At 37.1% G+C, this 144,179-nt stretch overlaps 1 protein-coding gene, 1 long non-coding RNA gene, 2 other non-coding genes and 1 pseudogene across 4 annotated transcripts; 3 read left to right on the top strand and 2 right to left on the bottom strand.

The window, feature by feature from the left end:
- Positions 1-6,907: 6,907 nt before the first annotated feature.
- On the top strand, positions 6,908-7,753 carry LOC148544170 (uncharacterized). Its single transcript, XR_015899143.1, has 2 exons — positions 6,908-7,002; positions 7,309-7,753. It is a non-coding gene; the product is annotated as an uncharacterized LOC148544170 (long non-coding RNA).
- Positions 7,754-30,780: 23,027 nt separating this feature from the next.
- Positions 30,781-120,755, top strand: LOC107615294 (2-alkenal reductase (NADP(+)-dependent)-like). Its single transcript, XM_021111828.2, has 9 exons — positions 30,781-31,088; positions 33,481-33,575; positions 33,721-33,728; positions 36,468-36,645; positions 56,669-56,684; positions 117,176-117,260; positions 117,772-117,846; positions 117,930-118,012; positions 120,368-120,755. Exons 1-9 carry the CDS (start codon positions 30,781-30,783, stop codon positions 120,753-120,755), a joined length of 1,236 nt encoding a protein of 411 aa, XP_020967487.1.
- On the top strand, positions 42,818-43,560 carry LOC148544169 (uncharacterized; annotated as a pseudogene).
- On the bottom strand, positions 78,420-78,526 carry LOC148544168 (small nucleolar RNA R71). Its single transcript, XR_015900501.1, has one exon. It is a non-coding gene; the product is annotated as a small nucleolar RNA R71 (small nucleolar RNA).
- Positions 90,189-90,296, bottom strand: LOC148544167 (small nucleolar RNA R71). The gene has a single exon (XR_015900414.1). It is a non-coding gene; the product is annotated as a small nucleolar RNA R71 (small nucleolar RNA).
- Positions 120,756-144,179: the final 23,424 nt, after the last annotated feature.

Here is a 144,179-nt window from a genome sequence, read left to right as displayed (position 1 = left end):
AAAAGTTCCTTCAAGAGCACTACAGGCAAGAAGTTTTCATCAAATTTCACAATTTGAAACAAAAATCATTGACCGTGGAGGAATACACTATGGAGTTTGAAGAGCTTCTTATGAAGTATGACATTCAAGAACCTGAAGAACAAACTATTGCTCGCTACCTCGGAGGGCTTAATGAGGACATTGCAAACATTGTTCAACTACAACCATCTGGACATTGGATGATGTTACAAGACTAGCGTTGAAGGTTGAAAGGCAAATAACACAGAAGGAGAACAATCGCTTCTCAAAAGAGGGGGTGGTTAATCTTCCAAAGCAAAGATGGAGTCCCCAACAATCCTCTAAGGTAAGTCCTTTAAAAAGTTCACAAGCCAATAAGGAGCACAACTCTTCTCGCTCTATTGAATCCAACAGAAGGTGTTTCAAGTGTCAAGAATTTGGACATATTGTTGCTGATTGCCCAAATCGAAGAGTTATCACTCTAATTGAAGAAGAAAACCATGAAGAGCCAAGTGAAGAGTTCGAGAAGGAGAATGATGTTGAGTATGATGCTGAAGAGGAGGTTCCAACAGATTGTGGTGAAGCTTTGGTGGTTCGCCGTATTTTGAATACTGCCATGCTAACTGAAGATTGTGTTGACTCCATTAAGACCTGATGAGTACGAGAAGCAAGTTGAGCCGTCCTTAATCACAAGGTCAGACCTTAACAAAACTCATTGAAAGTTCAACTTCATGTGTTTTTTACTGATTTGTAAGGAGAACAAGGAGACCTTGCTCGTACATGAGGATGTCAAGCCTTTGATTGAAGAATTTTCTGATGTGGTCCCTGAGGAGATCCCTAACAGGTTACCACCAATGCGAGATATTCAACATGCCATTGATTTTGTCCCTGGTTCGGTGATCCTAAACAAGCCAGCATATCGTATGATTCCTAAGGAGCATGACGAGTTGCAATGCCAAGTAAAATATCTCCTAGACAAAGGCCTAGTCAAAGAAAGTTCTAGTCCTTGCGCCATTTCTGCTCTGCTAGTTCCAAAGAAAGATGGTTCATGACATATGTGCATTGATAGTCGTGTTGTGAATAAGATCACCATCAAGTACAGGTTTCCTATTCCCCGACTTGATGATCTACTGGATCAATTACATGGTGTTGTTATCTTATCTAATATCGACTTAAGGAGTGGCTATCATCAAATCCGTATGAGGCCTGGTGATGAATGGAAGACAGCTTTCAAGACACGAGATAGATTGTACAAATGGACTGTTATACCATTTGGCCTCTCTAATGCACCAAGAACCTTTATCTGCGCTTAATAAACCAGGTATTCCAATCCTTCATTGGGAAGTTTGTTGTTGTTTACTTTGATGACATCTCAATATATATTAAGGATCATGACGAAGATCTAGTCCACCTACGTCAAGTATTTGCGGTACTTTGAGAGCAAAAGCTATATGCTAATCTCAAGAAGTGTGACTTCTTGACGAATAGAGTCATATTTTTGGGATATGTTGTGACAAGTCAAGGCGTTGAGGTGGATCATAGCAAAATTTATGCTATTGTTAATTAGCCTACTCCAAAGACGTTGCATGATATAAGGAGCTTTCATGGATTAGCCTCGTTCTATCGGCGATTCATCAAGAATTTTAGCTCCATTGCTGCTCCACTTACTGAATGTCTTAAGCATGATACCTTTACATGGAGTGTTAAGGCGCAACAGACTTTCGAAGCACTGAAGGAAAGGATTTCTACTACTCATGTACTTGCACTTTCAAACTTTGATTTCATGTTTGAGGTCGATTGTGATGCTTCAAATGTTGGTATCAGTGCTGTACTTTCTCAAGAAAGCCGACCAATTTCTTTCTTCAGTGAAAAGCTTAATAACGCTAAAATAAAGTATTCTACTTATGACAAGGAATTTTATGTGATTGTGCGAGCATTAAGCCACTGGAGCCATTATCTATTGCCTAAGGAGTTCATCTTATATAGTGATCACAAGGCTCTTAAACATATTAACTCCTAACAAAAGTTGAATCAACGCCATGCAACTTGGAGTGAGTTTCTACAATCTTTTCTATTCCTCCTTAAGCATAAATCTAAGAATGAAAATAAAGTTGCTGATGCCTTAAGCCGACGACACACTCTCCTTTTTACTCTACAAATTAATGTTGTTGGCTTTGAGGTTGTAAGGGAGTTATATGAGGAAGATCCAGATTTCGGAGAAATCTGGACATGCTGCTTGCAACAATCCTATCGACAATTTTTCATTCAAGAAGGTTATCTTTTCAAAGGCAATCAGTTGTGCATGCCCCGTTATTTATTACGCCAATCAATTATCTAGGAGACCCATAATGGAGGATTAGCAGGACACTTTGGAAGGAATAAAACGTTGGCTCTCATAAAAGAGAAATTCTATTGGCCAAAACTTGAGTGGGATGTTATTCGACACATTCAGAGATGCCACATTTGTCACATTGCTAAAAGTGAAAATTAAAACACTGGTTTGTACAAGCCGTTGCCTGTTCCGAAGGCCCCATGGGAAGATGTTAGCATGAACTTCGTCGTGGGATTACCTAGGATACAGAGGCAAAAAAATTCTGTTATGGTGGTTGTTGACCGATTCTCGAAGATAGCTCATTTTGTACCTTGTCATAATACAGATGATGCCTCCTACATATCAGATTTGTACTTTAAAGAGGTTGTACATTTGCATGGTATCCCTCAAACAATCACTTCAGATCGAGACGTGAAGTTCATGAGTCATCCGCAAACGGATGGTCAAACAGAAGTGGTCAACAAAAGCCTTAGAAATTTGCTACGAATTTTTGTGGAAAAACACCCTCGCCAGTGGGATCTTGTGTTGCCCCATGCCGAGTTCTCCTACAATAATTCCATTAGTAAAACAACAGGGAGGTGTCCGTTCGAGGTGGTATATGGCAAGCGACCCCTGAGTCCTTTAGACCTTCTGCCGTTACCAACTCCTCGAGAGTATAGTGTAAATGCTGATGAACGTGCTAAACAAATCAAGAAACTCCACAAGGAGGTACGACATAAGATATTGTGTCAGACTGCTCGGTATGAGGCCCAAGCCAACAAACATAGGAGACCAAATATTTTCAATGTCGGAGATTTGGTATGGATTCATCTGAGAAAGGAACGATTTCCTAAGTCTCGCGGAAAATTATCTCCTCGAGCGGATGGACCATTCAGAGTCTTGGAGCGCATTAATGATAATGCTTACAAGATTGAGCTTCCAGGAAACTATGGAGTACCTGTCACTTTTAACGTTGCTGATCTGTCACCCTACTATGAAGAGATGCATAATCAATAGGAGATAAGACCAAATCTCTTCCAACCCACGGAGAATGATGCATGAGCATCTATTAGATTATTAGAAATATTAGCTAAAGTAGTAAAGCTTAGTTATGTTATTATAATATGCATATGAATTAGTCCCATATCGCCTAATACTCAAAGGCTTCCCCTCCCTTTACTACTATAAATAAGTCAATGTATTTCTTTTATCATGCAACTTGAGAAATAAACACTTTTTATATTATAAGCTTTGTGCTTATCTCCTCTAGACTCTTTTGAGTGTAACGGGGTACATCCTTGACTTAGCCAACCAATATGGGTTCTTGACTATTTTTACCATAGTGGGGTTGTTAACCTCGCCAAGATTGGTGAGCCAAATGACGTCCCGGCGTCAAATACAACTTAAGATGGCATTTGATGGATATGGTGCATTGTAAACGATTGCGGTAAAACACAATTGCATTGGAACATCAGATGAAAATAATAAATTGGAGTAAGAACAATCATTAAATTATCAAAAGAATAATATAATAGAATGAGTATATAAAAAATACTATAAAAAATTATAAATTATACTTTAAAAGGATCAACTTCGAAGAAAAATGAAGAATACATTCTTGTTCTATGAGGTAGTTAAGGAAAAATAATAAATTAAAAAAATAAGTTAACTCTCATATCTAGGCTCACGAACCATAAAAAAATACTATATAATTCAAATTATACATCATATATTTTCCGTGATTGAATAAGCCATTATCATATCATATACATTTTTATTATGATTAGAATCATAGATTTTTGTTTTAATTTTTTAAGGTATATATTAATATTAACTTGCCGGAAATTATGGTTAATTTAAAATTATATTACAATGATTCAAAATTAAAATTATTGACAATTAACATAATTATGTATTAAATGCTAATTTGATGTATAATTATAAAAAAATTCTTGATAATTAACATAATTATGTAGAAAATAAAATATAGCAACTAAAATTAATTTTGTTAACTAATTGAAGTTAGGTAAACAATATTTGGAAAATTATTTTAGCATTTAATTATTATTATTATTATTATTATTATTATTATTATTATTATTATTATTATTATTATTATTATTATTATTATAAATGAGTGACCATTAATGTAACAACTTGTCACTAATAAAATTATTGCATAATGAATAAGAATTAAAATTGTATCAATATAACTAAAATGATTAAAAATATTCTCGATTAATAATTAGTTAAATAATGTATTAAATATTAATTTTATATAATTATAATAAAGATATTTTGTAAATTAGTATAATCATATATTATTCATTTGCTAATTGTAATATTGTAATATAATTATAATAAAGATATTTTTCTAAAATAAATTTAAAATAGAGAATAGTGCTTTTATTTTGGAAAAAAAAATAAATTCATGAGAAATTAACACCTCACTTTCATTAATTGATAATGCATTAAATAAAGTCACAAAAAAAATGCATTAAATATTAATTTTATATAATTATAATAAAGATATTTTTTTAAATTAGTATAATCATGCATTATTCATTAAATGCTAATTATAATATAATTATAACAAAGATATTTTTCTAAAATAAATTTAGAAGAGAGAATAATACTTTCATTTTAGAAGAAAAATGAATTCATGAGAAATTGACATTTCACTTTCATTAATTAGAAAAAAATCCAGTTTTAGTATATTAAGTAGATAGATAGATAGATAGAAGTAGATAGATTTCTTGGGTAGTAATGCTAGAGAAGACACAAAATGATCAAAAATGAAAATTGAAGATTTGAAGACTCTTTCATATTTAATGATGTAATTTTTTTGTTATGATGTTAAATTTGTAGTGATCAAATATTAACTTTTTTAATTTTAAATTATTTGATATTATATGAATCTTATATTTATATTTTAATTTAGATATGAATTTTAAGTGTTTATCTTAATTTTAAATATGTAAAAATTAAAATATTATTTATTTTTTATAGGAGCGAGTAGGAGAGAAACAGATACCCGCGGATAAAAATAAAAACGGATAATAGTAGAGTAAAAGGGAGTAGAGCCCCCTACTTACAGTTAATCAAAATTAATTAATAAATAGTCTAAATCTTTAAACAAGTTCAAATTCATTTTTATATTATAATTTTAACTTTTTTTGTGCCTTCTAATTAATTATTATTTCTACCCAAAAAAAAAAGTTCCTTTCGGCATTAACATATATGGATATTTTGTTGACCCAAAATAAAATATTACTTAGAACAAGGATATGTTGTTGACTCAAAAGATAATGTTATTCACAAATTTTTAAGGAAAAAATCATTAATAAATCACACCCTTAATTAGTTTCCCATAAAAGATGAATTAGAATACACATATTTATTTGAAGAGAAAGTATTGGAGTCAATATTAATTATGTACAATGAATTAAAAAAAATAAATTAAAATTAAAAATTAAAATTAGTATTTAATTCATTCACACTATGTACGGTTATTTTTAATTTTACCGTAATTTCTAATACACGTCCAAAACTCACCGTCATCTTCTCCGATTCTCATCTCGCATCACTGAATTTCTCGCCGGCTATACCGAGGCCGCCGCATCCTCTCACTGACACTGTCTTCACCTCCGCCGGTTAGCTGGATGCGCCTCGTCCTCCGACGCTCAGTCTAACGTTGCTTCCGCTGTTTTCGTGCCTCTCTTCCGAACCGGCTTCGTTTTCTCCCATTTCTTCAAGTCTCTTCTTACCGATGATACCACCATGCTCTTCTTCTTCTTCTTCGGATCCAAGCATGGTTGGCTTCTTTCATGATTTGAGCCCTATGCTTCACAACATTGTCGCTTTTGTCATGACTAGTCCTTCAAAATTATGTTTCACCACAATAATAATTTCTTTTGTTTATTCATTTTTTTCTTCTATTTTAATGGTAAATTTAGGATGGTCATTTTATTAGGTATGTGGATGGTTATTTTATTTTTATGTAGATGATTATTTTGATTGGATTGAGTTTAGTTATATATAATTAAAATATGTTAGATGTTCAATTCATTAGGTATGCGGATGATTATTTTTATTCTTAAGTGGATGGTTATTTTTATTAAGGGTGAGTGGCGTGTGGCAAGCTAAGTAGCGACGGTGAAATGGGATGATTATTGATGAAGGTGGGGTGGCCGCCGATTGAAAAAGAAGAGAGTATTGGATAATTTCAGATGGTTATTTTTTTTTTAAATAACTAACTGAATTTTTTAAAAATTTGAAATTTGAAATTGGAGAATTTGAAATTTGAAATTTGATGTGAAATAATTGAATAAGAGTTTTTAAATTTATTATTTCGCGGGTAATTTTTATTTTTACTCATATTGGGCTAAATAAGCAGCCCATTGTACACATTGTACAAATACCCCATTAGCTCTTATTTGAATTTTATAGAATAATAAAAATTTAGAAATCAAATTTCAAGTTAAGAAACAAACATTCTAAGTTATAAAATAATTTCAAAGGAAAAAAATAACCTTAATTAGATTTCCATGATACTATAAATAATCTCAACATACAATGAGGTTGATTATTAATCTTTCAAGAAAACAAAACAAGCTTTTCTACAATAATGGCTATCAACGGTTATACAAAAATCTTCTTATGCAACCTTCTTGTAGCTCTGCTTTTGGCTTCAGGTAAGCAAAAATATTTCTCCATCCATTTTAAAATAATGATCTCTTTGACCTTTTTTCTTTATATATTAAAAAATAGTGTGTTTAATACAAAATAGGTCTAAATTTATTAATTTTTTAATGTATTAAAAAAAATTAACGCTACGGTTATTTTGAAACAGAACGAATACAACAAATATGTGAATCGATAAATTCTTATTGGATTTTCTTACAAGAAGGCTCTCTAAGAAGCCCGAACCTATATATATATATATTAGAATTTTTGCACATACAAATTCGAATAACCATAATGTGTACTGAATATTGCAGAAGCAAGAATTTGCACAATGGCAGCAAGAACAATGTATAAGAAGCAGACTATGCAGTGCTTTGAAGAAGCAACTAAAGCATATTGTCCAAATAATGATGATGGTTGCTACCAATACTGTAGACGCATGAAATATTTTACGGGACACTGTATTAATACTCCTGCTGCATCAGGTTGTTGCTGTCTAACTGATCCCTGAAGTTTATGGCGAATACCCTAAATATGCCCTAAGAATAGCCTAAAAATATAATGGCACTAAAATTATAAACTCAAATCCGAACCAAAAAAAAAAAAAAAAAGAAAGAACTCGTCTCAATAACCCAGCCCTACAATTTTTCTAAGTGTACTGTATCCAGAAACCTATAAATATGTAAAATTATTTTCAAAGAAATAGTTTTTCTTTGAAAATGTCATAAATTAAAACTTATGAAATGTATTTCACCAATACATTTAATATTGCAATATCTAACTTTTCCATTTCATTAATATTAATTTGTATATTATGGACATCAGATCCTTGGATAATTGGAAAGTTTGACTTGATAGTAGCTTTTATTAATCAGTGGCAATTAAAATAATATACGCGTAATTGGCAGGAATATAATCAGTGTTTAGTTTTTAAATTGTTGCTAATGAAATTAATTCAGGCCAGATTGAATAATAGATCCGATTTAGTATTTTAAATAAAGAGTCTATAATAGATTGTAGGTCAAGTGCAGGTCAAGTAACTACATGACAAGTCAGCCCAGCCTGTTAAGAATAAAGTCTGGCTTAGTCTAATTTATTTTCTCTCCTACTTAGAAACAATAAAAAAATGTTTAAAAATTTATCAAAAATAATTAAAGAGAGATACTTTTCAAAACTAATTTAAATTTATCAAAAATAAATTCATGAGAAATTGACACCTTATTTTCATTAATTTTAAGAAAACCTAATTTTAGTATATTAAGTAGATAAATAATTTCAATTAAATTGTGAAAAATTAATTAAAATAAAAATTATAGACTTACACCATTAATAATTACATACCATATTTAAAAATATAACACATTAATAAAATTATTAAATTAAACTTTAAGATATTATCTAAATTTTATTTAATTAAGCATAACAACAATAAAAAAACACATTACATGTTGAGATATTACATATTTTGGCTTATTAAATTTAGAAAATTTCCAATAAAAAAATTAGTGAAGATCGAGAATTTTGTGCATTTGAATTAAAAAAAATTAAATTTTTATTAATAATTGACAAAGAACTTACATTAAATTGATTTAATTTGAATATATTTTTCTATCAGATTGATAAGAATATGATGAAAAATAAAATAATAAAATATAAAAGTATAACTGAATACATCTTATTTATTTTGATTGAGTTTTTGTCATAATGTTATAATAACATTTTATTCGATGAGTTATACAAGTGATAGTATTTAATTATTTTTTTTAAAATAATATGATCTCTCTTTAGTCTTATTTAAAATATTATATCTATAATAATTTAAATTTTTAAAAATTAAATAATGAATAATTTATGATTTATTATATTTGTTAATAATTTTATTTGATGAGAATTATTTTTTTAAAAATAATTAAATTAAATTTTATAATATTTTAAATTTAAAATTTATTAAAATTTTAAATTAATTATTATTATAATAAAATACTTTAAGAAAAATAATAGAAATTATTATTATTATTATTATTATTATTATTATTATTATTATTATTATTATTTCCAACGAAATCATTTGATAACAAAAGGAAAAGAAACATGGCTTAATGTATATGTATATATGTATAACGATGACACGTGTTCTCTTTCATTTTATTAAACCATGACACCTAATCTTATTACTAAGCAAATTCCCTTTTCTAATTATAAACCACCATCAGCCACCTCATTAGCTAAACTTATTATTCTTAATTCCATTCCATTGTGCCGAACCATTAAAGAAAGAGAAGAACGGAAATGTGAATCAAATTAAACCTATAGCACCTTAATTAGGATTATTATTCAATGAAGAATTTCCTTGTTCCTTTCTTCATCACCGAACTCAGAAGAAAGAAAATAAGAAAAGGAGAGACCGAATGTTGCATGAAGAAACCATAACCCCACTAAAATTTTCGATTTCGATTTTTTGCGATCCGTAACTCCAATAAAAAATCTAATCCGGTAAAAGTGTTCGTATCTTTCTACTCTACACATTGGCATTACTTTTGTTCGATAGAAATTGACGGTGACGTAACTCCCCTTCCTCTTGAGTTCGACCAATTGGAGTTCTAGAAGGTACAGACAATTTTTTATGCTTTTCTCTTCAGTAGTTCGGTCAGAAAATTTCTTCGAAACTTTCGTTGATTTTGATTTCATATAGAGGTAGGGAATTTTATTTTAAAATTAACAGTTTTCAATTTAAGAATGCCCAAAGTATAGTAAATAATTGCAAATATGTTAGTAATCATAATGTTATTGAGTTTGAATTTTTAGCTGTGAATAATTAGTTGAGTTTATGATTGAGTTTTTGGTCATGAAAGTGAATGGAAATTGATTTTTTAACTAGAAATAGTAATTTTGAGAGTTTATGAATGATTTTACTAGAATTGGAATCATATGTCAATTATTGAGAAAAAATTTTTGTTTTAAGTTATAATTGAGTTCGGTTTACTAAGAAAGGGTTTTTATTAAGTATTATGAAGTTTGATTACCTAAAAACTTATTTAAGGGTATGATAGATGAGTGGATAGATGGTGATGCAGAGGTGTGATTAATTATTTGGTGATGCGGAGGTATATGTAATTAAGCGGTGATGCGGAGAGACATTTAATAATGTAGGTGATGCGAAGGTATGGATATGTAGTTGATGATGTGGAGGAATAATAAAAAGAAAGAAAATGAGAAATAATGAAGGAAATAGATACTTAAGAGGAAAGAAATGAGAAAGAATGAATATGATAGATGCTTGAAAAGTGTATGTTAAATGAAACTTTGTGCCAAGTGTTAATGCGGAAGTGCCCGCCTAACTGATAGTCTAAGGTTGCTAATGCGGGAATGTCCGCTTAATTGATAGCCTATGGTTGCTAAATTGATAGCGAGGATTATTGTCGGTCTAGATTTTTTCTTATAAAAAAGAATTACTTCGTTGTAAGCATAGCTTCAAACCAACAAACAACTCTCACATCAAATTTAATTTGGTTTTGTCACAAGTACAAACCCCAATAAAAATTAACTGAAGTATTTAAATCTCGGGTCGTCTCACAAGGAATTGCAATGAAGTGGTCAATTATTAGCTATGAAGAACAAGGAGTTTGATTGATAAAAATGGCAAGAAAAATAAATGACAAGAAAAGTAAAGAGAGCAATTAAAGAAAGCAATTAATAAAGAGAGACATTCATGACAAGGATTGAGATCATAGGCTTTCCATCCTAGTCACTAATAACAATAATTAACAAGAATTTATCTCATTACGTCATCCCTGACGATGGAAGAAGGTAACATATTATCTTCACACTCGAAGAAAGTCTAACAAGACTAGCTAATCTCAATTCAAACATCCTAATCAACTCACATTAAATTAGCAAGAGATTAGAGTCAATGGGAGTCATATTAACTAACAACTCTAGATCACCAACATAGGTTGGGTTTTCATGACTCAAGATTGCCTAATTACTCTTTCCAAAGCCAAGAATGCTCAAAATCTAATCTAACATCCAACCAAACATTTTGTCAAACACTTGGAAGGCATAAAAGGAAAACATAGTAAAAGTGCAAGAAATATAAATCTACCAACTACCAATTGCAAAGAAAGTAAAATTCACAATTCAAATTAACAATAAAAGAACATCAAACATCAAATTTCGTTAAATGTAAACCAAATCCAACATGAGCATTCATAAATATGAAAGAAGCATAAAAGTAAAATTAACAAAAGAACCAAGAAGAATTGAAGTATTAGAACAAGTAATTGTAGAGGAAACAAGATGAAATCAAGTAATCAAATCTAGATCTAAGAGAAATTAACCTAATCCTAACCTAATTCTAGAGAGAAGAGGGAGCTTCTCTCTCTAGAAAACTAACTAAAGGCATATCATGACTAACTAAGTGCTCCCCCTTTGCTCAATCTTCAATTCTGCATCAAATACCCTCAGAAACGAGTTGGATTTGGGCCTGGGCAGCTCAGAAATCGCCCCCAGCGATTTCATTTTAAGTGGGTCATGTGTCAAGCGTCACGCGTACCCGTGCGTGACGTGTGTGCGTCTCTGGCCAAAACTCCTACTCACGCGTACGCATGGGTGACGCGTGCGCATGGCTTGTAAATCTTCAATGCACGCGTACGCGTGCATGGCGCGTGCGCGTGGCCCTCAATTCTTCAAATGCTCATTTCTTCGTGAGTTCTCCACTTTGCATGCTTTCCTCTTCATTTCTTCCATCCAATACTTGCCTTATGAACCTAAAATCACTCAACAAACACATCAAGGCATCGAATGGAATTAAAGTGAATTAAAATCACCAATTTAAGGGCTTAAAAAGCATATTTTTACACTTAAACACAAGTTAAGGGAGAATTACAAAACCATGCTATTTCATTGAATAAATGTGAGAAAAGGTGATAAAATCCCCCAAAATAAGCACAAGATAAACCACAAAATTGGGGTTTATCACTAATGCGAAAGTGCCCGCCTAACTGATAGCCTAAGGTTGCTAATGCGGGAAGGTTCGTCTAATTGATAGCCTGTTCTTACCGTGATGCCAAGATATCCTGACTGACATGGGTTCGCCCATGATAATAATTGTGCCTGACTGACACGGTAAATGAACCATATTTGGGGTTCTCCCCGAGTAACGTCGGGTTGCGGGTAGACAACCGACGCGTGAGCTCATGGCCTGCTTAGGATAGACATGCATCATATTGTTTGCGCATTTGCATTTGATTGTGGTTGCTTATCTTGTTTACTTGTGATTGTGCTGTTTTCTTGGTGACTTGCTTGTATACCTGTATAGACATTCTACTTGTGCTGTGGACTTAATAATGTGGTGGGGGCTGATGTTTGTGGATTGGGTTTAGGTATATTATTTGCGATGCTAGCTTATTTAGATATTGCGGCAATTGAGGAATATTGTTTAGGGATGAGGAATTGTTATTGTAACAGAGATTTTGTTAAGTAATGTGGTTTAAGTAAAGAGGTTTACCCGACTTTAGGTAAGACTTAGGAAGGATTTCAAGGGTTCAATAAAGAAAACTGTTTTTGGGTTATGAGTTAACTATTTGTATATTATTCTGTATATTTTTACGACATTCGTTATCCTTACTGAAAATATGCGAGGACGACGTTCTCACCCCCTACAGTTCTTTTGTTTCAGCAATAGGTTCAGGAACTCTTGACGCGGAGCCGCGACTGAACTACCAAGTTTTGCGTACATATGTATTTGCATTTTCCGTGTTTGGTTTATTCTTAGATTTTATTTTTCCTCGCCCTTAGTATTTTAAAGTGTTGTATTTTTACATAGGGGTAGGTTTATATTTGAGTCTTGCATGAATAGTTATTATGTATTAATAGTAATTATGTGAGTATATGTTTATCAGACATAGTTGAGCTTAAGGTATATATCAAAATAAAAGGAATTTCGTTTTTTTTTTTAAAAATATCGACAAATTAACATGTAGAGGCTCAATATTAAATAAATATAGTAGGAAATTAAAGAAATAGAGGTAAGTAGTGCTCGAACTTTTAGTACAGTCATAAAGTACTAGAAGTTAGGGTGTTACAGTATCTAATATAAATTTTATTTTTAAATAAATTTAGTTATTGTAGAGGTCAAAATCATAAATTAAAAATAATCTTATTGAATTTGTTCTAAGTAAAGCAAGAAACATTTAGGAGCAATATCATGGAAGACAATGTCTTTCTATTATTAGATTTTAAAATTATTAATTTAAATTTAAAGTTTAAACTTTTAAAATTTTTGAAAATTTTAAGAGATCACGGTTGTGGTAGTAATAATTATTTTATTTTAAATTTTATTAATTATGGTGGTTTGATGGTATGAATTCAATCTAAATTTTAAATCTTATTAATTATTATTAAATGAATTTACGTTTTTTTAAATTAATTTTTGAAAAAAAGTTAAAATTCAAAATTTTTTGAATTAAATAATTTTTAAAATGTAATATTTAAATGATCTATGATTTAAATTAAAAAATTTTAAAATTTTAATACTACAACAAATTATACTAATTTTTTACTTTTTAAATCGATCCGAACTATATTATAAAATGATTTTATTTTGTGGAAAAAAATAAGATAGTTATAAGTGGATATTTTGTATGCACGGCCAATGTGATATGTTTAAGAAAATTTACATGCTTATTTTCTGAACAAATGAGATACTTTATAACTATCTCATTTTTTTATAACAATGAGATAAATAATAAAAAAACATAAATATTCTAGACCGTATTTATATATGTAAATATTATATTTATTTTATATTTATTTATAAAAAAATTCATACAGGTATTACAACTTTAATTTTAAAAATCTATATTTTTCAAAAGCCAACTATAACAAGCCACTCTAAAAAAATAAATAATTTACCAAACCTACTTTTAATATGTTGCAAGAAGATCATATATTACACTTAATTTATTTATAATTTAATTTATCAAACATATATATTTCCCTTTTTTAAAAATAACAAAAATTTTATAATTAAATAAAATATTTAATTAATTTTAACTAAGTTGTTATAATCATTTTTCACATCACTTGCTTTTTCTTCTTTTTTTTTTGTGTTTCTTCTTTTTCTTTGCGTTCTTCTTCTTCTTCCTCCTCCTCCTCCTCCTACATCATCATCGTCGTCATCATCATCATCATCATCATCATCATCATCATCATCGTCGTCGTCGTCGTTATTGTTATTGCCATCATCGTCCTCTTCTTTTTATACGTATAATAGTTCTAATTCAAAATGCACCAAAATTACTTAACGATGACGACATAGAAATAAACTCAGCTTAAAAGAAGCACAGACAATAGTGCACCTTATTTAAATCTAGAATGTACTGAAATTACTTAATCATGATGACACACAAGCAAACTAAGTTGAAAACAAACACACAAACTAAATTCAATCATCCACAAAAATATATGCATGTAAATTTTTAAAGCCAGAAAAATCATCAATATGACTTATATGACACCAGAAGTACTATAATTATCTTACATAAACTAATTACACCAAATTCAAGTCAATGAGATCAAGTGCACCTTATTTAAATCTAGCGAAGTTACTTAACGATGACGATACATAAACAAATTCAGTTCAAAACAAGCACAGACCAAGTGCATCTTATTTAAATCCAGATTGCACCGAAATTACTTAATGATGACGACACACAAACAAACTCAATTCAAAATAAGCACAGACCAAGTACATCTTATTTAAATTCAGAATGCACCGAAATTTCGGTGTTATTTTTTGATAGGGTAAAGTACTAAATTGGTCCCATAGTTTGGACGTAATCTTGTTTTGGTCCTTAAGGTTTAAAGTGTCCTATTTGAATTAAAAAAAATCTCATTTAACTTCAATGTAGTCCTACCGTGAGGTCGAAGTTAAATAAATGTATTGATAAATCCACGGTTGATTTTGTGTATCTAGAGTTGTACTTGTTCTCTAGATTATCGATCTTGTTCTTGCACTGCTGTTATGTAGGATATTCTGTTAATTATTTAACTTTGACCTCATGGTGGGACTATATTAAAGCTTAAAGAAACTTTTTTGGATTCAACTAGGACACTTTAAACCTTAAGGACCAAAACAGGATTACGTCCAAATGTAGAGGTCCAATTTAGTACTATACTCTTTTCTGATAAATTCTGCAAACTCAAAACTACTCTGTTGAGTTAAGAAATTAACTAAATTAATCAGTGATGACAAATATTATTTAATTGGGCAAAATAAATAACTAAATGTTGATTGTTTATAATTGTATGTTGCTAATTATTTATTATATGTTGCAGGCCAAAACTCAACATTGCAACAACCCAATATAAAAGCTAGCAGCCCAAACTGAATGAAATCAATAAACAAGGCTGGCAGGCTATAAAGCAAATGGAAGCCCAAAGAAAATCAAAGCAAGATATCTAACGGGCTGAACTTGAATGTATACCCAAGCCCGATTTGATATTCAGCAAGCAAATTCCCCTTCACTTGCTTTCACTAACTCAACGTACACTTTTGCCTGCTGTGGTCAGAACTCAGAAAAAGTGAGAAGAGAGAGCTTCTTCCCTAAACTACTCACAGAAGAAGAAAGAAAGAGAAGATTCGACAAGAAGGGTTTAGGTCAAATCAGAAAAATCAAACCATATCAAGCTTAAGCACAGGTTAAAGGTAAACCAATTCTTATTACATGAAAGCTGCCTTATTCTCTTCTTCCCAACTCTCTGTAAGTCCGAAAATGGCATACAAGGGAAAGTTGATTTCTGCCATCATCTGCTGTGTATCTACGGTCACAAGTGATACTTGGGGACCAAGAACTTCTCAATGGCTGAGATCTGGTTTACCATTGAAAGATCCTTTTGTGTTTGCTATCTTGAGACTTTCGGTCAAACAAGGAAAGTCAGAAGCAAAGTTTTTACTCTGAGGATTAATGAGAAAAAGTGATGTTGTGGGTTGGTGAAGCACAATACTCAAGAAGTTGGCCTAGGAAGAGCAACAGCAACATGCAAGGAGATAAAAGAGGTTTGCTGTTCATTCAGAAGCCAAGGAGAGATAATCCAGAGTATCGAGGTTTATTCTGTGAAGAAGTTCTCTGAAGAAGTTCTCTGAAGAAGTTCCTCTACTTGGACAGTGCTCTCTTTCAAAGAAGCATTCTGCCAAAAATGAAGAACTAAATCAGAGACATGCAAATCTGGTTTATCACATAGCAAAGAGGCTGTTGATGAAGTCAATCTCTTTCATGTTTTACAGATTGTAATGTACTTTTCAATATTTATCTTTCTGTAATTTCTTGTGAGAAAATGCATATTGAGAGAGCTCAAGTAAAAGCCATGAGTGGAAAAAGGCTGAGAGATACACTTGCGAGAAAAGTCAAGAGTTATTTTCAGATTTCTTTAGGTATGTCTATGTCTTGTATCTTGTACCTGTGAGGTATCCCTTCTTTAGTTGGGTTAGTACTAAGAGTGAAGAGTTAGGTATTAGCATAGCCAATGTCAAGTTAGGTTAGAACTTGAGTGTGAAAGAATTGGGTCAATCCTGTAGAATTGGTGTATGTAATACTTTTAACTGTAGTGGAAATTCCTCTATTGTTGTGGAGGAGACTGGACCTAGGTTGCATAGCACATGGCAACCGAACCAGGATACATGCTGGTGTTAGCTTTTCTTTTCTCTGCTATGTTCTGTTTTCTGATATTCATGAGACAAAAATAAATTGTCTCATAAATTTCCGCTGCTGAGTTCAAACAGAATCACAAAGTTTGCTTTAAAGGGTCACTTCAGTAACTTAAAAGAAAGGCATAGATTCAACCCCCTTCTCTAAGCCTACTGCAACCTTCAATTGGTATCAGGAGCTAAGGTCTCAAGAATCAAGCTTAACCGCTTGGAGCAAATATCCAATGGCGAACAACTTGGGCACAACCACAGTTGCCTATACCCTCACTGAAGGCCAGTCAAACAACTGGCCACCTTTCTTCAACGGGAAGAACTATGCCTACTGAAAAGAGAGGATGAGGATCTTCATCCAATCCATTGACTACAACATATGGAAGATTGTCATGAGCGGTCCCAAGATTCCAACAAAAATAAGTGCTGATGGAGTGGTGACTCCAAAAGAAGAAGCTGAATGGAATGAGGACAACAAGAAGAAGATGGAGCTGAATGCTAAAGACATCAACCTTCTTCACTGTGCTATCAGCTTTGAAGAGTACCGAAAGGTGTCTAGAGGCAAGACAGCTAAAAAAATCTGGGAAAAACTCCAGGTGACATACGAAGGCACTAAACAAGTCAAAGAAACGAGGATTGAGCTGCGAAAAGAGTACGAGATGTTTAACATGAAGGATGGAGAAAGCATTGATGAAGCGTTTGAGAGATTCTCAATCATAATCGACAACCTTGATGTTATGGGTACAAACTACTTAGAACAAACTCTAATGAGAAAACTCCTTAGAAGCCTCACAAAAGAATGGAAAACCACTGCCATTGTCCTAACCGAGAGCAACAACCTAAGCTCTATAACCTATGATGAGCTGAGAGGAAAACTCCTTGCCTATGAAACCACACACACAAACCCAGACTCAAAGAAAAAGGGAATAGCCCTTAAGTCAAAAATAGAACCAAAAGAGAGTGAGTCTAGTGATGGTATTTCAGATGATGAACTTATGTTTTTTGCTAGGAGATTCAGAAGGATAATGAAGAACAAGGGCAAATACAAGGGTTCAAACTCAAAGGAATACAAGATGGACTTGAGCAAGGTGACATGTCATCATTGCAAGGAGGCTGAACACTTCAAGCTAAACTGTCCAAAGATCAAAAAGAAGGACAAGGGAAAGAAGGAAAGGAAGAGAGTGCTCATGACAGCTTGGGAGGATCTCGAGAATGACTCCAATGAGGAAGAAGAATCTGAAGGTGAAGACAAAGATTTTTTCATGGCTGGAAACAATAATTTTTATGAGGTAAATTACTTTGATTTGTCTATGGAAGATTTACATGCTATCATTGATGATCTCACCTTGAACACCTCAAAACTGCTTGACAAATACAATGAGTGCAAATCTGAAAGAGATGTGTTAAGAGATGAAAATGATTTTTTAAAAGAAAAAGTGAAGGAAACAGAATGTGCTTTGGACATTATTGAAGAAAATAGATTTCTAAAATCTGAACGTGAAAAGTTAAAAGGAAAGCACATTGTGGATCCTTCTCATGAGTTAATTTCTGAAAATAAAAGATTAAATGACATAATTAAAAGACTGAATGGTGACTTAGCAAAATTTGCTCAAAGTTTCAGTAACTTAGACAAATTGCTTGCAAGCCAAAGACCATTATTTGAAAAATCTGGTTTAGGTTACATAGCCAAGGAAGATGCAGTTTCCAATGTTTCCTCTATAAAGTTTGTGGCTTCTTCATCAAATACCAAATCCATACCAAACAAATCTGGTATTGGATATGTTTCAACATTTGAAGAAAAATTTGATGAGATATACACAAATGAAACTGAGCCTTCACCAAGAACCGAACTAAGTTCACACAGGCCAGTGATAAACCACTATTTTATGGTTTATCTTGTGCTCAATTGAGTGGATTTTATCAACTCTTTACCCACTTATTCATACAATTTGCATGTTTTACATTTTCCTTCCTGATTATGTGCTTTGATTGAAAACATGCTTCTTTGGCCTTAAGTTCCCTATGTTTAATCCTCTCTCATTACCATTAGATGCCTTGATATGTGTGTTAAGTGATTTCAGAGATTACAGGGCAGGAATGACTTAGAGGATAGAAAGGAAGCATGCAAAAGTGGAAGGAATACAAGAAGTTGGAGAAATTGCTAAGCTGTCCAACCTGACCTCTTCGCACTCAAACGGCTATAACTTTAGCTACAGAGGTCCAAATGACGCGGTTCTAGTTGATTTGGAAAGCTAACGTCCGGGGCTTCGATTTGATATATAATATTTCATAGTTGCCTTGACGATAGGTGACGTGAACGCGTGCTCCACGCGGACGCGTCACAGTGACAAAAAATCAGCGTGTTTGAATTCGCAACCAGCGAATTCTGGGCTGTTTCTGACCCAGTTCTCGGCCCAGAAAATACAGATTAGAGGCTATAAAGTAGGGAAATGCATCCATTCATAAACATGCTCTCAAAATTTACAATTTTAGGATTTAGATGTAGTTTTTAGAGAGAGAGAGGTTCTCTCCTCTCTCTTAGGATTTAGTTTTAGGATTTAGGATTATTTCTTCTTCATCACAGGTTCAATGTTCTTTTATTTATTTTCCTAATTTAATTTATGAACTCTTCCATGTTATATTTGATATCTTTATTAGTGCTAATTGAGGTATTTCAGAATTATGATTCTTTTCTTTTATTTATTATATAAATAATTTGGATTTTTCCCTTTTGGCTTTGGTTGAGTCATTGGAGACTCTTGAGTTATCAAACTCATTGTTAATTGAAAATTGGAATTCTTCAAGAATTAATTCGAGTTCCACTAACTCTAACTTTTCTCAAGGAAAGACTAGGACTTGAGGAATCAGAATTAATGCATCCACTTAACTTACCTTCATAGTTAGAGGTTAACAAAGTGGGAGAAAAATCCAATTCTCATTACAATTGATAAGGATAACCAGGATAGGACTTTCAGTTTTCATACCTTGCCAAGAGTTTTATTATCTATTTAATTTAATACAATTTACTTTCTTGCCATTTACTATTCTCGCTTTTTACCTTATACATTAAAAACCCCCCAATTTACAAACTCATAACCAATAATAAGAACACCTCCCTGCAATTCCTTGAGAAGACGACCCGAGGTTTAAATACTCGGTTATAAATTTAAAAAGGGGTTTGTTACTTGTGACAACCAAAACGTTTGTATGAAGGGATTTCTGTTGGTTTCGAGACTATATCTACAACGCGACTGTTTTTATAAAATTCTTTACTGGCAAAAATCCTAACGTCAAAATGGCGCTGTTGCCGGGGAATTGCAAACGTGTGCCTTATTATTGGTTATTGTAAATATTTGCTTTTTGCTTGTTTTTTGTTTTTATTTTTATTTTTATTTTTGCTTTTTCGTAAATTAAGAGGTAATTGGTTTTTATTTAGTTATTAAAAATTTTTCAAAAATTTTTTCTTGGTGTTTATCTTGATTTTCAAGTTGTTCTTCGTGTTCATCTTGACCTTCAAGTTGTTCTTAGTTGTTTTCTTCGTTTTGATCTAAAAATTTTAAGTTTGGTGTCATTTTATTGTTTTTCTCTTTCCTCATTTAATTCAAAAATATCTTTTCTCTTTATTTTTATTGAATTTTCGAATTTTCCATTAAAAAAAATTGATTTTAAAATTTTTATCTTATCTTATCTTAGTTTTAAATTTCAAAATTCAAATATTTTTCAAAAATCATATCTTTTTCAAAATCTTATCTTATCTTATTTCAAAAATCAAATTTCAAATTTCAATATTTAATTTCCAAAATTTAAAATTCAAAATTCAAAATTTTAATTTCAAAATTTTAAAATTCAAAAATCAAAATTCAAAATTTTAAAATTCAAATTTTAAATTTCAAAATTTTAATTTTCTAAATTCAAATTTCAAAATTTAAAAACTCAAAATTCAAAATTTAAATTTTCAAATTCAAAAATTTTAATTTCAATAACCTTTTAATTTTAAATTTATTTTTATTTTCGTTTTTAATTTTTATTAGCTACCATGAATTCTCACCCCTCTCGCTTTGAGTTTGGTTCTAAATCTGTTGAAAGGAGTGGAAGCTATAACAGGAATATGCATCAAGGTCTAAGCAATCAAAGATGGATGGAGCCAAGAGAATCTGATCAACCCTTTAGGCAACAACACCCTCCAAGATATCATGGGCAAGGACTACTCTACAATGCATACCAAGCTGATAGATATGGTGGACCCCCTTGTAATTACCAACAAGCCCCACCCTGTGCTTATGAACCACCTCCCCAACATACCTTTGAACCACCAAACTCACAAGCCCCTTTACACTATTTACCTCCATATGACCCTAACCCACATCCACCATACCAACCACCCTATGAACCGAATGAGCCATACATAGATCCACCCCAACCTCCATTGGATAACAATACACTCATCTCTAACATCATTGGTCTCACCTCTACACTCCAAAATCTTATATCCCGCATGAACCAACCCTCTACCTCCAAAATTTAACCCTCAAGCTCTAGTGCACTTCCTTTTCAACCACAGAATGATCTCTCCATCCCATCACCACCATCCATGGAAGAGCACCCACATCCATTAATCCAAGAGCAACATGATTCCAATGATGCTATTGACATGGAACAAGAGAGAAGGGATCATCTTCGCGAATCCATAGTTCATAAGGAGCTAGAGGAGGCCCTACGGGTAAAGGTAGGAGAGACCCTTGAAGATGAAAGAGTAGTTGAAAGGAGTTGTCATGGAAAGAAAATCATCAAGGATGAGTATGATTTTATACTTAAACAACTGAACAAAGCAGAAATTATTAAAAAGGAAGAAGTGGTTGCAGACTTAAGAGATACTGTACCTCCATTGGAAAGTCCAGTCATAGAGCCTCCTTCCAAGACGGTTGCATTTGATGTTGAGGAGGGTGTACAACCTCCAAGGCATACCCTGGTTGAAGACTTGGAAGAGGTTGATCAAGAGATGGAGATTCAAGAAGAAGAAGCACAGCCTCCCATGCCCTTGGTAAGCAATGAAGAAGAGATTGAATTGGAAAAAGGCTACCAAGAGGAAGAGGTTGAAATCAAAGAAGTTTGCAAAGAGGTGGAAGTTGTCAAAGAGCACAAGGGAGTGGAGCTTGAAATCACCTTGCCAAAGTTATTGGAGACCCCTCCCCCTAAGTTGCCATCATCCCATCATCCTTCACAACATTCAAGTGGGTAAAATTCATATCCCTTAGCTTTCTAATTCCACTTGAATATGGGCTACTGGAGACGGATGGTCAACTTAGAACTCTTTGTAACATTAAGAGTAAGAGGAAGATGGCCAGTGGTAAGAATCGTCCTGCAAGGTTCATCACGGTTGGAAGCTTTAAGTTTAAACGCAAAGGTTGGTGTAAAGCTCAACTGAATGGGTCTAGGAAGCTGTTTGGTAGCTGCAGTGAGAATTCAAATTACTTATCACCCAGTTGGAAAAATACAGATCCCGATAAGGATTGGTGTAAAAGCAAGATTTGGGATCCTGCTCTGACATTTGTCACCCCGGGAGCCTAAGAATCTGTTTGAAGCTTCTTAAGAGCTTTACATGCCTAGTTTGGGACCCCGGAGGTTACTGGAGATACAAACATTGGTGGAGATTCCTGGATGAGTTCAAGCACAAGCCACCATAACAGGGAGCTCACCAAATGTCCAACTTAAGGACTTTAACTAAAAGTGCTAGGTGGGAGACAACCCACCATGGTATGATCGTTCCTTTTTTAGTTTTAATTCTAGTCTGTTTTGTTTGTTTTTAAGTTTTATTTTATTTCATTGGACTTGGAATCATGAATGACATTCATATTAGCATTGCATTCTGCATACTGCATTATTAAAAAAAAAAAGAAGTACGCACGCGACGCGTCTGCGTCGCCAGTGCATTGGGAAGAAAAAAATCGAATAGAGAGTCACGCGAGAGCGTGGCTGGAGGCGTGCCTTAGGCACAAATATGCCCACGCGACTGCGTCGCCGACGCGGCCGCGTCATTTACAAATAGCTTCCCCACGCGTCCGCGTCACCCACGCGACTGCGTGGCCCTGTAAATCGACGTAACAAGGGTGTATGGCCGAAAGTTGAGCTGGAATTGGGCTGGACTTGTGCTAGAGGCACCAGCCCTACCACGCAAACGCGTGCCCCACGCGTCCACGTCGTTTTCAACAAAAGGCCATCCACGCGACCGCATCACCCAGATTTTTGGCAAAAATGCATTTCGAACAGAGAGTTGTGCGAATGCGAGGCTGCACTCGCGCCAATCGCACAAATCAGGTCACGTGATCGCGTGACCCACGCGTCCGCGTCACCTGACCTTATCGCGCACCACGCGACCGCGTTACCCACGCGTCTGCATCGCCTGCGCCGCACAGCTTATCCAGATCAGCCAATTATCTTATCTTTTCTTCCCCAATCCTAATTTCTTCTATCTTTTCTTCTTTCTTTCTTACTTTATTTCTTTCCCTTCTCATTCTTCTTATCTTTTATTTTATTTTATTTATTTTCATACTTTCATTCATTGCATTTTAATTTTGTATATTTTTTATTTTCTTTTCTAAATTTATTATTTTACCATTGGTGTTCAAATGTTCTTATTCAACTGTTATATCTTTTCTAGTATTATCTTAGTGCTTATGACTTGTTTTATTCTGATTGGGTAACATTATTTAAATCAATGCTAATCTTTTATGATACTTGTACTTCTCTTGCATTATTATGAACTTATACTATCTTGCATTACCCACATTTTCCTCTCCTTTGTTGCAAATTTTGCACCACTAGTATGCCATGTGCTTCTATTATTTTCTCATGTACATGTTGAAGCTTCCATGTAAATGAGACCCTTATCAATTGGCATTAACCCACCCATACTTCATTTATTTTCTTATCTTTATTTCTGGGTTACTTTTCTTCCCTTTTTCTTTCAGGATTGCCACCCGAAAGGGAACCGGAAGACGTTTACATGGGGAGACAGACAAGTCCATCTGCAAAATCTTCAGAGAAAAGCATCAGTTGGAACAACCCCTCCACTTGCACATCTTAGCATGCACTGAGGACGATGCAATCTTTAAGTGTGGGGAGGTCGATACCGATCTCCATGGGTTAGTTACTTTTCCATCTCAACACCAATGGTTTATTTTCCTTGTTAGTTGTAGCATTTGCATATTTGTTTGATTTTTTGCATATTTTACCACTTGGTTGAAGTAATATTTTCTTTTTCAAGAAACCTTTTAAAGTATTTCACTAATTTGAATAAAATTTAATATTACACTTGTTTCAAAAAATTTTATACTGGAACATGGTTTAGAGCTCGAACACACAAAACCAGTGAGATTTTGAGCTTATTTAAATTGGTTGCATTTTATCAACCAATATTTTATTTTTGGTGTGTATTTTTCTCTCTAAAATTGTGATCTTTGTCTTGCTTAATTCTATATTTCCATTATTTGATGTATGCATACACTTACATGATTGAGGCCTTTGTTTCACTGAGCTTACATACCCATATGGCCTTACCCTTTCATTATTCTTTGCAAACCAATGTTGAGCCTATTATACCCCTTTGTTCTTTACTTTAGCACATCATTAACTCTAAGCGGAAAACAATAATGTCCTTAATTTGAATCCTTGGTTAGCTTAGACTAATGAGAGTGCTCATGAATTAAGTATGGGAAAAGTTGAATTTAAAAATGTTTGGTTTGAGAATTGAGTATGTTATATATCTTTATGAAAATGTGAAAGAAATGTTTAGGACATGTTTATGCATTCAATAATTTAATCATATGCATTGAAAAAAAATAATATAAAAAAATAAGAAAAAGAGAAAAAGAAGAGAAAAAGAGCAAATAAATAAAAGGGGACAAAAATGCCCCAAAGTAAGTGGTGAAAGCAATGCATATGTACTGTACTTGAAATTAGAATGCATGAATATGTGGAAAACATGGTTAATGGATAGTTAGATGTGGTATTATGATTACATGGATTGTCTAAAGTTAGGTGGAAAGTTTAAGTTAATTAAGGATTCAGATTTTAGTCCACTTGACCAAATACAATCCTACCTTGACCCTAACCCCATTACAACCCTTAAAATACCTCTTGATTTGTGTATTTGTGCATTAAATTTTTGTTGATTGTTAGATGAAAAGTAAGCCTTAAAAAGCAAGGTTAGTAGAGAATTGAGAGAATCGAACCTTAAACACATGAGTGATTAGAGTGTATACACTACTAGTGAGGGTTCGATGCTCAATTCCTTGTTCCCTGCTTTCATGAGCTATTTTCTTCTTGCAAGTCTATTTGTACTTCATTTTCATGATTTGAATTAGTGAAATCCAGTTCATATTTTTTCTTGAAGGATTTGTTTACTTTTAACTAAGTAGGTAGAAACATTTTACATATAGTTGCATTCATATAGATAGGTTGCATTTCATACATTCTACCATTCCTCTTCATTCTTTATGGTTTCTCTTGAGCTTAGCATGAGGACATGCTAATGTTTAAGTGTGGGGAGGTTGATAAATCACTATTTTATGGTTTATCTTGTGCTCAATTGAGTGAATTTTATCAACTCTTTACCCACTTATTCATACAATTTGCATGTTTTACATTTTCCTTCCTGATTATGTGCTTTGATTGAAAATATGCTTCTTTGGCCTTAAGTTCCCTATGTTTAATCCTCTCTCATTACCATTAGATGCCTTGATATGTGTGTTAAGTGATTTCAGAGATTACAGGGCAGGAATGACTTAGAGGATGGAAAGAAAGCATGCAAAAGTGGAAAGAATACAAGAAGTTGGAGAAATTGCTAAGCTGTCCAGCCTGACCTCTTCGCACTCAAACGACTATAACTTTAGCTACAGAGGTCCAAATGACGCGGTTCCAGTTGTGTTGGAAAGCTAACGTCTGGGGCTTCGATTTGATATATAATATGCCATAGTTTCCCTGACGATAGGTGACGCGAACGCGTGCTCCACATGGACACGTCGCAGTGACAAAAAATCAGCATGTTTGAATTTGCAACCAGCGAATTCTGGGTTGTTTCTGACCTAGTTCTCGACCCAGAAAACACATATTAGAGGCTATAAAGTAGGGGAATACATCCATTTATAAACATGCTCTCAAAATTCACAATTTTAGGATTTAGATGTAGGATTTAGTTTTAGGATTTAGGATTATTTCTTCTTCATCACAGGTTCAATGTTCTTTTTTTTTATTTTTCTAATTTAATTTATAAACTCTTCCATGTTACATTTGATATCTTTATTAGTGCTAATTGAGGTATTTCAGAATTATGATTGTTTTTTTTTATTTATTATATAAATAATTTGGATTTTTCCCTTTTGGCTTTGGTTGAGTCATTGGAGACTCTTGAGTTATCAAACTCATTGTTAATTGAAAATTGGAATTCTTCAAGAATTAATTCGAGTTCCACTAACTCTAACTTTTCTCAAGGAAAGACTAGGACTTGAGGAATCAGAATTAATTCATCCACTTAACTTACCTTCATAGTTAGAGGTTAACAAAGTGAGAGAAAAATCCAATTCTCATTACAATTGATAAGGATAACCAGGATAGGACTTTCAGTTTTCATACCTTGCCAAGAGTTTTATTATCTATTTAATTTAATACAATTTACTTTCTTGCCATTTACTATTCTCGCTTTTTACCTTATACATTAAAACCCCCCAATTTACAAACTCATAACCAATAATAAGAACACCTCCCTGCAATTCCTTGAGAAGACGACCCGAGGTTTAAATACTCGGTTATCAATTTAAAAAGGGGTTTGTTACTTGTGACAACCAAAACGTTTGTACGAAGAGATTTCTATTGGTTTAGAGACTATATCTACAACGCGACTGTTTTTATAAAATTCTTTACTGGCAAAAATCCTAACGTCAGCCAGGTTTGGGATACATTTTGAAAAATGAGGTTGCTTTCAAGAAACCACTATTTTACAACAAAACCTCATATTCAAAAAGTCCAAATATTCAAAAAAATTCTAGTGAAAATATTTTTGCAAAGAGGAATAATTTTAATAAAAATCAGTTTGTCAAAAGAAATGTATCTCCTCCAAAAACCAGAAAATTTCAACCCTTTAATCATTTCAAGCAAAATAACTCACCTCAATTTCAGTGACACACATCAAAAAATCATTGTGTTAATTGCAAGAAATTTGGTCACTCATATGCACAATGTTTCATTGAAAAGAGAGTTGTAGGAAACAAAATTTACAATGTTGTTTGTGATTTCAATGCACTTGGACAACCAAGATGGATTAACTTCAAAGGATCCAAATTAATTTGGTTACCTAAGGTTATTTGAAGCTTATCATGCATATTTGCTTAGCATCCAAGAACAAAAAGGATATGCGGTACTTAGATGGTGGATGCTCAAGGCACATGACTGGAAGGTCGACTTACTTCATCAAACTAAGCAAGTATGATGGAGGTTTTGTGACCTTTGGAGATGATGGTAAAGGTAAAATAATTGTTGTTGAAAAAGTAGGTAATGAACAATCTACTTTCATTGATGATGTATTTTTGGTATGTGGTTTAAAGCACAATCTTTTGAGTATAAGTCAGCTGTGTAACTTAGGATATTTAGTGACTTTCAACAGGCTTGAATATTGTGTTATAAATGAAAAAACAAATGAAGTACTATTTGTTGTCAAGCGTTTTAATAATGTTTATGGACTTACTCTTGATGAACTAAAGGATCAAAATGTAGTTTGTTTTCATTCTAAAGAATCTGAAAAGTAGTTATGGCACAAGAGATTGGGCCATGCAAGTATGTTTCAAATAAACAAACTTGTAAAGAAAGAATTAGTAAGAGGTTTTCCTTTGATAAAGTTTGACAAAGACATCACTTGTGATGCTTGCCAAATGGGAAAACAGACAAAAAGCTCTTTTAAACCAAAGGAAGATGTCTCTACTAAAAGACCACTTGAGTTGCTACACATTGATTTATTTGGTCCAACAAGAACTCAAAGCCTTGGTGGTAAACATTATGGTTTAGTAATTGTGGATGACTATACTAGGTTTGGTTGGGTTTTATTTCTTGCACACAAAAATGAAGCCTTTTCGGCCTTTGAACCTTTTTGCAAGAAAATTCAAAATGAAAAGGATTTGAAGATATCTTCTATAAGAAGTGATCATGGAACTGAATTTGAAAATAATTTATTTGAATACTTTTGTGAGGAATTTGGAATATCTCACAACTTCTCTTGTCCAAGAACACCACAACAAAATGGTGTTGTGGAAAGAAGAAATAGAAGCATATAAGAAATGATAAGAGCTATGCTTTGTGCAATGTTCCAAAATTCCTTTGGGCTGAAGCGGTTAACACAGCTTGCCACATTTTGAATAGAACAATCATAAGGAAATTTTTGAAGAAAACACCTTATGAACTTTGGAAAGGTTACCCACCAAACTTAGATTACTTGCACATCTTTGGATGCAAATGTTTTGTTTTAAATAACAAGGATAATTTGGGTAAATTTGATCCAAAGGCGTATGAGTGTTTGTTTGTAGGATATTTCACAGCTAGTAAAGCATATAGGGTTTATCATCAAGATGCTAGGATTATTGAGGAGTCCATACATGTTATATTTTGTGATACTAACTTGGTGCAAAATATTTTGGAATATTGTGATGCAAGAAATCAAGCTCAAAAGGACGCTAAAACTGTGCAAAATCAAGAAAATGGAAATTCTGTTCAAGCTGAACCAGAAACTGCTGTTGCTGAAAATTCAAGAGATAATTCCATTTTGTCTCATGAATATGAAGAAAACCCTAAAGCCAACAACACCCAGAATCCCTTGGTATCTGAATCTGCCTCCAAGTTCACCAGACCTCGTGAATGGAGGTTCTTAAAGAATTATCCTGAGGAATTTGTCATTGGGGACGTCTCTCATGGAGTGAAAACTCGATCTTCAACTAGAAAGGCAAATGAAGGAACAAACACTGCCCTTCTCTCACAAATGGAGCCTCAAAATGTCAAGAAAGCCCTTAGTGACCCTTCTTGGGTTAAAGCTATGGAGGATGAGCTTCTTGAGTTTGAGAAGAACCAAGTGTGGACTTTGGTTCCAAGGCCAAGTGGAAAGAAAGTGACCGGAACCAAGTGGATATTTTGGAACAAGTTAGGAGAAGATGGCAGCATTGCAAGAAATAAAGCAAGGCTAGTGGCATAAGGATATGACCAAGAAGAAGGAATAGACTTTGATGAATCCTTTGCCCCTGTTGCCCGAATGGAGGCCATAAGACTTCTTTTAGCTTATGCTGCATTTTATGGTTTTAAATTATATCAAATGGATGTGAAATGTGTATTCTTGAATGGTGTGATAGATAGAGAAGTGTATGTGGAGCAGCCACCTGGCTTTGAAAATAAAGAGCATTCTAACCATGTTTTCAAATTATCTAAAGCTCTCTATGGTTTAAGACAAGCTCCTAGAGCTTGGTATGAGAGACTTAGCTCTTTTCTTTTGAAAAATAGTTTTCAAAGAGGCACCACATACACAACTCTATTTATCAAGAATTCTAATGATTCCTTTATTCTTGTCCAAATATATGTTGATGATATTATTTTTGGATCAGCAAACGATTCCCTTTGTTCTGAATTTGCCAAACTCATGACAAGTGAATTTGACATGAGCATGATGGGTGAACTTAATTTTTTCCTTGGGATACAAATTAAACAAACTGAAAAAGGTATTTTCATTCATCAAGAAAAGTATGCCAAGGAATTAGTTAAGAAATTTGGTATGGAAAATGCCAAACCTATGGGAACTCCCATGCACCCTAATTCAAAATTAGACAAGGGAGAAACTGAGAAAGATGTGGATGAGACTAGGTATAGAGCAATGATTGGTTCTCTTATGTACTTAACTTCCTCTAGACCCGATATTGTGCAAAGTGTTGGATTGTGTTCAAGGTTCCAATCCAAACCAAAAGAGTCACATCTTTCTGCAGTTAAGAGGATCATTAGATATGTTCATGGCACATCCAATTTTGGTCTTTGGTATCCTAAGATTGATAATTTTTCTGCAGTTGGCTATTGTGATGCAGATTTTGCCGGTGATAGAGTTGATAGAAGGAGCACTTCAGGCTTATGTTGCTTCCTTGAAAAGTCCTTAAATGTTTGGTCTAGTAAGAAGCAGCCAACAGTGGCTTTATCCACTGCAGAGGCTGAGTATATAGTTGCTTTTTCATGTTGTTCTCAGCTGATGTGGTTAAAAACCCAGCTTGCTGATTACAAGTTAAATGCTGAAAATATTCCCTTGTTGTGTGATAATATGAGTGTCATTAATATTTCTAAAAACCCGGTTTTGCACTCTAGGACTAAACATATTGAAGTGAAATTTCACTCAATAAGAGAACATGTCCAAAAAGGAGATATTAGCATTCAATTTGTTAAATCGGAAGAACAATTAGTAGATATTTTCATAAAACCACTTGCTGAGGACAGATTTTGTATGCTTAGGACTAGCCTAGGAATTCTAAGATATGATTTATTGTTTAAAAATTGCTGATGTGTTTGTTAGAGTTTTTGTCTCATAAACAGGTATGAGACAATTCTGGGCATGTGAAGAACCTTCCCTTCAATCAGCGTGTTCTGGACTTATTGCAAGTGAAAGTTGATATGGGCCAACCTCAAAAATCAGATCATGGGTGGTCCTATGTGTTTCATTAATTCAAACCACCTCTGAGCCCAATATGAATGTTACATTTTTTAATATTTGTTTTTTGTTAGCTTGTGTGTTTCGGTTTCTTGTCCAAAAAAGCTTTCAGGTTGATTTAATTTTTAAAAGGGGATTTTTAAAATTTAAAATTAATTTTCTTTTTTATTTTAAAATCAAATAAAATCTTTCTTTTTATGAGGTCATGTATTTTCAAGTCAAATCAGATGGTGATGAAGTTGCATGGTTTTAGAAAATCTTTTTGGGTACGATTACCAACACTCCCTCTCTTCCCTCCATAACTTCTCCTCAAACCTTTTAGTTTCTTCACCACCTTTATTATTTCTCTTCCCTCAAAATGAAGAAACCACCCACATGAGGAAGAAAACCATTCCACAAAGGCCTCCTCGTGAAAAGATCCTCAAACTCCCATCAAAACCGAAGCCTTCTACTCGTTCAAGAGTTCAGACCTTCACTCCCTCACCTTCTCCTCCTACATCTCCTCCTCGCACTGATCCCATGGTGCGGACCAAGACCACACCAAGGTATCCTACCTCTGCCAAGCCAACACCACCACCAAAGGCAATGCCTTCCAAACCAAGCTCCTCGAAACCAAGCTCATCCAAGGGCAAGCGCCCTGCTGCTGAAGAATCTATTCCTGAGACAACAAAATCTAAGCCAAGGTCTGTTTCATTGCGTTCACAAAGAGTTATTCAGTACCGTACTATGTGTCCCTCTTTTCTTGCTGATTTACCTGCTTTGAAAAAGAAAGGTTTCCCTTTTGTTGAAAATCTGGAATTTTTAGACTAAAATTACCTTTTTAAAATAAAAAACTTGTGTATCCTCTGCTGGTCAAAGAGTTTTTTGCAAATATGACTTACCATGAAGGAAGTGTGCATTCTTATGTTAAGGACAGAGACATTATTTTAAATAATGAAACAATCAGTGATTCTTTAAAGTACACTGATGTTGGGCCGTGTGCTTATACGTCTGTAAAGTAGGATGAAGGAGTTAGTATCTCTTACCATGATGCTTTGGCTCACATTTGTGAACATGTTTCCTTAATTGATAGCATCACACCCACTCACAAAGCCCTAGGATATGAACGTGCTCAGTTGCACTGAATTGTCAACCACATTTTACTTCCTCAAAGTGGTTCATATCAAAGGGTTTCTTACACAGACACACTTGTTTTGTATGCCCTAATCACGAAAACAGAAATTTCTTTTGCCTATTTGATGGCTAGATACATGTTTGATTCTGTTAGAAGTGAGAAAGATAAAGCACTAGCTTATGGCATGTTTCTAACTTGCATATTTGAGTATTTTGATGTTGACCTGTCAAATGAAGATTATGAAAACATACATTCATATCTAAAAGGGGGTAGTTCAGTGAAATAGTAAAAGGGACCCACTCGTTCAGAAAGAGTGGTATTGGATGATGATGATGATGACTTTATCCCTGAGGAATCTCCTCCTCCTTCCATCGAGGGCACTTCCATCTCTACTGGCCAGAAATTTGCCCTGTTGAATGTTGTCAAGGATGTTGTTCAGGAGTTTGTCTCTAATAAACCACTATTTTATGGTTTATCTTGTGCTAATTTGAGTGGTTTTTATCAACTCTTTACTCACTTATTCATATAAATTGCATGGTTTTATATTTTCCTTCCTGATTTTGTGCTATGATTGAAAACATGCTTCTTTGGTCTTAATTTGCTAATATTAATCCTCTCTTATTACCATTAGATGCCTTGATATGTGCGTTAAGTGATTTCAGAGATTACAGGGCAAGAATGACTTGGAGAATGGAAAGGAAGCATGCAAAAGTGGAAGGAATACAAGAAGTTGAAGGAACTGCAAAGCTGTCAGCCTGACCTCTTCGCACTCAAACGGCTATAACTTTAGTTACAAAGGTCCAAATGATGCGGTTCTAGTTGTGTTGGAAAGCTAACATCTGGGGCTTCGATTGGATATATAATTTGTCATAGTTTTCCTGACTATAAGTGACGCGAACGCGTGATCTACGCGGACGCATCGCAGTGGCAAAAAACCAGCGTATTTGAATTCGAAACCAGCAAATTCTGGGTTGTTTCTGACCCAGTTCTCGGGCCAGAAAATACAAATTAGAGGCTATAAAGTGGGAGAATGCATCCATTCATAATCATCAGCTCATAATTCATAATTTTTAGTTTTAGATATAGTTTTTAGAGAGAGAGAGGTTCTCTCCTCTCTCTTAGAATTTAGTTTTAGGATTTAGGATTATTTCTTCTTCATCACAGGTTCAATGTTCCTTTTATTTATTTTTCCAATTTAATTTATGAATCTTTCCATGTTAGATTTGAATATTCTATTTAATATAATTTGAGGTATTTCAGTTTATGATTCTTATTTAGCTTTTTATATTCTTGGCTTTAATTGATTAACTGGAAGCTCTTGAGTTATCAACTATCCGTGATTGGTTGTTATGTCGGCTAAATTGACTGGTATTCCACTAACTCTAGTCTTTCCTTAGGAGTTGGCTAGGACTTGGGAATCTAACTAATTAGTTCACTTGACTTTCCCTTGCTTTCATAAGGGTTAACTAAGTGGGATTAACTTCCATTCTCATAGGAGTAACTAGGATAGGACTTCCGAATTTTCATACATTGCCAAGAGTTTATTTTACAATCATTTATTTATTTTATTTGTCATTTAAATTACTTGTCTCTTACTTTCAAAAACCCCCAATTTACAAAACTCATAACCATTAATAAGAACATACCTCCCTGTAGTTCCTTGAGAAGACGACCCGAGGTTTAAATACTTCGGTTATCAATTTTAAAGGGGTTTGTTACTTGTGACAACCAAAACGTTTGTACGAAAGAGTTTTCTATTGGTTTAGAAACTATACTTACAACGCGATCATATTTTTATATTTCTTTACCAATAGAAAAATCGATCGTCAGTCTCCCAATCAAATCACTTGATTGCTATGAGCAAAGAGCAAAGGAAGCTAGCAAGCAAGCACGAGAATTTCCTCCGTAAGTCAAGAGATAGAGTGGCTATGTTCATGACTTTCATTGATAACCTTCAAAAGGATGAAGACCCTGCCACTGATGTTGATGAAGAAGTTGATTCGGAGGGAAATGCTTCGGATGCCTAGGATGCTACATGAAGCTGCTGCTAATTGCTGTTTTTGTCTCATGAATTCTGTTCATTTTGCTACCTTAGGACTTATGTTTCTTATTTTTGGATGACTGTAATACCTTAACAACTGCTGCAAATTACTTTTAAACTTCTTAGATATTTTGCACTGTGTTCTAATACCTTCTTGCAGGTTTTAAGGTTATGTTTTTATTGATCTTGTTTATTATCCACCCTTGATGACAAAAGGGGGAGTAATAGCCTCTCTGATCTCTGAATTACTAAATGTGCTGAATGGTGATTTTTTTTAATCTTAATTGTGAATCAATAGATGGAATGCTGAATGTCAAATTGACTAAAGTTGATTTTGGTCACTGTTTTTTTGTTTTTTGTTTGACTGCTGCAGATTTTAATAATCTTGATTTGTAAATGTTTGCAAATGTTGAGAACTGTTGTGATTATCTTGGCATGAGGATGAAAACTTTGCTTTATGATACGTTGTTGCTTTGACCCTGATAAGTTAATGCTCTGTTTTGGCTAAAACTTAAAAATATTAATGTTTGTTGCATCTTTGGTTAGTACATAGTATTTGTTTGGTTCCAAATAAGCATATGTAAACAGGAAAGAAGAGAAGAGCATAAATCTAGGGGGAGCTAATCTTGAAAAGCAAAGGGGGAGCAACATAAAAGCAAAGAACAAAAATCAAAGGGAGTTCCTAAACCTTACTAAAATTCATTTCCTTTTGATTATTGCTTAAATATGTTTGTCATCAAGGGGGAGATTGTTGAGTTAAGAAATTAACTAAATTAATTAGTGATGACAAACATTATTTAATTGGGTAAAATAAATAATTAAATATTGATTGTTTATAATTGTATGTTGCTAATTATTTATTATATGTTGCAGGCCAAAACTCAACATTGCAACAGCCCAATATAAAAGCTAGCAGCCCAAACTAAATGAAATCAATAAACAAGGCTGGCGGGCTATAAAGCAAATGGAAGCCCAAAGAAAATCAAAGCAAGATATCTAATGGGCTGAACTTGAATGTATACTCAAGCCCGATTTGATATTCAGCAAGCAAATTTTCCTTCACTTGCTTTCACCAACTCAACGTACACTTTTGCCTGCTGTGGTCAGAACTCAGAAAAAGTGAGAAGAGAGAGCTTCTTCCCTAAGCTACTCACAAAAGAAGAAAGAAAGAGAAGATTATACAAGAAGGGTTTAGGTCAAATAAGAAAAATCAAACCATATCAAGCTTAAGCACAGGTTAAAGGTAAACCAATTCTTATTACATGAAAGCTGCCTTATTCTCTTCTTCCCAACTCTCTACAAGTCCGAAAATGGCATACAAGGGAAATTTGATTTCTACCCTAATCTGCTGTGTATCTACGGTCACAAGTGATACTTGGGGACCAAGTAACTTCTCAATGGCTGAGATCTGGTTTACCATTGAAAGATCCTTTTGTGTTTGCTGTCTTGAGGCTTTCGGTCAATCAAGGGAAGTCAGAAGCAAAGTTTTTACTCTGAGGATTAATAAGAAAAAGTGATGTCGTGGGTTGGTGAAGCACAATACTCAAGAAGTTGACCTAGGAAGAGCAACCAAGCAACATGCAAGAAGATAAAAGAGGTTTGCTGTTCATTCAGAAGCCAAGGAGAGATAACCCAGAGTATTGAGATTTGTTCTATGAAGAAGTTCTCTGAAGAAGTTCCTTTACTTGGACAGTGCTCTCTTTCAAAGAAGCATTCCGCCAAAAATGAAGAACTAAATCAGAGACATGCAAACTGGTTTATCACATAGCAAAGAGGCTGTTGATGAAGTCAATCTCCTTCATGTTTTACAGATTGTAATGTACTTTTCAATGTTTATCTTTCTGTAATTTCTTGTGAGAAAAGGCATATTGAGAGAGCTCAAGTAAAAGCCATGAGCGGAAAAAGGCTGAGAGATACACTTGAGAGAAAAGCCTAGAATTATTTTTAGATTTCTTTAGGTATGTCTATGTCTTGTATCTTGTACCTGTGAGGTATCTCTTCCTTAGTTGGGTTAGCACTAAGAGTGAAGAGTTAGGTATTAGCATAGCCAATGTCAAGTTAAGTTAGAACTTGAGTGTGAAAGGATTGGGTCAATCCTGTGGAATTGGTGTATGTAATACTTTTAACTGTAGTGGAAATTCTTCCATTGTTGTGGAGGAGACTGGACCTAGGTTGCATAGCACATGGCAATCGAACCAGGATACATACTGGTGTTAGCTTTTCTCTTCTCTGCTATGTTCTGTTTTCTGATATTCATGAGACAAAAATAAATTGTCTCATAAATTTCCGCTGCTGAGTTCAAACAGAATCAGAATTCAAAGTTTGCTTTAAAGGGTCACTTCAGTAACTTAAAAGAAAGGCATAGATTCAATTCCCCTTCTCTAAGCCTACTACAACCTTCATACTCTTCTTCATTCTTCTTCTTTTTATTTTTTTGTTTTATCTTCTCATGATTCTTCTTGTTTTACTTTGTTAATAAGAATAAAAATAAAAAAATAAAAAAAATACATATGATGTTGCAAAATCAATAGGAAGAGGAGGAAGAAAAGAAAAAAATACAACAACAACAATAAAAAAACGATAATGAAAAAAAAAAAAGTAAAGAAGAAGAATGAATATTAACATCAGTGGGATAGTTAAAACGTATATTCATACTCTCACTAATAAAACTGATTTTTTTTAGATTTAGACTAAATTAGTTAAAAATTTGAATGTGTAGTAGCAAGATTTTTCAAAAAATTATCTTTTAAAAAACTAATCATTATATTTAAAAAGTAAAAATTTTACTAAATTGGCCCTTAATTATATGTTGCAAGAAGATCATTATTATGTCCAAAGTGTCTCCTTTAATTTTGCCTCTCCCTACCTCGGCTTCAAATGTTATGTGTTGATGTATTCACTTTCCAGGCAATTGATGGTCCTGTTATTGGAAAAGTTGTGACTTCTGGTAACAATAAGTTCGTGAAAGGTGATTTGGTTCTTGGAGTATTCACTTGGGCTGAGTACTGTTTTATGAAAGAAAGAACCATAATGAGAAAATTAGAGCCCTCCGAATTTCCACTCAGTTATCATCTTGGGGTTCTAGGTAAGCTTTTTATTAATTACATGGCTCATGGTTATTGCATGGATACTTCGCTATTATAGAGATGGCCAAGCACTTTGTGCTATATTTACCTATACAAAATTACACAATTGGCTACACATTTTAATTAATTATTAATTAATTATTTAATTAATTAAAGCAAAGTAAATCATGCCCTGTGAAAAAAAAATTGGAAGAGTAATATCATGTTTTTCTCCCCTAAAATATGTGTCATCATCGTATTGGTCCTTGAGAGTATATTGGAATCATTATATGGAAAATCTAACTTCATATTCACCCAACACTTTAAACTGAATGTCCCGTAAACATACATTTATAAATATATGAAGATGGATCAATCCCATATATAAAGAATGATATTAGTAAAGTGAAAAAGTGCAAAGTCTAATTATTTTTAAATTAAGATATAGTGAAATTTACACGTGATGAAAGTTATAATTTTATGAGAAATTTTAAGTTTTAAAGTGTTTTAAGATCAACTTTCTTATTATGATAAATTAATTGTCTTTCATATTATTATATGCTTGTTATTATTTTTAATTTAAATTTTAAAAATATTAGTCAAATAAAATTTTAAATTTTAAATCACATTTAAATCTTAAAATTCTAAACTCTAAAATAAAAACTAATATCAGGCAAAATAAATAACACATAATAAGAGTATTTATTTACTCTTAGAACATACACAAGTTTTAAAATTCAATTGTAATTAATTCTATAACTTTTTATTTTATCAGTACTGATAAATTTTCAAGATTAATTTATAGCATGTGTAATGATACTGTAGGTTCCACTATTTCACTTTATTTTTTTTAAGAGACATTTATACTTTTCAAAAGCATAAATATTTTGTTTTATTTTTGGTAAATTAAAAAGTTTATGTATGTATTTGTGTTTGTAATTTTTTAAAGTTAAGGTACTTTTAAAAGTATTTAATATTGTGTTTATTTATAGTGACAGGACATGAGACAATAACACAAAAATACAAAATTGTATTTGATAGATAAAACATAAATAGAAACATTATATTTAAAGATACTAAATTATTATATTTTGTGTTCATTCTAACAAAAATGATACATAGATACTAATAAAGTACACAACTTATTTTTTATTTTTCTTTTATTATTCTTGTTAATTTTTTATAATTATATTTTTTATTATTATAAAATGAGAATAAAATAAATTTTCATAATTTATTCTATCTTATCACCAAACAGAATACAAGAATACTAAATTCTGTGTCTTTGTCATTTATGTCTTGTTCTCAGTGTTTTGTCTTGTCCTATTCTCAAAAACAAACACAGCCTAAGAATTTTTTTTAAAAGTTAGCTTGTGTAACACCCTAACTACCAAAGCTCACACTTCCGGCTGCGCGACTCTGATAGCTCGGACATTACGATGACTTTTATACTATTTAATACTAAAATATGAGCCTGTTTGAAACTTTAAACCGCAATACCGCTCCCAAAAATTCTTTCGTTCGATAACGTACATCCATAAATACCATACAACTTACAAAAACTCATAAAGAGTACATCCATATATATACATACATATATATAAGTAATATTACAAACATAATCCAATACAATTCATATCCCTCTTACAGATTATATCAAGATAAAGGCGAGGGTACAATAAACCATAACTAAAACAATATAGAGCATCACAACAACAATTAAATAAGCTCTTCGTAACTTCTGCACCCATATCCTGAAAGGGAAAAAATGTAGGGGGGTGAGAACATCATCCTCGAAAGGGTTCTCAGTAGAGGGTTTTTGGGAATTACTGTAATAGGATACGTGAAAATAACCGCACCAGTGATTTATAACCGTCTTATGCCTCTTTTCAAAAATAACGGTTTACAATAAAGGTAAAGTCGGAAATCTTTTCTAAAAGAGGAACCGTTCAATTCTCAAAAACTCAAAAAGCCTTTCAAAAAGGTTTAACCATGTTGAACCAAATTAGCATTTCATACTTTTCCAAACCAGAAACACAAAAACCGAAATCAACCATCGGTCCACCTCATTCCAACCACGGCCCTAGGCACAAACAATCCAACCAGCAACCAATCACCACAGTCCAACAGAGTCCCAGTAGCAAACACAAATAGAAAGATGCAAGCACAAACAAACAGTTATTGCAAGTAGGACAATTAGCAATTAGTCACATAGGCAAACCAAGTATAATATGCACACCCAAACAATGTCACATAAATGCATATGATGCATGCCTGTCCCTAGTGGCTGATGATATCATCTGTCGGTTATATAGCTAACCCGACACGTCCTGGTAGCTAACCATGGACAGAAACACCCCTCGTGGAGCAAGTAGGTTTGAGCTACAACCCCATTGCTACTACCCGCTCAACCCAGAGCCAGTGGAACAACCACTACTGCGGCTACTACCCAGGCGGGTGTTTAAAAGCTCAACCTGGAACGAGTGGAATCACCACTACTATCGCTACTACCCAGGTGTCACAATCTCTGACCTGGAGCAAGTGGGACGAACCACAACCCTTGCTACTACCTAGGTATCTCAAGCATATATTCATTCAATCCCAACCATGGATCAACATCCATCTTAGCCATCCGGCTTAAATTCATAATTCATAGTCAGCCATACGGCCCATAACTCATTCGGCAATCAGCCATAAATCAATATCATACACAGCCATTCCGGCTCCAGTTCAATCCAGAACCAGCCAATATTCATAATCATACACAGCCATTCCGGCCCATAACAAAACAGCACTTCCTCCATCCAACATCATCAAATTCATAAAACCGGCATTTAAGCCATAAATCACTTTTTCTCAAATCGCTTCACTTTGAAATCAAGTTTCAACTCTTTTCAGCCTTGGCTTTAGAAATCTCGTTTCTCAAATCATCTCAGGCTCATAAGCCAAATTTACTCAAAGTGAGTTCCCTTTTTAAAACAAAGCAACTCTCGGCATTCTCTTTTCAAAACTTCCAAAACCATGGCAAGTTAAGGATTTATTTCAAAGTATTCAAAATCACCCATACAACAATGGGATTTCATAACAAAAGTTTCTCGGCAGAGTCCCAAGTCTTTAGGGGAGAATAACATAACTCATTTCGCCAAATTCATTTAAAATCATTAAAACATTGGCTTTCTGATTTGAGTAAGCAAATAGGATCTAAGCCAAACTGAGTCATGTAATCATTTACTTCTTTCAAAGCCGTTTCCTTTACTTAGGCAAAACCAACTTCAACCCCCATGATAAATTCTAGAACGTTTCAACTGTTCAAAATTGTTTTAGTCTTGCAAGAATTCAGAATTCAAAGAGCACTTAAAACCTTTCTCAAAATATTTCAAAATGAAACTTGTCAATAGACATTCAGGTTCTTTCAAAGCCATTGAAACTTCTTTAATTGAAACCCCAAGTCAAATTCAAAGGCATAAACCCTTTTCACATCCAAACAGCTTTAAAACACAAGTTTCATCTAAATAATCTTCCCCTGAAAGAGATACAATGCCTTTCTTAAGAAGCAAGACTAAATCATAATTTCCTCTTTATTAATTCATTTCGAAAGCATGAATCATCCTTTTCTCGATAATTCAAATAAAATAGTACAAGTCTTTAACTCATCATTTTCCAGACAACATTTCAATAAAGACTCGGATTTTATGGAAATTTCGGCAGCACCTCCCCTAAAACTTGGACTTTTGCCACTCGGTTCTGGTCCCAACTAAACCGTTTCTCATTCCTTTTCAACAGCTCAAAACCAGAAATCAATTCAAAAGCAAGCTAAATCCAACAGTCGCCTCAATGGCATACCTCAAGGAAACCATTTCAAAAATCAACTCAATATCAACCGATTTAACTCATTTATAAAGCTTTAAAGAATCGGTTCAGCAATAAATCATTTATCAAAACCAGAGCAATTAAAGCAACCCAGGCTGAATTTCAAGAGTATTCTATCTTTCACATCATCAAAATAATTGACTCAATTCAAACCAATCCTCAACGGATTAAACTCATTTCAAATATTTAAAGAATCAACTTCAAACATTACATTTCATAAGCCACACAACAATTCAGCCAAGTCAACATCCATAATCATTCGAGTCAATCAAATAATACATAAGGCAGATACAATCACTAATTACACCATATCTCACATCAGTATCCATATGTAATAATTCCAATAATAAACTGTAGTTTTCGGAAAGCGCCCCTACCTCAAAATGCAATTCCATAACTCAAACGCGTCACCGAGTCCTTTCCGCCTCGACCCGAAATCAACAATCAAAATCCCGGCTACCAAAATCTCAGCTCCAAACCATTTTCTCAGCAACCACAACGACTCTAATCACAATATATAATAACCGAGATTAACTCTCATAACAACAAATGCTACAACTCCTCAACGTATAATAGAGCAGTAACTAGAGGGCTTTCAGATCGAAACGCTTACCGAACCGAAGGAGGAACGGCTGAACCGAAATAGTGGCGGCTTCCGAATCGGTTCGGCGGCGACCACCTCAAGCGGCAGCAGCGACGACTTCCGATCACGATAACCGTGACTGCACAACAACGTCATGACCATAAGTCCCAGGAACAGGAAGGAATGAGAACCAACTGCAAAGACCCTTACCGGCGGTGGTTTCAGCGGCTATACAGTGGACCACAACCACTGCGGCAGCGAGGTCTCTCCGGGGGCCAGAACTCCAGTGACGCTGCAGCAGTGACGTTTTCCGGCGGCAGAGGCTTTCCAGCGCACCCCATGAGCAACGACAAGGTTCCTAACAGCAGCTGGGCTTCACGGCGGCGGAGTAAGCTCGACTGGCAACGGCGCGGCTGGAGGTCACAGCGCGTGCGGCGGCGACACGGAAGGACTCCGACGCGGTGGTTGGACCTCAGCTCGGCCCTCAGATCCATTCTCTCCTTCACGCGTCTCTGCTCCGGCGGTGGGGTGAACGCCGACGACACGGGTTCCACGGCGAAGAGCGACCGCGGCCACACAAGCCCCACGGAGACGGCGGCGAGTTGGACGCGGTTCTGGGCAGCGCAGCAGCTTCTTTCAATCTCTCTCCCTCAGTCCAGATCGGAACAGCTCCATAGTGGCAAGGATGGCAGGACGCGACGGTGAAGCTGACCGTAGCAAGACGCGACGGCGACTGCGACGGCAGTGAGCCCAGCACGCCGGCGCAATCCTCTTTCTCTTCCCCTCCGCGGCCCTCCGTTCTTTCTTTTGTTTTTTGTTTCTTTGTTCATGGAGGAAGGGGAAAACCGTGGGTGAAAGGGGGGACAAGGCATGGTTTCGGCTGCTGGGATGAAGGCTTTAGGGTTTCATTATTTTGAAAGTTAGGGTTAGGGGCAAATTGGTAATTTCAAATGAAATTGGGGATAATGTAGTAATTGAAACTCAATTTAAATCCAACACTATTTGTATATAGAAAAATACTATTTACTCATCAATTCTACAAATTATTTTCAATAAAATGCCCAAATCTAAAAATTAGAAATAATATACTTAATTTCTTCATTTTCCAAAATAGCAGTTGTAAGACCCAGAACTTTTGAAAAGTCTTATTATGATCAAGTCTCAAATCATATAGTTATTTATAGCCTTAATTTCGGAAATCATTTTATTAAAGATAATTAAGGCAAGTGTGATTTATTGAATTTGAGACAAGTTATGATTTATTATCCAATTTTATAATTATTGGATTATTTTCTATATTTGAATTATAAAGTTGATAGTTATGAAATAATAAGAAATTTTGTATGATTTGGATTAGATAAGTAATATTTTAAATATTAATACTGCTATTTTGAAAAATAGAAAAAAATTAATTATATTATTTCTAAATTTTGGATTTGGACATTTTATTAAAAGTAATTAGTAAAAATGGATGATCAAATAGTATTTTCTATATACAATTAGTGTTGGATTTAATTTGGGTTTCAATTACTATATTATTCCCAATTTTATGTGAAATTACTATATTATCCCTACTTTTATTTGAAATTACCTAAACTACCCCTAGCTTGACAAAAAACCCTAGTTTTCCAAATGAGGAAAACCCTTATTCCCAAGCCTAGCAGCCGCCACCCTTTCTTCTTCCCTTCAGCAGACCTGCAACACAACAACTTCAGAAGAGAAAAGAACAGAAGCAAAAAATGGAGAGAAGTGAGAATGTGTCGGCCAGGGGGAGGGAACTCACCACGAGCCGCCGATCGTGCTCCAGTTCAGCCCGCCACCGCCGCACCATCTGCGCCGTCACCAGGGAGAGCGGAACCGAGGAGAGGGTTGGTCCGCGAGTGATGGTTGTCGCAAGCTTGGAGCCGCCGCGCCATCGTCACCACTGCGTCCACGCTGGTTGTCGCCGCTGTGATGCACTCGAGGGGAGAAAAGTCGCGCTGGAAGGCTGGCCGTCAGGGGCACTGTTGCTGCGAACCAGCCGCCGCCGTGCATCCTCGTTGCCGCCACTGACCAGCCAAGTCGCCTCGCCATGGTCACCGTCGTGGGTCTTGCTGCTGGTGTGGATGGGACGCTGCCTTGTGACATCGCGGCGTGCCTGGGCGCTGTAGCTGCGAGCGCGCCATCACCGGAGTTGGGTGGTTGCTGTCATGGGAACCGTGAAAGAAGGAAGGAGAGGCCGTGCCGTTGTTCTGGCCGCCGGAGCTTCTATGGCCGTCAGAAGCCGCCGCTGCCCAACCAACTGCAACCAGGATTGTCTCTTGTCGTGTATGGCTGCCGAAGAAGTTGTTGAGGCCGCCGGAACCACCACCGGAGCTTCTGGCTGCCCTTGCCGTCGCCGGAAAAGTCTATCGGTAAGGGTCTTAAGTTGGTTTCCCTTTCCGTTGAGTTTCTGGAAACCTCACTGTCACTGCATATGGTTCAGGTCATCGCTGCCGCTTGAGGTGGCTGCCGGGCTGCCGCCAAACCGGTTCGGAGACCGCCGCTGCTTCGGTTCAGCCGTTCCTTCTTCGGTTCGGTAAGCGTTTAGATTTGAAAGCCTTTTAGTTACCGTTCTGTTATCATACACTGAGGTTTGTGGCGTTGATTTCTATAGGATTAAGTTTCGGTTGTTGTATGTTGCGATTCGAGTTGTTGAGACTGTTGCGAAAGTGGCTTGGAGCTGAGATTTTGGTTGCCGTCAGTTCGGGTTGAGGCGGAAAGGACTTGATGAGGCGTTTGGGTTATGGAATTGCGTTTTAAGGTAGGGGCGCTTTCCAAAAACTATATTTTTATATGTTGGAATTATTACATATGGATACCGATGTGAGAAAATGTGTATTTGGTGATTGTATCGGCCTTATGTATTATTTGATTGACTCGAATGTCTATGGATGTTGGTTTGGCTGAGTTGTGCGGCTTTGTGAGATGTAATGTTTTGAAGCTGATTCTTTAAATATTTGAAATCTGAGTTTAATCCGTTGAGGATTGATTTGAATTGAGTTGATTATTTTGATGATGTGAAAGATAGAATACTCTTGAAATTCAGCCTGTGTTGCTTTAATTGATTTGGTTTTGATAAATGATTTATTGCTGAACCAATTCTTTAAAGCTTTGGAAATGAGTTAAATCGGTTGATATTGAGTTGATTTTGAAATGGTTTTCTTGAGATATGCCACTGAGGCGACTGTTGGATTTAGCTGCCTTGAATTGATTTCTGGTTTTGAGCTGTTGAAAAGGAATGAGAAACGGTTTAGTTGGGACCCGAACCGGGTGGCAAAAGTCCAAGTTTTAGGGGAGGCGCTGCCGAAATTTCTACAAAATCCTACTCTTATTTGTAAAGTTATTTAAAAAGGGTTGGATTTGAGAAATTGTAGTAATTGATTTATTAAGAGAATATTTATGTTTTCAAGCTTAATTTATTTAATGAACTTTATGCGTTGAGTTCGGCTTATTTAGAAACGAACTATTTGTACAGTTTGAATCACTGAAGGAAAGAATGATGCTCTAATATTGATTTTAATATAAAAAGGAGCTTTTAGTGATTTTAAAGGAATTTAGACTTTTGATTGAGTAATCAAGTTTGAGGCATTTTGGAAGAGTTAGAAAAATGGGTTCCAAAAAGAAACCTGAAAGTGGTTTGATTCAAATGAACCGGTTCCGTTTCAAATGAGTTGATTTTTGGACCGGGTTGGAACTTGTGATTTTGTATGATCGGTTTCATAATAAATTCAGTTTTATTTACTTGAACCGGGAATCTATGATTTTAAAAGTTTCAATGAATTTTAAGGAATTTATATAAGTTGACCTTCCCTAAAGACTTGGGACTCTGGCAAGAAACTTTTGTTATAAAATTCCATTGTTGGATGGGTGATTTTGAATGTTCCCAAAAAGAATCTTTAACTTTCCATGGTTTTGGAAGTTTTGGAAAGAGAATGCCGAGAGTGGCTTTGTTTTAAAAAGGGAACTCACTTTGAGTAAATTTGGCTTATGAGCCTGAGATGATTTGAGAAATGAGATCTTTAAAGCCAAGGCTAAAAAGAGTTGAAATTTGATTTCAAAGTGAAATGGCTTGAGAAAAGTGATTTATGGCTTAAATGCCGGTTTTATGAATTTGATGATGTTGAATGGTGGAAGTGTTGTTTTGTTGTGAGCCGGAATGGCCGTGTATGCTATTGAACTATGGCTGATTGCCGAATGAGTTGTGAGCCGTATGGCTGATTATGAATTATAAACTTAAGCCGAAGGGCTGTATTTATTGATAAATTGGCTGGTTCTGGATTGAACCGTGAGCCGGATGGTGATCCATGGTTGAGTATAAATGCATGTATGCAATCGAATGAATTGTGAATTTAAGCCGGATGGCTGAGATGAATGTTGTATGCGAGTATGCTTGTGTTTTCTCTCTGGTTGTAAGGGTGACAGGGCACGCAGATACCCTCTAATGGCGACAGGGCGCAGATACCCTCTAATGGCGACAGGGCGCAGATACCCTCTAATGATAATAAAGCGCAACAGAGAGACTGTGTCCGGGTTAGCTACCGGACACGTCGGGTTGGCTTGGTAACCGACAGATGATATCATCAGCCACTAGGGACAGGCATGCATCATATGCAATTGTGTGACATTGGTTGGGTGTGCATATTATACTTGGTTTGCCTATGTGATTAATTGCTAACTGTTCTACTTGTAATAACTGTTTGTTTGTGCTTGAACTTCCTATCTGTGTTTGCATCTGGGACTCTGTTGGATTGTGGTGATTGGTTGTTGGTTGGATTGTTTGGACCTAGGGCCGTGGTTGGAAAGAGATGAACTGATGGTTGATTTCGGTTTTGTGTTTCTGGTTTGGAATAAAATTATGAAAGGCTATTTTGGTTCCGCATAGATAAACCGTTTTGAAAGGCTTTTGAGTTTTTGAGAATTGAACGGTTCTTCTTTCCGAAAAGATTTCCGACTTTACTTCTATTGTAAACCGTTGTTTTTGAAAAGAGGCATAAGACGGTTATGAATCACTGGTGTGGTTATCTTCACGTATCCTATTACAGTAATTCCCAAAAACCCTCTACTGAGAACCCTTTCAAGGATGATGTTCTCACCCCCCCTACATTTTTCCCCTTTCAGGATATGGGCGCAGAAGTTACGAAGAGTTTATTTTATTGTTGTTGAGATGCTCTGTATTGTTTTAGTTATGGTTTATTGTACCCTCGCCTTTATCTTGAGATATTCTGTAAGAGGGATAGGAGTTGTATTGTCTAATGCTTGTAATATTATTTATATTTATATATATGTGTATATATATGGATGTACTCTTTATGAGCTTTCGTAAGTTGTATGGTATTTATGGATGTTTGTTATCGAACGAAAGTATTTTTGGGAGCGGTATTACGGTTTAAAGTTTTAAACAGGCTCATATTTTAGTATTAAATAGTGTAAGTGTCGTTGTAATGTCCGAGCTATCAGAGTCGCGCAGCCGGAAGTGTGAACTTTTGTAGTTAGGGTGTTACAGCAGTAATAATATTTAAAATATTACTTATCTAATCCAAATCATATAAAATCCTTATTATTTCATAACTATCAACTTTATAATATAATTATAGAAAATAATCCAATAATTATCATATTAGATAATAGTCATAACTTATCTCAAGTTCAATAAATCAAAACTTGCCTTAATTATCTTTAATAAAATGATCTCTGAAATTAAGGCTATAAATAACTGTAAGATTTGAGACTTGATCATAACAAGACTTTTCAAAGATTCTGGGTCTTACAGCTTGTGTTTATCACAAAACTAAAATGTCTAATATAACCTCGTATATTAATTAATATTCAAATTTAATTCTTATATTACTATTTATTATAATAGTTTTAAATTTTAAAAATTAGTTTACGAAATACACTTGTTATTCCTTATACTTATTAAAAGATATTTTTAATTTAATTTACTAAACACATATCCTATAATTTTTAAAAAGCTAACTTTTATAAGTTATTTTTAAAAAATAAAAGTTTTATCAAACTAAGCCTCTTGGTTTTATAAAACCTTTTGAAGAGACGCTTGTAATTTTCAAAAACATTGGTAAATCAAAAAGCATACTTGTGTTTACCGCTTTTAAAAGTTAGGGATATTTTCGAAAGCATTTAAATTAGTTGAAAGATGCTATCAAACTACAAACTTGCACATTATGATAAATTTACGGAAGTTTTTTTTCACGAGGCACTCCATGGATTTGACCATGCCGCATAGAAAGTGTTTTACTTTAGACTGTGTTTGGTTTATGTATGAATTGAGACAGAAAAACAAAAAACATAAATACTGAAAATATAAATATAATATGACACAAAATTTTTATTTTGTTTAGTAACTATATACTGAATAGAACAATAAATTATAAATGTTAATATTATTTCTGTCAAAAAAAATATCACTAAAAAAAAGAAGATAATTAACAAAATAAAAATAAAAAAAAACAAAATTAAAAAAATTTGTGTATTATAAATTATATGTCAATATCTCAAACAAAAAAAACATAAAAATATATATTTTATATATTTTTGTGTGCTACTGGATCCATCCAAAATTTATATTTAATAAACCAAATAACAAATATATACTACTGTGTTCATTAAGGGATAAATATGTCCAACAAAACAAATACTGCAAAAAGTCTTCTATTGGTACGAGGGTAAGTGGCACCAATTTGCACAATTATTAAGCACGATTTGCTAGAGGAAGGCTACTCGTGTTTTCAATGTTTTCAAATGTGATGATTAGTGTGAACCCAAGATTACACTATACTGAAAAATGATTTTCTATGGCTCTTATAAGATTATGTCATAAACTGAGTTACACTCTAAAATAATTTTTAAAATTAGTATTGTACATTAAAATTATTTCTAAAATTCTAATTGTATTAATTACGTCTTTGAGATTGATAAAAAGTACCATATTAGTACATTCAAAATATTAAAAATTTTAAATTTAAAAAAAATGAAAAAAAATTAGTGAAAAGACTAATTTAGTGTAAGACATTCAATTTCAGGGACTAAAATGAGTCACTTAATAAAAAGTGAGAGACTAATTTGATACATCTACAATAATGACATAGCAAATGACACGTGGACGAATACTGTTGTGACATGTGGCACAAAACGGACACATAGCCAAATAGCATTGTGACACGTGGCACAACCGTCCACATCAGCATGCCACGTGTCACCGGTCAACACATCATCATTCCATTACACGTGGCTAAATCGTAGAGTGACACGTGTCACTAACAGTCCACGTCATCAAGCCATGTCATCATGTCTTTAATGGAAAATAGGTCTGGGACTAATATAGTACACTTTTGTCAATCTCAGGGACATAATTGGTACAATTAGAATCTCAGGGACGATTTTAGTATATGACGCTAATCTTAGGGACCATTTTGGGGTTTGACTCGTCATAAACTATATTGTAACTTTTAGAATGAGTTTGGATGAAAGACTGAGACGGAGAGACAGAGACTAAAAGATAACGATTAAATTAAATTTTTGTATTGTTTTTTGTATAAAAATATAAAATATATTAGATTGAGTTATGTCTAAGTATCATATTTAATTTAAAATAAATATAAAAATTAAAGATTAAATTTAAAATTTAAAAGATTACGTGAGAATATATTCAAAAAAAATGTTAAAATTTCAGTCTCTAATTTTAGAAATTTTAGTCTCTTTTATTTCTATTTTTTAGAAAAAATATAAAAACCAAAATTTTGTATCTTAAAACTAAAATTTTAATTTTATTTTCTAACCACCAAATATAATAGTAAATGCTAGTTCTTTAATTTCAATTTTAGTCTCTTGAAAACAAATTCTGTAAACCTTTTGAACCAAACCTGTAACTTCTCACATAATCCTATATACATCCAAATTGGTCATGAGATAATGCCGTCAAGTGGGTTCTTTGGACAAAAATTACTTGGTTAGTGACCATGGATGATCTAATTGTTAGTCAAAATAATTATTTCGAAAGAATAGGCTGATTCGAAACAATGATGAAGGGTCAAGAAAGAAGCAAAAGTCGAAATGATGCACGTACATGTATTTATTAAAAGTTATTTGACACGGATTCGACCTAGACATCTTGGTATATTGAACAAGTAGTCGATTGAAGAATCAAACATGTGTTCGAATAAAGAATCGGACGATTGCATTAAGTAGAGAAGTTAAAGGCTTTCTTTGAGTGAGGAATTTATGGGTAACATCTATGAGCAAAAGAGCAGGAACAGTTACCTAAGAATTCGCATACAAGACAGCATTGTGTTATTAATGATCGGTTACAGACATAGGTTATAAATATTAGTAAGTTTTAAAAAATAGGGGTTGAAACTTTTCTTCAGAAATACACTCAAGTACATTCACATCCCCAGCAAATTTCTAAGTCTGCATTCGAGTTCGATTTCTGTAGGGTTCCTTCCATTGCCTTTAAATTTCTATTTACAATTTCTGTAAACTTTCTTTTTCTTGTCAAATTTATCTTCAAAGCATCCTTTAATTTTATTGTCAGATTTACATTCAAAGTTTCTTTTACTTATTCACTCAATTTATGTTTCAGTATCTTTTAAGTTTCTTGCCCAAAGTCCTAGGATCAAATTGAAGGCATTTTAGTCGCTTTCTTTATAATTCAGTACAAGTCATTTCGATTTCAGTCAGTTTACTTTTCAAATCTTTTCTTTTACACTTCTTTTATTTTTTTTTTGCACTTTTCGAACTTATTTCCTATTTTAATACTCGTCTAATTCGAGAACCTTTGATGCACTTATAGAACTGGTACCTGCAAAAGAGGAGTAGGTTTCGCTCCCAGACCATTAGAATCGAACCACCATTGATTTGCTAAAAATTGACAAAAAAAATTGGCACACCTAGTGGGACAGTTTTAAATTGAAGTGTGTCAAATAATTTTTTGGTGTCATTTGGTGTATGAAATTGAGAAGTGAAAAGATTATTCACATGGCTGATGAATTGTCAAATGTGAATGGTGGTTCATCCACCAATGACAGCATACCAATAACTGTGCAATCTACGGACGTGACATCACGTTCGGAAGGTTTGGTTGGAAGTGAAAGTACGGTGGTTACTAGCGTACAAACTGAAAATGTTGGACATAATATTCATCCACGTGGTAACTTACCACCAGTCCAGCCTCCATTAACCACTGGATAGCCCCCTTATGGCCTTTGTCCTGGTTATACTCCACCTGTGAGTAGTTTTGTTCCTCATGTTCTTTTCAGGAGTATAAATGGAGTAAATAATTCTCAAAACCCACAACAAACATTTCGAGTTCTCTCGTGATTATAATGTTGGCTCTACATCGAATGCTTCTAATTCCATGGCGGTATTTCGACAACATGTAGAGGAAAGTCATCATGATTTAGTCAACCTATTGACTCAACAAATGACCAAAATTCTAAATCCCATGATGGCTGATCACGAATTGAAATTCGAACGCCTTGCCAGACAAGTCGAACGAATTGCTCGAATCCTTGATTATGATGAAGGTGAAAGGCATGATGCCAGGGGGAATAATGAAGGATTCTAAAATATATTTCAAAATGAAAACAATGTTTTAAATAGAGAAAATCCTCAGATAATTCCCCGTGGTCAAAATGCAGATGATGTTCTCGCCCATTACGTGCTAATCATGGTGGTGAACGTTATCAAGTCACAAGGATTGTGGAGGAAGTGCTCAATCGAGTTGGTTTGAATGTTGGTTTTATGAACCGACCTCATTTTGTGTCTGCTTTCCCTCAAGTTGTACAAATGGATGAAGTGCCAAGAGGGGTGAAAAATCCAAAGATAATCACAAAATTTGCAGGGGAAGTTGGAGAGTCAATCACTGAACATGTCGCTCGATATTTGGTCGAGATTGGGAATTTAGCCAACGATGAGAATTTGAAAATGAAGTTTTTTCCTTCTTCGTTAACGAAGAATGAATTTACTTAGTTTTCGAATCTCAGACCAAATTCGATAACGACATGAAATCAGTTGGAAACTGCTTTTCATACTCAATTTTACCGAGGGGAGTTGAATGTAGCAGTTACTGATCTAGTTGCTTTGAAACGGGAAGATGGTGAAACCATCGATTATTATATGATACGTTTCAAAAATGCTAGAAGTAGATGTTACGTGTCATTACCCGAAAGTGAAGTGGTGAACATAGCAGTTATGGGGTTAAGATTTTATATGCGTCGAAAGCTACTTAATGTGCATATCCCTGACTTAGTCCATTTGGCTGAAAAGGTTCATCAGGTCGAACTTATGAAAAAAGAAAAGGAGAAATATAGGAATGAACATAAGTTAAAGAGTAAACCTTTTACTTGAAAGGAGAAGGTTGCTTATGTAACCATGGAGTCCTCAGAGGAGGAATTCGATCTCGAGGCAGAGGTTGATTTGGTTGAACTTAAGAAAGGTCCTCCATATGTTTGCTCCTTACTAAAAAAGCTCCCTAGTAATGAAAAGTTGAATGATTCAAAACTAAAGAGCGGAAAAAGAATATAGTTTTGATATTTCAAAATCTGATTAGATTTTTGATGTGTTGCTTAAAGATAAAAAATTAATTCTGCCTGAGGGTAGAACTTTACTTTCGGTGAAAGATTTAAAAGGAAAACCTTATTGTAAATTTCACCAAGCAACCAGTCATTCGACTAAGGACTTAATTCAGGAGGCTATAATGGAAGGGCGTTTGAAGTTCAATGATAGGAAGAAAGAAATGAAAGTTGATGTTGATCCTTTTCGACGCTGATGCTGGTTTTGTTGAACCATGTTTTGGAGTAAATATGGTTGGCATGTCTTATGACTTTGATGTGGCTCTAGGCGATTTCGAGTTGGAAGTTCAATCAGTATATCCTCGAGCAGGGGATGGCTTACTAGATTTCTTAGTAAAACAAAAGATCAAAGATCGGGATGTATCCTTGTGTCCTCGATGTAATGCTGTATTTGACGCTGAGACTGCAGCAATTTTTGAAAAATAATGGGGAGACATGCCCAAAAGGCATTCCATCCCTTGCAAAGTTGGATAAAGGTAAGGTGTTAGCCGAAATTCCAAGTGTTGACAAAGTTAAGGACGTTGACTTGGATGAAGAATATTTCGAAGAGGGAGATAATGACATGATTGGAACTATTTTGATTATTCCAACTGAGTATTTGGGTGAGTATGAAGGTGATACAGAAGAGGACTATAACATGGATGCTGAAGAGGCTTTTTCTTTCATCCAATATGAGGATGAACCAGGGTATTTTCTGAGGCCCACTAAGAAGCAAAATTCTCATCTCCGCCCACTCCATATTACTACTACTTTGAGTGAGATTAAAGTAAATAAAGTTTTGATTGATGGTGGAGCAGTAATAAGTCTCTTACCAGAAAGGATGCTAATGAAGGTTGGTAAGCATCCTGATGACTTGGTTCCCACCAATATTGCTGTAACAGACTTTAGTGGCTCTTTTATTCCTGCAAAAGGTCTGGTTACTTTGGGGGTGAAAGTAGGGTCATCTGAACGAAACACTGTGTTTGTGGTGGTGCCATTGAAAGCAAGTTACAATGCTTTACTGGGTCGAGACTGGATTCACAGAGTTGGGGCTGTACCATCTACTGTGAATCAAAGTGTCTGGGGCACGAAATTGTGATCTCAACGGCGCCAACAACTTGGTACGCATGATTGTAATCTCAACTCCTTTTCACAACTCCGCACAACTAACCAGCAAGTGCACTGGGTCGTCCAAGTAATAAATCTTACGTGAGTAAGGGTCGATCCCACGGAGATTGTCGGCTTGAAGCAAGCTATGGTCATCTTGTAAATCTCAGTCAGGCAGATTTAAATGATTATGAGGTTTTGATAATTAAAATATAATTAAAAAATAAAATAAGATAGAAATACTTATGTAATTCATTTGTGAGAATTTCAAATAAGCGTATGGAGATGCTTTGCTCCTTCTGAATCTCTGCTTTCCTACTGTCTTCATTCAATCATTCATACTCCTTTCCATGGCAAGCTGTATATTGGGAGATCACCGTTGTCAATGGCTACCATCCGTCCTCTCAGTGAAAATGGTCCAAATGCACTGTCACCACACGGCTAATCATCTGTCGGTTCTCACTCATGTTGGAATAGGATCCATTGATCCTTTTGCGTCTGTCACTACGCCAAACACTCGCGAGTTTGAAGCTCGTCACAGTCATCCCATCCAAGATCCTACTCGGAATACCACAGACAAGGTTTAGACTTTCCGGATCTCAAGACTGCTGCCAATTGATTCTAGCTTATACCACGAAGACTCCAATCTTTCGGAATGGAGGCCAAGAGATACACACTCAAGCTATTGCAGATAGAACTGAAGTGGTTGTCAGGCACGCGTTCATAGGTGAGAATGATGATGAGTGTCACGGGTCATCACATTCATCAGGTTGAAGTGCGAGTGAATATCTTGGAATAAGAATAAGCTTGAATTGAATAGAAAAATAATAGTACTTTGCATTAATTCATGAAGAACAGCAGAGCTCCACACCTTAATCTATGGGGTGTAGAAACTCCACCGTTGAAAATATATAAGTGAAAGGTCTAGGCATGGCTGTGAAGCCAGCCTCCAAACGTGTACAATATGAAAAGATGGTCTAAAGACGTAGGTCTAAGGACTAAACGTCCAAAGATATAAAATAAATCCCTAAAAGTAGTTTTTATACTAAACTAGTAACTAGGGTTTACAAAAATGAGTAAATGATGCAGAAATCCACTTCCGGGCCCACTTGGTGTGTGCTTGGGTTGAGCATTGAAGCTTTCACATGTAGAGACTTTTCTTGGAGTTAAACGCCAGCTTTGGTGCCAGTTTGGGCGTTTAACTCCAGCTTGTAACTTAGTTTTGGCGTTTAACGCCAGAATAGGGCAGGAAGTTTGCGTTTAAATGCCAGTTTGTATCGTCAAAACTCGGGAAAAGTATGGACTATTATATATTGATGGAAAGCCTAGGATGCCTACTTTCTAATGCAATTGAGAGCGTGCCAATTGGGTTTCTGTAGCTCCAGAAAATTCATTTTGAGTGTAGGGAGGTCAGAATCCAACAGCATCTGTAGTCATTTTTCAGCCTCTGAATCAGAATTTTGCTTAGGTCCCTCAATTTCAGCCAGAAAATACCTGAAATCACAGAAAAACAAACAAACTCATAGTAAAGTCTAGAAATGTGAATTTTGCTTAAAAACTAATAAAAACTTAGTAAAAACTAACTAAATCATACTAAAAATTACCTAAAAACAATGCCAAAAAGCGTATAAATTATCCGCTCATCACAACACCAAACTTAAATTGTTGCTTGTCCCCAGGCAACTGAAAATCAAATAGGATAAAAAAAAGAGAATATACTATAAATTCTAAAATATCAATGAGACTTAGCTCCAATTAGATGAGCGGGACTAGTAGCTTTTTGCCTCTGAATAGTTTTGGCATCTCACTTTATCTTTTGAAGTTCAGAATGATTGGCATCTATAAGAACTCAGAATTTAGATAATGTTATTGATTATCCTAGTTTAGTATGTTGATTCTTGAACACAGCTACTTTATGAGTCTTGGCCGTGGCCCTAAGCACTTTATTTTCCAGTATTACCACCGGATACATAAATGCCACAGACACATAACTGAGTGAACCTTTTCAGATTGTGACTCAGCTTTGCTAGAGTCCCCAATTAGAGGTGTCCATGGTTCTTAAGCACACTTTTTTTTGCTTTGGATCACGACTTTAACCGCTCAATCTCAAGCTTTTTACTTGACACATTCACGCCACAAGCACATGGTTAGGGACAGCTTTGTTTAGCCGCTTAGGCCAGGATTTTATTCCTTTAGGCCCTTCTATCCATTAATGCTCAAAGCCTTGGATCCTTTTTATTTTTTCCTTGCCTTTTGGTTTAAAGGGTTACTGGCTTTTTCTGCTTGCTTTTTCTTTTTCTTTCTTTTTCTTTTATTTTTCGCCATTTTTTCTGCAAGCTTTGTATTCACTGCTTTTTCTTGCTTCAAGAATCAATTTTATGGTTTTTCAGATTATCAATAACATTTCTCCTTTTCCATCATTCTTTCAAGAGCCAACAGTTTTAACATTCATAAACAACAATTTCAAAAATATGCACTGTTCAAGCATTCATTCAGAAAATAAAAAGTATTGTCACCACATCAAAATAATTAAACTAATTTCAAGGATGAATTCGAAATCATGTACTTCTTGTTCTTTTGTAATTAAAAACATTTTTTTATTTAAGAACGGTGATAGATTCATAGGACATTCATAGCTTTAAGGCATAGACACTAAGATACTAATGATCATGTAATAAAGACACAAAACATAGATAAAACATCAGGTTCAAAACCAAAAACAGAAAAATAAATAGACCAGGAGATTAAGGAATGGGTCCACCTTAGTGAGGGTGGCGTCTTCTTTCTCTTGAAGAACCAATGGTGCTCTTGAGTTTCTCTATGTCTCTTTCTTGCCTTTGTTGCTCCTCCCTCATGGCTCTTTGGTCTTCTCTAATTTCATGAAGGAGGATGGAATGCTCTTGGTGTTCCACCCTTAGTTGTCCCATGTTGGAACTTAATTCTCCTAGAGAGGTGTTAATTTGCTCCCAATAGTTTTATGGAGGGAAGTGCATCCCTTGAGGCATCTCAGGGATTTCATGATGAGGAATTTCCTCATGCTCTTGTTGAGGTCCATGAGTGGGTTCTCTTGTTTGCTCCATCCTCTTTTTAGTGATGGGCTTGTCCTCTTCAATGAGGATGCCTCCCTCTATGACAATCTCAGCCGAATTGTAGAGGTGGTAAATGAGGTGAGGAAAGGCTAATCTTGCCAAAATGGAAGACTTGTTAGCCACCTTATAGAGTTCTTGAGGTATAATCTCATGAACTTCCACTTCCTCCCCAATCATGATACTATGGATCATGATGGCCCGATCTATAGTAACTTCAGACCGGTTGCTAGTGGGAATGATTGAGCGTTGGATGAACTCCAACCATCCTCTAGCCACAGGCTTAAGGTCATGCCTTCTCAATTGAACCGGCTTGCCTCTTGAGTCAATTTTCCATTGAGCTCCTTCCACACATATGTCCATGAGGACTTGGTCCAACCTTTGATCAAAGTTGACCCTTCTAGTGTAGGGGCGTGCGTTTTCTTGCATCATTGGCAAGTTGAATGCCAATCTTACATTTTTCGGACTGAAATCTAGGTATTTCCCCCGAACTATTGTAAGCCAATTCTTTGGATTCGGGTTCATACTTTGATCATGGTTCTTAGTGATCCATGCGTTTGCATAGAACTCTTGAACCATTAAGATTTTGACTTGTTGAATAGGATTGGAGAGAACTTCCCATCCTCTTCTTTTGATCTCATGTCGGATCTCCGGATACTCACTCCTTTTGAGCTTGAAAGGGACCTCAGGGATCACCTTCTTGGCCACAACTTCATAGAAGTGGTCTTGATGGACCTTTGAGATGAATTTCTCCATCTCCCATGACTCAGAGGTGGAAGCAATTGCCTTCCCTTTCCTCTTTCTAGAGGTTTCTCCAGCCTTAGGTGCCATAAATAGTTATGGAAAAACAAAAAGCAATGCTTTTACCACACCAAACTTAAAGTGTTTGCTCGCCCTCGAGCAAAGAAGAAAGAATGAAGGAGAAGAAGAAGAAAATGGAGGAGATGGAGGGTAAGGGTGAGTTCGGTCAAGGGGGTATAAGGTGTTTGTGATGTGTGATATTGAAGGAGTGATGAGGGGTACATATAGGAGTGGGGGGAGGGTTAGGTTCGTGTATTTGGGGTTGGGTTTGGGGGAAAAAAAGAGTTTTGAATTTGAAGGTGGGTGGTGTTTTGGGAAAAAGTGAATGAGGTGATTGGTGAAGGGTATTTGGGGAAGAGTGTTATGAAAATGTGTGAAGAAGAGAGAAGAAGAGGTGGGGTAGGTAGGGATCTTATGGGGTCCACAGATCCTGAGGGGTCAAGGACTTAGCATCCCTGCTCCATTGAGGCGTGCAAAAATTCCCTTAGAGTGCAATTCTGGCGTTAAACGCCAGGTTGCTGCTTGTTTCTGGCGTTTAACGCCAGCTTTTCTCCCTTTCTTGGCGTTTAACGCCAACTTGGTGCTCTGTTCTGGCGTTAAACGCTAGTCTGGTGCCTGTTTCTGGCGTTTAACACCCAGAATGGTGCCAGTTTGAAGCTCGTCACAGTCATCCCATCCAGATCCTACTCGGAATACCACAGACAAGGTTTAGAATTTCCGGATCTCAAGAATGCTGCCAATTGATTCTAGCTTATACCACGAAGACTCCGATCTTTTGGAATGGAGGCCAAGAGATACACACTCAAGCTATTGCAGATAGAACTGAAGTGGTTGTCAGGCACGCGTTCATAGGTGAGAATGATGATGAGTTTCACGGGTCATCACATTCATCAGGTTGAAGTGCGAGTGAATATCTTGGAATAAGAATAAGCTTGAATTGAATAGAAAAATAATAGTACTTTGCATTAATTCATGAAGAACAGCAGAGCTCCACACCTTAATCTATGGGGTGTAGAAACTCCACCGTTGAAAATATATAAGTGAAAGGTCTAGGCATGGCTGTGAAGCCAGCCTCCAAACGTGTACAATATGAAAAGATGTAGGTCTAAGAACTAAACATCCAAAGATATAAAATAAATCCCTAAAAGTAGTTTTTATACTAAACTAGTAACTAGGGTTTACAGAAATGAGTAAATGATGCAGAAATCCACTTCCGGGCCCACTTGGTGTGTGCTTGGGCTGAGCATTGAAGCTTTCACATGAAGAGACTTTTCTTGGAGTTAAACGCTAGCTTTGGTGCCAGTTTGGGCGTTTAACTCCAGCTTGTAACTTAGTTCTGGCGTTTAACGCCAGAATAGGGCTGGAAGTTGGCGTTTAAACGCCAGTTTGCATCGTCAAAACTCGAGAAAAGTATGGACTATTATATACTAATGGAAAGCCCAGGATGTCTACTTTCTAACGCAATTAAGAGCGTGCCAATTGGATTTATGTAGCTCCAGAAAATCCATTTTGAGTGCAGGGAGGTCAGAATCCAACAGCATCTGCAGTCCTTTTTCAGCCTCTGAATCAGATTTTTGCTTAGGTCCCTCAATTTGTGCCAGAAAATACCTGAAATCACAGAAAAATACACAAACTCATAGTAAAGTCTAGAAATGTGAATTTTGCTTAAAAACTAATAAAAACTTAGTAAAAACTAATTAATCATACTAAAAACTACCTAAAAATAATGCCAAAAAGCGTATAAATTATCCGCTCATCAGTGTCCTCCTTTGGACAAAGGATGGCAAGCCTGAAGTTGTTAAGACATATTCGAATCTATATGTTGAACAGCTACATGTCGATTTCAGGGTATATAACCCAAAACTGAAGTCGTTAAATGTTGACAGGGCGTTGAATTCTTATAACTGCGAGGGTTGCTACTTGTCTTCAGAAGGTTTAACAGTGAAGTTGCGACATCCACATCTGAATGTGACCCTAACTGGCTGGGATTGTTCATCTTAAGGGATCCGAGGCATTGCTCCATGGACCGTGTTCAAGATGTCTCGGATTACCTGGTAACTTTAATGATTATTTAAGTAGTTTTTCTTTTGTAGAAAATAAAGGTGGTTCTTCTGATGAAGTGGAATAATTTAGGAATGTAATTTCTTCTCTTAGTAGCAACAGCTCGATGTCTACAATCGAGTTTAGTCATGGCTTAAGTTTTTCTTCAATGTGTAATGCTAATGATAGTGTTAGACGAACTGCTGATCTAATAGTAGAAGTCCATTGGGTTGAAAATAAAGTTGATGTTAATTAGGCACATGATCAAGTTCATGTTATTCCTAATGAATCTGTTGATTTTTCTTTTCATTGCATCTATGATTTAGAACCTTTGGGTTCGAAAAATATTCAGTAAAAGATGAGGATCATTTAAAAGGATTTGAATCTCAAGATCCTTTAGAAGAAATTAATTTGGGGTCTCTTGACGATGTCCAAATTACTTATATTTGTAAAGATCTTGTAGATCCTATTCGAACTGAACTTTTCTATCTTTTACATGAATTTAAAGATTGTATTGCTTGGGATTATCATGAGATGCCTGGTCTCGATCATTCTCTTGTAGAACATCGATTAGCATTGAAACCAAATGCTCGACCTGTGAAGCAAACTCCTTGTCGTTTTGCTCCAGAAATCAATCAAAAGATTAAGGAAGAAATAGAACGGTTGATTAAAGCAAAGTTTATTCGAGCTGCACGTTATGTTGAATGGGTTTCGAATATTGTTCCCGTAATGAAGAAAAATGGAAAGTTAACGGTGTGCATTGATTTTAGAGACTTGAATAATGTTACTTCGAAGAATGAGTATTTTATGCCAATCGCAGATATGTTGATCGATTCTGCAGCGAAAAACAAAATTCTAAGTTTTATGGATGGTTATTCAGGATATAATCAAATCTTCATTACAGAAGATGGCGTGTCCAAAATTGCATTTCATTGTCCAAGGACATTAGGCACTTATGAGTGAGTAGTTATACCCTTCGGTTTGAAAAATACTGGTGCAACTTACCAGCAAGCAATGAATTCTATATTCCATGAGTATATTGGGAGATTTATGGAGGTGTATATTAATGATGTTATGGTCAATTCGATTTCGGTGAATCAACATATTGATCACTTAAGGAAAGCATTTGTTACAATGCGGAAAAAGGGGTTAAAAATGAATCCTTTGAAATGTGCTTTTGGTGTATCGGCTGGGAACTTCTTAGGTTTTGTTGTTCATAAGAAAGGGATTACTATCAATAAGAGCAAGGCTGATGCAATATTGGCATTGTCTTCGCCGAAATCGAAAAAAGAATTGCAATTATTCTTGGGGAAATTAATTATCTTCGAAGGTTCATTTCGAATCTTTTTGATCGAACCAGGGTGTTTACTCCTTTAGTGAAACTAAAGAATGATTCACAGTTCGAATTGACTCATGAGCATCAACAGGCATTTGAGTCAATCAAGACTTATTTATCTAAGGCTCCAATAATGGTGAATGTTCATCCTCAAGAGCCCTTGAAACTGTATATCGCAGCATCCGCAAACACAATTGGGTGTATGCTAGTCCAAGATGATGAAAATGGGCAAGAACGGATAGTTTATTACCTTAGTCGTGTTTTGACCGATATTGAAATAAGGTATTCCCCAATAGAAAAATTGTGTTTATCCCTATACTATATGTGCATGAAATTAAAATGCTACATGGTGGCTAAATCAGTAAAGGTTATAGCACAAACTGATCTCATCAAATATATGTTGAGTTTTCCATTGTTACGAGGTCGATTAGGAAAGTGGATGTTAGCTTTGACAGAATTAGATTTACAATATGTCCCTACCAAGGCTGTGAAAGGTCAGGTCATTGCAGATTTTTTTAGTTGATAATTCGAATAATCTGAATGACCAGGGGGCAAATGTACTCGACATTAAAGTCGATTATTGGAAGTTATATTTTGATGGATCGAAGCACAAAGATGGTGCAGGGGTTGAAATTCTTATTATCTCACCAAAGGGGATTCCATCAGAATTCCTGTTCAAGTTAAAATATCCTCGCTCGAATAATGTGACAGAGTATGAAGCTTTGATTTTGGGCTTGAAATATTGATTGGAAAGGGGATTTGGAAGTCCAAATCCTAGGGGATTCCCAGTTAGTCCTGAAACAATTATCGAAGGAATTCAAATGTAATAATGAGAAGTTGCAAAAATATTTGGCAACGGCTTGGGAATTGTCAACCGCTTTTTGAAAAGTTTCTTTAGTTCATATCCTAAGAATTCATAATGAGATCGCTAATGAATTAGCCCAAATTGCTTCGAGATGTAGAATTGGCCCAGAAACTGTAAAAAAACTAGCCAAATCAAATTTTGATGCCTGCGAATGAAAGGGAAGCTTTGTGTATAGGTGAATGGGAAGATAATTATTGGAGGAAGCCTATTTTTGGATATTTAAATAATCACAGTATCCCAGTCGATATAAAGGTAAAATTGTGAGCAATGCATTTTGTCTTGATAGCTGATGAGTTGTATAAGAAAGAAATCGATGGAAGTCTATCGAGATGTCTAAGTCAAGATGATAAAGACATTACTTTAGGTGAAGTCCATAAAGGGATATGTGGTGCTCATCAGGCTGGGAGGAAGATGAAATGGGTGCTATATCGAAATCACGTATATTGGCCATCCATGATCAAGGATTGTATTGAATATGCAAAGGCGTGTCTAGAATGCCAAAAGCATGGATCGATACAACAGATCCCAGCATTTGAGTTGCATTCAATTATAAAGCCATGGCCAGGGGGTTGAGCTTTGGATCTAATTGGATTGATTCATCCTCCTTCATCAAAACATCATAAATTTATTCTGGTAGCAATTGATTATTTTACAAAGTGGGTCGAAGCAGTTCCTTTAATAGAAGTTGGGCAAAATGAAATAATAGATTTTATTGAGGAACATATAATCCATCGATTTGGGATTCCTCAAACATTGAGCACTGATCAAGGGGCTATGTTCACTTGTCAGCGAATTAAGAATTTTGCAGTTTCGAGGAATATCAATATGGTTACTTCAACCCCCTACTATGCACAGGCTAATGGGCAAGTTGAGGCAGCAAATAAAATTCTGATAAGTTTGATTAAAAAACATATTGCAAATAGACCTCGAACTTGGCATGAAACGTTAAGTCAAGTACTATGGGCTTATCAAAATTCACCAAGAGGGTCGACAGGTACGTCACACTATAAATTGGTGTATGGCCATGATGCTATGTTGCCATTGGAGATCAATCTTAACACTTTGAGGGTGTCAAGACAGAATGATTTGCCAGTCGATGATTATTGGAATGCAATATTTGATGAGTTGAATGAATTAGACTCAGAGCGAATATTGGCGCTTGAAAACATGATTCGACAAAAAGAAAGTGTCGCTCGAAATTATAATCGTCGAATAAAGGAGAAATACTTCAGTATAGGTGAGTTGGTTTTAAAAGTTATTTTGCCAATGAAAAAGAAATCAAGAATTCTTGGCAAATGGTCCCATACTTGGGAGGGCCCTTTCCAAGTGATAGGATTATATTCGGGAAATGCATATCGAATCAAAGATATCGAATCCGAAAATATAATCAATTCGATAAATAGGAAGTATTTGAAGCAATATCACTGTTTGCTAAATTAAGATTAAAATGCGTAAGTCTGAAAATAAAGAAAACTATTACAAGTACTGAAGTCTAAGGTGAAGAAATGTAAGGCGCCATAAGCTCTCCCAAGTATGAGCGTAGCTTTACCCTTTCATTGTTTAGAGCTGAAAGTGTCTCAGCATGTCCGAATTCTTCATATTGGGCTTCGTCAAGTTGTTTCTCACATTCTTCTTGTTTGGTCTCAATAGAAACGATTTCTTGCACAAGTTGTTGTCGTTCATGCTGGACGGTGGCTAAAGGTGTAGCTATATCTGCCCTCCTCTTCTGAATTTTCGCCAATCTTTCATTGATCTGAGCCAATTCTGCTTCAAGTTTTCTCTCTTCATTATCATAGTGAGCTTGAATGGAGAGGGCCTGAGAGATTCTTAAATCGAATTCTTCATGGGAAACCTTGATTGGCTGTAGAGTTGTAGCATAGCTTTCGGATTCAGTTCTAATTTGAGCCACTATACCCTTGATCTCTTGTAGTTTTTCTTGGGTAGTTACGCTCCTGTTGGCAATTTGTATGAATTGTTTGACTATGGCAGAGTATGAGGATGGGACATAGAGTTCAAGAGACAAACTTAAAAGATCAAACAAAAGTTTGTTCAGGGCTACATTATTGGTCCACTCAATGGGTGGATGGTCCAGGAGCTTGAGAAGTGACAGAAGTTGTTCTCGAGCATTAACATTCAATTCAGATGAAGGACCAGATGTAGAAGGACCAATGAGTACAGGACTAAAAAGAAGTACCTTATCTTCTTGAATAGCTTGGTTCAAAATAGTGACCAGGTTAACCAGGCTGGCATTTGTAGATAAGGTAGAAACACCCAAACCTCCAGATCCCTGACCAGGGAAAGTTTGAAGTGCAGCTTATTTGGGAGGACTGGAGGTTCGTTGTAGAGAAGGGAGAGTTTCCAGAACTCAAGATGGAGAATCCGAATTGGGAACAACAGTTTTAGCAACTCGAGAGGGAGAATCCGAATCAGGGGCCACCTGAAATCCGGTAAAAGTATTAGCCTAGTTTGTTGGAGAAACATGTCCAACAATCAAAGTTTGTGTTGGGGAATGAGGGGTATGCTCCTTTGTTAAGTCAACTACCTGCGTTCCAGTCGGAATTGGAAAAGTGACTTGAAGAGGCTGAACAGACTCTGTGGCTTGGATTGATGAGTGAGATGTGGTTTGTCCTAAGTCTTGTTGTTGTTGTTGATGTGGCTGGTCAGGTGCCAGAGATGATGTGATTGATTGAGCAGCAGTGACAGGCTGAGATGCAAGGTACAGTAAGTTGAGATATATTTTGACTAAATGGAAGTATATGTGAAAATGATATAATATTACCGAAATAGGTCTTGTTCTTCGAACTAATTGAGAGCCCGAATCTGAATCAATTGTATCCTCCGACTGTGAGGTTACAGCAAGAATATTCTGGATAGATGGCTCACTTTCATTAGAACTTTCACTTGACGGTTGCAACTGTAACTAAAGAAAGATTGAAATTAAAAGAGTTGCAAGTAAATGTAGTTATCGAAGAGTCTCAGATAAAGAATGAGTGTATGAATGTAGTTACCTTCCTGGAAGTCTTTGAAGGTGTTCGTCGACTTTTCCTTAACGGTTGGCGTGAGGAAGATGTAGCTTCGGCCTTTCTTTTCTGAGTTTTCTTTGGAGAACCCTCAACAGCAGGGATTGTTTGGACAACAGAACGCTTGATCTCTTCCAGGGTACGACTGTATTTGGAGTAATAAGCAATCTGATAAACCCCAATTTTGTGGTTTATCTTGTGCTGAATTTAGGGAATTTTATCAACTTTTCTCACATTTATTCAATGAAATAGCATAGTTTTCTAATTCTCCCTAAATTTGTGCTTAGGTGTGAAAATATGCTTTTTAGGGCTTGCTAATTTAATAGACTTTAATTCCATTCGATTCCTTGATGTGTTTGTTAAGTGATTTTAGGTTCATAAGGCAAGTATTGGATGGAAGAATGGAAGAGAAAAGCTTGCAAAGTGGAGAATTCACGGAAAAACAAGGATTTCGAGTGCATACATCGATGCACATGCATGACAGATGCGCACGCGTGAGGATGAGGTTGTCCAGTCGACGTGTACGCGTGAGAAGGAAAATGCCAGATGACACGTACGTGTGGCCCATGCGTACGCGTCACAGCGGGCACGTGATCTCATTAAAGTGAAAATGTTGAGGGCGATTTCTAAGCTTTCCAGACCCAAATCCAACTGATTCCAGGGACTATTTCATGCAGAATTGAAGATTGGATAAAGGGGGAGCACTTAGTTGTAGGATAGCATCATGTAGGTTAGTTTTCTAGAGAGAGAAGCTCCCTCTTCTCTCTAGAATTAGGGTTCTTAGGTTTATTTTGCATCTTAGATCTAGGTTCAATTTCTTGTTTTCATCTTATTTCCTTTACAATTTCTTGTTCTTACATCTTTGTTTTTCTTAGTTTTCTTGTTAATTTCCCTTTTATGCCTCTTTTATGTTGATGAACTCTTGTTGGATTTGGATCCCTTTTAATGTAATTTGATGTTTGATGTTCTTTTATTGTTAATTTGAGTTGTTATTGTTGATTCTTTGTATTAGGTAGTTGTAGATTTTACTATTTCTTGCCATTTGCCAGGCTTACCTTTTATGCCTTCCAAGTATTTGACAAAATGCTCGGTTGGATGTTAGAGTAGCTTTTTGAGCATTCTTGGCTTGGAAAGAGAAATTGGGCAATCTTGAGTCATTAATACCCAATTTAGATTGGTGATCTAGAGTTGTTAGTTAATATTATTTCCATTGACTTTAATCTCTTACTAATTCCATTAGTGAGTTGATTAGGATTTTTGGATTGAGATTAACTAGTCTTATTTGACTTTCTCTCATGGAAGATAACTTTACACCTTCTTCCAACATTGGAGATGACGAAATAAGATAAATTCTTGTTAATCACTGTTATGATTAGTGACTAGGATAGAAAGCCTATATTCTCAATCCTTGCCATGAATGTCTCTCTTTATTAATTACTTTCTTTAATTGTTTTCTTTACTTTTCTTGTCATTTATTTTCTTTCCCTTTTACCAAATCAAACCCCCTTGTTCCTTCATAGCCAATAATTGAGCACTTCATTGAAATTTCTTGTGAGACGACCCGAGGTTTAAATACTTCGGTTAATTTTTATTGGGGTTTGTACTTGTGACAACCAATCTTTTATAATTTGATTTGAGGATTGATTTTCAGTTTGGACTATACTATCAACGGAATTATTTTGTGTGAAATTCCGAACCGTCAAACATCTTTCTCTTCAAATTTTTGGAGTCGTTGCCGGAAAATTGCGATGGTGTTATATTATTGGCTATTGTGAATATGTGAATATGTTTGCTTTTTGCTTGTTTGTTAGTTTTTGTTTGGTTTAGGACTTTGTTGCTTATTTTGTTAGCCTTTGTTTCCCTTTTTCACTATGAATTCTCACCCCTTTGGCTATGAGTTTGGCTCAAATTATGTTGTAGGAAATGGGAACTACAATGACAACATGCATCAAGGATGGAACAATCAAAGATGGGAGGAGCCTCAAGGAATTGATCACCCTTCTTGGCAACAACATCCGGTTCCTTATAGGTATAATTCCACTCTTAATGCATATCAACCTAATGGATGTGGTGACTCTCATTGTGGTTGTCAACAACCACCACCATATGCCTTTTAACCACTTCCCCAACATAATTTTGAACCACCTTACTCACAAGCTCCATACCACCAAATACCTCCATATGACCCCAATCCATATCCATCATACCAACCACCTTATGAGTCATATGAGCCATACATAGAACCACAATAATTCCAACATAACTACTCCCAAGAATCACCTCCATATACACCATATCCATACCCTTACCAAGATGAACTACCTTCCAATTATGAACCCTTCCTCCCAAACAATGAACCCTCTCTTCTACCACCACCTTCATTGGACCAATCTCTCTAACCCCTAATGCAAGAACAATAAGAACTTTTAATTCGTTGCCAAGAGCAAGGAGAAGTGGTGGCTAGCTTAACCGAAGTGATAAGCCAATTGGCATCAATGCGCTCAACTATCCAAGACACCCTTATTGCTAAATGTGGAGGATTAGTTGAAGAGAACAATGAGAAGGAGAATTTGGAGCTTCAAAGAGAAAAAGAGGAGTTAAAGCAAGGATTGCCACAAGGGGAGAAAGTTGGGACAATTGAGCCGGAAGAAGTGGTTGAAGACCTAGGAGATGTTGGAAGTCCATGGGGATGTAGAAGTAGAGAGCCCTCTTCCAAGAAGCTTGATATTGATGTTGAGGAGGGTGTACAACCTCCAAGGTATGTCATGGTTGGAGACTTTGAAGAGGTTGATCAAGAGATGGATTCAATCATCAATGAGTTTCTATCCACAATTAAATCCTCTCCCATTGGGCTTGACATAGAGATTAAAGAAGAAGATACCTTACCTCCCATAACCTTGGCAAACAATGAAGAAGAGATTGAATTGGAAGGAAGATACCAAGAGGAAGAGGTTAAGCAAGAAGCAAGCTCCATCATTGAAGATAATTCCACACCAACCAATGTGTCTTTTGGAATTGATGAACCTCCCTCATTGTGTTATGAAATTGATGACAAGGAGGATCGTGCACAACCTCCGACACATGGTTTGAGCAATGAGGGGTGTAAAGAAGAAGTTGGTGAGCAAGGAATTGAAATTGAAGAAGCTTTCCAAGAGGTGGAGGTAGTCAAGGAAGAGCACAAGGGAGTGGAACTTGCAAGATCATTGGAACCACCCCTTCCTAAGCCACCATCCAACATGACATTCAAGTGGGTAAAATTCTTATCCCTAAGCTTTACTTTTTCACTTGAATATGGTTTGCTTGAGACGGATGGGCAACTTAGAGCTCTTTGTGGAGTCAAGAGTAGGAGAGAATTGTGTAGTGGTTGGAAAAACAATGTTAGGCTCATTAGGGTTGAACCCTCAAGGCATAGGTCCCATGGTTGGAAGAGTGCTAAATTGTATGGGTCTAGGAGGAGAATTCTATGTGCTTACCACCCGGATGGAACAATGATGACCAATTAGAAGATGGGTGTGGAAATAAGATTTGGGATTCGGACAAATATGAAGATCAATTTTAGGAGCCCTTAGCTTGTGCGGAACTTCACCGAAGCTTGGTACCATCAATTTTAAGATTTGGAGCTTACTTGAAATCCAAGCATTGGTGGAAGTTCAAGGATGAGTACAAGTATAAACCACCTTGACAAGGAGCTTCCAAAATGTCCAACTTAAGGACTTAAACTAAAAATGCTAGGTGGCAGACACCCCACCGAGGTAAACTCTTTCCATTCTCTTGTATATATAATCAATGGATGAATTGGGTTGCCATTGTTAGGTAGTTTTCTTCTTTGCATATTCTAGTTTTAGTGTTTTGGTTGTGGGTTTGTTTGATTAGATTTGTACCTTAAGTTGTAGGTTAGTTGTTGTTGAATTGTATTTTGCTTGAAGTGTAAGTTTTGGTTGTTTTGTATTTGAAAATTTTTCAAAAACCAAAAGATTTGTTGTTAAATTCAAATTTTGATTGCTTTAGAATGCTTATAGATTAGGAGAGTGCCTGTTTCTGTTTTCATATTCCTTAAAAAAAAATGCATGCCACGCGTAAGCGTGGTCAACGCGCACGCGTCGTGTGGCATTTTGGGATTCCTGGTACAAAAACCAGAGAGTTGCATTGGAGTGGTGCTGGTTTTGTGCAAATGGCACAATTTGGCTCCCACGCGTACTTGTGGGCGACGCTTACGCGTCGCTTGTCCTTGCTGCCTCCCACGTGCACGCGTGGGCGACGCTCGCCTCGCGCGCTGTTTCTTTCCCTTTCTTTTTCTTTCCTCTTCTCTCTTCCTTTTCTTTTCTTCTTCTTTCTTCTCTCCTTTCTTCTTCTCTCTTCTTCCTTTCTTACTTTCTTTCTTCTCCCTCTCTTCAAAAGTTTACTTCTCATTTTTCTTATTTTTCATTTTCTTTTGTATGTAGCATTTGCTTATTTTCATTCATTACATTTTAATTTTGTTTTTATAGCTTGTTCTTGTTTTCTCTTCTAAGTTTCTTATTTTAATAATTGTGTTGAACTTTCTTACTCAATTATTGAGACTTTCTTGGTTAGTTTTGGTACTTCTTGACTTGCTTGATATTGTTGGGTGATGAAATTTCTAAGTCAATGCTTAACCTTCGATGATTCTTGCGTCCTTTGTGCATTGACATGAACTTTTAATATCTTTCATAACCCACTCTTTCTTGTTTGAACTTGATGCTCAACATGCTCTTCATGGCATTCCCTTATGCTTTGACTTTACTCTTGCATCAAGGATTAGTTGATATGCCTTAGCTTATACTTTTTTCTCATTTACATATTGTAGCTACCATGTAGTTGAGAACCATATTCTTATTTGGCATTAGCCCCCGCTTATGTTCTATTTACTTTGATATCTTTGTTGTAGGCTTAATTTTCTTTCTTTTTCTCTCCTTTTAGGCTGGCCACCAAGAAGGAAAGGAAAGGAGAAGCTTCTAAGTGGGGCAACAAACAAGTCCATCCGCACAATCGTTTGAAGGAGCTCATCAATTGTAGCAACCCGTCCACCTTGCTCTTCTTTGCATACACCGAGGACGGTGCAATCTTCAAGTGTGGGGAGGTTCGGTCGTCCGACCGATCTCCATGGGTAACAATTTCCTTTTTCAACACTAATTCTTAATTTTATTCGTTAGTTAGTTGTTGCATTGCATGATAGGGTGCATGATATTTAGGGTTTGTATATATTCTACCACTTCTTTTTATGTTAGTACTACTTGGTTAGGGTGATGATTTCTTTTCCAAGAAAACTGTTTTTTGTTGAACTTGCTTGAAGAATTTATTTTGGAATATGGTTTTTGAGATAAGAAGACAAGGATGTGAGTTTTGAGCCCAATTGTGTGGTTACATCATATAACCACTTATTTCCATTCTTGTGTGCATTATTCTCTTTCTATGATTGTAATCTTTGATTTGTTTGATTCTTTATGTCTATTATTCTATGTATAAATGCATTTATATGATTGAGGCCATCATTTTATTTAACACACTTACCCAAATAGCCTACTTTTCATCAATCATTGTTAGCCAATTTTGAGCCTATTTAATCCCTTTTGTTCTTAATTGTAGCACATCACTACCCCTAAGTGAAAAATAATAAATATCCCTTAATTTGGATCTTTGATTAGCTTAGGCTAGCGAGAGTGTGTATCATTTGGGTATGGAAAACTTGGGACATTGGTTGAGGTAAAAGTGTGTTTTTGTTGAAGATTTTGGGAATTGGGTATGTACTTATGCATTAAATGTTTAAACCATATGCATTGATGTTCTTGTATATATTTTAGTTTGAAAAAAGAAATTGAGAAAAAGAAAAGAAAAATAAACATAGAAAAAATATATATATAGAAAAAAAATGTAATAAAAAGGGGACAAAATGCCCAAAGTAAAGTTCAACAAAAATCAATGCATATGTGTGGTGATAAAAAAGAGAATGCATGAGTGTGTGAAAAAAAGTGAAAATCATGGGTAGCTAGGTATTGTATTAGAATTTTATAGGTTGTTATAAGTGTTTGGTGAGAGCTTAGCTTAATCAAAGATTCAAATTTCAAGCTCACTTGACCATATGCATCCCTACCTTTATCCTAGACCCATTACAACTTATGAATAAGACCTCATGATACTTGTATGCATGCATTGAATAATCGTGATTGTTAGATAAAAAACAAATCTTAAAAAGCATGATTAGAAGAGAATTGAGTGATCAACTCTATACACTTGAGTGACTAGAGCGGATACACTTCCGGTGAGGGTTCGATGCTCAATTCCTTGTTCCCGGCTTTCATGAGCTTTCTTCTTGCAAGTTTATTCGAACTTCAATTTTTGTATTTGAATTGGTAGGATTTATGAATCATCATAATATGTTAACCCTACTTGTTCGTATATGTTCTTGGAGATTGATTTACTTTTAACCAAGTAGGTAGAATCATTTCGCATTTAGTTGTATTCATATAGATAGATGCATTTAGATTATTTGCATTGAATAAATGTTCATACCCCTTTTCTTGTCTTTCTTGGTTTAGCATGAGGACATGCTTGGTTTAAGTGTGGGGAGATTTGATAAACTCCAATTTTGTGGTTTATCTTGTGTTGAATTTAGGAGATTTTACCAACTTTTCTCACATTTATTCAATGATATAGCATGGTTTTGTAATTCTCCCTAAATTTGTGCTTAAGTGTGAAAACATGCTTTTTAAGGCTTTAAATTGCTAATTTAATTAACTTTAATTTCATTCGATGCCTTGATGTGTTTGTTGAATGATTTTAGGTTCATAAGGCAAGTATTGGATGGAAGAAGTGAAGAGAAAAGCATGCAAAGTGGAGAATTCATGGAAAAACAAGGATTTGGAGTGTATACATCGACGTGCACGCGTGAAGATGAGGTCGTCCAGTCGACGCATACGCGTGACATGACACGTACACATGAGAAGAAAACCGCCAGACGATGCGTACGCGTGGCCCATGCGTACACGTCATAGCGGGCACGTGACCTCATTAAAGTGAAAACTATGGGGGCGATTTCTGAGCTTTCCAGGCGCAAATCCAACTGATTCCAGGGACTATTTCATGCATAATTGAAGATTGGACAAAGGGGGAGCACTTAGTTATAGGATAGCATCATGTAGGTTAGTTTTCTAGAGAGAGAAGCTCCCTTTTCTCTCTAGAATTAGGGTTCTTAGGTTTATTTTGCATCTTAGATCTAGGTTCAATTTCTTATGTTCATCTTGTTTTCTTTACAATTTCTTGTTCTTACATCTTTGTTCTTCTTAGTTTTCTTGTTAATTTTCCTTTTATGCCTCTTTTATGTTGATGAACTCTTGTTGGATTTGGATCTCTTTTAATGTAATTTGATGTTTGATGTTCTTTTTTTATTGTTAATTTGAGTTGTTATTGTTGATTCCTTGTATTGGGTAGTTGTAGATTTTACTATTTCTTGCCATTTGCCATGCTTACCTTTTATGCCTTCCAAGTGTTTGACAAAATGCTCAGTTGGATGTTAGAGTAGCTTTTTGAGCATTCTTGGCTTGAAAAGAGAAATTGAGCGATCTTGAGTCATTAATACCCAATTTAGATTGGTGATCTAGAGTTGTTAGTTAATATTATTTCCATTGACTTTAATCTCTTGCTAATTCCGTTAGTGAGTTGATTAGGATTTTTGGATTGAGATTAACTAGTCTTATTTGACTTTCTCTTATGGAAGATAACTATACACCTTCTTCCAACATTGGGGATGACGAAATAAGATAAATTCTTGTTAATCACTGTTATCATTAGTGACTAGGATAGAAAGCCTATATTCTCAATCCTTACCATGAATGTCTCTCTTTATTAATTGCTTTCTTTAATTATTTTCTTTACTTTTCTTGTCATTTATTTTCTTGCCCTTTTACCAAATCAAACCCCTCTTGTTCCTTCATAGCCAATCAGGACCACAATTCCGACGCAAGAAAGGGGTGAAATTGAGATCCTCATTATGGAAATCTTTGCAAGAATGAAAAAGAGAAAATACAGCCTAAAATTGGTTTTCATCCGATTGTGCTTTTGGGAAATTTGGCTTTAAATTAGCCAATCAGAAGCCTTCAATGTGCTGTTTATCTATAGCACCCCCTCCAGGCTTTATCATATATTTTTTAAAAATGGCATTAAGCCATAGTTGGAGAAGCTAGAGAAGGCCACCTGTACTGATCAAATAGTTGTTTCGAAGACAATTAACAAACTGGCCAAGTTCTTTGAAAATATGCCTTAGAAGAAGCTTGGCCAAGTTGAGATGGTTTCCTTCATGGAGTAGAGCAGCAAGAGGAAGGAAAAGATTTTGTATCTGAACACTTCGAGAGCAGAAGATGATCGCATTTAGCCAGTAGAACAGAAAAGCTACATGTTCATCATCCGTAATGGGAATGCCCTCTGCACCCATGTGATGAGCAATAAAATCGCTGTAAGAAGTCATAGAAGCAATATTGTACTGATGTCTAGGTTGCATGTCAGAGGTAAAATCTAGAGGACTAATTGGAAGTCCTGTGATAGCAGTTATGTCAAGGAGTGACATACCAATCATTTCACAAGGAAGGTGGAAGTTGTTGGTAGTCCTGTTCCAGAAAAAGGTTACGGCTCCAATCATCCAAAGGAGTGTCAAAGGTGAAAAGTAAGAAAGTCTCAGAAGATCTTGGATTCCAAGAGCCCCCCAAGCCGTGCTCTTCGATGGAGCAAGGCACCCATAATAAGTGATGAATCCATATTTGATGATGATTTTTGGTTAGAATTGAATGGATTTTCATCACATAAACTCACACTTATTCCCTTGAAAAGCATGCTTTTGATCTCTCCTCCCAATTTGTGTTTGATCATGAAAATATGCTCTTTTATACTTAATTTAATCTATTTTATTTCATTTGTCTTCCATTCGATGCCTTGATATTGTTAGTGAGTGCTTTCAGGTGTGTAAGGTAGGAATGGATTGGAGAAAATAGAAGAAGAGTATGCAAAGAGGAGGAAGCAAGAGAAATCAAAGGAGTGAGCTCAGAGATGTGTGCGTGCGCACAGGTAGCTACCTGTGCGTACGCACAGCCATCCAAGCAAAGCGTGTAGAGTGCAGTGAGCGCGTCGCGCGTCCAGCCTTGCATCGCCTAGTGTGCGTGCGCACAACTGCTTGTGCGTACGCACAGGCCTGGATTTCTCGCGAAGTGTGCGGACACACGGGTCTGTGCGTCCGCACAGGTGTCCGCACATGACTTCATTAAAATAGCACGTGCCTCACAATTTGGGGGCTTTGGAGGCCCATTTTTGAAGTCTTCTAGCTTATATTGGAGGGGAGAATGAAGCCATAACATATCATATCATTTAGTATAGTTTAGGAGTAGTAGTAGGAAGTTTTAGTTTAGTTTTTCTCTAAGTTTTTCATCATCTCTATTAGGGTTTATATTAGGGTTTTACATTCAAGTGCCATTTTCATTTTTGATCTTGGATTTTGCAAGCTCTCGTTGTAAGTAATTTCTTGTTATTACTCTTTATAGTTACATTGCCATTACTCTTTCTTCTAATTCAAGTTATAGTTCAATTTTACTTTTCTCTTGCAATTTCAATTTCTTGTTGATGAATTTGATGTTGGATGTTGATTATATTCTCTCTTGTGTTATCTTTGTTGATTGAGATCAATTGTTGCTTTTAGTTTCAAGTCTTTACTCATTTTTCTCATGTTTAAGCTTTTTGCCCACCAAGTGTTTGACAAAATGTCAAACATGGTTTTAGGCTAAATTATTGGTTCTTGGCTTGGGTAAAGTGAGCAAGTGGGTTCCTAGAGTTGGAATGTCCAACATTTAGTTTCAATTCTTCGGTTGTTAATTGTTCTTGTTCCCACTAATGCTAATTTGTTGCTAAGGTAATTAGCAAGCAAGTTAGGATTTGTGGGTTAAGGACACTTATGCTCACTTAACTTACTTTTCGACGTGAGGGTTGATCAAGTGAGACTAATCCATTATAATTGTCATAGTTGTGGTTCCAAAAAGGAAAGGACCCTTAGCTCACTCCAAGCCAAGACTCCTATTTGATGCTTTCAATCTTTTATACCTTTATATGTTGATTTCTTTTATACTTTACTTGTTTATATTACATAGTCGGTTCTTTAATATCTTAATTAGTTCAATCATTATAATTTTGCATGTTCTTTTATTGCTTTATATGTTAATTTCTTCATTCACAACCCGTTGATCACTACAATCGGAATTACACACTCGTTGTTCTAAAGTGCTCCTAGGGAAACGACTCGGGAGTCTAATACTCTCGGTTAATTTGGTTTTGCTTGTGACATATCTTGTGAATTTCCAATTTGATCCGAGGGGCCAATTCGTCGGGTCGGGACTATACTTGCAACGTTAAATCTGTTTTCTTTGGATAACCGAGTTCCTAACCCACATGTGAATTAATCCTAGCCTCTCTCATTATCACCAAGCTGTGAAGTCAGTTCCACGAGGGTTGATTTTCGGGTTATTCTAAAAAGGTTTTTGATTGGTGAAAAAAGAGATATCAAGGTCTTGATTAGTCGACAGATCTTCCCCTTGAGCACTAGGGAAGAAAGAAAGTTTTTTGTTTACCCTTTCCAGATTCTCGATGAGACCAATGAAACAATGGATATCTTCACCCACAGTAAAGGGAATAAGGATTCTAGGGTCATTAACTTGAAGTTGTGGGTCATCAATGACTTCATCATTGACCTGATTTAACACATGGAGAGCTGGAGGAGCCGGTGGTTGCACCATGGGACCTTTTCCCTTGTCCTGTGCAACAATGTGGGATGAAGAAGCAGCCATTGATGAATAAAGAAGAATGAAGGTTGAAGAATAAAGACAGAAGGGTGAATGCAATAGAAATTGAGAGAATAAGAGTTTGAAAAAGATGAACAAAGATAGAAGTGTCGAATTTAAAGGAAATTTTTGTTTAGCCGTTATTATAGAGGGAATTCAAAGGAAAAGGAGGTAACTTTACGAAGAAGGCAAAGTGGTGGAGAGAGAAAATGTGAATCGTGGGAGACGTGTCAAACGGGTCCGAATTAATGGAGAAGATAAATGGTAATTATTATTGGGTAAGGAGACTGACATTTGGAGTAGGATTAAGTGTTTCATCTTCCAAGAAATGATTTCGAAGATAAACACATTAATCCTAGGGGGCAATTTGTTAGTCAAAATAATTATTTCGAAAGAATAGGCTGATTCGAAACAATGGTGAAGGGTCAAGAAAGAAGCAAAAGTCGAAATGACGAACGTGCAGGTATTTATTAGAAGTTATTTGACACGGACTCGACCTAGACACCTTGGTAAATCGAACAAGTATTTGATTGAAGAATCTAACATTTGTTCGAATAAAGAATCAGGCAGTTTTCATTAAGTAGAGAAGTTGAAGGCTTTCTTTGAGTGAGGAATTTATGGGTAACATCTGTGAGAAAAAGAGCGTGAACAGTTACCTAAGAATTCGCATACAAGGCAGCATTGTGTAATTAATGATTGGTTACAGACATAGGTTATAAATATTAGTAAGTTTTAGGAAATAGGGGTTGGAACTTTTTTTCAGAAATACACTCATGCACACTCACATCCCAGTGAATTTCTGAGTCTGCATTCGAGTTCAATTTCTGTAGGGTTCCTTCCATTGCCTTTAAATTTTCATTTACAATTTCTGTAAACTTTACTTTTTCTTGTCAAATTTATCTTCAAAGCATCTTTTAATTTTATTGTCAGATTTACATTCAAAGTGTCTTTTACTTATTCGCTCAATTTATGTTTCAGTATCTTTAAGTTTCCTACCCAAAGTCCTATGATCAAATCGAAGGCATTTTAATCGCTTTCTTTATAATTCAGTACAAGTCATTTCGATTTCAGTCAGTTTACTTTTCAAATCTTTTTTTTACACTTCTTTTATCTTTTTTTGCACATTTCGAACTTATTTCCTATCTTAATACTCGTCTAATTCGAGAACCTTCAATGCACTTATAGAACTGGTACTTGTAAAAGAGAAGTAGATTTTGCTCCCAGACCATTAGAATTAAACTACTATCAATTTACTAAAAATCGACAAAACATTAATTCTACTGTGTTAGTGATGAGCGGATAATTTATACGCTTTTTGGCATTGTTTTTAGTATATTTTAGTTAGTTTTTATTATATTTTTATTATTTTTTAAATAAAATTCACTTTTCTGGACTTTACTATGAGTTTGTGTGTTTTTCTATGATTTCAGGTATTTTCTGGCTGAAATTGAGGGACCTGAGCAAAAATCTGATTCAGAGGCTGAAAAAGGACTACAGATGCTGTTGGATTCTGACCTCCCTGCACTCAAAGTGAATTTTCTGGAGCTACAGAAGCCCAATTGGCGCGCTCCTAATTGCGTTAGAAAGTAGACATCCTGGGTTTTCCAGCAATATATAATAGTTCATACTTTGCCTGAGATTTGATGGCCCAAACAGGCGTTCCAAGTCAGCTCAAGAATTCTAGCGTTTAACACTGAAACTGGCACAAAAGCTGGAGTTAAACGCCCAAACCGACACAAAAGATGGCGTTTAACTCCAAGAAAAGTCTCTACACATGGAAGTTTCAATGCTCAGCCCAAGCACACACCAAGTGGGCCCGGAAGAAGATTTCTGCATTAATTACTTATTTTCTGTAAACCCTAGGCTACTAGTTCTCTATAAATAGGACCCTTTTACTATTGTATTTTCATCTTTGATAAGTCTTATGCTATCTTAGACGCTTTTGGAGGCTGGCCTCACGGCCATGCATAAACCTTGTTCTTATGTATTTTTAATGGTGGAGTTTCTACACATCATAGATTAAGGTGTGGAGCTCTGCTGTTCTTCATAAATTAATACAAGTACTATTGTTTTTCTATTCAACTCAAGTCTATTTCTTCTCCAAGATATTCATTCGCACCCAAGAACATGATGAATGTGATGATTATGTGACACTCATCACCATTCTCACCTATGAATATGTGACTGACAACCACTTCCGTTCTACATGCAAACAAGCTTGAATGTGTATCTCTTGGGTTTCTAATCTAAGATTAGAACCTTCGTGGTATAGGATAGAATTATTGGCGGCCATTCCTGAGATCTGGAATGTCTAAACCTTGTCTGTAATATTCTGAGTAGGATCTGGGAAGGGATGACTGTGACGAGCTTCAAACTTGCGAGTGTTGGGCGTGTGACAGACGCAAAAGGATCAATGGATCCTATTCCAACATGATCGAGAACCGACAAATGATTAGCCGTGCGGTGACAGCATGCGTAGAACATTTTCACTGAGAGGACGGGAAGTAGCCATTGACAACGGTGATGCCCAACATAAAGCTTGCCATGGAAAGGAGTATGATTGATTGGAAGAAGGCAATAGGAAAGCAGAGGTTCGAGAGGAACAAAGTATCTTCATATGCTTATCTGAAATTCCTACCAATGAATTACATAAGTATCTCTATCTCTATCTTTATTTTATGTTTTATTCATATTTTTATTATCAATCCTCCATAACCATTTGAATCTGCCTGACTGAGATTTACAAGATGACCATAGCTTGCTTCAAGCCGACAATCTCCGTGGGATCGACCCTTACTCACGTAAGGTATTACTTGGACGACCTAGTGCACTTGCTGGTTAGTTTTGTGGAATTGTGACAAAGTGTGATTCACGTTTGAGAGCTCCAAGTCCTTTGGCACCATTGTTGATGATCACAATTTCGTGCACCAGTTAGTGCCACAGAAATTCAATTTATAGTGGTTATGGAAGGTGGAATTTGATTGTTTGTGAAATAGCCATGGCGCCGTTGCCGGGGAGTTGCAATTGTGTGCTAAATTATTAATTAGTGTACATATTTTTATTTTTATTTGCATATTTTATTTTTATTTTATTACCATGAGCTATATGTTTCTTTCATTGAATGACGCGTTCATTGCCTGATCTGAGCTTAGCCGCATTTGATTCCGAAATTGAAAGAACTATTTCACGTATTAGGCGAGCTTGACGTCAGTTAGCCTCTGAAGGTGGTGAAGTGATTGTTATCGATTCACCAGTCTCATCTGAGGGCGAATCTGAACCGCCATCTGAGAACGAAACAAGCTCCTTTACTATTGATTCAGTTGATTCACATGCAGATAACATAGCAGCACCTAGGAGGATTACTCTCAGGAAGCTGGAGCCCCAGATTTTACACTGCAGCCGTATCAAGTGCATCATCCAACTCTGGCTGCAGATTTTGAGCTGAAGACTGCATTAATCAAGTTGATGCCCAAGTTTCATGGCTTTCCTGCTCTACTGTTAGGCGTCATGGTGCGAATGAAACTTCTATTCTGTTAACCGCCTTCCCGTTTTCTCTTAAGGGAAAGGCAAGGGAGTGGTACTACTCCCAACCTGAAGTGACTGTTACTAACTGGGATACGCTCAGGAGAGAATTTATGGAAAAATACTTTCCAGCTGAAGTTACTGACAGATTAAGGAAAGAGATCTCATACATTATTCAAGGAGAATCAGAAACTCTCTATGAGTACTGGGAGCGTTTTAAGAACCTTCTGGATGCATGCCCCCATCATATGATTGATAGGCTAGTGTTAATCAGCTATTTCACTCAAGAAATGAAGCATCGGGATAAAACCACACTAGATGGTGCTAGTAATGGTTCTTTGAAAAAGTACAAGACCGCAGATGAAGCATGGAAACTGATCAGCAATTTAGCTGAGTATATATGAAATGACTAACCTACTGAAGCAAATGCAGTTGAACCAATAACAAGCTCAGCCTGCCACACCACAACAAAGCCAACAGCTAGTCCCACAAAGAGTATGCGAAATCTGTGCTGACTATAGTCATTATACTGATGAATGCCCGCAACTCCAACAAGAAGATAACACTGTGGCAGCCACTCATAACTTCTATGACCGCCCGAACCAAGGATATAATCAACAAGGCGGCAACTACAACCAAGGAGGAAACTATAACCAAGGATGGCAAGACAACTCCAACCAAGGTTGGAGAGATAATTTCAACCATGGCTGGAGAGATAACTATAACAGAGGAGGTAGAGACAATAATGGAAACCAGAGGTGGAATAACAACAATAGACAGCAGAATCAGAACCAACCTTACAGGGCTCCTCACCTGAGATAGTCACAAGGACCCCAGCATAACCAACAACAAGTCCCACAAATCACTTATCCCACTTCCTCATCAACTGACGAGATGCTTCATTCTCTTGCACAAGGACAACAAGACATGCAGACTACACTGAACTCTACTTTAAATGGTCTGAATGCCACTTTACAAGCTCTCGCCACCCGGATAGAATCACTACCTGCTTCCACCAACCAACCTTCAAGCTCTAGTGGAATTCCTTCTCAACCCTTACCTAACCCCAAGGGTGGCATCAATGCCATCACTTTAAGGTCCGGAACCACACTGCCAGAAAGGACCCAGGAGGAGCGAAGCCCAATAGAACACGCCCCAATTGAAGACTCAATGGAAGTAGAAGATGCTGAAATGGAAGATGCTGAAGAGGAAGATGAAGTACAAGACAATGTTGAAGAAGAATTAGCTCAGCCAAGGAATGGAGCACCAAAGGATACAGAATCCGCAAGTAGCGCCATCCCTATCCCATTCCCACACCTTGCAAGAAAGCCCCGAAAGCAGGTGGAACTTGATCCCAAAATGGTAGAAATTTTCAAAAAGGTTGAGGTAACTGTTCCCCTTTTTTATGTTATTCAGCAAGTACCTAAATATGCAAATTTTCTGAAAGATTTATGCATTCATAAGGATAGAATTAATGAGTTAGAAACTATTCCTTTAGGTAGTTTTATATCCGCTTTAATGGGAAGTATACCTAAAAAATGTAGTGATCCAGGTCTATGTATGGTAAACTGTACCATTGGAGGTGTAAAATTTTCTGATTGCATGTGTGACTTAGGAGCATGTGTTAGTATAATGCCATTGTCTATATATGATACTTTAAGGCTCCCTCCCTTAAAAAGGTCGGCAACTTGTTTTGTGTTAGCAGATAAAAGCATTATTACAATAGTTGGAATTGCTGAAGATGTATTAGTGAGCATTAAGGGGCTCACCTTTTCTATTGACTTTTATATCTTGGAAATACCCCCTAATGACTCAGGAAGACCATCATCAATCCTGCTTGGGAGACCATTCCTGAAAACCTCAAAGTTCAAGCTGGATGCATTCTCAGGAACTTACTCCTTTGAGATAGATGGTAGAACAGTAAGTTTTAGTTTAAATGAAGCTATGAAGCACCCTCCGGAAGATCATTCTATCTTCCAGTGCGATATTATTGATGAAACTATAGCTGAAGTTCATCAAGAAGAATTAGAAGAGAAGCACCTGGAGCAAGGTCCAAGTGTGGGGACACCCTCTGAACATAATAAAGACACTTTATCATTACCACCAGCCCCGGATGATCCAGAACCTAACCATGAGCAGAAATTGGAATTGAAGCCCCTCCCTCCACGCCTCAAGTATGCTTACCTTGAGGATAATCAGAAGTTCCCAGTCATCATTGCAAGGGAACTCACTTTTCAACAAGAGGAGCAACTGCTTAGTGTGCTGAAAAAGCACAAGAAAGTAATTGGGTGGAGCTTGGCAGATATAGTAGGCATCAATCCTCAAGTTTGTGAGCACAGAATATATTTAGAAGAGGAATCAAAACCCGTCCGTCAATCCTAAAGAAGATTGAATCCCACCATCTTGGAAGTTGTCAAGAAAGAAGTAACCAGACTACTTGAAGTAGATATCATTTACCCCATCTCAAACAGTGAATGAGTTAGTCCAGTACAAGTGGTGCCCAAGAAGTCTGGAGTCACAACAGTCAAGAATGAGCATGGCGAACTCCTGACAACTAGAGTGCAGAATTCATGGAGGGTTTATATTGACTATAGGCGTCTCAACCAAGCTACTCGCAAGGATCATTACCCCTTGCCATTTATTGATCAGATGCTCGATCGCCTGTCAGGTAAATCCCATTATTGCTTTTTAGATGGTTATACAGGCAACTTTCAAATTCATATAGCTCTTGAGGATCAGGAGAAGACCACTTTTACATGTCCCTTTGGAACGTATGCTTATAAACGAATGCCTTTTGGATTATGTAATGCACCTGCTACTTTCCAAAGATGCATGATGAGTATCTTTTCAGATCTTATTGAGAACTGTATGGAAGTTTTTATGGATGATTTTAGCATATATGGTGATTCATTTGACCTTGGCTTAGATAGTCTAGCTAGAGTACTAGACAGATGTGTTAGTTCAAACCTTGTATTGAAGTTTGAAAAATGTCACTTTATGGTAAAACAAGGGATTATTCTAGGACATGTTGTCTCTAAAACTGGTATTTCAGTAGATCCAGCAAAGGTAGATGTCATTTCTAGTTTACCTTACCCCTCCTCTATGAGGGAAGTCCGTTCGTTCCTTGGTCATGCAGGTTTTTACAGGAGATTCATTAAGGACTTCAGTAAGGTAGCATTATCCTTATCCAGACTGCTACAGAAAGATATTGAGTTCAAATTCAGTGAAGATTGCATGAGAGTGTTTGATAAGATAAAGATCGCCCTGACTCAAGTCCCAATTGTGAGAGGACCAGACTGGAGCCAGCAATTTGAAATTATGTGTGATGCCTCCAACCATGCAGTAGGAGCGGCGCTGGCTCAGCGCGAAGGTAAGGACCCCTTCGTAATTGCTTATGCATCTAAAACCTTAGATGCTGCTCAGTCTAATTACACTACTACTAAAAAAGAGCTTCTTGCTATTGTTTTCGCTCTGGATAAATTCTGAGCCTATTTACTTGGTACTAAGGTAGTAGTGTATTCAGACCATGCAGCTCTAAAATATTTATTAGCTAAAAAAGAGTCCAAACCAAGGCTAATACGATGGATACTGTTGCTACAAGAATTTGATTTAGAAATTAAAGATAGGAGTGGTAACCAGAATTTAGTGGCAGACCACTTGAGTCGCCTTGAGCACATTAAGGATGACTCCACTCCTATCAATGATACTTTTCCATTTGATAGTTTGCAAGCAGTATCCGAAGTAGTTCCTTGGTATGCACCTGTAGCTAATTATCTAGTTAGCCATACCTTCCTTCCAAATTTTACTAAACATTAAAGGGACAAGCTGAAAAGCGAGTCTAAAATTATATATGGGATGACCCATATTTATGGAGGTGTGGTGCTGACCAGGTAATTAGAAGGTGTGTACCTCAAACAGAATTCAAGTCCATTTTAGAGGCATGCCACTCCTCTGAGAGTGGAGGACATTTTGGCCCTCAAAGAACAGCTAGAAAAATCTTAGACTGTGAATTTTGGTGGCCTACTCTTTTTAAAGATGCTGCTGAATTTTGTAAATCTTGTTCCCCATGCCAAATATTTGGTAATATATCCAAGAGGGATGAGATGCCTCAACAGATTATGCTTTTCTGTGAAATTTTTGATGTTTGGGGCATTGATTTCATGGGTCCATTTCTAAACTCTAATGGTTACCTTTATATACTGTTAGCTGTAGATTACGTTTCTAAATAGGTGGAAGCAATTCCTACCCGTACTGATGATACTAACACTATTGTTTCCTTTGTTAGAAATCATATTATATGTCGCTTTGGATCACCACGAGCAATCGTGAGTGATCAAGGCACTCACTTTTGTAACAGGAGACTAACAGGATTACTGAAGAAGCATGGGATTGTTCACAAAATAGCAACAGCTTATCATCCTCAAACCAATGGACAAGCAGAAGTGTCTAACAGGGAGATTAAACGCATTCTGGAGAAAATAGTAAAGCCCCATAGGAAAGACTGGAGTGCAAGGCTACAAGATGCACTCTAGGCATATAGAACAGCATACAAAACACCTATCAGGATGAGCCCCTTCCACTTAGTGTACGAAAAGGCTTGCCACCTTCCAGTAGAGGTGGAACACAAGGCCTTTTGGGCTGTAAGGGAATGCAATATGAATTTTGAAGAATATGGTGCTGAAAGAAAGCTGCAACTAGCAGAGTTAGAGAATCTTCGCCTAGAAGCATATGATAATTCCAGGCGATACAAGGAAAAGATGAAGGCTGTCAATGACAAACACATAAAAAGGAGAGAATTCAGACCAGGGGAGTTAGTTCTTCTTTATAACTCCAGACTGAGGCTTATGCCAGGCAAACTAAGATCACGATGGGAAGGTCCCTATAGAGTAGAAAAGGCAGAGCCATACAGAGTTTTTCACCTGTATCATCCTTCTAGCTCCAAATTCCTACAGGTCAACGGACATCGCCTAAAGCTTTATCATGGAGAAAAGATTAAGGATCACAAAGAACTAGAGGTCTTCCTCTTGGAAGACCCACCAACAGTAGCAGAATAAGCTTGAAGAACATCCAACTTAAGGACGTAAAAGCAAAGTGCTAGGTGGGAGACAACCCACCATGGTATGATCGTTCAGTTTCAGTCTTAGTTTTATTTTACTTTATTCTATTTTTTTTGTTAATGACTCTTCTCATAATCTCTGCATATAGCCTGCATTTGCATTTGCATTCTGTATATAAAAAAAAAAAAGAAGAGAGGCACGCGACGCGCCAGCGTCGCTGACGCGTCCGCGTCATAGTGCATTAAAAACTAGGAAGAAACGAAGCAGAAAGTCACGCGAAAGCGTGGCTGGAGGCGTGCCTTAGGCACAAACATGCCCACGTGACCGAGTCGCTGACGCGCTCGCGTCGTTTGCGAAATAGCCTCCCCACGCATCCACGTCGCCCATGCGACCGCGTGCCACTGCAAAATCGATGTAAAGAAGTATATGGCAGTAAGTTATGATGGAGTTGGGCTGGAATGATGCTAGAAGCACAAGCCATACCACGCGAAGGCGTGCCCCATGCGTCCACGTCATTTCTCAAAATATGGCCATTCACGCGATCGCGCCACCCACGCGTCCGCGTCACCTGAAAATAGCGTCAACCACGCGAACGCTGCCCCACGCGTCCGCGTCGCCTGCGCCACACAATTTATCCAAATCAACGCCAGAATTCCTATCTTTTCTTCCCTAATCCTAATTCTTTCTTCCTCCTTTCTTACTTTCTTTTTCTTCGTTTATTTACCTTCTCATCATTATTCTCTTTCATTCTATTTTTACTTAATTTATCTGCATGCTTTCATTCATTGCATTTTAATTTTGTGCATATTTTTATTTTCTTTTCTAAATTTATTAGTTTTTCTATTGGTGTTAAATTTTCTTATTCAACTGTTACATCTTTTCTTGGATTGTTCTGGTGCTTCATGACTTGTTTTATTCTGATTGGGTAATATTATTTAAATCAATGCTAATCTTTTATGATACTTGCACTCCTCTTGCATTGATATGAACTTACACTGTCTTTCATTATCCACACTCTCTTCCCTATTGTTGCAATTTTTTGCACTACTGATATGCCATTTGCTTCTACTGTTTTCTCACTTGCATGTTGTAGCTACCATGTAATTGAGACCCTCATCATTTGGCATTAACCTAACCATATTTTATTTGTTTCCTATCTTTATTTCTGGGTTACTTTTCTTTTTTTCCTCTTCTTTCAGGATGGCCACCAAAGAAGGGAAAGGGAAAGCTTCTAAATGGGGAAACAGACAAGTTCCATCTGCACAATCTTTGGAGAATAGCATCAGTTGTAGCAGCCCGTCCACTTACACATCTCAGAATGCACCGAGAACGGTGCAATCTTTGAGTGTGGGGAGGTTGATACCGATCTCCATGGGTTAGTTATTTCCTTCTCAACACCAATGTTTAAATTTTTTTTGTTAAATGAGTTGTTGCATTTGCATGTTTGTTTGATTTTTGTGCATATTTTACCACTTGGTTGAAGTAATATTTTCTTTTTCAAGAAACTTTTTATAGCATTCCACTAACTTGAATTAAAATTTTTATTGAATTTGTTTGAAGAAATATTATTTTGGAATATGGTTTAGAGCTCGAACACACAAAACCTGTGAGATTTTGAGCTTATTTGATTGGTTGTATTTTATCAACCAATATTTTATTTTTGGTGTGTGTTGTTCTCTCTAAAATTGTGATCTTTGTCTTGCTTGATTCTATATTTCCATTGTTTGATGTATACATGCACCTATATGATTGAGGCCCTTGTTTCACTAAGCTTACATACCCATATGGCCTTAACCTTTCATTATCCTTTGCAAACCAATTTGAGCCTATTTTACCCTTTTTATTCTTTACTTTAGCACATCATTAACTCTAAGCGGAAAATAATAATGTCCTTAATTTGAATCCTTGGTTAGCTTAGACTAGTGAGAGTGCTTATGATTTAAGTGTGGGAAAAGTGGGTTTGGAAAAGTTTGGTTTAAGAATTGGGTGTTGTATATCTTTATGAAAATGTGAAAGAAATGTTTTGGACATGTTCATGCATTCAATAATTTAATCATATGCATTGAGAAAAACAAAAGAAAAAAAGGCATATATATAAAGAAAATAAAAATAAAAAAATAAAAAAATAAAAAAAAGAGAGAAAAAGAAAAGAAAAAGAGCAAATAATAAAAGGGGACAAAATGCCCCAAAGTAAATGGTGAAAGCAATGCATATGAGTTGTACTCAGATTCGGACGCATGAATATGTGGAAAACATGGTTAATAGATAGTTAGATGTGGTATTATGATTACATGGATTGTCTAAGTTAGGTGGAAAGTTTAAGTTAATTAAGGATTCAGATTTTAGTCCACTTGGCCAAATACAATCCTACCTTGACCCTAACCCCATTATAACCCTTAAAAGACCTCTTGATATGTATATCTGTGCATTAAATTTTTGTTGATTGTTAGATGAAGAGCAAGCCTTTGAAAGCAAGATTAGTAGAGAATTGAGAGATCGAACCTTAAACACCTGAGCGATTAGAGTGCATACACTTCCGGTGAGGGTTCGATGCTTGATTCTTTGTTCTCGGCTTTCATGAGCTATTTTCTTCTGCAAGTTTACTTGTACTTTATTTTGTGATTTGAATTAGTGAAATCCAGTTCGTATTTGTTCTTGAAAGATTTGTTTACTTTTAACCAAGTAGGTAGAAACATTTTGCATGTAGTTGCATTCATATAGATATGTTGCATTTCATACTTTCTACCATTCCTCTTCACTCCTTTATAGTTTCTTGATGAGCGGATAATTTATACGCTTTTTGGCATTGTTTTTAGTATGTTTTTAGTAGAATCTAGTTACTTTTAGGGATGTTTTTATTAGTTTTTATGTTAAATTCACATTTCTGGACTTTACTATGAGTTTGTGTGTTTTTCTGTGATTTCAGGTATTTTCTGGCTGAAATTGAGGGACTTGAGCAAAAATCAGATTCAGAGGTTGAAGAAGGACTGCTGATGCTGTTGGATTCTGACCTCCCTGCACTCAAAGTGAAATTTCTGGAGCTACAGAACTCAAAATGGCGCTCTTCCAATTGCATTGGAAATTAGACATCCAGGGCTTTCCAGCAATGTATAATAGTCCATACTTTGAACGAGTTTAGATGACGTAAAAGGGCGTTGAACGCCAGTTCTACGCTGCTGTCTGGAGTTAAACGCCAGAAACAAGTCACAAACCAGAGTTGAACGCCAGAAATACGTTACAACCTGGCGTTCAACTCCAGAAAGAGCCTCTGCACGTGTAACATTCAAGCTCAGCCCAAGCACACACCAAGTGGACCCCAGAAGTGGATTTATGCATCAATTACTTACTTCTGTAAACCCTAGTAACTAGTTTAGTATAAATAGGACTTTTTACTATTGTATTTGACATCCGGGATTGTATTTTTGATCCTGTGATCACGTTTTGGGGACTGGCCTCTCGGCCATGCCTGAACCTTTCACTTATGTATTTTCAAACGGTAGAGTTTCTGTACTCCATAGATTAAGGTGTGGAGCTCTGCTGTTCTTCATGAATTAATGCAAAGTACTATTGTTTTTCTATTCAATTCAACTTATTCTGCTTCTAAGATATTCATTCATACTTCAACATGAATGTGATGAACGTGACAATCATCATCATTCCCTATGAACGCGTGCCTGACAACCACTTCCGTTCTACCTTCGATTGAATGATTATATCTTGGATCTCTTAATCAGAATCTTTGTGGTATAAGCTAGATTGATGGCGGCATTCATGAGAATCCGGAAAGTCTAAACCTTGTCTGTGGTATTCCGAGTAGGATTCTGGGATTGAATGATTGTGACGAACTTCAAACTCGCGAGTGCTGGGCGTAGTGACAGACGCAAAAGGAGGGTGAATCCTATTCTATTATGATCGAGAACCTCAGATGATTAGCCGTGCTGTGACAGAGCATTTGGACCATTTTCACAAGAGGATAGGATGCAGCCATTGACAAGGGTGATGCCTCCAGACGATTAGCCATACAGTGACAGCGCATCGGACCATTTTCCAGAGAGGATTAAAAGTAGCCATTGACAACGGTGATGTCCTTACATAAAGCCAGCCATGGAAAGGAGTAGGATTGATTGGATGAAGACAGCAGGAAAGCAGAGGTTCAGAGGAACGAAAGCATCTCTATGCGCTCATCTGAAATTCTCACCAATGATTTACATAAGTATTTCTTTCCTTATTTTATTATTTATTTTCGAAAACTCCATAACCATTCTATATCCGCCTGACTGAGATTTACAAGATGACCATAGCTTGCTTCATACCAACAATCTCCGTGGGATCGACCCTTACTCGCGTAAGGTTTATTACTTGGACGACCCAGTGCACTTGCTGGTTAGTTGTACGAAGTTGTGATAAAAAGTTGAGATTACAATTGAGCGTACCATGTTGATGGCACCATTGATGATCACAATTTCGTGCACCAAGTTTTTGGCGCCGGACAACTGACGGTTCATCCTGTTGCTCAGATTAGGTAATTTTCTTTTTGTTTTCTTTTCAAAAATTTTTCAAAAAAAGATTCTTTCAAAAATTTCTCCTTTGTTTTCGAAAAAATTTTAAAATAAAAAAATGTGTTTTCAAAAATATATTTTTATTCAGAATTTTTAAGAATGAATTCTAGTGTTTCATGAAGGAGGGCTGGCCATAAAGCCATGTCTAAATTCTTTTGGACTGAGGTTTTGGCCTAAAATTGAATGAATTACACTCATATTCATGCTAAAGCTTGGCTGGCTACTAAGCCATGCCTGACCCCCTGTGATTGGAGCTTTAGACTAAAGAGCATAAGATTCCTGGAATTCATATTAAAAATTTTGGAATCCTTATTCTTCCTTTTCAAAATGATTTTCAGAAAAAAAAAATTTAAAAGAAAATACAAAAAAAAGCATAAAATCATAAAAATCAAAAAAATATTTTGTATTTCTTGTTTGAGTCATGTGTCATGTTATAAGTTTGGTGTCAATTGCATATTCATCTTGCATTTTTCGAAAATTCATGTATTCATAGTGTTCTTCATGATCTTCAAGTTGTTCTTGGTAAGTCTTCTTGCTTGATCTTGATGTTTTCATGTTTTGTGTCTTTTCTTGTTTTTCATATGCATTCTTGCATCCATAGAGTCTAAACATGAAAGATTTCTAAGTTTGGTGTCTTGCATGTTTTCTTTGCATATAAAAATTTTCAAAAATAAGTCTTGATGTTCATCATGACATTCAAAGTGTTCTTGGTGTTCATCTTGACATTCATAGTGTTCTTGCATGCATTCATTGTTTTGATCCAAAATTTTCATGCATTGAGTCTTTTTCATGTTTTTCTCTCTCATCATTAAAATTTCAAAAATCAAAAAAATATCTTTCCCTCTTTTCTCTCTTAAATTTCGAAAATTAGATTTGACTTTTTCAAAAAAATTTAAAATCTAGTTGTTTTTATGAGTCAAATCAAATTTTCAATTTAAAAATCTTATCTTTTTCAAAATCTTTTTCAAAAATCAAATCTTTTTCATTTTTCTTATCTATTTTCGAAAATTTCAAAAAATTATTTTTCAAAAATCTTTTTCTTAATTTTACATCATATTTTCGAAAATAACATCATCAATTAATGTTTTGATTCAAAAATTTCAAGTTTGTTACTTGCTTGTTAAGAAAGATTCAAACTTTGAGTTCTAGAATCATATCTTGTGATTTCTTGTGAATCAAGTCATTAATTGTGATTTTAAAAAAAATCAAATCTTTTTTCAAAACTAATTTCAATCATATCTTTTCAAAAATATCTTCTTATCTTATCTTTTTCAAAATTTGATTTTAAAATATCTTTCCTAACTTCTTATCTTCTTATCTTTTTAAAATTGATTTTCAAATTTGTTTCAACTAACTAACTAACTTTTGTTTGTTTCTTATCTTTTTCAAAACTACCTAACTAACTCTCTCTCTCTAATTTTCGAAAATATCTCTCCTCTTTTTCAAAATTTCTTTTTAAATTAACTAATTATTTTAACTTTTGATTTTAAAATTTCGAAAATTACTAACCTTTTTCAAAAACTATTTTCAAAAATCACTAACCCTTTTTCAAAAATAATTTTCGAAAATCCTTCTCCCTCATTTCCTTCTAATTATTTATTCATCTACTAACACTTCTCTTCATCTCACATCACTGCTCCTATCCTTACCCTTGTGTTTGGATTCTTCATTCTTCTTCACCCCTATTCCTTTTCTTCTTCTACTAACAATAAGGAACCTCTTTACTGTGACATAGAGGATTCCTCTTCTTTTCTTGTTCTCTTCTCTTTCTTATGAGCAGGAACAAGAAAAAAGGCATTCTTGTTGAAGCTGATCCAGAACCTGAAAGGACTCTGAAGAGGAAACTAAGAGAAGCTAAATTACAGCAATCCAGAGACAACCTTATTGAAAAGTAAAGGAGATGGCAGCCGAACCCAACAACAATAATGCAAGGAGAATGCTTGGTGACTTTACTGCACCAAATTCCAATTTACATGGAAGAAGCATCTCCATTCCTGCCATTGGAGCAAATAATTTTGAGCTGAAACCTCAATTAGTTTCTCTGATGTAGCAGAACTGCAAGTTTCATGGACTTCCATCTGAAGATCCTTTTCAGTTCTTAACTGAATTCTTGCAGATCTGTGATACTGTTAAGACTAATGGAGTAGATCCTGAAGTCTACAGGCTCATACTTTTCCCTTTTGCTGTGAGAGACAGAGCTAGAATATGGTTGGACTCTCAACCTAAGGATAGCCTGAACTCTTGGGATAAGCTGGTCAAGGCTTTCTTAGCCAAGTTCTTTCCTCCTCAAAAACTGAGTAAGCTTAGAGTGGATGTTCAAACCTTCAGATAGAAAGAAGGTGAATCCCTCTATGAAGCTTGGGAGAGATACAAAGGACTGACCAAAAAGTGTCCTTCTGACATGCTTTCAGAATGGACCATCCTGGATATATTCTATGATGGTCTGTCTAAATTAGCTAAGATGTCATTGGATACTTCTACAGGTGGATCCATTCACCTAAAAAAAATGCCTGCAGAAGCTCAAGAACTCATTGATATAGCTGCTAATAACCAGTTCATGTACACTTCTGAGAGGAATCCTGTGAGTAATGGGACGCCTATGAAGAAGGGAGTTCTTGAAATTGATACTCTGAATGCCATATTGGCTTAGAATAAAATATTGACTCAGCAAGTCAATATGATTTCTCAGAGTCTGAATGGAATGCAAGCTGCATCCAACAGTACTCAAGAGGCATCTTCTGAAGAAGAAGCTTATGATCCTAAGAACCCTGCAATAGCAGAGGTAAATTATATGGGTGAACCTTATGGAAACACCTATAATCCATCATGGAGAAATCATCCAAATTTCTCATGGAAGGATCAACAAAAGTCTCAACAAGGCTTTAATAATGGTGGAAGAAATAGGTTTAACAATAGTAAACCTTTTCCATCATCCACTCAACAACAGACAGAGAATTCTGAGCAGAATCCATCTAGCTTAGAAAATTTAGTCTCTGATCTATCTAAGGCCACTGTGAGTTTCATGAATGAAACAAGATCCTCCATTAGAAATTTAGAAGCACAAGTGGGCCAGCTGAGTAAAAGGATCACTGAAATCCCTCCTAATACTCTCCCAAGCAATACAGAAGAAAATCCAAAAGGAGAGTGCAAGGCCATTGACATAACCACTATGGTCGAACCTGTAAGGGAGGTTGAGGACGTAAATCCTAGTGAGGAAGACCTCTTGGGACGTCCAGTGATCAATAAGGAGTTTCCCTCTGAGGAACCAAAGGAATCTGAGACTCATCTAGAGAACATAGAGATTCCATTAAACCTCCTTATGCCATTCATGAGCTCTGATGAGTATTCCTCTTCTGAAGAGAATGAGGATGTTACTGAAGAGCAAGCTGTCATGTTTCTTGGTGCAATCATGAAGCTGAATGCCAAGTTATTTGGTATTGAGACTTGGGAAGATGAACCTCCCTTGTTCACCAATGAACTAAGTGATCTGGATCAACTGACATTGCCTTAGAAGAAACAGGATCCTGGAAAGTTCGTAATACCTTGTACCATAGGCAACATGATCTTTGAAAAGGCTCTGTGTGACCTTGGTTCAGGGATAAACCTCATGCCCCTCTCTGTAATAGAGAAACTGGGAATCTATGGGGTGCAAGCTGCTAAAATCTCATTAGAGATGGCAGACAATTCAAGAAAACAGGCTTATGGACAAGTAGAGGATGTGTTAGTAAAGGTTGAAGGCCTTTACATCCCTGCTGATTTCATAGTCTTGGATACTGGGAAGAATGAGGATGAATTCATCATCCTTGGAAGACCTTTCCTAGCCACAACAAGAGCTGTGATTGATGTTGACAGAGGTGAATTAGTCCTTCAATTGAATGAGGACTCCCTTGTGTTTACAACTCAAGGATACCTTTCTGTAAACATGAAAAAGAGGCACAGTAAGCTTCTCTCAAAACAGAGTCAACCAGAGCCCCCCACAGTCAAACTCTAAGTTTGGTGTTGGGAGGCCACAACCAAACTCTAAGTTTGGTGTTGAACTCCCATATCCAAACTATAAGTTTGGTGTTGGGGAGTCTCAACAATGCTCTGAACATCTGTGAGGCTCCATGAGAGCCCACTGTCAAGCTATTGACATTAAAGAAGCGCTTGTTGGGAGGCAACCCAATTTTTATTTATCTAATTATATTTTTCTTATTCTTTCATGTTTTATTAGGTTTATGATCATGTGGAGTCACAAAATAAATATAAAAATAGAAAACGGAATCAAAAACAGCAGAAGAAAAACCACACCCTGGAGGAAGGCCTTACTGGCATTTAAACGCCAGTAAGAAGCATCTGGCTGGCATTCAACGCCAGAACAGAGCATGGTTCTGGCGCTGAACGCCTAAAATGGGCAGCATCTGGGCGTTTGAACGCCAGAATTGCACCCTGGAGAAGAGCTGGTGCTGAACGCCCAGAACAAGCATGGTTCTGGCATTCAACGCCAGAAATGGGCAACAAATGGGCGTTCAACGCCCAGAACAAGCACCAATCTGGCGCTGAACGCCCAGAGTTGTGTGCAAAGGCATTTTACATGCCTAATTTGGTGCAAGGTTGTAAATCCTTGAACACCTCAGGATCTGTGGACCCCACAGGATCCCCACCTACCTCCACTCACTTCTTCTCACCCTTCTTTCACACCATCCCATAAACACTCTTCCCCAAAACTCTTCACCAATCACCTCAATCTCTCTTCCCTATCACCACTTCACCACTCACATCCATCCACTCTTCCCCATAAACCTACCTCATAAACTCCACCTACCTTCAAAATTCAAAATTAATTTCCCACCCAACCCACCCTACATGGCCGAACCTAACCCCCCTTCCCTATATAAAGCCCTCCATTCTTCCTCATTTTCACACAACACAACCCTCTCTTCTCTTCTTGGCCGAATACACCTTTCCCCCTCTTCTCCATATTTTCTTCTTCTTCTTCATCTTTTCTTTCTTCTCTTGCTCGAGGGCGAGCAATATTCTAAGTTTGGTGTGGTAAAAGCATAAGCTTTTTATCTTTCCATTACCATTGACGGAACCTAAGACCGGAGAATCCTCTAGAAAAGGGAAAGGGAAGACAAAAGCTTCCACCTCCGAGTCATGGGAGATGGAAAGATTCATCTCCAAAGCTCATCAAGACCACTTCTATGATGTTGTGGCCAAGAAGAAGGTGATCCCTGAGGTTCCTTTCAAGCTCAAGAAGAATGAGTATCCGGAGATCCGACATAAAATTCAAAGAAGAGGTTGGGAAGTTCTAACAAAACCCATTCAACAAGTCGGCATCCTAATGGTTCAAGAGTTCTATGCCAATGCATGGATCACTAGGAACCATGATCAAAGTAAGAACCCGGACCCAAAGAATTATCTCACCATGGTTCGGGGGAAATACTTAGATTTTAGTCCGGAAAATATGAGGTTGGCGTTTAACTTGCCTGTGATGCAAGGAGATGCACGCCCCTACACTAGAAGGGTCAACTTTAATCAAAGGTTGGACCAAGTCCTCATGGACATATGTGTGGAAGGAGCTCAATGGAAGATTGACTCCAAAGGCAAGCCGGTTCAACTAAGAAGACTGGACCTCAAGCCTGTGGCTAGAGGATGGTTAGAGTTCATACAATGCTCCATCATCCCCACTAGCAACCGATTCGAATTTGCCATCTCTGTTACTCAGCTGGAGCTTCCATAGAAGGAGACATTCCCATTGAGGAAGAGAAGCCCATCACTAAGAAAAGGATGGAGCAAGCAAGAGAGCCCATTCATGTAGCTCAAGAGGCGCATGAAATTCATCACCATGAGATCCCAGAAATGCCTCCAATGCATTTCCCTCCACAAAACTATTGGGAGCAAATCAACACCTCCCTAGGAGAATTAAGTTCCAACATGGGACAATTAAGGGTGGAACATCAAGAGCACTCCATCATTCTTTATGAAATAAGAGAAGATCAAAAAGCAATGATGGAGGAGCAACAAAGACAAGGAAGAGACATAGAAGAGCTCAAGGACATCATTGGTTCCTCAAGAAGGAAATGCCACCATCACTAAGGTGGACTCATTCCCTGTTCTTATTCTCTGTTTTTCGTTTTTTTTATGTTAAGTGCTTATCTATGTTTGAGTCTTATTACATGATCATTAGTAGTTAGTAACTTTGTCTTAAAGTTATGAATGTCCTATGAATCCATCACCTCTCTTAAATGAAAACTGTTTTAATTCAAAAGAACAAGAAGTACATGAGTTTCGAATTTATCCTTGAACTTAGTTTAATTATTTTGATGTGGTGACAATGCTTCTTGTTTTCTGAATGTATGCTTGAACAGTGCATATGTCTTTTGAAGTTGTTGTTTAAGAATGTTAAATATGTTGGCTCTTGAAAGAATGATGACAAGGAGACATGTTATTTGATAATTTGAAAAACCATAAAAATGATTCTTGAAGCAAGAAAAAGCAGCAAAGAACAAAGCTTGCAGAAAAAAAGAGAAAAAAAATAGGCGAAAAAAAAATAGAAAGAAAAAGAAAAAGCAAGCAGAAAAAGCCAAAAGCTCTTAAAACCAAGAGGCAAGAGCAAAAAGCCAATAACCCTTAAAACCAAAAGGCAAGGGCAAATAAAAAGGATCCCAAGGCTTTGAGCATCAGTGGATAGGAGGGCCCAAAGGAATAAAATCCTGGCCTAAGCGGCTAAACCAAGCTGTCCCTAACCATGTACTTGTGGCGTGTAGGTGTCAAGTGAAAACTTGAGACTGAGCGGTTAAAGTCAAGGTCCAAAGCAAAAGAAGAGTGTGCTTAAGAACCCTGGACACCTCTAATTGGGGACTTTAGCAAAGCTGAGTCACAATCTGAAAAGGTTCACCCAATTATGTGTCTGTGGCATTTATGTATCCGGTGGTAATACTGGAAAATAAAGTGCTTAGGGCCACGGCCAAGACTCATAAAATAGCTATGTTCAAGAATCATCATACTGAACTAGGAGAATCAATAACACTATCTGAACTCTGAGTTCCTATAGAAGCCAATCATTCTGAACTTCAATGGATAAAGTGAGATGCCAAAACTATTCAAGAGGCAAAAAGCTACAAGTCCCGCTCATTTAATTGGAGCTATCTTTCATTGATAGTTTGGAATTTATAGTATATTCTCTTCTTTTTATCCTATTTGATTTTCAGTTGCTTGGGGACAAGCAACAATTTAAGTTTGGTGTTGTGATGAGCAGATAATTTATACGCTTTTTGGCATTGTTTTTAGTATGTTTTTAGTAGAATCTAGTTACTTTTAGGGATGTTTTTATTAGTTTTTATGTTAAATTCACATTTCTGGACTTTACTATGAGTTTGTGTGTTTTTCTGTGATTTCAGGTATTTCCTGGCTGAAATTGAGGGACTTGAGCAAAAATCAGATTCAGAGGTTGAAGAAGGACTGCTGATGCTGTTGGATTCTGACCTCCCTGCACTCAAAGTGGAATTTCTGGAGCTACGGAACTCAATATGGCGCGCTTTCAATTGCGTTGGAAAGTAGACATCCAGGGCTTTCCAGCAATGTATAATAGTCCATACTTTGAACGAGTTTAGACGATGTAAAAGGGCGTTGAACGGCAGTTCTACGCTGCTGTCTGGAGTTAAACGCCAGAAACAAGTCACAAACCAGAGTTGAACGCCAGAAATACGTTACAACCTGGCGTTCAACTCCAGAAAGAGCCTCTGTACGTGTAAAATTCAAGCTCAGTCCAAGAACACACCAAGTGGGCCCCGGAAGTGGATTTATGCATCAATTACTTACTTCTGTAAACTCTAGTAACTAGTTTAGTATAAATAGGACTTTTTACTATTGTATTTGACATCCGGGATTGTATTTTTGATCCTGTGATCACGTTTTGGGGGCTGGCCTCTCGGCCATGCCTGAACCTTTCACTTATGTATTTTCAAACGGTAGAGTTTCTGCACTCCATAAATTAAGGTGTGGAGCTCTGCTGTTCTTCATGAATTAATGCAAAGTACTACTGTTTTTCTATTCAATTCAACTTATTCCGCTTCTAAGATATTCATTTGCACTTCAACATGAATGTGATGAACGTGATAATCATCATCATTCCCTATGAATGCGTGCCTGACAACCACTTCCGTTCTACCTTCGATTGAATGATTATCTCTTGGATCTCTTAATCATAATCTTCGTGGTATAAGCTAGATTGATGGCGGCATTCATGAGAATCCGGAAAGTCTAAACCTTGTCTGTGGTATTCCGAGTAGGATTCTGGGATTGAATGACTGTGACGAACTTCAAACTCGCGAGTGCTGGGCGTAGTGACAGACGCAAAAGGAGGGTAAATCCTATTCCAGTATGATCGAGAACCTCAGATGATTAGTCGTGCTGTGACAGAGCATTTGGACCATTTTCACAAGAGGATAGGATGCAGCCATTGACAAGGGTGATGCCTCCAGACGATTAGCCATGCAGTGACACGCATCGGACCATTTTCCAGAGAGGATTAAAAGTAGCCATTGACAACGGTGATGTCCTTACATAAAGCCAGCCATGGAAAGGAGTAGGATTGATTGGATGAAGACAGCAGGAAAGCAGAGGTTCAGAGGAACAAAAGCATCTCTATGCGCTCATCTGAAATTCTCACTAATGATTTACATAAGTATTTCTTTCCTTATTTTATTATTTATTTTTGAAAACTCCATAACCATTCTATATTCGCCTGACTGAGATTTACAAGATGACCATAGCTTGCTTCATACCAACAATCTCCGTGGGATCGACCCTTACTCGCGTAAGGTTTATTACTTGGACGACCCAGTGCACTTGCTGGTTAGTTGTGCGAAGTTGTGATAAAAAGTTGAGATTACAATTGAGCGTACCATGTTGATGGCGCCATTGATGATCACAATTTCGTGCACCATTTCTCTTAAGCTTAGCATGAGGACATGCTAATGTTTAAGTGTGGGGAGCTTGATAAACCACTATTTTATGGTTTATCTTGTGCTAATTTGAGTGGTTTATATCAATTCTTTACTCACTTATTCATATGATTTGCATGAGTTTACATTTTTTCCTTCCTGATTTTGTGCTATGATTGAAACCATACTTCTTTGGCCTTATATTTGCTAATCTTAATCCTCTCTTATTACCATTCAATTCTGTGATATGTGAGTTAAGTGATTTTAGGGATTACAGGGCAGGAATGGCTTAGAGGATGGAAAGGAAGCATGCGAAAGTGGAAGGAATACAAGAAACTGAAGGAACTGCTAATGCTGTCCAGTCTGACCTCCTGGTACTAAATCGACCATAACTTGAGCTACAAAAGTCCAAATGATGCGGTTCTAGTTGCGTTGGAAAGCTAATGTCCGGGGCTTCGCAACGATATATAATTTGATATAGCTACCCCGAAGCCAGGCGACGCGCACGCGTAGATTACGCGGACGCGTGACCTGGCAAAAACCCAATCCACGCTAACGCATGGACGACGCGTACGTGTGACTTTGCCGACCTGTACGTACCAGAAATTGCTGGGGTGATTTCTGGGCTGTTTTTGACCCAGTTTTCGATCTAGAAAATACAGATTAGAGGCTATAAAGTGGGAGAATCCATCCATTCATAACGAGGATAACACAACATTCATAATTAACAATTTTAGGTTTTAGATGTAGTTCTTAGAGAGAGAAGCTCTCTCCTCTCTCTCTTAGGATTTAGGATTTAGGATTTCTCTTAATTTTTGGATTGCTTCTTCATTCCAGGTTCAATGTTCCTTTAATTATGTTCTCTTCTACTTTTATTTATTCTATTACTTTAGTTTGTTTATTTTTCCAATTTGATTTATGAACTCTCCATGTTAGATTTGATTTCTTATTTAATGCAATTTGAGGTATTTCATATTTATGATTTTAATTTAGCTTTTTACATTCTTAGCTTTAATTGATGAATTGATTAATTGGAGACACTTGAGTTGGAATGCTCAAGTGGTCAGTTAAATTGGAAGTTGTTGGCTAATTCTGTATTTACTAACGCTAGACCTTCCTAAGGAAGAGGACTAGGATTTGCGAATAAGAGTTAGCTCAATCACTTGTCTTTTCTTTATTTAGTAAGGGTTAACTAAGTGAAAATAACAACCTCTTTATACTACACTTGAGAAAATTCCAACAAGAATAGAACTTCCAATTAATCATTCTTCCATTCAAGGCTTTTTATTTAGAATAATATAAATCTCTTTTAATTTTCATTACTTTAATTTACAATCATATGCTTGTGCCCATTGCCCTAACTCCAAATTTCCCAGAAAACTCATAACCAATAATAAGTACATCTCCCTGCAATTCTTTGAGAGACAACCCGAGGTTCAAATACTTTGGTTATCAATTTTATTAGGGGTTTGTTACTTGTGACAACCAAACTTTTGTACGAAAGGATTCTTTGCTGGTTTAGAAACTATACTTACAACGTGATTATTTTTATAAAATTCTTTACTAGCAGAGAGTCCGTTCGTCAAGCCCAATTAAGTAAAATCCATTGGTTGTTTAAATAGTCAGTTTAAAGACTTCATTAAATCCATATTAATACCCAAGTTCACAGTTTGCTGGTTTCTTTCAACTAATTTAATTACACACAAATGAAACTATCTAAATTAAAGGCTCAAAAGCCTTTAATTAATTATACTCACATAGTTAAATATCAATTCTCAAATTTTTACTGACTCATGGCACATATTCTATGTGACTTTCCATGAGCCGTGTTTCTCTACTTAAATTTACATTCTCATGCGGGTCCTGATTACGTACCAAGAACAAATTCATACAAATCAATATCCAACAACTTATATTTGTCAAAAAAAAAAGTTAATCATAAAATCAAAAGCCAAATCTCAAATAAATTTCATGAATAATCAAGAATTAGTCATACTTAATAAATTTTAAATTATAATGTTTAAACTTTGAAGCAAGATACAAGGACGGCAGAAACGTATCGTGAAAGGAAGAGAAAGACGAAGGGAATGACAATGATGAGAAAGACAAAAGGAAAAGGAAGAAAATTGTTACGGACTGCCACAAGTCCAGCCTGATTGGCCGACGGGTCGGAGCATCGCCTCCGACCCAAGCCCCGAACCATCCCCTACAACAGGGACAACCCGACGGGTTAGTCTTCAACACCCGATCTGAAGCACGCCCGACTTGCCACGAGGCGGCCTAAGTCACCACGCCCAACGACCGTTCGGGTCGGTACCCTCGGGGCAGCACCCGAAGCCCCAACCCGGAAACTGAAACGACCTGCTCCTTCCCCCCCCCCCCACGTGGACCAGGACAGCTCATAGAAGCCTCCTGGCCAGTGGGCTAGGTCACCTATGGGCCCATTGACGTTAGGATTTTTGCCAGTAAAGAATTTTAATAAAACAGTCACGTTGTAGATATAGTTTCTAAACCAACAAAAATCCCTTCGTACAAACATTTTGGTTGTCACAAGTAACAAACCCCTTAAATAAATTGATAACCGAAGTATTCAAACATCGGGTCGTCTTCTCAAGGAACTGTAGGGAAGTATGTTCTTATTATTGGTTATGGAGATTGTAGATTTGGGGTTTCAAGAATGAGGAACGAATATGACAAATAATTTAAATGGCAATTAAAAATAAATAAATAACTGTAAAAAAAAATTTTGGCAAGGTATGAGAATTTGGAAGTCCAGACTTAGTTATCCTTATCAAAAACAATGAAAGTTGAATCTTAATTCGACTTAGTTAACCTTTACTAAAGCAAAGGAAAGTCAAGGGACTAATTAGTTTGATCTTCGAATCCTATTTATTTCCTAAGAAAAGGTTGGGATTATTGAAGCTCAATTCAATTAGCAAAGATAACAGTTATCAATTATGTTGAGATAAGGTAACTCCTAAGTTACTGATTTCTTAACCAAAACCAAAAGGAAAAAAGTAAATTTGCTGGAATAAAAATGCCTTTCAGATGTAAAGCAACAATAACATAAATTAAAGAAAGCAGTAATAAACTGGAATACCTCAATTAACATTAATTCAAATAATCTGAAACATAGAAGAATTCATAAATTAAATGGCAAAGGTAAATAATCAACTAAGGTAATGGAATAAAAGTAAAAGGGAAGCTTGAAGCAAAGGAACATTAAACCTGGGATTGAGAGTCACTCCTAAAACTAAGAGAAGTCCTAAATCCTAAGAGAGAGAGGAGAGAACCTCTCTCAAAACTAATCTAAATCATGAGAAGTAACTAATTGGCGAGCTCTCCTTTTTGAATGGATGCATTTCCACACTTTATAACCTCTGGTCTATGCCTTCTGGACTTGGATTTGGGCCAAAAAGGGCTTCAGAAATCGCTGGGAGCGTTTTCTGCAATTTCTGGTGCGTGGCCTCTGTCACGCGTCTGCGTGGGTCACGCGGTCATGTCATTCGGAGCTTTTCTTGTCACGCGGTCGCGTCAGTCATGCGACCACGTCATATGTGTTTTGCTTAAGGCGCGCGGTCGCGTCAGTCATGCGGCCGCGTCGCTGTTGATTCGCGCTTGGCATGCGTCCGCGTCGTCCATGCGATCGCGTGGATACCAGTTTCTTTAGAAACTCCGTTTTGTGCTTTCCTTCCATTTTTGTATGTTTTCTTTTCCATCCTTTGAGTCATTCCTGCCTTAGAAGATCTGAAACTACTCAACACACTAATCACGGCATCGAATGGAAATAAAGGTAATTAAAATAATTGATTTTAAAGCATAAGAAACATGTTTTTCACATACATCACATAATAAGGGAGGGAAAGTAAAACTATGCAATTAACATGAATAAGTGGGTGAAGGATTAAATAAATTACTCAAAGTAAGCACAAAATATATCATAAAATATGGGTTTATCACCCATTCAGCACGGTATATAAGGGAAGATGCCAGCTCTCCCCCCAAGGTACGTAACATCTTACCTAATTTGGCTATCACCTCATACGGACGTTGACTTGATCGTCGGAGTGTCCTTGCAGGTGGCCACCACCCCCCCCCCATCCACACCGCCTCCAGCGTCGTCAGCTTTTCAACCCGCATCTCTACACCCACTCCAAGTTGGTCCAAGGCCTCACCCGCTCATCCTCTCATTGCCACCCGACCCGTCGAGCACCCGAGGTCACGAACATTGGCTCCGTCTGTGGGGACCCTGGAGCAGACATAGAGCGACTCCCCACGTCAGGGGAGCTTCGTGAAAGAGGAGGGGCCCGCTTGAGTAGGGCGAGTTCAACAGCTCGCGCCGGCGAACAACCACGATCCTCCGTTCAGCCAAACCAACCAATCTACACCAAGACCCCTGAAAGACATCCCTTCAGAGGGATGGGAGCCGATAGCGCCAAGATTATGCAGGAGCTTAGACACATAGTACTACAAAACCCTGAAAGGGAGCTGGCAGTGAGGAGTCGATCCCACGGAGACATCAGCCGATCCCCCGGGGACGCCAGCTGATCCCGCACCCGCTCCCCCTCCCAAAGATACGAGAGCCGAGAAAGGAGTTCGACAAAGCACGAAGACGAAGCACATACGCAGGCAACCTCTCGGTCTACCCGAGGTAGATCCGAAAGCCACGGGGAGTCCCAAAAAGGAAAAGCCAGGAAACGGCTGGAACTCGTCATCATGGGAGCCACTCCTTTCCACCCCTCGATCTTCAAGGTCCGGCTTCCGAGGAATTTTGACAAGCCAACGAACATGAGGTACGACGGGACTAAGGACCCCCAGGAACACCTCACGGCATTTGAAGCAAGAATGAATCTGGAAGGGGTAGGCGACGCGGTCAGGTACCGAGCATTCTCTGTGATGCTGACCGGCCCAGCGATCCGATGGTTTAATGCACTCCCACAATGATCCATCACGACCTTCACAAACATCTCCCAAAGCTTTCTAGCTCGATTCACGACACGCATAGCCAAGGCAAAACACCCGATCAACTTGCTAGGAGTTACCCAAAAACCCGGAGAGCCGACCAGAAAGTTCCTGGACAGATTCAATGATGAATGTTTAGAAATCGATGCCTTCACTGACTCAGTTCCCAGTCTCTGCCTGACGAACAACTTGCTAAATGAGGACTTTAGAAAATACCTCACTACGAAGTCCCTCTGAACCATGCAGGAAATTCAAAGTGTGGCTAAAGAATACATCAACGATGACGAGGTAAGCCAGGTCGTGGCAGGCAACAAACGGCAGCCCTCGAACCCCCTAGCACAGCAGGCCCCCCAGGTCGACAGGTACAAGGAAGCTCCCAGGGATGGAACCTCGGCAAAACAATCAAAACAACTCCCATGAGTAGGGAGATTCATAAACTACACGCCACTTGCGGCGCCCATAGTAGAAGTCTACCAGCAGATTGCGGACAAGGGAATCCTATCCAGACCCAGACCATTGAAAGAGAGAACAGGAAGAAACAAAAGCCTTTACTGTGATTACCATAAGGGGTTTGGTCACAAAACCCAGGACTGCTTCGATCTCAAAGATGCTTTAGAGCAAGTCATCAGGGAAGGAAAGCTGAACGAGTTCTCCCAACTCATCCGAGAACCAAGGAGGCGAGAGCGAGAACGCTCCAAGGAGGACCGCAGCCGAACTATCAAACCAAGACAAGAGCCCGCAGGGAATGCCGACAACCCCCCAACTTTTGTGGTCAACATCGTGGTCGGACGTGATAACCCTCCGAAGTCTAGATTGGCAGCAAAAAGGGATACCCGGGTCCTATCCATCTCAACGGGAGGTCCCGCCGTTCTGAACAGGGGATCTCCCATGATATCTTTCGGTCTAGAAGATCAATGGTTTCATGATCTTCCCGAAAACCTCCCCCGCATGGTAATCACAGTATTCGGATGCAGCTACGACGGAGCAAGATCGCACCGATTTAACAAACCCATCACAAAGGGAAAAAACGGAAGACGAACTCCCAGAGTAGTAAACATTGGTCTGTAAACCCACAACCAATCAACCACACGCGGAGACACCAAATTTTTATGGCAAACGCGTTCCCGGTCAGCGGGAACGTAGACCTGGTAGAACGCCTCCTCGGGACCCCCTCCGTACAAAAGCCCAGCCTGGCGAAGTTCTTGGAGGCTCTCTCGGGTAACCCCGGATGGGGTATCCTTCACGTCGGAAGTAACCCAGGCGTAGTGGTCGACGAAATCGGCTAGCAGCCGCTGAGCCATGTTTGGAGCCATGGGACGCTCGGCCATACCTACAGCAGGGGGATCACTTAGTCAGGACGGGAGGTCAGGAACCCTAAAAACAATGAAAAACAAGCTACAACTCCCTAAACCACCCTCCATGCACCCTTATACTAACCCAAAACCTAAGCAAAAGCTAAGAAAATACCTAGTGGCACCCCCTCTAAAAGAAAAATAAACAAAACCCAGGCATGCACAAGGAAAATACACAAGGAAATACCAAAGGGAAAAGTAAGCAAAGAAAACTGTAAAAACAACATACCAGGAAGATGCAAAATCCGCGAAATCGAAGGAAGAATCCAAAGGGCGAAGCAGCACTGAAAATAGAAAGGAGGCCAAAGCAGTAGCGAAGGGCAAAAGGAGAACAAAAAGAAGCAGTGAATGAGAGAAAATAGAAGAAGAAGAAGAAGAGGAAAGTGAAGAAGAAGTTACGAAACTAAAAGGGGGCAAAGACCGAAAGACATAACCACCAAAGGAGCGCCAAAAGGAAGGGGCATAATTGTCATTTCACGCCTCTTTCAAATCATGAAATGATGGGCATTTAATGCCTAGCGCAGAAGCCAAGGAGGCAGCACCAAGGGAGAGACGAGTTGACCACGCGTGAGGAACACGGATACTATCAACGAGCTCCCGAGAAGGAGAACACGTCCCGACTCGGCGAGTAGGACAAACGCGCCTAGCCACGAGCTTCAAACCTCAAGGCTGCCGCGTTGGGGGCACTGTTACGGACCACCACAAGTCCAGCCCGATTGGCCGACGGGTCGGTGCATCGCCTCCGACCCAATCCCTGAACCATCCCCCACAACAGGGAAAATCTGACGGTTCGGTCCCCAACACCCGACCCGAAGCACGCCCGACTTGCCACTAGGCGGCCCAAGTCACCATGCCCAGCGACCGGTCGGGTCGGTACCTGGTGCACGAAAATTACTTCACACTATGTAATTCCGCACAACTAACCAGCAAGTGCACTGGGTCGTCCAAGTAATACCTTACGTGAGTAAGGGTCGAATCCCACGGAGATTGTTGGCTTGAAGCAATCTATGGTTATCTTGTAACTCTTAGTCAGGAAAATAATTCACTTATCAAATTGAATTACGAAGAATAAGAGAGTATGAAATAAATACTTATTATGCAGTAATGGAGAATATGTTGGGGTTTTGGAGATGCTTTGTCTTCTGAATTTCAGCTTTTCTCTTGTATTCCTCTTCCCTCATGCATACAAAAGTGCAAAGTTCCTTCCATGGCAAGCTCTATGTAAGGTGTCACCGTTGTCAATGGCTACTTCCCATCTCCTCAGTGAAAATGGTCCAAATGCTCTATCACAGCACGGCTAATCATCTAGAGGTTCTTGATCATACTGGAATAGGATTTACTATCCTTTTGCGTCTGTCACTACGCCCAGCACTCGCGAGTTTGAAGCCCGTCACAGTCATCCAATCCCAGAATCCTACTCGAAATACCACAGACAAGGTTTAGACTTTCCGGATTCTCCTGAATGACGCCATCAATTCTAGCTTATACCACGAAGATTCTGATTATGGAATCTAAGAGATACTCATTCAATCTAATATAGAACAGAGGTGGTTGTCATGCACACGTTCATGGGTTGAGGAAGGTGATGAGTGTCACGGATCATCACCTTCTCCATAATTAAGTGCGAATGAATATCTTAGATAGGAACACGCATGTTTGAATGGAAAATAGAAGTACTTGCATTAATTCATCGAGACGCTGCAGAGCTCCTCACCCCCAACAATGGGGTTTAGAGACTCATGCTGCCAAAAGGTACAAATTTCAGATCTAAAATGTCATGAGATACAAAATAAATCTCTAAAAGTTGTTTAAATACTAAACTAGTAACCCTGGTTTACAGAAAATGAGTAAATTATGATAGATAGTGCAGAAATCCACTTTTGGGGCCCACTTGGTGTGTGCTGGGGCTGAGACTAAAGCTTCTCACGTGCCTGGGCTGTTTTGGGCGTTCAACGCCAGGTTGTAACCTATTTCTGGCATTGAACTCCAACTTGTAACCTGTTTCTGGCGCTGGACGCCAGACTGCAACATGGAACTGGCGTTGAATGCCAGTTTACGTTGTCTATCCTTGAGAAAAGTATAAACTATTATATATTGCTGGAAAGCCCTGGATGTCTACTTTCCAACGCAATTGAAAGCGCGCCAATCGGACTTCTGTAGCTCCAGAAAATCCATTCCGAGTGCAGAGAGGTCAGAATCCAACAGCATCAGCAATCCTTTTTCAGCCCGAATCAGATTTTTGCTCAGCTCCCTCAATTTCAGCCAGAAAATATCTGAAATTACAGAAAAGCATACAAACTCATAGTAAATTCCAGAAATATGAATTTTTCCTAGAAACTAATGAAAATATACTAAAAACTTAACTAAAACATCCTAAAAACTACATGAAATTAACCCCAAAAAGCGTATAAAATATCCGCTCATCACAACACCAAACTTAAACTGTTGCTTGTCCCCAAGCAACTAGACAAATAAAATAGAATACAAATAAGTTACGAAGCAATAATATCTCCGAGTTTTTGAGTGAAACTCAGATTCTAATTAAATGAGCGGGACTAGTAGCTTTTTGCTTCCGAACAGTTTTGGCATCTCGCTTTATCCATTGAAGCTCAGAATGATTGGCATCTATAGGAACTTAGAATTCAGATAGTGTTATTGATTCTCCTGGTTCAGTATGTTGATTCTTGAACACAGCTACTTTTATGAGTCTTGGCCGTGGCCCTAAGCACTTTGTTTTCCAGTATTACCACCGGATACATAAATGCCACAGACACATAATTGGGTGAACCTTTTCAGATTGTGACTCAGCTTTGCTAAAGTCCCCAATTAGAGGTGTCCAGGGTTCTTAAGCACACTCTTCTTTTTGCTTTGGACCTTGACTTTAACCGCTCAGTCTCAAGTTTTCACTTGACACCTTCACGCCACAAGCACATGGTTAGGGACAGCTTGGTTTAGCCGCTTAGACCAGGATTTGATTCCCTTAGACCCTCCTATCCACTGATGCTCAAAGCCTTGGATCCTTTTTACTACCCTTGCCTTTTGGTTTTAAGGGCTATTGGCTTTTTCTGCTTGCTTTTTTTTTTTGCAAGCTTTGTATTCACTGCTTTTTCTTGCTTCAAGAATCATTTTTATGATATTTCAGATTATCAATAACATGTCTCATGTTCATTATTCTTTCAAGAGCCAACATATTTAACATTCAAGAACATCAAATTCTAAAGACATATGCTCTGTTCAGGCATTCATTCAGAAGGCAAAAGCATTGCCACCACATGTAAACAATTAGAATTTGTTTTATTAAAAATTTGAAAAATATTGCCTCCTTATTCTAAAGAAAATCTTCTATTTTATTCATGTTTAATGATGATGAGAAAAATAAATTATAGCTTAATTGGAGATAAAATAACTACTAATTACTACTATAACTTCTAAGGTAAAACTAAAAATAAGAACAATTATCACAGAGTTAAGGTTAAGATTAGAGCTCAACAACCTTGAGTTTGGGATGTGGATGTTCCTCTAGTCTGTGGAGTGCTTGGTCCTTCAAGAGATAACTTCTGACGCTTCAGTTCCTTTAAGTCATGCCCTTGCTCTTCTTGTTCCCTGAGCAGTTTACAGAGCATACTATTTTGATTTTTCTGTTCTTCCTTTATTTGGTCCATAGATTCTTGCAACTTGGTGACAGATGCTTCAAGCTGTTCCCAATATTCAAATTAAGGGACTTCCGGGAGGAATTCTTGTGCCCTCCTCTTGATGGGGTCATCCTGCATTTGTTGTTTTTCCATTGTGGTTTTAGTGATTGGTTGCTCCACTGAGATGTACTCTGTTATTCCCATCCTTACTCCAGCATCTTTGCAGAGAATAGAGATTAGGCTTGGATAAGCCAACCTGGCATCTTTGGAGTTCTTGTTTGCAAGTATGTAAAATTCAGATGGAATCAGTTGATGAACTTCCACTTCTTTTCCCAACATAATGCAATGGATCATCACTACTCTTTTGACGGTGACTTCAGAACGGTTGCTAGTGGGCAATATAGAATGCCCAATGAAGTCCAGCCATCCTCTGGCGACTGGTTTAAGATCTTCTCTCTTGAGTTGATTTGGGACACCCTTGCTGCTGGTGGTCCACCTGGCTTCAGGGATGCATATATTCTCTAGAATCTTATCCAGGCCCTTATTTGTTCTCATCATTCTCCTATTGAAGGAGTCTGGGTCATCTTTCAGCTGAGGTAGCTTAAAGATCTCCCTGATTTTGTCAGGGTGGATGTGAAAAATCTTTCCTCTGACCATAGTCCAATAGTCATAGAGGGCAGTTCCAGATATTCTCTGCCTGTCTGTTTGCCACAGATTAGCGTAGAACTCCTGAACCATATTCCTTCCCACTTTTGTTTCAGGATTAGCTAGGACTTTCCAGTTCCTATTTCGAATCTGCTCTTGGATCTCTGGATATTCATCTTCCTTCAGATCGAACTTGACTTCCGGGATCACTGATCTTAGACCCATTATTTTGTAGTAATGGTCTGAATGTTCTTTGGTTAAGAACTTTCCTTGATTCCAAAGTGGTTTTGGAATTCTCTCTTTCTTGCTTCTTGTTTCTTGGAATGGTTTGTTTTCCTTTAGTGGGTATAATTTAGTGATCACGAATAAACACACCAAACTTAGAGGTTTGCTTGTCCGCAAGCAAAAGAAAAGAAAGGATAGGGATAGAAGGAGAGCTAGTGTCGAATGGTGGATGAGAGGAGGGAAGCCGAATGTGGATTTAAAAGGGAGGGGGTGGGTTTTCGAAAATTTTTAAAAAAAGATAAGATAGAAGATATGATTTAAAAAAATAAGTATGATATGAAAAGATGTGATTTAAAATTGAAAAGATATGAAAGATATTTGAAAAAGATAAATTTGGATTTTGAAAAAGATAATGTGGAGATTTGAAAAAGATATTGATGAGTTGAAAGGATTTTAGAAGGAAAAGAGATAGATTTGTTTTGGAAATTTTTGAAAAAGAGTTGGATTGGATTGAAAAAGAATTTGTTTTTATAGATTAAGATTCATTTGATATTTTTAAAGTAGGGTTTTTAGAAATTAGGGATTTTAGAAATCAGGGTTTGTAACATGTTTATGCAAGAAATCATGAATTGAAACATGAAAATTAAAATTAAAATGAAAAATATGAAGTAAAAACGAATTTACCTCCTCCCCACCATCCTGGCGTTAAACGCCCAAACACTGCATGTTTTGGGCGTTTAACGCCCAACTGCTGCTTCTCCTGGGCGTTCAACGCCCAGCTGTTGCTTCTTTCTGGCGTTGAACGCCAGGAACTCCTTTGTCACTGGGCGTTTTTCTGAACGCCCAGGACGCTGTAAATCTGGCGTTTAACACCCAGATAGCTATCCTTACTGGCGTTCAACGCCCAATGGATGCTTCTTTTGGGCGTGGAACGCCCAAAACATACTTTTACTGGTATTTTCTTGCTAGTGAGCTCTCTTTCTCTGTTTTGTGTGCTGAATCCTTCTGTAACCTTGTGAACTTATACAATTGACTCTTTACCTTAGTAGCAATGAACTTTATATAAACAAATAAAATCAATAATAGGGCAAAATAATAGAAAAAGTCTTCCCAATGGCTGGGTTGCCTCCCAGCAAGCACTTCTTTATTGTCTTTAGCTGGACCTTGCTGAGCTTTTAATCTAGCTTCAGCCTTGAGCACTCTTGCTCAACATTGCCTTCAAGATAGTGCTTGATTCTCTGTCCATTAACAATGAACTTCTTATCATAATCAATGTCTTGAAGCTCCACATAACCATATGGTGATACACTTGTAATCATATATGGTCCCCTCCACCGGGATTTTAGTTTCCCTGGGAATAGCCTGAGCCTAGAGTTAAACAACAGAACCTTTTGTCCTGGTTCAAAGATTCTAGATGACAGCTTTCTGTCATGCCACCTTTTAGATTTCTCTTTATAAAGCTTGGCATTTTCGAAAGTAGTGAATCTGAATTTCTCTAGCTCATTCAGCTGGAGCAATCTTTTTTCTCCAGCTAATTTGGCATCAAAGTTTAAGAATCTGGTTGCCCAGTAGGCCTTATGTTCCAGTTCCACGGGCAGGTGACAAGCCTTACCATACACAAGTTGGTACGGAGAGGTCCCTATAGGAGTCTTGAATGCTGTTCTGTAAGCCCACAGAGCATCATCCAAGCTTCGTGCCCAATCCTTTCTACAGATACTTACAGTCCATTTCAGGATTCTTTTCAGTTCTCTGTTAGAAACTTCAGCTTGCCCATTTGTCTGTGGATGATATGGAGTCGCCACCTTGTGGCGAATCCCATACCGGACCATGGCAGAGTAAAGCTGTTTGTTGCAGAAGTGAGTGCCCTATCACTGATTAGTACCCTAGGGACACCAAACCTGCTGAATATATGTTTCTGGAGGAACTTCAGCACTGTTTTAGTATCATTGGTGGGTGTGGCAATGGCCTCTACCCATTTTGATACATAGTCAACTGCCACCATAATATAAGTGTTTGAGTATGATGGTGGGAAAGGCCCCATGAAATCAATTTCCCATACATCAAACAACTCAATCTCTAAGATTTCTTGTTGAGGCATGGCGTAACTATGAGGCAAATTACCAGCTCTCTTGCAACTATCACAGTTACGTACAAACTCTCGGGAATCTCTGTAGAGTGTAGGCCAGTAGAAACCACATTGGAGGACCTTGGTGGCTGTTCGCTCACCTCCGAAATGACCTCCATATTGTGACCCATGGCAATGCCATAAGATGCTCTGTGCTTCTTCTCTAGGCACACACCTACAGATTATTCCGTCTGCACATCTCTTAAAGAGATAGGGTTCATCCCACAAGTAGTACTTTACATCAGAAATTAATTTTTTCTTTTGTTGCCTGCTGTACGCCTTGGGTATGAACCTTGCAGCTTTATAGTTTGCAATGTCTGCAAACCATGGTGTTTCCTGAATGGCGAACAAATGCTCATCTGGAAAGGTTTCAGAGATCTCAATAGAGGGAGAGGGCGCCCCTTCTACTGGCTCTATTCGGGACAGATGATCAGCCACTTAGTTTTCTGTCCCTTTTCTGTCTCTTATTTCTATATCAAACTCTTGCAAAAGCAATACCCATCTTATAAGCCTGGGTTTTGAATCTTGCTTTGTAAGTATATATTTAAGAGCAGCATGGTCAGTGTACACAATCACTTTTGATCCTACTAAGTATGATCTAAACTTGTCAATGGCATAGACCACTGCAAGCAATTCTTTTTCTGTGGTTGTGTAATTTTTCTGGGCATCATTTAAAACACGGCTAGCATAATAAATGACATGCAGAAGTTTGTCATATCTCTGCCCAAGTATTGCACCAATGGCGTGATCACTGGCATCACACATTAATTCGAATGGTAATGTCCAGTCTGGTGCAGAGATAACTGGTGCTGTGACCAGCTTAGCTTTCAGAGTTTTAAACGCCTGCAGGCACTCTGTGTCAAACAAAAATGGCGTGTCAGCAGCTAGCAGGTTGCTTAGAGGTTTTGCAATTTTTGAAAAATCCTTTATAAACCTCCTATAGAATCCTGCATGCCCCAGAAAGCTTCTGATTGCCTTAACATTGGTAGGTGGTGGTAATTTTTCAATTACCTCTATTTTAGCTTGATCCACCTCTATTCCCTTGTTTGAAATTTTATGCCCAAGGACAATCCCTTCAGTCACCATAAAGTGACATTTTTCCCAGTTTAAAACCAGGTTGATCTCTTGGCATCTTTTCAAAACCAGTGTCAGGTGATCAAGACAGGAGCTGAATGAGTCTCCATATACTGAGAAGTCATCCATGATGACTTCCAGAAATTTTTCTACCATATCAGAGAAAATAGAGAGCATGCATCTCTGAAAGGTTGCAGGTGCATTACACAGCCCAAATGGCATCCTTCTGTAAGCAAATACTCCAGATGGACATGTGAATGCTGTTTTCTCTTGATCCTGGGGATCTACTGCAATTTGGTTGTAGCCTGAATAGCCGTCCAAAAAGCAGTAATAATCATGACCTGCTAGTCTCTCTAGCATCTGGTCTATGAATGGTAAAGGAAAATGATCCTTCCTGGTGGCTGTATTGAGCCTTCTGTAGTCAATACACATGCGCCACCCTGTAACTGTTCTTGTAGGAACCAGTTCATTTTTTTCATTATGAACCACTGTCATGCCTCCCTTTTTGGGGACAACTTGAACAGGGCTCACCCAGGGGCTATCACAAATAGGATAAATAATCCCAGTCTCCAGTAATTTGGTGACCTCTTTCTGCACCACTTCTTTCATTGCAGGATTTAGCCGCCTCTGTGGTTGAACCACTGGCTTAGCATTGTCCTCCAATAAGATCTTGTGCATGCATCTAGCTGGGCTTATGCCCTTAAGGTCACTTATGGACCACCCAAGAGCTGTCTTGTGTGTCCTTAGCACTTGAATTAGTGCTTCCTCTTCCTGTGGATTTAAAGCAGAGCTTATGATCACTGGAAAGGTATCACCTTCTCCCAGAAATGCATATTTCAGGGATGGTGGTAATGGTTTGAGCTCGGGTTTAGGAGGTTTTTCCTCTTCCTGAGGAAATTTCAGAGACTCTTTCAATTCCTCTGAATCCTCTAGATCAGGCGGAACATCTTTAAAGATGTTTTCCAGCTCTGATTCAAGACTCTCAGCCATGTTGATCTCCTCCACCAAAGAGTCAATAAGATCAACTTTCATACAGTCTTTTGGTGTGTCTGGATGCTGCATGGCATTGACAGCATTCAACTTAAACTCATCTTCATTGACTCTCAGGGTGACTTCCCCCTTTTGAACATCAATGAGAGTTCGTCCAATTGCTAGGAAAGGTCTTCCTAGAATGAGAGTAGCACTCTTGTGCTCCTCCATCTCCAGCACTACGAAGTCAGTGGGAAAGGCGAATGGCCCAACCCTAACAATTATGTCCTCAATCATGCTTGATGGGTATTTAATGGAGCCATCAGCAAGTTGGAGACATATCCGGGTTGGTTTAACTTCTTTAGTTAAACCAAGCTTTCTGATAGTGGATTCAGGTATTAGGTTGATGCTTGCCCCAAGATCACATAAGGCTGTCTTGGTGTAATTACCCTCTAATATGCATGGTATCAGAAAGCTTTTCAGGGAAGCTTTTTAGAATGACTGCACTGCATTCTTCAGTGAGGAGAACTTTTTCAGTTTCTCTCCAATCCTTCTTATGACTTAAGATCTCTTTCATGAACTTGGCATAAGAAGGTATTTGCTCAAGTGCTTCTGCAAACGGAATCTTTATTTCAAGAGTCCTGAGATAATCTGCAAAGCGAGCAAATTGCTTATCCTGCTCCTCTTGGCAGAGTTTTTGAGGATAAGGTATCTTGGCTTTATATTCCTCAACTTTGGTTGCTGCAGGTTTATTTCCTACAGAAGTGGTTGAAGAAGCCCTTTTAGAGGGGTTGTCATCAGCACTTGTGTGTGTTTGATCCCTCACTGGCAATTGAGTGCCAGGGTTAGAAGCTGGAGTGACGTTAGATGCTAACTCCTCAGCTGTTCCTGGCGTCTGAACGCCAGAACTGTGCTTCCTTTGGGCGTTCAACGCCAGTTCCTTGCTTCTTTTTGCCGTTGAACGCCAGTCCTGAGCATGGTTTGGGCGTTCAGCGCCAGCCTTCCACCCAATTTCTGGCGTTTTAGCGCCAGAATTATTTTTTCCTGGGCTCTTACTGTCCTCAGATAGAATTTGGGTAGTTTGCTCATTTCTTGGCTTCCTGCTGCCTTGAGGTGGGGTATTTAATATTTTCCGACTTCTTAATTGAACTGCTTGGCATTCTTCTGTTATTTGTTTTGATAGCTACTGCTTTGTTTGCTTTAATTGTTCTTCCATATTTATATTAGCCATCCTTGTCTCTTGTAGTCTCTCCTTGAATTCGACTAACTGTTTTGTTAGAAAATCCAATTGCTGATTGAATTCAGTAGCTTGTTCAGCAGGACTGAGTTCAGTAGTCACTATTTTAGCCTCTTCTTTCATGGAAGGTTCACTGCTTAGGTACAGATGCTGATTTCTGGCAACTGTATCAATGAGCTCTTGAGCTTCTTCAATTGTCTTTCTCATGTGGATAGATCCACCGGCTGAGTAGTCTAGAGACATCTGAGCTCTTTCTGTAAGCCCATAATAGAAGATGTCTAGCTGAACCCACTCTGAAAACATTTCAGAGGGGCATTTTCTTAGCATCTCTCTGTATCTCTCCCAGGCATCATAAAGAGATTCATTATCTCCTTGTTTAAAGCCTTGGATGTCCAGCCTTAGCTGTGTCATCCGTTTTGGAGGAAAGTATTGATTCAGGAATTTTTCTGACAGCTGTTTCCATATCCTTATGCTAGCCTTAGGTTGGTTATTTAACCACTTCTTAGCTTGATCTTTTACAGCAAATGGAAACAGTAATAATATGTAGACATCCTGATCTACTTCCTTATCATGTACTGTGTCAGCAATTTGTAAAAACTGTGCCAGAAACTCTGTAGGTTCTTCCTGTGGAAGACCGGAATACTGGCAACTTTGCTGCACCATGATAATGAGCTGAAGATTCAACTCAAAGCTACTGACTCCGATGGAGGGTATACAGATACTACTCCCATATGAAGCAGTAGTGGGATTAGCATATGACCCCAGAGTCCTTCTGGACTGTTCATTTCCACTTAGATCCATGATGGAGAAAGGGAGATGATGTGGCTTTATTTTATTTATTTTATTATATTAAAAATTCGAAATAATAAAACTATAATAAAAAAATTGAAAATATTTTAAGAGGATTTTCGAAAAAAAATGAAGAGAGAGAATAAGTGGTTAGCAGGTTTTGAAAAAGATATGCTTTTTTTTAAAAAACTTGACAACTAAGATATGATAAGATAAAATTTTTGAAATTGAAATCTAAATTTTTATGAAGAATTTCGAAATATTAGCTTAAAAATAGTTAGAAAAGATATTTTTTTTAATTTAATACGGAAAGAGAAAAACAATAAAATAGCACAAGATTTAAAATTTTTAGATCTAATGCTCCTTGTTTTCGAAAATTTTGGAGGGAAAACACCAAGGAACACCAAACTTAAAAATTTTAAGATCAAGACACAAGGAAAACTCAAGAACACTTTGAAGAATCACAAGAACCACAAGAACATGAAGGTAGAACACCAAACTTAAAACTTTTAGCAAACCAAACTAAAATTTTCGAAAATTATAGAAAGATTAACAAGAAAACACCAAACTTAAAGTTTGGCTCAAGATTTAATCAAAGAAAAATTATTTTTGAAAAAAAAGATTTTAACAAGAAGATACCCAATTACCAAGAACATAGACCAATGCTCTAGCCAATTGGGCAGTAAATGTAACACTTGTTTTGAAGAAGTATTTTTAATAACTAAAAAAAACTCAATTATTAGTAAAAAAAATTTCGAAAAATTTAAAAAAAAGAGAAAATAAGGATTTAAAAAAAATCATTTCAACCAAAAACAATAATAGAAGATTCTAAACCAAAAAGAAAAATTTTTCCTAATCTAAGCAACAAAATAAACCGTCAGTTGTCCAAACTCGAACAATCCCCGGCAACGACGCCAAAAACTTGGTGCACGAAAATTACTTCACACTATGTAATTCCGCACAACTAACCAGCAAGTGCACTGGGTCGTCCAAGTAATACCTTACATGAGTAAGGGTCGAATCCCACGGAGATTGTTGGCTTGAAGCAATCTATGGTTATCTTGTAACTCTTAGTCAGGAAAACAATTCACTTATCAAATTGAATTACGAAAAATAAGAGAGTATGAAATAAATACTTATTATGCAGTAATGGAGAATATGTTGGGGTTTTGGAGATGCTTTGTCTTCTGAATTTCAGTTTTTCTCTTGTATTCCTCTTCCCTCATGCATGCAAAAGTGCAAAGTTCCTTCCATGGCAAGCTCTATGTAAGGTGTCACCGTTGTCAATGGCTACTTCCCATCTCCTCAGTGAAAATGGTCCAAATGCTCTGTCACAGCACGGCTAATCATCTAGAGGTTCTCGATCATACTGGAATAGGATTTATTGTCCTTTTGCGTCTGTCACTACGCCCAGCACTCGCAAGTTTGAAGCCCGTCACAGTCATCCAATCCCAGAATCCTACTCGGAATACCACAGACAAGGTTTAGACTTTCCGGATTCTCCTGAATGACGCCATCAATTCTAGCTTATACCACGAAAATTCTGATTATGGAATCTAAGAGATACTCATTCAATCTAATATAGAACGGAGGTGGTTGTCATACACACGTTCATGGGTTGAGGAAGGTGATGAGTGTCATGGATCATCACCTTCTCCATAATTAAGCGCGAATGAATATCTTAGATAGGAACACGCATGTTTGAATGGAAAATAGAAGTACTTGCATTAATTCATCGAGACGCTGCAGAGCTCCTCACCCCCAACAATGGGGTTTAGAGACTCATGCTGCCAAAAGGTACAAATTTCAGATCTAAAATGTCATGAGATACAAAATAAATCTCTAAAAGTTGTTTAAATACTAAACTAGTAACCCTGGTTTACAGAAAATGAGTAAACTATGATAGATAGTGCAGAAATCCACTTTTGGAGCCCACTTGGTGTGTGCTGGGGCTGAGACTAAAGCTTCTCACGTACTTGGGCTGTTTTGGGCGTTCAACGCCAGGTTTTAACCTGTTTCTGGCGTTGAACTCCAACTTGTAACCTGTTTCTGGCGTTGGACGCCAGACTGCAACATAGAACTAGCGTTGAATGCCAGTTTACGTCATCTATCCTTGAGCAAAGTATGGACTATTATATATTGTTGGAAAGCCCTGAATGTCTACTTTCCAACGCAATTGGAAGCGCGCCAATTGGACTTCTGTAGCTCCAGAAATTCCATTCCGAGTGCAGAGAGGTCAGAATCCAACAGCATCAGCAATCCTTTTTCAGCCCGAATCAGATTTTTGCTCAGCTCCCTCAATTTCAGCCAGAAAATACCTGAATTACAGAAAAGCACACAAACTCATAGTAAATTCCAGAAATATAAATTTTTCCTAGAAACTAATGAAAATATACTAAAAACTTAACTAAAACATCCTAAAAACTACATGAACTTAACCCCAAAAAGCGTATAAAATATCTGCTCATCAGTACCCTCGGGGCAGCACCCGAAGCCCCGACCCGGAAACCGAAACGACCTGCTCCTTCCCCCATGTGGACCAGGACAGCTCATAGAAGCTTCTTGGCCAGTGGGCTAGGTCACCTATGGGCCCATCCAGCACGGTATATAAGGGAAGAGGCCAGCTCTCCCCCAGGGTACGTAACATCTTATCTAATTTGGCTATCACCTCGTACGGACGCTAACTTGATCGTTGGAATGTCCTTGCAGGTGGCCACCTCCCCCGTCCACACCGCCTCCGGCGTCGCCAGCTTTTCAACCCGCATCTCTACACCCGCTCCAAGTTGGTCCAAAGTCTCACCCGCTCATCTTCTCATTGCCACCTGATCCGTCGAGCACCCGAGGTCACTCAGATCACGAACAAGAATGAAGTTTAAAATTTATTTGGGGGAAAATAATTTATGTTTGAGAGAATGTGACTATGACATGAGACAGAAAAAGTTTTCATAATTTTGACAATAAGGATAACAATGAGTTTTTTTTATCAAACATATTACTCAATTATCAATTATTGAAGTTATTTTTGGTCGGTAAAATAACAAAATTTATGTATTAACGTATATATAAATGACCAATCCGAATAAGCTATCTATAGAGATTTTTTGTAACTTATGATAGCTTCATCGAATTGGTGATTTCATTTCAAAATTAATAATAATAATAATAATAATAATAATAATAATAATAATAATAATAATAATAATAATAATAATAAAATTGTTTTGTCTCCACCTTTCCAACTATGCTACCACATCTTTTACTAGTTAATCTCTCTTTTTGCTCTACATCAATATATGCCGCTTATGTTTGAACAGCAGCGCAAATTATAAAATCTTGTTTTTTTTCTTAGCGCTTGGGGGAATGACAGCTTATGTGGATTTTTTGAATTGTGCAAACCGGGAGAAAAGGTTTTTGTGTCAGCAGCTTGTGGAAGTATTGGAAGTAGGGATGGTAATACCATCCGAACTCGCGGATATCCACTCCGCTCCTATTCGTTTCGCATTGGGACGGATAATTATCCGTCCTGTATTGAGGCGAGTTTTAGCGGAGTGCGTTTTTGGGAGGGGCGGGACGGGTCGGATTTAGGTAATACCCGCCCCTTTATATATATAATATATATAATTTTAATATATAATATGTATAATATATATATATATAATAATTAGTAAATAATTAATAATATTGTATCATATTTAAATTTTTACTTTAATTTATGTTATGTATGTGATGATGGTTATATAAATTTTAAAATTTAATTTTATTTATTAGATTTTAATAATTATAGGGACGGATAGGGACGAGGTGGGTACCCGCAGGAGCGGGTTAGGGTTCAACATTTTACTACCCGCGGATAGAAGTGGGACGGATTCTATGCGAATTATTGTACGGTGAGACGGGATCGGATAAAGAAAAAATCCGTCCCTACCCGCCCCGTTGCCACCCCTAATTGGAAGTTTGGTTGGGCAATATGCAAAGCTTTTCGGTTGCTATGTTGTTGGTTGTGTTGGAAGTCAAAACAAAGTCAATACTTGTTAACATTTTGGTATCCAACTTGCATTAGGTATATCACTAACAAAGCCTAACCCTTGTGTAATTTTGTGTAGGTTACATTTCTTAAAGATAAGCTAGGATTTGATGATGCATTCAATTACAAAGAAGAAACACATCAAAGTTCTACTCTTAGAAAGTATGAAATGTACTTAGTTTAACTGAATTATTAAGGCATGCGAAAATGTTTAGTAACAAAAATAAATTAGTCAAAAATAGTTAAAATTTGTCTTATTTAATATTTATTAATTGTTGTAATAATTAATAAATATTAAATAAGGCATCCGAAGACGTGATGCTTATTCATTTATTATAGGATGATATAGAGGTGATTTAAAACCGTCACAAAATTAAAAAATAACCGCTGTAAAATTCCGACTGTGGTGTAATAATTCCATTAGCTTTAAAAACTTATATTTCACCGTGGTGCGGAATTTATAACCACAAACTAACCGGCAAGTGTACCGGGTTGTGTCAAGTAGTACCTCAAGTGAATGAGGGTCGATCCCACGAGAATTGATGGATTAAGCAACAATGGTTAAGTGATTTACTTAGTTAGACAAACAGAAAAGAGTGTTGAGAGTTCAAAAGCATCAAACAGTAATTCAGAGAATAAAAAAATAAGCAGTAAATTTAGGTAAAATATATATGGAGAAAACAGTAAAGGTTTCAGAGATATCTATCTTCCGGATTGACTTTTCTTACTAACTATTTTAATCATGCAAGATTCAATTCATGGCAAATTATATGTGGCTAAACCCTAATTCCTTAGACTTTTTTAGTCTCCTCTAACTTTCATCAACCGCCAATTCATTGGTCACTTAATTCCAATTAGAGGGTGAAGTTCAATTCTAGTTTATATGCCAAAGAAACCCTAATTACCTAAATATAAGAGGATTATATGTCATGTATCCCATTAAGTCTAGATAATTAGAAATTTAGGAGAAATTATTTTCAAATTGTTGTTCAAGCAAATAGCTTTTCCAAGTTATACAAGAACTCAATTAGAACAATGGTCATACTTTCGTTGCACCCAAATTCATAAGATAAAGAACGAAAATAATTCTTGAAATATAAATCAGTACATGAATTAAAATAGAAAAATAATAGTATCAATCCATACAATAGACAGAGCTCCTAACCTTAACAGTGGAGGTTTAGTTGCTCATGGTTTAGAAAGAAAATAAGGATTCTGAAAAGCTGTCAATCGTGGAATGCGATAAGAGAGAAGAGAAGAGCTCCCCTGAAGGGTTGATTCTTTTTCCTTTTATATCTAATCCTAGTTAAATGTAAAATGTATTTTCTAAAACTAAATAATATATTTTTCTATTTATAAATAAAATAAAAGTTTAATCAAAATTAATAAAAGATTGCGTGCTATCTTGTTAGCGAGAAGGGGACCACTACAGACTCCAAAGCTGGCGCCAAACTTGGAGTTTCTCAAGTTTGGCGCTACCAAGGCAGCAAGCAAGGAAGGCGTTGTGATGATTTTGGCACCAAACTTGGGATTTCTTAAGTTTTGCGCCACCAAAGCAGCAAGAAAGGAAGGCGTTGTGATGATCATGGCGCCAAACTTAGGATTTTTCAAGTTTGGTGCCACCAAGGCAGTAATTTCATATGAAAAGTGTAGACTATTATATATCATTGGAAAGTTCTGGAAGTTGGCTTTCCAATGCCACTAAAATCACGTCAATTAGACCTCTGTAGCTCAAGTTATTTCTATTTGAGTGCAAGGAGGTTAGGGTTGATAGCATCATCTACTTTCTTCTTCTTCTTCTACAGAAACTCTATCAAATCCATCCGAATGCTACCTGAAATAAACAGAATTGTACACAACTCAAAGTAGCATTCATAATGACTAAAAGATATTTAAATCTTGATTAAACTTAACAATTTGAATGCAAATTCATTAGAAAAAAATAGAGAAAATGCTTACGCATCACACTGCATTTCACTAATTAAGGTTTTGAGATCTTTGGTTAAAATAATATATTTGTTGTTTATAATTATCACTAATTTTTAATATTACTTTAATTTTACATCTTATTTATTTAAAATACTGATGATTATAACTCCATATGAGCGGTCAAATAGTATAAATTCAAGAAATTGCACGTTCAGTCAAAGCTATTTATAAATCAATATTATTTTACGTTTTTATTATCAATATATATATATATATATATATATATATATATATATAGTTTATAAATGTTAAATTACACCAAACACACTCTTAATCAAATGGGAATGAAGCTCAGATTTTCGATGAATTAATTTTTAACTTATCAAACTAAAAAATACTGTAAAAAAAATGAGATGAAGTATCAAAAATATAAAAGTAATTAAAAGTTTTAACTTATAATTTTTTAATTCTTTTAATTTTTAAATAAAAAGTTTTGTATTTTTTTATATTTTAAAAAAATAACACATAAATTTATTTTTTTTCAGTAAAAAATGTATCATAAGTAATTTTGCTCTTATTTCATCCTAGGTATTTTTCTGAGAGAATTGATATATATTTTGACAATGTTAGGGGCAAGATGCTAGAAGCAGTGATTGATAATATGAACACATTTAGTAGAGTGGTTGTTTGTGGAGCAACATCGGAATATATTGATATAAGAAAGAGAGCATTATTAGATTTAGTGAATGTTATATACAAGAGAATCACCATACAAGAATTTTTAACTCCTGACCTTATGATTCACCACTTCCAAAATTTTATGATAAAAACATCAAATTATCTTCGACCTGGCGAATTACAAGTGACTGAAGACATCTTATTGGGTATGGAAAGCGTCCCTTCTGCTTTTGTAAGCCTCTTCAATGGAAGTAATATTGGAAAGAAAATTGTTAGGTTAGTAGAAGAGGAAGAATGAAGGGATTTATAGAAAACAAAGTATGACATATATAGCAGAAGGTTTAAATGTCAAACTTTTCAGTTTATGCATATAGTGTATGGTGAACTTTATATTAACAATAAGAATAAGAATAGCATTGTCGTTATTATGTTCAAGCTTGCTAAAATAAAGGATTGATATGGTGTCGTTATCCAATAAAATTAGTCTTCGTTCACTTTTTTTTTTTTACATAAATTCAAAAAGTTAATTGCAATAAACACATCGGTAAATTTAATATTTTGTATATTAGAAAATCTCAGAGGCCATCAGTTTTATCATAATTTTAACTAGTATTTAATCAGTATAAATACTAAATTATTTTCAATAAATAAATTATATAAATTTTGATAAATATTAGTATAAATTGTATTAACTCGTGTGTAAATTTTAATAAATATAGATGTAAATTATGTGTTTTTTGTATATAAACTCCTATATATATGAATGCAAACTATTATTGATTAAGTACTTGTTTAAAATAATAATATTTGCATGTATCATTGTTGTTTTGTATATTCTTTTTTTAATACTTAAAATACGAATTCAAAAATTTTTAAAATAAATTAATTTAAATTAAATTTAAAAATTAAAATTATAATTCAAATAAATTTCAACCAGTGGAATTATCCCTCCAAAATCGGCAAAAAAGCTATGGAATTGTTATTTTGGTTCTTAATCCAAGAGAGATTTAACACAAAAGATCGGATAAGCTACTTAGACGTGGCATTATAGCATAAGAAAATTTGAGGAGTGTATTCTATAATAATAGAAGTGAAATTATTTTTAAATTATTTTTATGTGTGAATTCTCTTAGAGTATATGGGGTCAAGCTCTCCAAGTAAGAAACTTGATCGATGTGGGTGTGGTCAGTTTATATAAGTGAGTACTTCGGATCTTGGATGGATCATAAAATGCCATGACAATTTAATGAGGTATGAAAATTGTTCTTTTATGCTATAATTTGGTGTTTGTGATATGCAAGAAATAAAAAAATTTTCGATGCTAAGGAGTTAAATATGGAATGAGTAAAAAATGATATTATATATCACGTATAACTTTGGGCAAAAAACAAAATAAAATTCGAAAAATATACGCTTCTTACCACCAAAATTGAGCCTCTCCTTCCAGTTGATAAGTGAAAAACTTCACATATTGATTTTTCGGCACATGTTGAGGTTGCAGCGCTCTCTCCATAGCATGGAACCAGTTATCAGCTTCAGTGGGGTTGGTTGTACCCTTAAAAGTTGGAAGATTCACTTTCAGAAATGTAGCCAAAGTCATCGACTTTCTGTCCTCTTGTTCATTTCTACCACCTTGTCCATTACAACCCCCATTATCATTCCCAACTTGTTGTCTCATTTTTTCCACTACTCGGTTAGTAGTAACAACACTAGCATTCATGGCAGCAGTCATACTCACCATAACAGCCATGAAATCAGTCCGATTGTTCACCATATCGGTTTTCTTATTACCTCTCCATCCTCGTCCTCGACCTTGTCCTCGTCCTCAATACCAAACAATTGATATTAAGGTGATCAGTCTTAATATCTCAAGTTTAGTACTTCGAATTTCTAAAGGTATGCTCATGAACAATTATGCTACATTTATTAAGTAAATATCCTAAATAGCATATAAACACAACTCAAAGTATGTCCAGAAGCATAATCAGTCCATCCCTCACGCTCTACAAGGATAAACTACTCTGATACCATAAATGTAATATCCTACCACACAGAGCTTTACCCATAAGTCGTAAATCAATGGTGGCGAGGCATTACGACACTTAGAAAAGAAAATACATATATAATATAGAAGGATGATATTAACTAGAAGCTCGTGAAGAAAATTTAAACATCGACAGCCATTAATCACATATGAACACGTTAAAGCGGCAAGCGTTGTATACAAAAGCGGAATATTTTCTGAGTTCAAAGTGAAGATACATAATAATGTATACACATATTAGTTACTAGTATCGACCCACGAAGAAAGGCTGGCTAGAATAATATAACACTAGAAAATATACAAAATAGAAAGCCTATTTCTCCAAATAAAAGCTTCTAAGAGGAATATACAGTCATATATAACAAAGTTCCAAAAGTGGAGAAACCTCTAGTGTCAAAAAAAATATCTCAAAAGTGATCCTCTTCGATTCGTCACCTGAAACTTTCGTACTCTCAGCGAGGTGCATTGCGTTCTATATCTGAAAAATACAAAATCTACGACGGTAAGAATTCAAAGGTTTCCAGTAGAGTAATAATTCTAAATAAAGACTACATAAAAAAATATGAATCCTCTAGGCAATCCTATTCTCCAACTTCACAAGAATCCAAGCCTAGGATCTTAACTAATCCATACAGGATAAAGTTGCTAAGATAAGAGTATTTAAATTGCCACCAATCTCATCCATTCCCAACAATCATTCTCATTAATTTCAATACCTCATCCATTTTCAACAGTCCTCTTCATGATTAATTTCAATCCCTATTCTTTTAATGGAATGAAAACACACGGGCAATCATACCAAACAATCACAAATAAGAACATTTAGGACAAGTAATACAATTAGCAGTTAAATAGGATTATCAAATAGGCAAACCAAGACAATTATGCACACCCAAACAATTGCAAACAGATGTACATGATGCATGCCTATTCTACTAGCCATGAACCCATGTGTCGGTTAAACTGCAAGACCTGACATATCCGTTGGCTAACCCAAATATCGTCTCTTTGTTGTGCATCCCCGGGAGGTACATCCCCGGGAGAAACATCCCGAACTTATCACAAGTCTGTCTCGAAAGGGAGAGTGCCCTGCCACATCTTGGGACGGAGAGTGATCTGTCACCTTATCACTGGGGTATCACCTGGACTTATCACAAGCCAGTCTCGAGAGGGAGAGTGCCCTGTCACCTTGCAATAAGAGAGATTGTGGGAGAATAATACAAAGGAGAGTGTCTTTCTACCTTTCCTTAACTCAGGAGAAATAATACGAAGTAGAGTATCTTTCCACCTTCCCCATATCCACGCCACAACTCCGAGCAAATGGGACAACACCACCATCCTTGTTCGGTGGCAGTACCTCATCAACAACGCAAGCAGGATGAAACCCACGTCCTTGCAAATCAATAAAAACCATCAACCAAACCCATTATCATAATTAAATTTATCATTAATCATAATCGCTAGCATATATCTCAATCACAGTTTTCATTATAAACCTCCTCTAAACCTCACTTTTTAACATAAGCCTCTAATAAAATCATTTCAATCATAATCACAATCTTAACCTATCTTGTAAAGTATAACTCATCATAATTTTCATTCATTTATGAAAATAATCAATGTCCTCATTTCATAAGCAGGACTATGCCACAATTCTCATTGTGGGCGGGACAAAACTACCATTCCCACATAACAATGACACACTAAGCAAGCAGAACATTACCACCATCCTTACCAAGCAAATAATGATTATGAACCCGTGAACGGGACAAAACTACTGTCCTTACTGTGGACAGGACGAACCACCATCCCCACAATATTTTCTATCTAGTTAACAAAGTTTTTATCTGACAATTACTCAATTCAATCCATTATATCCACCCCAGCATATTCAAAGCCTATAATATGCTTTTCAGAGTTCATACGAAGGTTACATAGGTTACAAACTTGTCAGAAAGGCTAAATAGTTTAAAAACAGCACTTTGGAAAAATCAACACAATCGTGTGTACACAGGCTTCGTGCGTATGCACGGAACCTGATTCGGTCCCTTGAGGATTTGCAAATGATTTGTACGCACAAAAGCACAATGGTGCATATGCAACATAGGAGTGTGCGCAGGGAACCTGGTTCAGCCACTAACTCTGCAAAATTTGTTAATTCAATTTTAACCACTAATTTTCAAACACCTATAACTTTTTCTACAAAAATTATTTTCCCTCCGTTCTTTGACAATCTTAAAGTAGACATTCCCAATTTTAATTTAAACTAAGTTTCATTCATTTTCAAACTCCGAGTGCCAAGTTATTACCCATCGAAGATGACCAAAATTACTAAATTACACATTTTCTGCAACATTCAAAATTCACACTACTCAAAAACCTTTTCTTTTTGAAAACATTACATAATAGCCTCATTAAATTCCAAGACTAACCATTTATTTTATTCTTAACTCCATCTAATTCTTTACAAATTAATTCACTAAACTTCAATCTTTATTTCAAAATCATGTAATTTTCCATTTAAAATCAAAATCATGAAAACTCCAATTATTATCAAATTTAGACTATAACCCTCATCAATCTCATCCCACATAATATGCAATATACCAATAAAACATACAATCCTACAATAGGCCACCCAAATTCAATTATGTGTATTCTTCATAGAAACTCCAATTTCATCAATCACACCACCACAAGTCAATATACATATCAAGAGATATAACTCAATCAATCACGGCCTCCGACCCAAAATTCATTCAACATTAAACCTTCATTCAATTTCACACATTACCTACAAGGATTTCAACTTCAACAAACACACCACAATACATTAATACATATCAAATTTTCACAAAACTTACCAAGGGGTACAACTCACCCAATCACGGTCTCCGGCCCAAAATTTATTCAACAATCAATAATAAACCAAAATTACATATTCATACTAAGTCATCAACCACATCACTTCAATATTATCTTAAGGGCAACTAGCCTAGAATTTCACATAACATTATATAATGTTTATTCGAAACCGAAACCCGTACCTTAGTTGACAGTGGTTCCAACCTCTTGAACCTTTTTTTCGGTCCAAGACTAGCCTCAATCAACACCAACCAAGCCAAGCATCCAAGCAACTCTACTCAATCTAATTTCATTCAAGTTTTTACATTGTTCATACTAGATTTTTATACAAATTAGAGAAAAATACATAAAAAGAGTTCTCTTACCTTGTTCTACATAATCATGGGTCAAAACTCTGCTAGAATGTGAGCTTGCACTTTCCTAAAGCATCAAAATCACAAATTTTCAACACCTACATACCCAAAATGCAAAAACAAAGGAAAATAGAAAAATAGGGCAGGGTTCTCGTGATTACTCACCACAAAAGTGGTATAAAAACATAGAGGGAGTTGAGAGCAACGCGTAGTCGCAAACGAATCATCGATCGGAGTTTTGATTTATGAGAAAAGTGGATTTGAATGTAAAAGTGAATAGTATTTATTCTCTTCTCTTCTTTCTCACTCTCGTGCCCTTCTCTCTCACTTTGGTGAATGGGTGAAAAATGAAAATGAGAGTCACGTTGGTGACTCTTATAAGTAAAGGACGTTTTTGTCTTTTCACCTATAGGCCCTACTTAGGGCCAAATTTTTAAAGATAAGTGTTTCGGTTCGTATTTCAAATATTTTTTTAGTTATTTCTACATTTTTATTTTTCTCATACGCAATACCCGACAGACCTAAGTGTGTACAGTTAATTATAACATCAGTACGCATTTTTTCACAACTAATTATATTTTTGTGCTTTAATTAATTATCTGAGCCCAAGTTTTATTCGTAAAATTTTAAATTATGAAATTTAAATTTTTAACCCAGACCGTGTATTTTCAAAGCCCTATTAACTCAATTTTAATTATTTTATTGGCTGGTTAAAATTTTTAGGTCTTACAACATGAAATCTCCATGTATGATACCTTTGGTCAGAAGGAAGGGACTAGACGGAGCACTATTTCATAGGACTTTCAATTATGCTGAAGTGTAGCATTACACAATCAAATTAATCAATCTCTCTGGCAGACCAACTTCGATGAGAGTATCTTGGATAAATTGTCAATTTAATCTGTCATATGCCTTCTCTAAATCAATTTTGATTGCCATATATCCAACATGCCCTTTCTTTGTCCTCATCGTGTGAATCACTTCCTGAGCAATTAAAATATTATTCGTGCTCTACCTTCCTGGAACATAATTGCACTAAGACGGACTAATAAGCTTCGACATAATTGCCTTAGCATGTGAAAAATGATTTTGATGATCAGCTTATACGTGACATTGCATAATCCAATCGGCCTAAACTGACTGAAAGATTTTGGGTTTCCCTTTTTGGAATAAGGGAGATGAAGCTATTGTTAACTGCCTTGATTTTCTCATGATCAATGAAAATTTTTTCACCCACTCTACCAATGACCATTTAACCAAGTCCTAGTTGCTCTGGTAGAACATTAAATATAGGTCATCGGGTCCCGGAGCTTTCCAAGTACCCATAGCAAAGAGGGACGAAGAAATTTCTTCATCAGTAACCATATTGTCTAACCGGCTTCTCTCCTCATTAGTCAGTGAAGAAATCAAGCCAGGAGCCTCCAACTTCCCGTAAGGCATATCCTCTGTGTATAAATTAGGAGAGTTTTGTGCCCCAAGATCTTTAAGTTGTTGGCAATTATATATATATACCCCTTCATTATTCTTCAACATAATCACTTTATTCCTCCTCTTTCTAGAAGTCGCAATGCTGTGGAAGTAGGAGGTATTTTTCTCTCCATAGTTAATCCACTTACAACTTGAGCATTGCTTCTAGTAGATTTTTTTCTGAATAAGCACTGTCTCCAGCTCCTTCCATAGAGAGTATTGCAAATTATCTAGGTAAGGGTTTATCTTAAACTAAAGAGCAGCAACAATGGCATCCAATCTTGAAAATAGTCGGGCTTTTCTTTTGAACAAGTTCCCAAATACATCTTTGTTCCAATGCTCAACTACCTTCATAAACTTTGAAATATTTTCATTCAAGGGTCTATTTTTTTGCCAGTTACTCTCCGGCAAATTCTTGAATTCAGCATATGTTTGCTAAGCTATAATAAATCTAAAAAGTCAAGAAGAAGATCCGCCAGTTGACTCACCAAAATGCAGAAGAATTGGACCATGGTCTGACTTTAATTTTGGAAGGTTTTCACCATTGCCTGATTAATTCTTTAGGACCATGCATTGTTTACAATATATCTATCTAGTCTTCTTCTAATTGACCCTCTTTGCCAAGTGAAAGGCTGGCCCCATATCTTGCAACCTATATCCTAGGAGACAATCAACAAAGTGTTGCTAGTCTCTTGATAGTTGAAAATTACCCATTGTGTTTGTCATTGATAACACACGGTTAAAGTCACTGCCCACACACCACTCACCTTGTAGGGAATCAACAATTCTCAATAAGCCTTCCCATAGAGCAGACCGTAACCCAAGATGAGGGAAACCATAAACCACTGTCAAATGCCGAAATTGATCTATACCATATGCAACTTTCAAGTATACAAACTGTCTGTGAGGCTCAATAACATCAACTTTTCAACTATTGGAGCTCCACAATATCCAGATGTCTCTGAAAAAACCAACTCCTTCTTTAAGATACCAATTTGAAAATCCAAACCTTTTCGCAATATTACTTGCTTTCGCACCCAAGACATGTGTTTCAAGCAAGCAAACGAGGTTAGTATGGTATCTACAATACAACTCTCTCTCTCCAAATTGGAAAAACCCTTCCTTCCAACCCTTATGTAGTTCCATGTTAGAATATTCATCAAAACTAAGAAAGAAAGGAATATGACATACTAGTCAATTTTGACTACAACTAACAACTTTGGTGGGTTGCTCTACTACCATACTTGACGAATCACCCCCGACATACCCAAGTCTGGTGGGTTTTGCCATCGCAGGCTTCAACCCATTACTCTGGTGAATCGCTTCCATAGCTACAATATCTTCTTGGGAAGGAAAATGTGTTTGAATATACATGATACCTCCTGAAGCTAACGCATTATCTTCCACCCAATTTCTTGCATGTTTAATTATTTTCAGTGTTGCCCAATAGTTTTCTTATTTTTTCTTCAAATCTTCTGTTTGACGGGAAGTAACCACTTCCTTTCCATTCTTTGTTGTAGTCTCTGAACTTTTAGAGCTTCCTTTTCTCATATCTATGCTATCATTCTTCACACATTTACTCTCTTTCTGAATGACCTGAAGTTGACTTTTACTAGCAAAGTCCATTTTGGGAGAGATTGTTTCTTTGATCTATTCGGGAAAATGACTTGAGGTTGTTTGACCCTTCCATCTATTTTTAACACTTGGACATAATCTGAGACATGAGCCTCCTCATTCTCCAGAATCTGGAAGCGCAATCCAGAGCTATGCGTCTTTTTTTTTCTAGGTCAGTGGTGTCCTTATTACGAGTTGGCCTTTGTTGGGCCTTTTTCATTAACATCCACGACCTAAATGTACTAGAAACTTCCACTATCTTTGTATTAACTCTTACTTCAAATTTTTTGAAATTTGCATCCATAGTCCATATTGATTGGGCACTTGAATTTGAGGAGTTTTGAACTAAACCAGAAATATCTGCTCATTCCAGTTGAGAAAAAACACCTGGGGATTTCTTAGTCAACCTCGGTGACAACTGAATTTCCTTCCCATGATTTTCTTCCTGACATGCTTCTGATCTATGGCCATACTTGCCACAACCAAAACATATCAAGTGCAATCATTCATATTCAACTCTGAGGTCTCGTCCTAACACCTGAATTATTGGTACCAACTTTTGTCGAGGATCAATTTCCCGAACAAGTGCACAAACTATCCCCTAGACAGTTGAAACAGGGGTTTCCAACGCTACACAAGAAAGATAGTGATCTGCTAGTTGCCAAGGTCCTTCAAAGAGTGCATGTCGATGATCTCTTTCATCCGTAAACCGAACTAGAATAAAATCTTCTGTAAGATCAATGACCCTCACCTCCCCATTCCATGACCAAACTCTCTTCACGTAAGACTCCATTTCCCACTAACCAAGGCTTTTTCCGAGTAATTTAACAATTAGTGAGAACTTCTATGGTCTACACCAATCCTTACATTCTTCTAATGACACCTCCACTATAGGTTTTGGATCGAAGGGATCCTGAGCCTCATACTGCATACCCTTGGTCTCATATTAGTTATAATCTTTAGCCACCAGTTGATAGATATCTTCATGTGATAACACCATTCAAGTACTATCCTGCAGCAAGCTATCCTTATACGAGCACACCCCAGCGCGAGCACTTGTTTTGTTCTCAACTACAGTTGGTGTATTCTCTTTAGTGACCATATCCATCATAACTTTTGTAGAGGTTATTTTCTCTCCCTACATGTTCTCGACATTCCCAGTCTCTGTAGACTCAGTCTCTACATCTGGCAAGGCTTCATCTCCATTCGGTTTAGCTTTCTTAATGCTTTGTAGTAATAGATCTTCCTCCTAGGGAGAGTTCTCCAAGGATGCAGTTGCCAGGTCACTTCCCATTCTTTCTTTCTTAAAAGAAATAGAGAAGAAGCATGGAAAAAAAGCCAGAGCCTTAGACCTGCGATGATAGAGGAAAGGCAGAGAAGGTTCCAGGAGTGGTTGAAACTCTAGTGATGAGGACGTAGTAGGACACAACGTGACGCTGCGATGGCAAGAGAACCAACACCCTGAACCCACGATAATGGAAGGCAGCAGGTGTACAGCGACAATGGAAGAGCAGTGGAACCCTTGTCCAGTGACAACAACGCAGCAAAGCACAGCGCGACGGGACAGAACCAAAGCCCAAACCCATGTCGGAGAAAAAGCAAGTGGATGCACAGAGATTATAGGGGAGCATAAGAGGGTTGGCCCCAACGACAACGAAGTGACTAAAACCCAGTGATAGCGGTGAGGCTGAACCTCAGAAACGGTGGCGCGACAAGTCCTAGTAGAACAAGGAAGACGTTCACGATAATTTTTTTTGTAAATTCCTATTTTTGGTAATGTTATCCTTTATATGATTTTTTTGCGTTACATTTTGTATGAATTAAAAAAAATAGTGGCATTATCAAAATAAGAGCGACGTTATTATCTCTTATAAATAAACTAATTTTTTTCTTTTATAATAGTAAAAATACCTCAATAAAAAGATAAGAAAATATATTAAAGTTTCATAAGATAAATAAATTGAAACACGTACATAACCATAAAAAAAATATATTTTGGACTTAGTAGTAGAAAATAGACTAAAATAAGAACATAAATCATAAAAAAAGACTTATACTTTTATTTTTCTTGGTGATAACATTTCAAGCATAAACCACCACCACCCATGCGACTTATGCTTTTATTTTTTCTTTCTCATAAACCGCTATGACTTGTAGTGGTTTCTGTTTTGTCATTTTGTCTTCATAAACTGCTACAACTTGTAGCGATTTATGCTTTGCGTGATGTTGCACGTAAATCGCGATGATCTAAGGCATATTATACAAAAAATTAAAATACTATAACTCGTAACGGTTTATATAAAAAAAATTGCATTTGCATGTAAACAAATTTTAACTGATGTAATTGTGTAATTTAAAATATTAATTAATTTAATAATGTAATTTGCCTATATTTTTTTAATTTTTTAATTTTAACTCTTTTAATAATCTTGTTTATAACAAAGGTTTTGGTTAAAAGAAATATTTTAACCATATTATGTGTATACTTAAATCAGTTATTAAAATTAGTCGTTATTATAAAATACATGTTAGAATATAAAATATACATTAAAATAAGTTAAACAACATATGTATTTATACACAAATATATACTATGTATTTCTTTCAAGTTTTTTAAACCATAAATATTGTAACAAGTGAAACTTTTTATTTGAGTGGAAGGTATGTGCGCGAAATTTAAACTCGCACAACTGAACCGACAAGTGCACCGGGTCGTCCAAGTAATACCTCAGGTGAGTGAGGGTCGAATTCCTTGAGGATTTTTGGATTGAGCAATCTGTGGTTATCCTACAGATCTTAGTCGGGTGAATAGAAGGATAGTTTTTGTTTGTTGTAGGCGTATAAACAAGCAATAACAATCGAACATAGAGACAGTAATTAGCAGTAGTTAAGGCTTCGGAGATGTTTCTTCTTCTGAATTAACTCTACTCCAGTGATGAATGATTCCTTCAATGGCAAGGCTGTAAGTGATTAAGTCATGGGTCATTGTCATTAATCTCCTCAGTACCAGACCAAATATCCAAACGGACTAGATCAATCTTGGAGAGGGTGAAGCACGCGCAAGTCAATCTCTTTGTTGATCCTACTTAAAATGCCGCAAACAAGGTCAGATCTTCCAAATCAGAGACTGCTGCTCTTATGGTTCTAGCCCTTAGAGCCACAGGAACCTCAATTGCCCCTGACTAACGAGGTTTTATGTCACATACACCGGTTAATCCAGATAATTCTGTTGGAACCCGTGATGCATCCTCTAGCTATAGTTCAATACTATCCGAGTCAGGACTCGCAAGAACTCATGTAGAATCGAGATTCATAAGAATGAAGAACGATAATGCATCATAGAATAGAACACACATTCATTGGAATAGAAAAGTAATTGTATTAATTCATAGGAATCAGCAGAGCTCCTTACCTTAACTTAGGAGATTTAGTTGCTCATACTAAACAGAAAAATGTTCGAAAAGTGGTAAAAAAAAAAAAGAGATAAAGATTGGCGATCCCCTTAAACAAGGACGATCTTCCCTTATTTATACTAATCTAATAATTAAAAATTACAAAAATGAAGTAAACTAAGTTGATTAATGCGAAAATTCACTTCTGGACCCACTTGGTGAGTGTTTGGGTTGAGCTTGGCTTCTAACTTGTGGGAGTGGGCATTGGACTCCCACTAGAGAGTGTCCATGCTTCTTTCTTACTCCCCTTGGGGCGTTGAACACTGGATTGAGTCCCTTTGGGGCGTTGAACGCTAGAAAGGGTGTAGTTTGGGCATTCAATGCCCAATTTGGGTAGTCCAATCTGAAGAAAAGTATAGACCATTATATATTTCTGGAAAGCTCTGGAAGTTAGCTTTCCAATGTCGTTGAGAACGCATCATTTGGACCTTTGTAACTCTAGAAATGCTCGTTTGAATGAACGGAGGTCAGATTCTGGCAATATCTGTTATGCTTTCCTTGCCTCTGAATCAGACTTTTGCCAAAACTTGCCAAATTCACCCAAAATTCACCTAAAATCATAAGAAAAACATAAAATCTCAAAGTAACATCCAAAAAGTGAATTTTGCATAAAAACCTACTAAAACATAATAAAACTCAACAAAACATACTGAAAACACTAAGAAAATAATATAAAAAAATGTATAAAATATTCGCTCATCAAGGTAATGAAAAATCAATGAGTAATTACCCAATCAGTCCCTAAAATTTTTAAAATTGGACATTTTAGTCTCTCAGATTTTAAAATACAAAAAATAGTCTTCAACATTTATTTTCGTTAAACAATACGGTTTCTCTTCATTAGTCACTAACGGTAACTATTGACGTGGAATGTTAACTCGCACAGGTAGCCGTTAAGTATGCACGTGTGTGAACTGGACAAATCAATCCCAAGGTGAAATACAAAACAATCCCCAAAAAATAAAAAAAAGTCTCAAAACAATCCCTAAAATTTTCTAAAATTCCAAAAAATCAATGTCTTATAATATTTTTATTAATCAGAATAATAAAATATTACTAAAAATATATGATAACTAAAGAATATAAAAAAACAAAATATATACTAAAAGATAATTTTATTTATTAACTCTAAAATGTCATAAAAATAATATTATTTAATTATTAACCTATGATATCTACTGTAACACCCTACCATACAGAGTCTTATGCTTAAGTCATAATTCAGAGATGGCAAGGTATTACGACCTCTAAAACAAAAATTTAGTACGTATAGTAGTATGAATAATTGATTATAACTAGGAGCCTTTGTAGAAAAAGGGGTAAACAAAAACCGTAACTCGAACGCGCAACACTCCGATCGATAACGTAACGAGCAAAGGATAAGCTAACGCAAGATCATATATATAAAGAGTGTCAAAAACGGGAATATCAAGACTCAAAATCCGGCTGCGAAGATAACCGGTCCGAGCATAATAATATATACATATAATAAAATAAGGAAACCCCAAAGGAAACCCAAAGGGACACAAATACATACAACCTATTCTCCAAAATCCCCTCTAGAAGGAGTCATCACAGTTTGTATTATTTAATGGAGATAAAAGTATCTAAACAAGATATATAAACCAAAACAGAGTCCCAAGAACAAAGGATCTTCGCTAATCCAGAAGTCTCCAGCATGCCTCAACGAGAAGCCTCGCGTCCTGCATCTGAAAACCACAAAATCCGCATGGGTGAGAACCAGAGGTCCCCAGCATGGTAACAGCTTCCACATATATAATACATAATAATAGAGGAAAGCCGAAGGCAATCCTAGAACTTCCTCCAGGAAATATCAAAGCTTATAAACAAGCTAAACCGTAAGCGGCAACTAACTAAAGATCCTTCAGTCTAACTAATACTTCCCTTTCTACTTCCTTCAGACCTCCCAACAACCAGCAGGAGTATAATATAGCAAACACAGTTATATCAGACAAGAGATTTACAAATAGGAACAAATAAGGCATTTAGGCAATTAGCAAGTAATATGCAGTCAAATAGGCAATCTCAAACAATTCATGTAGTATGCTTATGATGCATGCCTGTCCCTAGTGGCTGATGATATCATCTGTCGGTTATAGAGCCAACCCGACAAGTCCTGGTAGCTAGCCATTGGACTGTCCCTCTGTCGTGCATCCCCAACTCGAGTTATACTCATCATAAACTTGATCATAATCATGATCCATATCCATCACCCTCACTGGTGAATATTTATCCATCACCATCACTGGTGAATATTTATGGGGGCGAGCTCATCCGGGCCTTTCACAGTGCCCGGCCACACTTACGACATAGGGTCAAAAGAGCTTCGAGTCTCAACCTGGAGCACATGGTGGCTAGCCATTGCTACTACCCAGGGAAACCCTCATCTCCAATGGTGGAAGTGCAAACCTTCACAATTCAATCAACATCATATATGCATTTATACTTGGCCATAAACATGGCTCCGCCGTAACACGGCAATAATCTAGCCATCCGGCTCACGGTTAAATCCATAACCAGCCAATTCATTAACAATTACGGCCCTTCGGCCCATGGCACAACAAGCACTTCCACCGCCATTATCCGCATCTCACATAATCATCTTTGATCCTCAATGATCATTCATTTTTCCCTTGCTTCACTCGCAAGTTACCACATTCACTAGCCCTTTTTCTCATGCTAGGCATATCATAATGATTTAAGACATAAGTGGTGAGATCGGAGGCTTAGAAGTATGAAATTTGGCTTTTAAAACTCAAAAATCAACTTTGGGATGAAAACAGGTCCACGCGTACGCGCACTCCACGCGCACGCGTGGATGGCGCTTTCTCGAAGAACGGCGCGTACGCACCAAGTGCGCCTACGCGCGAGGGGTCATTCTGCTAAAAATTTTCTAAGTTAAAAGCTGCAGAATTTACAGATTCAAACCCCAATCTTCCGACGGACATAACTTCCTCATTTTAAATCGTTTTTCACTCGTTCTTCGAACGGCATGGACATCCCGGATCCAATTTCATTTCTAAACAGATTTGGCACAAATCAGAGATCCGTAGTCCAAGTTATGTCCCGTCAAAGTATGCCCAAAAACCATGTTTTCATACAAAACCACAAGGTGCCATTTTCAAAACAAGCCACTTTCAACTCTTTTCAAAATCAATCAAACATGCCAATTTCAATCCTTCTCTTTGAAATCATTCAAAATGTACCAAAATCAACAACAAGCCATCCTCAACTCACACATTGACACTTTACCAAGGTTTCCAAAACCACATCCAACCATTTTAACACTTCTCAATCAAATGGCTAAAGGACAAACACAATATCATGTCATACATCCTTCCTCATCCCAATTTCCAATAATACCATTTCCAATTAACCATCATTATACATAATCAACATCATACTCACCATCAACATGGTACCACCCATCAATTCAACCTCAATCATCCATCAAGCATATATCACAACATGCATTTCTCATATTTCACACAATCAAGGCATCAATATTCATAATCACATATATGAACACATCATATATTTCAACCATTCAACAACACCAACAATTCAATGCCTATCTTAGGGCCTCTAGCCTAAGTATTTCCTACCACATTACATATTAGATACGGGAAACTAAAACCATACCTTAGCCGATTCCCCAAGCTCAACCGGAGCACTTCCAAACCACTTGTCCACAAGCTCTCAAGGTATCAACACCTCCAAGAACAGATTTTATCACACAAAACCCTCTTCCAAGCTTTCCAAAATCACCAATCAAGCTCCAATATTCACATATACACAACCTAAGCCACAATCATCATACCCATACACAACATCTCAATACCCAAACATCATAGAACAACAAATTATACTAGGGTTGAGAATCTTACCACACCCAAGGTCCAAGGAGGCAAGATTAACCTTCTCCTTCAAGAGAGTTGGGTCCTATAACATCAAAGAACCCAAAATCTCAACATTTTACCCATGAAACTCGAAAATAAGGGCTGGAATTTCGAACAGAAACACGTGGCTTAACTCAAGATTAGTTGTATGGGTTTTGTAGAGCTCTCCGCGGTGAACGCGTGGCCGCAAACGGAGCGGCAATCGGAGCTCTAGATCAAAAGTTATGGTGGTTTGAAGATCAAGTGAGAGAAAGAACTTGAGAGAGTGTTCTTCCTCCCCTCTCTTCAATTTCAGCGTGTTTGAGTATGTTGTGAGGAGAGAGAGTGCTGAAAACTAGGGTTTTGGTTTAGTTATGTTGGGCCAAGGGCCCACTTTGGGTCCGGTTGGCCCGGTTTGGCCCGTTCGGTCCAATTTTGGTCCGAATTCTATAAAATTGGTACCGAAATTCTCGTCTCAATTTCCTCTATCATATTAAGCCATAAAAATATCATTTTTGGCTTTCTAGAATAAATTCTCATATATGGGTTAATTAGCCGTTAATTAACCGGGTCTTACATTCTACCCACCTAATTGGGAATTTTGCCCACAAAATTCAAATTCAAATTCAATTACCTGAGAATAAGTGCGGATAATCCGTTCGCATCTCCGACTCAAGTTCCCAAGTGTGTTCCTCAACACCGCCTCGACTCCAAGCCACTTTGACTAATGAAACCTCTTTTCCACGCAACCGTTTGATACTAGTATCATCAATTCTGACTGGAGCCACTGGAAGCGTCAAATCTTCTCTTAGCTGAACCGATTCGGGTTCTAACACATGGCTAGCATCAGGAGTGTACTTTCGAAGCTGCGACACGTGAAATACGTCGTGCAGGTTTGAAAGATGGGGTGGTAAAGCCACCCGATACGCCACTGGCCCAATCCTCTCCAAGGTCTGAAATGGACCAATGTATCGAGGATTCAACTTCTTTTCTTTAATCGCTCTACCTACTCCTGTGGTCGGAGTAACTTTCAGGAAAACATGATCTCCTTCCTCAAATTCCAAGGGCTTCCGCCTCTGATCGGCGTAACTCTTTTGGCGACTTTGCGCCGTAAGCATCCTGTCTCGGATTTTCTTGACTTGTTCAGTGGTTTCAGCTATCATTTCTGGCCCCAACAAGCCTTTCTCTCCAGCTTCATACCAACATAGTGGAGATTGACATTTTCTCCCATACAAAGCCTCATACGGAGCCATTCCGATGCTCGCATGGTAACTATTATTGTATGCAAACTCTACTAACGGCATATACCGATCCCAACTCGCTGGTTGGTCCAAAACACAAGCTCTCAACATATCCTCTAGTGTTTGGATCGTCCTCTCAGATTGACCATCTGTTTGAGGATGGTACGCTGTACTCAAGCTTAATCGAGTTCCAAAAGCTTTCTGAAATGCACCCCAGAACCTCGAAGTGAAACGAGGATCTCTATCAGAGATTATAGTAGCAGGTACACCATGGAGTCTCACAATCTCCTTTATGTATAACCGAGCTAGCTCCTCAAGGGTGTAAGTCATCCGAATGGGCAAAAAGTGAGCTGACTTCGTCAGTCGGTCCACAATCACCCAGATAGCATCAAAACCAGTCCTAGTCCTTGGCAATCCCGACACAAAGTCCATTGCAATACTTTCCCACTTCCATTGCGGAACCTCTAAGGGTTGCAACATCCCGGAAGGTCTTTGATGTTCAATCTTTACCTTTTGACAAGTTAAGCACTTTGAAACATATTCCGCCACATCATTCTTCATACCCGGCCACCAAAACATCGCCTTTAAATCATGGTACATCTTAGTACTTCCCGGGTGAATGGAGAATCCGCTTTTATGTTCCTCCTTTAAGATATCTTGCCTCAAAGTGCCAACATCCGGCACCATGATCCTACCCTTGAATCTCCATAACCCATCTTTTTCTTCCGACACTCTCCACTGTTTTCCTTACTCGATAGCCGGTAACACCTTCCATAACGCTTCATCATTTTCATGAGCCTTTAGGAGTTCGGACTTAAAGTCGCTCGAGATTTCTAATCGGCTCAAACACAAGGTTCCAGATACTTCTCGAGCACCAATTTTTAGACTCTCGAATCCTTTGAGCAACTTCTCCTCTTGAAGCATCATCCAAGCCGTATATAACGATTTCCGACTTAACGCATCCGCCACTACATTTGCCTTTCCCGGATGGTAATTCAACTCAAAGTCGTAGTCTTTCAATAATTCCATCCACTTCCTTTGCCTCATATTAAGCTCTTTCTAATCAAAGAGATATTTCAAGCTCTTGTGATCGAAGAAGACTTGGAACTTAACCCCATAGAGATAATGCCTCCACACCTTCAAGGCAAACACGACCGCAGCGAGTTCCAGATCGTGCGTAGGGTAACTAACTTCATGAGGTCTCAACTGTCGTGAGGCATACGCCACCACATTATGATGCTGCATCAGCACGCATCCTAGGCCCTTTAACGATGCATCACAGTACACCTCAAAAGGCTCATTCGGCTCAGGTAACAATAACACAGGTGCAGTGGTCAACTTTTTCTTCAATGTCTGAAAGCTCTCCTCGCACTCAGGAGTCCAAACAAACGGAGTGTCTTTGCGAGTTAACTTTGTCAACGGCAAAGCTAATTGCGAAAAGCCTTTGATGAACCTTCGATAGTAGCCAGCTAAACCCAGAAAACTCCTTATCTCAGTTACTGTGGTTGGTTGCTTCCATTCCATCACAGCCTCCACCTTAGTTGGATCTACGGCTATTCCCCTCTTACTCACCACGTGACCCAAAAACTTTACCTCATCCTTCCAAAACTCACACTTAGACAATTTCGCATAGAGTTTCTTCTCCTTTAAAATTTGCAACACGGTCCGCAAGTGTTCCGCATGCTCTTCTTCGGTCTTGGAGTAAATTAGTATGTCGTCAATGAAGACAACAACGAATTTATCCAGAAACGGACGGAACACTCTATTCATGTAATCCATAAACACTGCAGGAGCGTTCGTCAACCCAAAAGACATTACAGTATACTCGTAATGACCATAACGAGTCCTGAAAGCAGTCTTAGGGATATCCTCACCCCTCACCCTTATCTGGTGATAACCGGATCGCAAATCGATCTTGGAGAAAACCCCAGCTCCTTGTAATTGATCCATGAGATCATCAATCCTCGGCAATGGGTACTTATTCTTTATGGTGACCTTGTTCAGCTGCCTGTAATCCACACAGAGTCGCATACTTCCATCTTTCTTCTTTACCAGTAACACTGGAGCTCCCCACGGGGAAACACTTGGTCGGATAAAGTTCTTACCCAACAATTCCTCTAACTGAGACTTTAGCTCGACCATCTCTAACGGTGACATCCTATAAGGAGCACTTGAGATTGGTCCCGCCCCAGGCACCAATTCAATAGCAAACTCGACCTCTCGGTTAGGTGGAAATTCCTCAATATCATCGGGAAACACTTCCGGAAAATCACACACTACCGAAATCTGATCCAACTTTTGATCATCACCCGAAACACCAGCGGTTAACAACAGGATACCCTGACATTCAATTCCAGAACAGTTCACCATCATCGAATTCAAGTAATAATCATTTACCACGACTGGCCCTTCTGTATCTTCCGGCATAAAGTACACCGACTTTGTAGAACAATCAAGCAGGACATGGTCCTCAGATAACCAGTCCAATCCCAAGATAAGATCAAGACCGATCATCGGTAAGCAGATTAAATTATGGACAAAATCACGCTGCTTGAACCTAAACGAAACTTTCGGGCATCATAGCCTAGTTACCATGGCTTCATGGGTAGCATTATATACTTTTAGGTCATAACCTAAGGTTACGATCTTCAATCTTAACTCATGAGCTTTCCCGAATGCAATGAATGAATGCGATGTCCCCGAATCAAATAAAGCATTTAAAGTTTGACCAGCCATTTCACAGTTACCTCGAATGAGTGTCTCGGATCCTTCTGCACCCACAACTAAGGTGGTGAACACTCGACCAGTTTGTTGTGCTTTTCCAGCACCTTGCTTCTGCCGCTCCGGACACCATGGGAGCTTATGTCCTGCCTTTCCACAATTGTAGCACAAACCCCACCCGACCTTGCATGGTGCTCTCGGATGGTGACTTCCAAACCTAGTACAAACTTGATCATTCTGAGGTTGCTTCCCAAACCTTTTCCCTTGGGAGTTGTTGTTATTGGGCCTCCTGAAAGAGCTCCCCCTCTTGAAAGACGGACCTCTAGGTGCAAAGCCCTTCCCTCGGTTCTGTGGAAATGAACCTTTGTGACTCCCTTTCTCAGCGGTTGCCCTTTTCACACACTCCTCAGTAACCCTACACTTGTTCACTAATTCGGAGAAAGTCCTAATCTCCATTGGTCCTACTGAACTGAAGATATCACTCCGGAGTCCTCCTTCATACTTAACACACTTCCATTCCTCATATTCCACCGGAGTCCCTTGGCACATACGAGAGAACCTGAACAGCTCCTCAAACTTGTCAGTATACTCTGATATGGACATAGTACCCTGCTTCAGCTGTAACAATTCAAGTTCCTTAGCCGTCCTAGCAGAAGTCAGAAAGTACTTCTTATAGAACTCTTCTTGAAAGACATTCCAGGTGATATAGTCATCACCCTGCTGCAGAAGACGTCGGATGCCTTGCCACCAATGCGACGCCTCACCGGTGAGCATATAAGTAGCAAACTCGACACGCTGTCCTTCAGGTACCACTTGTGCTTGTAATGCTCGCTCTATAGCCTGAAACCATGTATCAGCCTCAGTCGGGCTAGTAGTTCCCTTGAACTTAGGCGGATTAACCTTCAAAAAGTTTGCCAAGGTCATCGGACCCTGAACTCCACCTCCATCATTACCATGGTTGTTCATCTGTTGACCAAGAGCCTCAGCAGTGGCTTGCATAGCAGCAGCCATGTTCTCCAACGCAGCCATAAAGTTCACCGGGTCATTAGGATTATTCTCCGGTGCACGAGCATTCGTACGACCTCTCGCACTACCTCTACCGCGTCCACAAGGCGCCATCTGGTTCCTATACACACCCAACAATCGATATTAAGTTGATCAGTCTCAATATCGGAAGTCTAGTGCTTCAAAGTCCCAAATGCATGCTCATGAACGTTTATGCCAATTATATCAAGCAGATATACTAATAGCACATAACACACACACAGAGAATGCACAGAAGCATAGTCAGTCCATCCCTCAGGCTCTATAGGAACGAACTGCTCTGATACCATAATGTAACACCCTACCATACAGAGTCTTATGCTTAAGTCATAATTCAGAGATGGCAAGGTATTACGACCTCTAAAACAAAAATTTAGTACGTATAGTAGTATGAATAATTGATTATAACTAGGAGCCTTTGTAGAAAAAGGGGTAAACAAAAACCGTAACTCGAACGCGCAACACTCCGATCGATAACGTAACGAGCAAAGGATAAGCTAACGCAAGATCATATATATAAAGAGTGTCAAAAACGGGAATATCAAGACTCAAAATCCGGCTGCGAAGATAACCGGTCCGAGCATAATAATATATACATATAATAAAATAAGGAAACCCCAAAGGAAACCCAAAGGGACACAAATACATACAACCTATTCTCCAAAATCCCCTCTAGAAGGAGTCATCACAGTTTGTATTATTTAATGGAGATAAAAGTATCTAAACAAGATATATAAACCAAAACAGAGTCCCAAGAACAAAGGATCTTCGCTAATCCAGAAGTCTCCAGCATGCCTCAACGAGAAGCCTCGCGTCCTGCATCTGAAAACCACAAAATCCGCATGGGTGAGAACCAGAGGTCCCCAGCATGGTAACAGCTTCCACATATATAATACATAATAATAGAGGAAAGCCGAAGGCAATCCTAGAACTTCCTCCAGGAAATATCAAAGCTTATAAACAAGCTAAACCGTAAGCGGCAACTAACTAAAGATCCTTCAGTCTAACTAATACTTCCCTTTCTACTTCCTTCAGACCTCCCAACAACCAGCAGGAGTATAATATAGCAAACACAGTTATATCAGACAAGAGATTTACAAATAGGAACAAATAAGGCATTTAGGCAATTAGCAAGTAATATGCAGTCAAATAGGCAATCTCAAACAATTCATGTAGTATGCTTATGATGCATGCCTGTCCCTAGTGGCTGATGATATCATCTGTCGGTTATAGAGCCAACCCGACAAGTCCTGGTAGCTAGCCATTGGACTGTCCCTCTGTCGTGCATCCCCAACTCGAGTTATACTCATCATAAACTTGATCATAATCATGATCCATATCCATCACCCTCACTGGTGAATATTTATCCATCACCATCACTGGTGAATATTTATGGGGGCGAGCTCATCCGGGCCTTTCACAGTGCCCGGCCACACTTACGACATAGGGTCAAAAGAGCTTCGAGTCTCAACCTGGAGCACATGGTGGCTAGCCATTGCTACTACCCAGGGAAACCCTCATCTCCAATGGTGGAAGTGCAAACCTTCACAATTCAATCAACATCATATATGCATTTATACTTGGCCATAAACATGGCTCCGCCGTAACACGGCAATAATCTAGCCATCCGGCTCACGGTTAAATCCATAACCAGCCAATTCATTAACAATTACGGCCCTTCGGCCCATGGCACAACAAGCACTTCCACCGCCATTATCCGCATCTCACATAATCATCTTTGATCCTCAATGATCATTCATTTTTCCCTTGCTTCACTCGCAAGTTACCACATTCACTAGCCCTTTTTCTCATGCTAGGCATATCATAATGATTTAAGACATAAGTGGTGAGATCGGAGGCTTAGAAGTATGAAATTTGGCTTTTAAAACTCAAAAATCAACTTTGGGATGAAAACAGGTCCACGCGTACGCGCACTCCACGCGTACGCGCACTCCACGCGCACGCGTGGATGGCGCTTTCTCGAAGAACGGCGCGTACGCACCAAGTGCGCCTACGCGCGAGGGGTCATTCTGCTAAAAATTTTCTAAGTTAAAAGCTGCAGAATTTACAGATTCAAACCCCAATCTTCCGACGGACATAACTTCCTCATTTTAAATCGTTTTTCACTCGTTCTTCGAACGGCATGGACATCCCGGATCCAATTTCATTTCTAAACAGATTTGGCACAAATCAGAGATCCGTAGTCCAAGTTATGTCCCGTCAAAGTATGCCCAAAAACCATGTTTTCATACAAAACCACAAGGTGCCATTTTCAAAACAAGCCACTTTCAACTCTTTTCAAAATCAATCAAACATGCCAATTTCAATCCTTCTCTTTGAAATCATTCAAAATGTACCAAAATCAACAACAAGCCATCCTCAACTCACACATTGACACTTTACCAAGGTTTCCAAAACCACATCCAACCATTTTAACACTTCTCAATCAAATGGCTAAAGGACAAACACAATATCATGTCATACATCCTTCCTCATCCCAATTTCCAATAATACCATTTCCAATTAACCATCATTATACATAATCAACATCATACTCACCATCAACATGGTACCACCCATCAATTCAACCTCAATCATCCATCAAGCATATATCACAACATGCATTTCTCATATTTCACACAATCAAGGCATCAATATTCATAATCACATATATGAACACATCATATATTTCAACCATTCAACAACACCAACAATTCAATGCCTATCTTAGGGCCTCTAGCCTAAGTATTTCCTACCACATTACATATTAGATACGGGAAACTAAAACCATACCTTAGCCGATTCCCCGAGCTCAACCGGAGCACTTCCAAACCACTTGTCCACAAGCTCTCAAGGTATCAACACCTCCAAGAACAGATTTTATCACACAAAACCCTCTTCCAAGCTTTCCAAAATCACCAATCAAGCTCCAATATTCACATATACACAACCTAAGCCACAATCATCATACCCATACACAACATCTCAATACCCAAACATCATAGAACAACAAATTATACTA

This window comes from Arachis ipaensis, chromosome B9 (genome assembly GCF_059453495.1).
Source record: "Arachis ipaensis isolate K30076 ecotype BB chromosome B9, ASM5945349v1, whole genome shotgun sequence".
Classification (NCBI taxonomy): Eukaryota; Viridiplantae; Streptophyta; class Magnoliopsida; order Fabales; family Fabaceae; genus Arachis; species Arachis ipaensis.
This window is presented reverse-complemented; position numbering and strand designations above follow the sequence as displayed.

Excerpts from the sequence above, each read along its gene's own strand:
- LOC107615294 (XM_021111828.2), top strand. The coding sequence starts at position 30,781 with ATGAGGAAGAAAACCATTCCACAAAGGCCTCCTCGTGAAAAGATCCTC. Across the intron at positions 31,089-33,480 it reads ACAACAAAATCTAAGCCAAG|GATGAAGACCCTGCCACTGA; the intron begins GTCTGTTTCATT and ends AACCTTCAAAAG. Across the intron at positions 118,013-120,367 it reads CAAAGTTCTACTCTTAGAAA|GTATTTTTCTGAGAGAATTG; the intron begins GTATGAAATGTA and ends ATTTCATCCTAG.